The 120,424-nt window shown below is 42.9% G+C and overlaps 1 protein-coding gene across 1 annotated transcript; it reads right to left on the minus strand.

Moving 5' to 3' along the window:
• Positions 1–22,124: 22,124 nt before the first annotated feature.
• On the minus strand, positions 22,125–80,588 carry LOC115614839. Its single transcript, XM_030502225.1, has 3 exons — positions 80,395–80,588; positions 80,108–80,231; positions 22,125–23,123 (listed from the first exon to the last, which is right to left on the minus strand). Exons 1-3 carry the CDS (start codon positions 80,586–80,588, stop codon positions 22,800–22,802), a joined length of 642 nt encoding a protein of 213 aa, XP_030358085.1. The 3' UTR covers positions 22,125–22,799.
• Positions 80,589–120,424: the final 39,836 nt, after the last annotated feature.

The following is a 120,424-nucleotide window of genomic DNA, read 5'->3' on the forward strand; positions in this document are numbered from 1 at the left end:
CTCGTCCCTCGCTCTTTGGAAGTATCCTGGAGAACAACGTTATCTCAAGCAGGGAAAAGGTTTTCTCATACCTTCTCTAATCTCGACATCTGACTGCTAATTCCAGTGCATACGTCCAGTTCAAGTATCTGAGTCAGGGAAAAACAGTTCCTGAGAAGCTGCCTACATTCTTCCACGTCACAGAAACAACAGTAGTAACCTGTATACATAGAGCAGATTTTTCCCAGCCCTTGCATCCAGCATCAGTGTAGCAAACATTCAATCAATAGCTTTCACTAGCTTTAAGCATACACACCATATCAGTGGGAATTTTAGGTGTACTTCAGACTACATTCTTCAAAACCCTTCTATAATATTACACATCAGTGACAGGACTTCTGAGTAGACCCACATACTTCCTTCAATCTGAACAACTGAAAATGTTTCCTGTTCAGGTGATCAGGGGCTCAGGAATTTAAACACAAAGCATAAAGCTCAAATAGTTCCTCCATATGAATCCAGTGTGAGCAACTAAAACAATACATCTGATACTTGCTCCTCCTGTCAAGTCTTGCTGGGAATCACTCACACTCAATTTGCTAATAACTTGCTAATAATGGCAAGAACTTGGAACAGGCCAACTAGGAAAACTATCAGGATCAAAACATTAAATGACTTTGAGGAGAACAAAGCTACACTTGAAACCCAGATGTCAGAGGAGGACTTGAACACCCTGAGAACAGCGATCTCATCCTCCATCAGGAAGCCCTGCCTGCACAGGTCTCCTTCCTCCCCAGGACTTCCTCTGCCACCTATTGGGCTTCCCCACTTCTCACCTCCCCCTGTCTCATGGCAGGTACCACACCTCCACCTCCCTCACCCCCTCTGGCAAAGGCCATCACCACTCCAGAGCCCCTGGCCATCTCCACACCGGGGATTCTCCATAGGTACTGCCCAGAGCCAGTGCCATGCTCAACCTCTGCCACGCTCAGGTCTAACTGCTCAGATGGGAGCCACTGTGCAGCCAAAAAGCCAAAACAGCTCCCCATGCTTTCCTCCTCCCACTGGAGTTTGCAGGACAACACCCATCACCTAGCAAAAAGCAAACTGCTAAGAACCAGGACTTGGAGTTAAGCAGTGGAGACCTCATGCCTGGGCACGCAACGCTGAAGATGCCCCAAATCTTCCGCTTGCACAACACAAGTGACAGAAGGCCATGCTGATGCCAGGAGCTCTGGGCTGCTCCTCTCTCTTGGCCCCCTCCAGCTGGGAAGGAGCATATTCCTGTTCCCCAAACCACATAGAAGGAAATTCTTCTCACCAAAAGCATCACTGAACCTTCCTGTGAAAGTAAAGCCAAACCACTTGATGCTTCATTTAAACAGAGATAGGCGTGGGCACAGGGACATACCAGAAATCTACAGAGGACAGATAACCAAGGGGGAGGAAGACTTTTCTTCCCCACCCCGACTTTTTTATAATTAAAAAGACCATTTGTTTCAAGTAAATTGCCTTAGGACTCACAGTTTATAATCACAAATAAATACTTTTTGTCAGTTTTCTCAGTTCAATAGAACTTTTTGTTGCTTAGACAGCTAAATGTCATGGGATTTTTATGAAAGGTTAAAATTCTGTATCATTTAACAGTTAATGGTACCCAAAGAAAAACGATACAAAAACCACATCCACTTAAGTGTTCTGCAAAGGCTACAGGCTTCAGTTGGGTCTACTACAGCAGAAAGCCTCTTCAACACGGTAGTCCAGGGCTTCAAAGGTGCTTTTTCAAGATGCTTTGACCCAACGCTTTCCAGGATAAAAATCCAACAGCAGCAGCAACAAACTGTTTTCTAGGACTTTGAATAAAAACAGAAAGCTGTATAAATAGGTGTCTATCCTTTCACACAGGAGAATTGGGGAAATCTTAGAATGACATACGAGAAAGAATTAGTGCCTCTTGCATTAAGAATGATTTATTCTCCTTAAGTTTTCTAATCCAGGTTCAAAATTCTGCAAGTCATATTCACCACAGCTTGATTCAATGAATCTGAAAATCCTAAAGACCATAAAAAACTTATATTATTTCATTGAAATATTGATCCTAGGTTTCCCTGAAATGCCAGAAAGAATCCTTCTACCGTGCAACTCCGAGCAATCCAAGTAACCAACCAAGACAATGGCTTAGACTCATTCTCAAAGACATTTTCTACATGCTGCATTCAAGTATTAAGCAACAGCCATCACATTTTTCCCCCTAAGGGACATCAGTGGCCTGGAGTAGCTTTGCAAGAGTTGAGTCCTCTTGCTTCTGAAACCTTCCAGTCCTCCAAGAACAAACAGCTATTGCCCTTCAAAATGCAACCAAAATTAGGTTGATTGGGTTGTGACAGATCATTCCCCGTAGGGCCACTGTGAATTTAGTAATAGATAAACCTATTCAGTAACTTCTTCAGCTGCCGTTCTCCCCTTCTCACCATCTTTTCTAGAGCATATTTGCTCCTCTTTCATTTAGTCAATAACCCAAGAATAGCGGCCTGAAGAACAACTGACCAGAAGCCCAAGAGCAGATAAAAGGTGAAGTTACTTGTATTGACTGTGGAATGATAGGCAGGAACGAGTTGATTCCAGGCATTATTACCTTAGAACACAGCCAATAAATGACATAAATTAGCACAATAAAACTCCCTGGTTATTAACTCATCCAAAAAACCTCTGAACTTGAAATCATGGCAGGTACAAGTCAGTCATTTGGAATCATGATTGCAGTTTAAGTGAACCCAACAGTCATCTTCAAGCACTAATAGTTACAAAAAGAAAAGGCACGTTTGTACAGAATGAGATCATTTATACAAGTACGGGTTGTTTTGCCCATCACCAAAAATTCCTCTGTGTAACATGACTTTTTATCCAAGTGAAAGACATGAAACAGACAAAAAAAGAACCAAGTTTTTGTGGATTAGTAATTTAAAAACTATGCTTTAGCTATAGAAGCACATGACAAACAGTATCTAAGGAAATTAAAGAGAGGTTAGCCAAATTCGCTTACGGAGACAGGAGCTGGTGTAATTTGCAGGTCAGTGGCACACTAGCTGCCATTCCATAAGTGTGGCTTTCAGACAGGATTCAGTCCTTCAAAGTCCTGCATTTATTTTATTAGGAAACCCGCATTTCAGCTGTTTAATTCCCAACACACACGCCATAAATTTCTATTTTATACAGTTACTGAGAGGATACCAAAAAGCATTGCAACATTTTAGGACAGACAAGTGATTGACTCCATAGAATGTCAGACACAAATCTTCTGCTATGATTTCACCTACCCCAGGTGCTTCAGAGCACAAATATTTTATGACTAACAGGCAACAATATCAGCCACACCACTGCACCTGACAGGCAAGCTTGAATTATGGTACTGCCATTGTAAAAAGCTTAATTCAAGCATCTTGTATTGACATCCATTTCTGCCACCCTCCTCTCCCATAAGGAAGTTCTTTCATCAGCACTACAGGGTTTGAGATTGCTCACAGTAGACACAAATGACTTCTCCTTACAGGAACCATCAAAGATAGACATGAAGTTGCTTCCAAAAAGCTCTCTTCCAAGACTTGGCACAGAGATGTGAACTCAAGAGGGAGCCCAAAGCCAGCAGAGAGATCTGAAGCCATCTTCCCCTTGCAAAGCCTTTCATAGTCCAAGTACAATTATCTGCCCTTCCTCCAGCCCAAGCAACACCAACACAAGATTTACCAGACCACTCTAAGGCAGTTCACTATCAACTTGAAAGAGTCACATTGGAGTAGAAGTATTTGTCCAACCTTATCTTCCCTGTAAGGTTGCCAAGCACTGTGTTAGCCAGTGCCAGCTTTGACTTGCAGTCACATATTTAGAGCCTGAGCAGGACTATCACATTTCACAAGGGTTACTAATCCAGCCACTGTTACAGCCCTCTGTAACCCCTGCTAGACCTGCAGAGCAGAGTATTTCACTTCCAGGTCTCTGTTTCACTGCAAGCCTGCTGGAAAAACCGGTGTCTTAATGTCTTCACTCTACTGCATCTGCCATGGTACGGAAGAGGTGCCGAACACTGACCCTTCTTCCAAGCAGGGCCTGCTGCTTAAATCACACCAACCTTCACATGTGCAAAGGATTTAGAGATTCTGGGTACATACTGGAGAAGAAAAGGCTGCGTGGAGACCTCATAGCAGCCTTCCAGTATCTGAAGGAGGCTACAAGGATGCTGGGGAGGGACTCTTCGTCAGGGACTGTAGTGACACGACAAGGGGTAATGGGTTCAAACTTAAACAGGGGAAGTTTAGGTTAGATATAAGGAAGAAGTTCTTTACTGCGAGGGTGGTGAGGCACTGGAATGGGTTGCCCAAGGAAGTTGTTAATGCTCCATCCCTGGCAGTGTTCAAGGCCAGGTTGGACAGAGCCTTGGGTGACATGGTCTAGTGCAAGGTGTCCCTGCCATGGCAGGGGGGTTGGAACTAGATGATCTTAAGGTCCTTTCCAACCCTAACTATTCTATGATTCTATGATTTCTAGAGCCCACACCCAAGATAGCATGCACTTTGCTATACAAAAGGAGGTACATCATAGATTTTTGCACAAGTCCTGCCTTATTTCCACAGATGAGAAGAGGCATCCTTCTCCACACATGGTTTTGCCCAGGTTGCTCATCATGGGTCATTTGTCAAATGTGAAGAATGCAAACGGGACTAGGTAAGAATAATAGTATCTTTCTTAGAAAATGAACAAAGAAGAAAACAGGAATCGGTTTCATACAAGATGCTGTGTAACAAGGAACTAGCGCTAAACTTAAAACAGAAGGAGAGACAGCACATGCTGACTTTAAACTAAAAAACCTTATTACCAGTTTCCTGGAGATGTGGAGTTACCCACACTCAGAATGGGGAAGGTTGTTTGCTTGTCCAGCATTTAATAAAGAAAACTCAAGAAGCTTCAAGTCTCTATGCCAAAAGCAGATGTTAATGCAGTAAATCTACTTTGGCCCCTGCAAGGACTTGTCTTACGTGTGTCATGCACACTGATTTTCAAAAGTGGAACATAAGCAAAAAAGGCTGTTTTGCCCAAACTGTAAATAAAAAATATAACAAAGGGAAACCCCCAACCCCTTACTTTCATAAATTTTAAAAATCCTCAACACTGGTTTTATCTGTCACTATGAAGTTTGTGAAAGGTTGGTCAATTTTATAGCACATGAGGCAGTTCTGATTCAAGATAACTTCAATATTGAGGGAATGTGATTTCCAGCACTTTGGGGCTGAGCAAGAGTGAGTTTGATTTAAAAGCCTTTCGAATACACAGTGGTAGCTTGTGAGAAAGAACGGGTGTTCAGAATATTGCCTGTGGGCAGCTACTGAAGTAGTTATTTACGAATTTTCAACATTCAGCAGTAAAACACAAGATAGGGAGGGAGAAGTAAAGATGACACTAGGTCAAAAGATATCAAACACCCAAAAGCCACAAGCAGAAACAGTTGTATACTCTTCTTTAAATCAAAGCTATTTGTAAACTCAAATGCAACTCATGGATTATTACATTAAAAGGAAAAAAAGCTCCCCATTTTGGAGGTACACTACACATCAGAAGGAAGGACATCATAAAATCATAGAACAGTTTGGGTTGGAAAAGACCTTTGAAAGGTCATCTAGTCCAACCTCTACACCTTGTTGCACGTCTAAAAATGATGTAGGTGAAAGACTGCTACACTCACTGTTCACGTAATTACATGGGGACTGGGAGGTTGGCAGCGTGCTCTCAAGGTCACGTACAAAGCACACATCAAGAACATGCCTCTAATCATAACCCAAACGTGAAAACATAAATACACCGAGCCCAACCAGAGCCACGCAGTGCGTGCTGGAACAGCTTGGCCTGTGCATCTACTGAAAAGTCCTTCTACTGATACTTTTAAAGTAGTGTCCAAATATAAGAGTGAAAATAATTTAGAAAGGACCATTTATTTTAACAAACCACTTGGCAACACCCTACCTACAGCACAAAGAACACTTGTTCTGGAACACGCCTGTTTTGAGGCTCTCTGCTTTACAACAAATACACAGCGCCATGAGAAGATGTTAGCAAGAGAATGAAGATTTTGTTAATTCAGAAGAGTTTTATGCTGTTAACATGCCCCGACCTTCTACATGTCACAGTTAATAAAGAACTAGCAAGACTTAGCCGGGCTCTATACCACTGGCTACAGGCAATGTCTCATGTCAGCCCCAATATGAAAGGCTTGAATAAGCAGAAGAATAAAGCAGTCTAGATATATCCATTTTATTCACACTACTAACATGATCATTAGACACAGTCTAAAATAATAATAAATTGCTGACTTCATTTAAGTGAAGGAAATGCAAGCTGGCTTACCACTGAACTCTTTGATTTTTATCCTTCTGCTCAACGAGCTGTGATGTTATTTATGACTGTATTAAAACCTACTGAGTTATAATAAAACAGTTTCAGTACCTCAGAGTGCTTGATCATCATGTTCGCTAATGTAAGACAATCCAAGTCACCTTCATGCAAACTCAACTGGCTATGATCTGAAGCATTCTGCTAAATACCAGTATTAGCATTTTTTGGAGGGACTTTGGCAACCCACAAAGGTGGGTACGCTCCTTGTGCAGGATGGCAAGCCACCACTCTGGAGGAGAATTTACCCAGGGAGCCAAACTGATGCCATACAGCATCAAAACTGAAAACCAAGGCTGTCAGGGTTACTTCTGAATGGTGGTAGCTCTTCCTAGGGAGTGGAGTGCTAATGCCTGACACGTCCATAAAGCAACATTGCATCTTTTATTTCCTGGTATCTCACTCATGAAGTAGATGCTATGACAGACATCACAGTAGCCACAAGAGATTAAAGGTAACAACAGTAAGAAATTAAGTGTGTTTATTCCACTCTAATTTTAAACCCAGAAACCACAATGAAACTTAGTGTTTTAGTTACTTCTTAGCTAAAGGAACATTGTCATAATACTACTGTAACAGCAATTAAGTTGCATGGCCTAACCCCTACACCCCATGAGCTTATTCCCACACAGTCAAACAGTAGCTACCGTCTGGCTCCCATCAGGAAAAACAAGCCTCCCATCAGCTCATTTATTAAACAAGGATGCCAACATTTCAGCCCTTTTAAGATCTCACACCTTACATACATAGTAACATAGCATCACAATCTATTTTATACTTACAAAAACAACATCCAGCCACTTGGCCATTTTTGTAACCTTCCCCGCACCTGCCTCTCCACGTCTTCCAGAGATAAGCTGTTGAAAACCCTTCTCCTCGTGTTATTTCACATATTATAGGCAGATAATTAGTTACACTGTGAAACGAGAAGTGCCTGCCTACATAAACGACCCTTGATCAGACAAGAGGATGGGGCTCTTGCAGGACCATCACCTGAACCAGTGACAAAAAGCAAGTTAGCTGTCAGTAGCCAGGTTTATATCACAGTTGTAACAGAAACCGGCAGTCAGCATCATTACTTCAACAGATAGTGCACAACCATGTTCCTCATTGCAACAACTTAAAGACTGTGAAAAACAAGTTATATAAAAGGCTGGTCTAAGCTTTTGCTGTGACGCTCTTCCAGCACACACATATCCTACAACACCAGCATTTTCAGCATGTGAGCACAAATAAGACTTCCAGCCTGCAAGGGACTGCAAGCTCTTGATTCTCTACTGCGTGAAGTCCTACCAAGGTCAGGGTTAGGGCTCTTTCTGCAGGCCTGGAATCACATTTTTTCTTATGCGACGCCAGAAGAACGCCACCTTCCCAAACAGCTCACAGAAAGCTCTTTTCAGTGGTTTCATCTGAACTTCAAAAAAGCACAAGCCAACAGCTCACCGAGAGAGGCACATTCACAAAACACAAAGACGAGTGTGTGTTATCATTCCACTTCTCCAAAGGTTAGCTGCAAATACAAATCGCCAAGAAATTCAGAAATAATAGTTTTCAAGAAGATCAAAACATCTTTTGAGAAAGAAATTCAGGGCCTCCAGGCTTAGTCTCAGAAGAATCCTATTCTAAACCGCACTTGACTCACGCTAATGTAACCTTTCAAATGCTATCACAAGAACAGAACTATGTTCACAAGGGGAAATAGGCATATATCTTCCACTATCTTCCACTATTTATGCAAAAAATCATGTATCTCCTTTTAACACTGAAAAAATACAAACAACATGACGTGCATTTTACAGCATACCTCTCATCACCAATTGACAACATACACAAAGTTTTAGCTATCCAAGAAATAGTATGAGAACATAGCACATTTCAAGGCATCAGATGCTAGCGTTAGAAGGATGTAATTAGAGATTAGGCGTGGATTAAGTAGATCCTAACTCAATCTTCCCCACCTTCCTCACCTTTTTTTAAACCTCAAACATGAACCCATTTTAGCATGTCACACACTACCTTACAGGTAGTAAGTATTTTTAGAGACCTTAATGCTTCAAAAAATGCAAATAAGCTTATAATGAACAGAGTTGGTTTTATATGAAATAAGAGGAAAAGGGAAAGTTGGGGGGGGGGGGGTGTTAATATCTGATAGTAGCCAGAGGAGATGCCAGTACATCAATGATAGCAAACAGCTGGGTTTGACGATTGCAAGTGTGTTTGACAGTTGCAGCTGGTCCCAAGGTCACTACAGCTGGTTATGCATCCTCAAGCAGCACAGTGCAAGGTGTGGGACCCCTTAGAGGAACAGTTCAGAACACTGTGTGCACTTGAAGCCATTGATGTCAGGCTGGCTCTAGTCTGCTCTCACAGACTGAACTCCCAATAGTGGCTGGATAACACAAGGTCTCCTTATTTAATTTTGCATGACAAGAATCTGATTAGTACTCATCAACAGCACGGGGCAAAAATAAGCTAACATGTAATAAGTTATAAGGGAATTTACTTCAAAATTGCATTGCTGCTCCACACTATAGGCAGAGTTGGCCTGAGAAGGTGCCATGCTGATGTTCTACTGCTTGTTCTTTCCCTACCACACACATCACCTTGCTGCTCTTACCCCTCAGTTATGCAAGTACTGCTGTTTGCAAGGCTACATTGACCCAGGCAACCAAAACTACTATGCTGATTAAAAAAAAAACCCCCCAAAAAAAACCAAAAAAAAAACCAAACAATAAAATGAAAGTCACCTTTCCAAAAAAACAGGCCTTTTTTTAAATCTCAAACTGCCTCACCAGTCCCATGTAATTCTTAGTGTAGCCCCTCAAATGCAAATATTGGTGCAACCTTGTGTATCATGGACCTATAATCCTCCTCCCCCGAAAAAAGGGCATAAATAAGGAATTGACTGAGTAACAGCCAAAGCTGCTTCTGCTTTACCCCATCTGGTGGCCTACTGCTTTATATACTGCTGGCAGCAACAACTAGTTAGGCATGTTACTGGAACTGCAGGTACTAGAGAAGAAAATGCAAAATTGGATTAACTGTGTTCCTCTAACAGTTATTCCCTGGGTCCAGTAGCACTCAGCTCATTCCTCACTCTGCATCCAAAGCAGAGCATCTAGATGCTGTGTACTCAGATCATGTAGAGCCATCAAGACCTGACTCAGCCCTTAGTTAAACAAACGAGATGGAATTCAACTGTTCTTGGGAAGCACAGGTTCAGAGAGAAGGGTTTTTTAAGGATAAGTCCTGTGAACGGGCAGAAGCCCTGGCTGGAAGCTTTTTCCTCATTTCTCACATTAAACCTTGGAGGGAAAGGCAGAAGGCAATTCTGAACAGTGACCCACATAGGAAACGGCACTTCACATAGAGCAACCACTTATTGAATAAGCAGCACTCTAGAGCAGAAGGCACGACTTTTCTTCCCTCAAAAGGCAATGTATATTAGAAAAAGATAAACTCTTTTGAAAAACCACAGTAGCACGATTAAATAGTATTTTTCCTTTTACACAGCAAACCATGCAGGGCTGAACCCTTAAGGAATATATGAACTTTCATGTGAATGAAGCCCATTAACTACTGTGCAATGAATGGTGCCTGTGGTACAGAATTCACTTCCTTTTAGAGAGCAAAGAGGATAGAAAGCTTACAATCGCTACACGCAAGTGCTGGCTCATTCAAGGTCATTTTACTCCTTCCCTGAACAAACTGTTTCATTGAGACCCAGGCTATCGTGGTATTTCAGAAGAGTATAGTTTTTGTGGAAGACAAGAAGCAGAATGGTAAAATAGTCAAATTAATACTATAGTAAAAAACCTGACTGCTCAAAGGATGACTTTTCAATAACTAAGTTATGATAATATAGACCATCGCCAGTTTAACAGAAATCTCACTTCTCAGAATTTTCTGTTTAACAGGACAAGAATTAACTTTAAAGCACTGTTTAACAAGGCAGAAATTAACTCCAAAGCAGCTCCTGAAATGCTAACATCGCTTCACCAGAACAGCCCTACTTCATGCGAGGCTGTAGCAGCACTAAAAGCAGCTCTGCGCCCCCAGCACAAACCAGCTGTATCACCAAAAGCAGGTTTATCAGACAGCTGCTATGGAGACAGTGATGCTGGTTGAGGACAGTGGCTCTCTGGATTGCTGGTGTAGGTAAAGTGGAGTAAGTCTTTCCTGAGAGCATCACTTCCCCCTGGCCAGGGCTCCCCAAACCCAGAAGAAACAAAACCCACACACCTAAAGAAAAAAACAGAAGCAGAGAGAAGATACAGCCTTAAGTAGCTAGATGTAGTCACCTGAAAGATAAGGTTTAGTGTGCTACCTATAGGTCCGTGACAGGACCTTTATAAAAGCATGGAACAGGCAGATAGGCTTTTTCACCTCAGTTTTGAAGTGTGCTCCTTCCAAGGAAGAGAGTATTTTTTTAAAAAAGAGAATTTCCATTAGTTGCCTGTTTATATTCTCCTCTGAAAAGAGCAGAAAGTTTTAATTCATAGCCAACCATTAAGTCCACAAACTGAATTTTGATGGTTTAACAGGATGTTCCTGGTATCTCTGGGGAAGAATCCTGCAATACAAGCTTTGATTCACTTCCATTGACATATAAACTTCCTCTCAAGTTATTTTTGATTCTGGGTCAGAATAACTTCTGATTTGATATGGCTCCCAACATATTTTAATATAGCAGTTTACTGGCAAGGCCTTTCACTGTAACAAGAAAGAAGCAGCAACTCAAACTCACTCTCAGGGTTTTTCTGCATCTTGCAGCCATGAACCCTTATCCCAGCCCTTTTAAAGATGCTTAGGTGCCTGACTGCTGCTGAGACTCCAAGCTCAGCTTCAGCAACAACTTCCACCGTTCAGCATCCATTGGCCTCTCATGGCTTGTGCCACTCTCCAGCAAGAGGATCTGGTGCTGTCCATGTTCAGAAGGAGAAGACAGACAGACAAACAGACAGACAGATTGATAGATAAAGGATCACATTGCTCCAAGACAGCTCTTTGAAACATGGGTTTCTTTAAGGCAACAGACACATTCCTGCTGACATCAGTGTGTTCATTTAGAGAAACTACACAGATTCCAGACAAGTTCGGAACAAATACACTGTCCTCAGAAGCCAGGGCTTCAAGTAGCTGGGCTGCTTGAAACAGCTAAAGGCTCTGGGTTGTGTAAACCCCATTAATTTAGAAATACAGTAATATTTACTACTTTTTTTCAGAAAGGCATCACTTACTACTTCAAATTATTTTTCTTTCAGTATCTCACATTGTCTTCAAAAATCAGGATTTGTAGCACAAAGCAGGAAGGGTGACAAAATTTAACACAACACTGTTGTGTCTTACATAGCTCTAAGCATTGGGAATGTTAAATGGAAAACACGCTCCAGTTTTATTCCTTAAGCTTGTTTAGCGCTCCAGATATAAACTTGTTCAGCAAGTTTATTACTTCTACTGGACACCAGTAGCAGGTTTATTTAAAAGATGCAGCCTGTCTTTCACATGTAATAACTATTACATACAGCATTTAACTGGTTAATGGCTTAAAGGTACCTCTGGGACATTAGTTGGTGAAAATAAAATGCAGTAACACAAGCAAACAACACGATTAGAATAATGTGTCAAAACAGTTTTTAACACCTGAGTATTAGCCTTCACTGGTGAAAGGAATAGTCTAGAAAGACAAGTTCCCAGCAGCTGAGAGCGTTCCCAAGAAATACATGAACTCTTGGAAATCATAATGCCATCTGCTGAGAGATTATGAAAGTGCAGCGCCATGAATGACAGACCTGAATGAGTTCTCAGTGCTTCTCATCATTTCATGTACAGTTTAATTACTGTAACGGTCTTAAAATACATCCTGCTCGTGATCAAGTTCAAAAGGGAAAAAAAAAATGTGCTTGAATTGTGTAAATTACCCAAGAATTTCAAAGAACTATTGGAACTTCAACTACTGATACTCAGCAAGATGAGGACACTTAAGTCACAGAGGTCCACAATACAATATTGTTCCAGTATGTTAAAAAGGTAAGAATACAATGTGAAAAACCAAAACTACAAATTTGGCATGGACACACTAACTGCAAAACCAGTGATATTAAATAGAGTTGTGTTTGTTGAGGAGGTTTTTTTGTTTTGCTTTTTGGTTTTTTGTTTTGGTTGGTCACTTGGTTTAGGGGTTTTTTTTAGCTACTCAATTTTCTGCTCCACATCATTACAAGATGGAAAAGATGCACCTCAGTTCTAAGTCAATTTAAATTATAACAGTTTATTAACAAGTCTCAATAAACAAGTGGATAACTGGCAGCCAGCAGAAGTGCTTCTAGTGACAACCCACAGGATTGAGCTGTCACCCCAACACCCAGCGCTCTGTCTGCAAGTGTTTGGAGGCAGAAAGTTATTTTCTTAGATGGTAATAAAAGAATTGCTGAGAACTAAAGACTGGCAGAGCAGTATTTCCAAGGATGGTTTTTCTTTTCTTGCACTGAAACACTGTATCCAATTCTGCCGCAAACAATACTGATGAGTTAACAAGAGGGTCAGAAAAAGTCTTCTAAACGATCCAAGATCTGACAAGCCTGCCCTAAGTGGAAGCTAAGCTAGCACAGCCTGCTTTTCCTCTAGCCCACAAGAGATTCAGCAGTGTTGCAATCTAAGCGTGATATTCATTATTAAAGGAAGATTCACATTAACAGTAACTCAACTCTTTAATTCAGACAAACAGACCTAACCAGATCTGCTGGCGAGCAACTGTTGATGTTACAAATTTGAACAGGATGCTGCCATACAGATATATTCTCCCAGAAAAGTGTAAAGGCAGCAGTGTATTGATCCAGTTCTAGCCTGATCCTGTCATTTAATTTCTGAGTAATGCTATTCCTATCCATAAAGAAAAAGAAAGAATGCTGCATGAATATTTTCCTAAGCAAATATAAACCAGATGAGTTCGGTCCTCAATACAGAACAAATTTCCACTACAAGCACTAAGGAGATGCATTACTAAAATGGCTCACTTTGCTCCTAGAACAAGACATGGCTGGTACTCATTTCTGAGAGATAAAGGGTTAAAGCAGTTACCCATTTCCTCAGCTGGACGACTACTACTATTGTAAAGTTCATATTCAGCTGAATTCCATCAGGCCATGCTTTCTTAACACAATCTGACACGTACTTCTTTAGGATCTTGGATTTTTTTTTTCCCCTCCTCTATGCCTCCCAGTAGTAGACACTAGAAATAAATACATCTAGAAAGTCAAATGGTAATCCAAATAAAGTGATATATAATTATCAAGTAGGGGAGACTGATGATGGGACTGAACGATTTCTGGTTTTAAAACATACAAAACAAAACATACTTGCCAGGTCCTTTGCGGACAACACAATACTGGGTTTTGTTTCAAGTTCATAACTTGGCTCTTAAAGTAGTTGATAATGAACCAGCAGGCATTATTTTAAATCAACCAGTTTTATTAAACGAGCCAGAAAGGAAAGAGGCAGGGCTAATTACCAACATTCCTTGATGAATTATCTAGCGGTGTGTGGTAAATCTCCGGGCGTCTTTGTCTTTATCCCCAAATTTATCCCTTACTTATTTCTCAAGAGGTTAAAGGACATGGGGCTAATTAAGGAACCAATCCAATGACAGACAGAATCATTCAAGGTAAGGCTGGTTTTTACTCTTTCAAGCTTTTGCATCTCTGCCTGGTACTTCTTAATCTAATTTAAAAAGAGAAAAAATTATTACTGCAGGGGAGGGGGAGGAAAAACACTAATCTTGTCACGGTCAGGCAGGTTGAAATTGCCATGCAGTGCTGGGCAAAATGCTACATATTTGTAATTTAGCCAATAAGAAATTCCTTAAGCCTCTCTTGAATGGCAGGAATGTCTCCAGCTTGTCACTTTGAATTCATTCACTACACAGGTTCAACATCTCGGAGAATAATGCTGCCAAAGTAGCTGAAGAACTGAAATACTTGTGAGTGTACATAATACCACAAGATTACTTTAAGCAGATCTAAGTTTTCACATTTAAAATGTAATGTCTGTCAAAAGTGTCAGCAGAGGCCTCCCTAGACCCCCACTCAACTCTGCTGCTCTCCAGCAACACTCCACAACCACTGCTCTCCACTGTGGCTGTGGGCACTGTTTTCCGCAGAATTAAGCTGTGGACTCAACAAACACAACTGCAATGACCAGCATTACAATCGCCCTCTTTACACGTCCTTGACTCAACCAGGAAAGTGGAATAAGGTGGTTTTTTAAATTAACATTTACTGGAAAAGGACTTAATACAAGCTGTTGAAACCTGTTAGCTGGTGGGCTGCAGAGCCTCATCAATGCGTTTAATACCCACAAGCGTGGGCACTTACAAATCTTTAGGAAGATTAACTCATCTTCTACAGATCCAAAACAGTCACTGACACGTGGTGAACCACCATTTTCCCAAGGTCTGGTAATTCAGCCATCAGATAATACATCTAGACCATTAAAAAGACGTGCTTTGAAGCCATAACAAAACAAACTTAGCAAGATGTCCTTAACTTCGTGGATGTTATCATGCCAGAGAATCCTCAAGACCACCAACCAGGGTATAAACTACCAAGAATCTTCTAAAAGGTGATCAGAGCTTGGACTTCCGGATGCCTAGATCATTCTGTGTGAATATATCCTTATTTCCTCCACGTCAAAAATGTTATTTCAAACTACCAGGTAACTAGTCTGTGAACTTGCAGGGCAACACCTCTGTGATAAGGAGCACTTTCTCAGCTACCTTCCCACTCTGCTTACAGCATCATTTGCCCAGGAAATACCCTAGCAGCACAATTCAGCAGCAGCACAGATTGTTCCACATCTCTGGGAGCTGTATTTTGTGCCATGGTGACCACAGCTGAAGAGCCATGATGGAAAGATCAGACATCTTTATCAGCAACAGCACTTCTATCAAGAGCTAAGCAACACACATATTTGCATCCACAGGAAAAGGACATTTGGGATGAAATGTGAAAGCAGTGTTTTGCGTTAGCAGTCAAGCAGTCAGATACTTGCACACAGAAGTATGTTGCCCCCTTAAATTCCATGAATTTTTAATGTCTAACAACCTAGGTGTTAAGCAAGAGTTTACATTTTACCTCTATTACTAACCACAGACATCAAACACCAGTGCTTGTTTTGGAACAGCTTTAAACCCACTAAGCAAGCAAAAGATTGAAGGCCTGAAAGATACTTTTACTTACATGAAGACTTAGGAGACAAGGCAGGCTTTAGTAGTTCTGTAGTTAAATGCAAGTTTTTCTTCATGAAGAAATTGCTGTAGGCTGAAGCTACATATACAGCAGCCACTGAGTGTAAATAATCTTAGTTAAATGTTCTATCTGTAGCTCACCAACACTCAGTCTGGCAAATCACTTATCTAGGTTCTCAATTGCAAATACACGCCATGCTCACTTAACATACCAGCACACACTACTGTCTGCCATTGTCAGGTTAGATTAAATTAACTCTTCATCAGATAAGTGTCCACAAACATGCATTTGCTGTAGCAGATGCTACCACACGTTTATCTTGGCATCCCATTGTTCCTGTTCTTCAGAACCATGAGATAAGTCCCCTATACAATGAAGTTTTATGGTAATTATTACACCAAGAACACTACTGTTAACTGCACAGCCTTCCTGCTAGGCAGGGCTGCATTACCACCACAGGTCACTCTCTGTAATAAGCACACTAGAAAAGAAGTAGGAGGAGGTATTTTTTTGATACATGTCCATAGTCATTACCATCACTCAGAAGGCATGCTTGGCATTTCAAAAATGAAGAAATACAGGGTATCTGATGCAAAGAGCTTATCGTGGTGGCACATTTAAAGTCTGAACGAACAATGACACGAGGGTGAAGGCAAGAGGCCAGCTTGGTCGCCTGCACCCTTCCAAGCAGCACAGCTGCAGCACTGCATTTCTGTCCACTCAGAAAATGTTGCTTTAAGGGAAAATAAGAGCACAAACTACAGCAACGGGACAGCATTAAAGAAAAGATAAATAGACCTGCTCCGCTATAAGTGATCAGCCCACAATACTACCATGAGATGGGCAAAAAGCTCCTGGAACAATAAAGCAAGAATGGAAATCCAGTCAGCAGTATCTGGTTCTAGGCTTTGAAAAGAGGTTTCAGCTTGTTTAGGACTGCAGGTGAAAGAAGAAAGGCCACAATGACAAGACACAGCAGTAAAGTGCTGCAATTCTAGCACCAAAAGAGCAGTTAACATCTACTATGAAGACACCCAATGTAGGCATTTTGGCAGGGGGAATGCTAAGTTGGGTTCTTAGGGAAAAATAGGTTTTTAAATATCCAGCATATTATAAACGTTTTTATATGCAAACACACTATTAACAAGCTGTTAATAACAAATATTAAAACTGGTTTTGTAGCCTATATTTCCATACATATGTTTTTATATGCATGTCACATCTTGGGGTGAACTGCCCTATTAGCAAGGGCAGGCCCCACGCAGGCGCACAGATTCTATGGCCAGAGAGGAGAGATCTCAAACTGCTGATCACCAAAGCAGGACCCAGGACCATCCAGATCTCCTGGAGCAAGAGAACTGTTTGCTCAGTCTCCAGAAACAAGGATAAAGGGGATGCTGGCATCCTGAAAGGGATCTGCTATATCATATGCTGGTCAGGAAACCTGCTTTTATCTTATTACCTGCCCAGCATTTGTATGGTGTCCCAAAGGCAACTGCATCACTGCAAGAACATGCCAGTTCACGCTGCAAACACCACTGTGGGTTCTCAACCCAGCCCTCGAGCCTGTACGTTGCAGCAGCACTCAGCACGGTGCTCTCAGGCAAGCATCTCCCATCTCAACGCCTGTGCCAAACAGAAGTTACATTCGTAAATCCCTATGGCAGACAAATAGGAAGGAAGAGACATGAGAGGTCCAGCAGATTTCTTATTGTGTTGTTCAGCTGGTACGGTTACACGCCAGAGGATGGGGATGTACACCAACCGCATCCTCAGAAGCGTTAGTGTGCAGCAGCAGGGGGACAGACTGGGACAGGCAGGGACCATACCATTTCACCACAATACATCCACTTCAGGCTTCCATCAGCTCTTGTGCCATGACCTGGTGTAGCACATTAAAAACACAACAGCATAAGTGTCACATCCATGCATCAACTGAGGAACACCAGCAAATAACATTGGGAGGCAGACAGAGGAGAAAGTGTTCACCTTGATTTTCCACCTTCTAACTGCTTAGTGAGACATGTAGAGGGCTGATGTCAGCTGCCCACCGGTAATGTTTTCAATCCTGAAAGAACTGGTAATATTTTCAAAAGAAGTGATGTGCAATTCTGATGATAGCCGTGGGCCTCCTTTCCTGACTCCTGAGATGCTCCAGTGCTTCTCCTCCCAAGGAGGACATAAGCCTGCTCACACAAGTCTCAGTTTCTGCAGTGCCACACTGTGTTTTGGGCAGGCAGGTCCAAACTACTTAGGGAATTGTGTTACGCTTGTTCTGAACTGTAAAGTTTATCCAGAAATCAGGCAAAGCAATATAAACCACACAGCATAGCTACTACTCAGTTTTTGTCATGTCTATCAATGAGTAAACAGGTGAGTCCTTACTCCTTCCCTCTCTGAATTTCTGCAGCAAGTTTACTCTCTGGACCACTACAAATTCTGTAAGTAAGACTGCTTTGAGACAACTGGACTTATTAAAAAAAAAGTAGAAGAGAGCAATCTCCAAAGGCAAGGCTTACTCAGCATCTCGAGTCCAACTACTTCTATTGGCAGAACTTCTCAAAGACTAGCCCCAAAAGGATCCAAAAGGATCCTGCAAGCCTTGCTTGCGGAATAAGGCACGATGGCTGGTAATTTCAGCCTTTAGAGTCATTCCTTTCTTCTCATGGATCTTTTAAGTGTTTTAGATGAAGGAAATCCCTTTTCCTGAAAAGCATGTGAAGGGTGGTGAACTCCATACCTGTACCACAGCGCAGCTTTGGTGAAGATGCCAGAGGGACATTATGTAAAACTCTGGCCACACAAGTCAGCGTTTCTACCTGCTGATCAAAAAATTTCTATAGTCAGCTGTCTGGACTGACACAGAAGACTGAAAACTACTATATAGACAAGGCTATAGAAAGGCAGGGAGTTGTCCTGCTGCCACCAGTACTCAGTAGATGGGAGATCACTCACTTTACAAGAATCCTGCAAGTTGCTTGATAGGAAAGGAGGATGAGAGCAGGCGAGAGGGCACAAAAGGCATGAAAAGCAGAACCCAGCAACTCTATCACATCAACAGGAGATGCTCCCTAAATAACTGTCAACAGACAGCTGCTAGGACTACAGGAGATGCTAATTCCATGCTATCAAGCAGGAAGACAGTAACACACGAGGTCCAAGACAGCTATGGAGAAGCAGATAAACAGAGCAGCTTCACCACAAACCAAGAGCATATTCTCTCAATTTCTAATAGCCAAGGATTTCACCACCTTTAAGAAATTTAACTCCACAAGGTATGGGATTAGTAGCAGTATTGTTTTGCAAATGGATGACTGAGGAGCAAAAGGACTAACCCATCATCACGTCTCAGTGACTACAGACAGAGACCTGATGCATGACCTCCTCCAGTCCTGGGCTAACCCTGCTTACAGAAATGCAGCAACCAGTTCCCAGAGATCAGCTCTGGAATATTGAGGTTGAGATCTGCAGTGGTGCTTCTGCTCCAACAGATAAGGACTCCTACCAGACAAGAGAATAGCTGCAAACAACAACAATAGAAAGAACAGCTTCTTAATACCAATGAAGTATACCAAGCTAGAATACACCTGCATGGAAGAAGCCACTCCATAAAATAAGCCACTGAAGATATCTTAAGCTGAACTCTTTGAAAATAATCTGACTCTTACAAAAATATAAACTTACTTTGTACCTCAGGAACAGATCCTGATCCAACATTGAGAGGGCTCAGAATTGCTCCAACAATCAATGTTTTAAGTTATAGGCTCCTAGTTCCAAGGCAGAGCAAGAGGTTGAACTGCAGCAGAAGCAAAGAAACTCTTGTGACACCTCTGTAGCGTTGGTCCTCAACTACCAACAGGTGGATGAGAAGGTGCTTAAGAGATAAACCAGCCTGTACGTCTGTGAAGCTAACATCAGCTCTGCAGAAGGATAACTGCAAGCAGTAACAAATGCTTCTTTGGCTATTAGATCAAAGAGATACTGTTTCAAATGTGTTAGACTTAGTCCATCTCTTAATTAGGGTGCACAAAGCACCACAAAATTTGAATTCCAAAAGCTCATTTCCTACCTCGCCAAGTGACATTACGTGGCAGAGAACTGATGCAATAAGTCATTACTCAAGAAAATTAAATCCTATTTATTCATATGTCCTTAAACATACCATATTATGTAATTTGGAGATTCCTATGCAATGTGACACAGATTCGTATGTATTTCTCTTTCTTTCTGCATTATTTCTAAATGAACATCTGGAAAACAAATATAAAAATCCAAGCTCATTAACAGCTTTAGCTTCTTTTTAAACTAGTTATTCCAAACTACCATCTTCAGCCATGCAAGTATTATTCTCCTTCTCACATTCAAAGGTACAGGAGAAAGGCAAGTCACACAATGTAATTAAAAAACACTAAATGATGACAAATTCAAGAGTCTTGGTGTGGGCTTCTTTTGATGCTAAATTCCAAAACAAGCAAAAACAACAACAAAAAGAACTACTACATTTGGTCTTATGTGTTTGTGAAGTAAGATTCAAACAGATCTCTTCAAAAGAAAGTTGCCTTGCAGACTAACATTTCTGAAAGTGTAAAAATCCCCTTTTTGTCTCTCTCATTCTTTAAGGTCACTAAATCCAGACCATCTGGATAATAAAGTTACCAACTTAGTTCCCTATTTATCTAATTAAAGCTTCTGTACAGCTCATACGGAAAATTTGTCTACAGCTAAAAAACAACTGAAGTGTGAAAAGCAGCTGCAGGGAAATGATGTCACTCGTACTTTGTTACTGCAGGCAGAGCTGGCTGTCAGTCCATCGGCACCAGGAGGATCCTGATTTATTGTTAATCTCATCTTTTGAGCCAAATAATCTATTTAAAACAAACAAAACCAAAGAAAAAACAAACAAAGCAAAACAAAACCAAACAAATGAACAAAAAACACTAAACAAAATTATACGGACCCTTCAGCCAAATCCTGAAGCATCTGGTCAATTTTCAGTAAGATCATGACTTCACACCTGGTATTTTGTACTATCTATTTTTTGTACAGAACTGGTCCACTTTTATCAATAAGGATAAAAGGATGAATCTTCAGCTGCTTTCTCCACCAAAAACACAAGCAGCAAACCTATGCAAAGCAGTCTCTCTTCTCTCATGGGCAGAGACCAAGAGGACTTGTTTTATCTGATTTTGACTGTTACTTATGTAAATGCAGGTGATGGGAAGAGAGGCATTATTTAGTTCCAGTAGGCAGCTCGTATTTCCACAACCATCACCTTCAATGTACAACTCTGTCAACAAAAGGTAGTAGTTGCCAGTTACTACTTTTAATTTACAAGCCAGTTAAGGATACATTCCTTTACGTTTTTGCTCTACAGGGTCATTTGGACCAAAGTCAAATGCAGGGGAGATGCCCTTCCTCTTTTCAGAAGACCCTTCTCCATCAGGAGGAAATGGGACAGATAATTCTTTTGCAATCCTAAAGAATGAGTATTCAGGTTCAAGTCCTTCTCATGAAGTTCCCTAGCCATGCTCTAGCAGGTCACAGATTTGCATACAAATCGCATGACAAGCCAGTTCCTAGTAACCCCATTTGCAATAACCAAGTATCACCTTTATTTTGTCCCTCAGAAATAAAGGGCTGCCTCCCCACCTCTCTCATATGAAGAGGCAACGGACAACTACTACTAATGCTTCTTCAAGACATTACATTTCTTCCTTAATAGTAAAATATCATTAGAAAATAAACACTTTCCTATGAGTGTTCAGAGGGATTTAAATAAAACCCCTAAAATTGATGTCACAAAGTATTAGGATGAAAGGACATAAAAAAATGTAACATATGCTTAGTTAAATAAGTGAATTACAAATTAAAACTATTGTGTAGCACCTACACACCTGCTGGATCTGAGCAACAGTGTCATAATCTAGAAACAAGTTTAACAAATTGTCATTTACAAACATGGTGTGAAATGCACAAACATTACACAAAATAGCTCTTCCCAGCCAATTTCAGACTCCTTTCTATATGCACATCACACACACTCATTTATTTTTTAATGGAAATGGGTATATATATATATATAGAGAGAGAGAATTCAAAATTCAACTGTTGCCTTTCTGCTTCTTGACCATAGACCATACTTGAACATGACACCCACATCCCAACTAAGTGTTAGTTTTGGCACTGTCAATACAATACCCTACTGCAGATTCAATAAATAAAGGCGTTCCCTCCATAAACCCAGTGCACAAACTGCCTTGAAATCCTGAGCCTGCAAGTCTATTCTAAATCTAAATCTTTGAATACGTATCATTGATACGTAACAGCGATGCGCAAACTACAAGCGAGTTGTATCAAGCTCAATTAACTTACCTAGTAAGAATATGTTTACTGACCAGAAGTGGTTACTAAACAGAGTGTAATAAAAAGAATCAGCAATAACGCAGAGCAAGTAGATAACTCTTCAGAACTAAGAATTATTTATTTTCATTAAATATGTCAGCAAATTTCTCCAGAATGTTTTGCATTCTTTTACTAACACATTCCACATTGCTTTACCCTACTCAGACTTAACCAGTGCATTAAATGATCTGTTTTCTTATAGCTGTTCACCTTTTTTCCGAGTAATTAGCAAGCTACATCCCTTTTGACAGAGGGATACTAACAAGCTCCTACAGTTTCCAGTAGGACAAGGAATCCAAAGCTACTAATAGCAAACAAGTCATTTAAGCAAAAAAGGATTACAAAGGCTCATTGCAAGAGGCTGGAAACTCACCCATATTTCAGATTAAGGCTTTCTGCAAGGCTCTTTTGTATAGTTTTGACTCCATTTTACAAAAATATTTCATTGTTTTCTTTTAAAAACCAAAATATTGATTTGAATATCTATTAATAGTTTCTTCTTTTGGAAAACTATTTAAGTACTAGAAAGACGGAGAAGCGTTTTCCAAAGGGAAATGACGGGAAACATTAATTTTGTAACAAAACCTCCCTCCTGGGATATCGAAGTTTGAAGAAAACCAAAAGTTACACAAACTTTTTTATAAGTTTTTCCATTCTTCACTCCCAGGACACCAAAATAAGTTGCAAATGAAGCCAGAGCGCAGCTTATCTGGAAACTGTAATCACCAAAACTCCCTATAACCGTGTCCCTATTGAATAAAGTAGGTTGAGCGAGAGCTCCTGAACAGAAGGCAGAGAGACTGGCGTACCTTGAGGACCTCCATGGGCACCTGGGTGGCGGGGGCAGGCTGGTGGGGACGCTGACGTTGATGGCAGGTGTCTGGCTGACGGGTACTCGCTGCTGCATGAACTGGGCTGCTTGCTGCTTCTGCTGCTGCTCCCGACGCTCCTGCCTCCTGGCATTCTGCTCACGCATGAGCTTGCTGTCGTAGCAGGATTCGTGAGGTCATGCTGGAGGAGCTTAAGGGAGGCTTGGAAGCGCCAGGATGCTCGGAATTGCTGTGGAAGACCAAAAGAAAGATAGCTCAGCTTCCACAAGCGGGATCGCAGCTCCAGCGCTCAGAGCTTGCGGAATTTACACCGGAGCGTGGGGCGGGATGCGGTAAGGATATGCTGCACACGCAAGGGGAAACATTGGAGCCGACCTACTTCAGGTACTCAGCAGCCACATTAGGCTGCCTTAACTTGAACTGCAGCTAGCCATTTCCAAACACCAATATCCAGCGGTAAAGAGCTGTTTGCTGTTTCAATTTTAGAGCAACCACCCACGAGAAAAGTAATGCTTTTACAGAGAGCAGCAAACACTCGTATTTCTTTCTTACAAAGCAGTAAAAGGCTGTAGCAAGTCTAATGATAGGTATAATATACTGCAGGTCTAATGATCTCGCTCAAAAATAGATAGATAAGATAAATCACAACATAACCAAGTTCAGTTGTTTTCTGCAGAATACTACCTCAGGGTTGGATTTCTGGTGGGAACACGCTCACAGCTAGAAACCAGACACCCACTAAAAATCCCCAACTCCCACTTTCAGGCCTACCAGCATCTTCTGAGCACAGCAAGATACAAGAACAGGCAGAATAAACAACAATAATGGCTTTATTTCAGTCACACTTTAAAAAGCTGGCTGGCCTGAGCTAGCACACTGTACTGCTTCACCACCTAAGAGGCATTTCTAAGCCACTGGCAAGCAGAGCTTCATATCAAACAGCAAGGGACAAACCATGGGACTTCACCTGAAGCAACACATCATTTTGCTAGCCCTCAGAACTAAAATCCATTTATGAGGCATTTCTGTAGCATAAGCCGAACAATTAGAGTATGCAAATACCAAGCTGCACATCCTTCGTGGGAAGGATGTTGGAAGCAGGTAAGAATACATGACTCTATATAAGAAAGAGCTACACTGCGTATAATTCAGGGTATTTGGGTTCTGATTCTGACTGCGAAAGTGTATTGCCATCAGCCCACGGCAACAGGCTCATTCGGCTGGTAACAATGCAGAGCCATGCCTGGGAAGGCAGCATTAACCCCACCTATGGCTCCAGTGTTCAGTGCTACCTGAGGGATGCTTACAGGACAGCTTGCAATGGAGCCCAGAAGCCAGCATCCCTTCCAGGCCTTGCAGGGAGGTTGCGGGCACCGATTTGTGCTTGGACAAGCGGAGCCAGTGCCACTGGAAGCTTTCCTGCTTTGCTTAGGACTGCTGTTGAAAACAGTTCAGAGTAGAAACGAAAAAGGAGAACCCACACTTACTCCCCCAAGAGATCAAAACTCTGCTTTTCCAGAGCACACATTTTGGGGGCAGGGAGGCAGGGGACCATCTTGCTATTTAAGACCTGTCAGCTTGAAACATTCACGGAGACACTGATCCTTTTGATAAAACAAGAGAAAACCTTTGTGGTGAAACTAATGCAGCTGTGGAATAATCGTACTAATTAGCTGCTCAAGACAAGTCATTGACTGTGATACTTGCAAAAAACACCACCCTTTCAATTAAGGGCAAAGCATTCTCACATCTAAACCCATGCAGCGTGTTTCTAGCTTGCACATTCCAAACCGAGAGATGCTTTATTTCCATCATCACGATAGTTATAGTTAATCACACACCCCTACCACAAAAATATGTTTGAGCATGCCCCAATATATTATATTTATTTATGAATTATATCCATGTATTACTGAAGTGCTAATGTTTTTTGTTGCCCATCAATATTGCTGCAGACCCCACACAGGAGATCGGTGTAATAGATGAAGTGAAAAAGGCACTCAAATGCTGCTTTTAAGGAAGGATTCATTCTCCTCACATTGAGGAAAAGCTGATTTGTATCACACAAGCAGGATTCGTCATTATGTGCTACTGGCATTTTGTACAGATACCTAATGCTGCAAAATTGGTAACCCAGCAGTTCCTCCCACCCTTCTTTCATCCTTGAACTGTTTCTCCGCCTACCAAGACCAAGTGTGATGAAAACCATCTCAAAGAACCTTCCCATACACTAAAATGTTAGGGAATGAAAGGGAGAAGAAAGAAGAAATTTATTTCCATGGCATTTCAAACAGCCCTCGCCAGCAACCTCAATCTATTACTGTGGCCTACCCACATCAACAACTCAACAACTGTCCTACAGCTTCCTGCAGGTGATCAGGCTCTCCTATTCATTCAAAATTGTCAACAAAAGCTTCAAGTATTGTGTCTTTAAAAGAAAGTCCTGGGGTAATGGTTGGATTCAATGATCTTAAAGGTCTTTTCCAACCTCGTTGATTCTATGATTCTATGAAACAAGTTCCAAAAAAATGCCTGTTTCTCCCAAATTTCTTTCCCAATAGGCAGAGACACTTTCCAGGTTTTATTTCTTTTGCAATCTGCTCAATATTTTTATTATTCACAGGGAAAAATGGCTTAGCTGTTATTTGGAAGGTAATGCAAGGCCAGGCAATGTGCTTTTTTAAACAAGTATCAGAAAAGCAGACATCAGTAAGGGGAAGAAGAGGTCTGATCTTATTCACATACATCCAGAACACCAGATTTCTGGTGGTCAGATCAGAGAGAAGAAAAGCTTGAGAGATTACTGAAATGTCCTGTTCATCCTTATTTCAAAGCAGAAGCTAGAAACCTGTGTAGCTATACAAACAGCTTGTGAGCTCAATGGACACAGCGTTCTCTTATTTGAGCACGTTATAATCTACGCAGTATGTAGGTGCTCAAACCCTGCATGCAGGCAGAGCTTGGCAGCACCACAGCTACTGCCACAACCCATTTGAGTCCAAATAATGCTTTTTATCCGGGATAAAAAGCTGCTGCACAACACCTGCCTGCCTGACCAGATGCTCCTGTCACAAGTGCTGCAAAGGAAACTGAACAAAACACAAGACAGCTCCTGCCACACAGCTTTCCCGTTATTTATCCCCCGGGAGCTATAAAAGCTCATGCCGCAGGCAGGGCAGTCTCACCAACCAGCACTCTTCCACTCACCACGAGTGGCACTGATCAACATGTGGAGAACTGTTTGAAACTCATCCTCTGTAAAACAGACCATCCTCCTGCCTAGCTTCCCTTCCCCACGCATGTCTGCTCCTCTTCTCCAAGCAAAGCTCCAAGGTGGAATGGAAGATGGTTTGGGTTTCATCACCATGCACCATCCCGAGAGCAGTCCAGGTTTGTCAGAAAGTCAGTTTCCAACTAAAAAAGGCAATTCAAGACTTGTTATATCAAAGGCCTCATCAAGAGAGCTTTGAAAATTAGTATTTTTTAAAGGTTTTTATGTGCTCCTGCACAGGCACTATCTTCTCCCACGATCCAGCACGGTGCCATGTACCGGCAGTACGCATCCAGGACCTGGACACGTGGATTCAGACTCTCATACGTGAGCTGATTCACCCCGGATTATGTAGAGTCGGTAACCAGAGCCCACACACACAACTGATACACGATATGATTTAGATACTTCCTGCAACGCGCTTTATGGATACCATTTAATTGCAATAAATGAAACCGACTCATCCTTTTAATTGCCATATGATTAAACCAGTTATCCATTAGCAGGTCTAATAAGCACAGTGTAATACAGACTGAGGGTTATTGAGTTGTGAGTGTCATGTGCCAATCCAATTAATCATGAAGTGATAACGTTTTTATTAAATAAGTTTAAATTACATATCCTGTCCACAGATGCCTGGGAAATGTTAGTTACTGGCATATACAGGTTATAATGCAGATGGCCATTGCATAACAAAAGGCAACTGATCAGATCAAATCAAGTTTGATTTGTTGCCAGCAACTCAAGAGACTACAGAGGACCATACCTTGTAGAGCCTAATCTACCTTCCCAAGATGTGTACCGATGCTTTATCTCTGTCTCCATGGGCAAAAAGACAACCTCATCTTTGGTTGGTCAGTTTGTTTTCAGTTCTTATAAACTGATCAAACAAGTCCTCTGTTCACAATGCCTTATTTACAGGAATTGTCTGGTTTACAAACATCATTTCCCATTAGCTATGTATTTGTTAAGAAACTTCTCTGGAGATTTAGAACTGGAAAACGTTCTTTAATTTAGCTTTGCTTTTTAATTACTGATATAAATTTAAGAAAAAAGAGAAGTTTCCAGTGTAAGGTTCTTGAGAAAAATTATTAAAAACACAGACCAGTTCCTCAACCCCAAAGCTTCTTCAAACCAGGAGATGACCAAGAATCAATAAAGGCACTAAAAATAAATAAATGAATAAATAGTTTTCCAAAACCACTTGCCCTGAGCAGGATCGATTACTCTGCTCTAAGCAGAGAAATAGCACACAAGAGGGAGCTGTGCTTCCTCCATTCATGCCAACTGTTTGTTAATGGTTAGTCCACAGAGAAATCAGCCAAGAAAAGCAGATTTAGCACCTCAAGAAATCCAGAGCTGCACCAGATCTTAGAGTAAGAAATAACACGGGATTTAAATGCTTGGTTTATGTCTTACCCTTATCCCATTCATAATTATTTAGAGAAAAGAAAGACATGTAAGTATCTGACATTAGCATAAAACTATCTTGATCTTTGAAGAATGCAGATGAGAAGTTGCCAATGTTACAACCCAAATGCTTCGTTTGACCTCCAGAAGGCATTATCAGAGGAGAGGACAGCTCAGCTCCCATTCCAACACCCCTCCTGTTCAACAACCACGAGAGTTCTCTCAAAACTAAAGTTTATTTGTCCAAATTCTGTTTGCAGTCTCTACCAAGCAATAAAACCTCAAGAAACTTTTTGTTACCAGTACTATGTATGTGGGTAAAGCAATACCACTTCTAGCAGCATCTGACCTGCCAGCCAGCATCGCTGTTTGCCACAGAGGGGTGACAGAAAAGGGAATACCACCAAGGGGAAAAAGAAATATAAATAAACACAAGAAGGAACCAACCAAATAAATCCAAACTCCTCAAAAATCCACAAACAACAAGGTAACCCTCTACACAATCTCTTCTCTCCCATCACCAGCCAAGGTAAGGGATTCCAACTGCCACAGCGTTTTCCCTGGAGCACTCTGTACTTCATTCTTAAAATGTAATAATTGATTGTGGGTTACAGCAGCACTGTGCTCAGTGCACCAAATGCCTGGCACTGCTTAAAGTATCAATGTAAAAAAACCCCAACCCCAACAGTTGGCACCCTCCTATGTCCTTACATGCCAAGGACAGCAATTGCATAAATGGTGTGGGGACCTTTATCGGCCTTTATAATAAAGCAAGGACGATGGTTCAGGCTTTAGTGTGAAAGCAGGTTTCCACAGTTGAAGGTTACAGGTTTAAGGAGACACGCTGCCTGCTGCTGCATCTGCTCCAGCATCAAGGTAAGCAGGTTTTGTCCCTCCTGTGCTCTTGTACCCTGACCTGCACCAGCTCAGAGCGGCCCTCCTGCAGCAGCACACCATGGGCTGCACCCACAGAACAACTCGCAGCCCAATGGGCATCCATCCATCTACCTGAATGCACCGCATGCGCCTGGTCAGCAGAGGAAGGAAGAGAACATCTACTGTGCAGATCTACTCCCCAGGAGCTAAGGGGTGAATTACAAACCAAATGAATTCAGTGGATACGCTTGTATTTGGGGGGAAAAAAGCCAAACACCCACAAAACCCAACCACACAAACAAAAACACTTAATCCTCAGCTAAGAATTTTTTAAGTAGCTGGGCACCATTTAGTAATTTTCCATTTTTCTTTCTGTCTTTAAAACCCACCTTCACAAGCTGCTGAATATGCTGCTTTCTGAACTTAATGAAAACCTCTCTCATGACCCAGGAGCACTCAGTAAATAATTATTAAGCTCTGGAGGTGGCTTTCACATGAGTGTTGACTTAATAAAATGCCATAAGTTGATCTGCTTGAATGCCCATTTACTTGGGTACACAGCCTGCAGTATAGCTTGGAAGGAAAGCTTGATCACCACCAGATTAAGGAACAAGGTAAAACTAAAGAGGTTCAATCTAGAAGCTGCAAAGGTCACATTTTACAATCCTTTACTACCATTCCTGTTAAAAGGGAGATGAATAATTGCAAACCTGGAGTATCCTCAAAGAGTTCTACATAATAATGCCAAACTTATTCAATTAACACTTGCAATACACAGAGGCTTTTTATGCTTAACCTGAACTGTGTGTTTGCCCTGAAGTTTCAGGAGAGAGATATATATATCTCCTGAATACATATATATTCAGATAGGATATACATATATCCTTCTGACATATATATATCTCTCTCATATATGTATGTAAGATTTTATATATATATAGGTGTATATACATATGCGTATATATATATAAATACATGGTTTGGGTTTTGTTTCTTTTCAAACATGGAGTATTTTACAAGTCTCCTCCTCCTGAAAGTCACCATCATTGTCTCAGCCGCTCTGCCACAGCTGCTGACAGTGGCCAGCTCCCAAACAGGGAATTGTTAACTCCTAAACACAACCTCCACCACAACAAGTTGATCACATAATCTGCTCACGGTGCCGTCACTCCAGGAGGGCGTCACTTACAGACGGAAGCTGTCAGAGGAGCAGGGCATGAACATCTCAACTCTAACAGCTTCCACCTCCCCCAGAACCTTGTGTCCGAGTGCTTTTGCTGAGCACCCTCGGGTGAAAGTCAAGCAGCCTCCCAGCAGGCTGTGTCTCTAGGGGTGGCTCCAGATAAGGACCTGGCAACTCCAATCCCCATGGAGCAGCAACACGGGCAGCAGTGCCTGGTGCCTGCCAGCAATGCAGACTTGTGCAATCCAGCACTGACCAAGGAAAAGAGAAGGGGGGTTGAGGCAGCCACACACAAGGTCTTCAGGTACCACAAAAAAGACTCCAAAACAGCCCAGAAGTTCAGACTCAGCATCTCACTACATCTTGCCTCACCTGCATGAGAGTATTGCACAAAGTCCTGATGGAGACAGCCCGGAGCAAGGTGTGGGTCTGCAGCAAGCCTTGAGGTCGCTTCCAACCTGGTATCCTATGATAAATGCCCAGCACTCCCACGGGGTGAGCGTGATGCTCAGACCTGCGCCCAAGCGCTGAACTACCCTCGCTGTACCTCCTGCAGACAGACAGCCCACTGCAGGACTGGGAGAAATGGAAGATGTGGGTTGGCGTTGAAAGCACTTCTCCCATTCATTAATTAAAAGGGGTGTGATCAGGCCATTAATGCCATCGGAGGAGTGGATAAGGGCTGTCTGTAACGACACAGTTTTCTCACGATCTTTATCACCAAAAAGACCAAGGGAAAGGGTGGGTGCAAGACCAATTTGTTTTCTGGGACTTAACTCCTTCATATACAAGGTTAACCTAGGTGAACCTCCAACTAGGAACCACTGGAGGTGCATCTCACAAGAGCTAGATGTAAATCTATAACGGTACGGAGACTCGATGTGACAGTGTACTCACAGTTTCACCTCTGCAAACACAGACTGAATCCCTCAGGCAGAAAAGGAGCAGGCAGGTGAAGACACCTACACTAGAATACCTTAAACTCCCCAAAGTGTGCCATGAAGGGTTAAAAGGAATTTAAAACATAGCTGCCTACACCACCCAATATTGGTTTAGTGCATTTCCTCAAACTTTCAAAGCCATCACAAGCTTAAAGAAGACATTACAAGAAAAAGAAAGGCAGGCACAGGCAGATTTGTCTTTCACTTGAAAGGCTGACCTTGTCAAAGGCTTTTTGAACATTTTTCAGACACCACATCTATGGGTACTTCCCTCTCTAAAGAGCTCTACGCACATTTGCGAAACAAAGAGCCAGATAGCTAAAACAACCAAGAAGTGATAAAAGAAAAAGCGAGGAGATAACAGTCCACCAACAACCTCTATAGTTCTTGATTTTGTAATACAGAATTTACCTCCTTTTAGCTGGGTAAATAGAGAAGATAGCACTGTCGCGAGAGAGAAGATGACATATGATCAACACACTTTGGTACTTTGCAACTACACAATGCCCAGATCTGACTCCACATTACCTTTACAATGTATCTTGGTTTAGTAATTATCTTTCACTTACATAATTGGATAGCAAGTTTATTCACAGAGGCAGTCCTGCAGAAAACAAGACTCGACCATGCTGTCTTCACAGCTCGTACCCATCATTGGCATGTTCAGATTCCTTCCCAGCCAAAGAGCCACCACGCTCCTCGAGACTTACTGTGACCCAGCAATTCCCAGCCTAAACCCCTCTGCTCCCCCGTGATTTTCTGCTTACTGACTCCGCTGTTACAGCACTATTCAATGCTTCCCAAAGACAAGGAGGCAGCTCAAAGCCTCATCTCCTGCAGATGACATCCTTGCTCTGGTATGCTCAGCAAACAGGATCTTAAGCAGCAAAAGGGAAAGTGTTTGTGGAAGATTTGCTCTAAATGATTAAGAACCCCAAACATTCATAATGAAAACCACCAAGTGAATTCAGTGCTCAGCACGTGATGGGCCAGTGTTATCAGTGTGTAGGACTTGCTCATTACAGTGACTACTACATGCAAGGGAACCAACCAACCTCTAACACATTACTGCAATAACTCTAACATTAAAATAATCTTGGACAGATATTATGCAAACTCTCACTTTGATCTCTAGCCACAGTGCAAGCTGTTCACATCAAGGAGTGTCTTTAGCAACTTTTCTTTCTAACAAAGCAACTCTCCGGACTGCAGAAACCAATTCCTCAGCATCCATGTTTTAAACAGTCTTCAATATCAGAGTCCTTAAGTACTGCTCATAGTTGTTCTACACTTTCTGCTGCTTGTGGAAGAGTTATTGGGGCAAAGAGGATTGTCTTACTGTGCAGGCTGAATGACTGGGGGTGGGGGTTAAGCCTTTATTCAGCAACAAGTTACTTTACCAACCACTTAGATATTCACACTGCAATTTGCAATTGCAGGACAGATATACCAGTCTTGCTGCCGAGTATTCATGGCACAGACAGAAGGTGGGATAAGCTTCAGCTTTCTACTGCTGCAGCTCTATAAAAAAGGCTGGTTTAGACTGAAACTGTTCAGCTTGGTCTACGTTTTGCACAGTTTAATGACAACTGAGACACACTGCCCATGCAACTTGCGGCAGGAATACCATTTCTTACTTTTTAAAATACATTACACTGGTTTATATTTGGGGGAAAAAGAAAACCCAGCCAAAAGCAGCCAACTCAAAACTATTTACAAGCCTTTTTCTTAGACCCTCTTAATCTGTTCTGCACTGCCAGAAGCATAGCACTTGAATGGCTATTTCTGTTCAAAGCTATATTTGTTGTGGAACTACTGCAAACTCCTGAATCATGTAAACAGAGGCAAGAGCCAAAGAATGTTTCACTGGACTTTTAAGTTCACATCTGCCTTAGTTACTAGGACAAAAAATAAAGGCAGAGGCTTAGTTTATAATGAATAAATCCCGCAAAGACTATAGTTAATCATGACTTCTTGCAACAGGGTTTTGTTTAATCTGGTTTATTTAACATTGGTGACCTTGGCAAAGTACCTGCAGGAGCACCCACCATTACTGGGGAGCAGCAATTCACACCTCCTGTTATTTTAGGCTACAGTAGAGGACTATACAGTGCTACAATAGTCAACCAGGCTTTGAAACTTGCAGCAAAGTCATCTGAAAACAATGTATAGTTCCAGACTTGCTGGAGCCCAGCAGCCAACAGTATTGCTGTCCCTAAAAAGCCATATTATAATGGCTCAGTCTGGACTTGGTAGCAGCTGAATATTCCTGCAAAACGAATCCTGGACAAACATGCTGCTTGCAGCAAAACGATCCTCCCATTTCTTTTAACTTCTTGGTTCAGAAAGGTCAGCACCAGAAACCATCCCCTCACCTTGACCTACCACTTCAGATGCAAACTTCACCTTCTCTTTGCTCTCCTTCTTTTATTCCTCCTGATCCTTCTCCAAAAGAAGGATCCCAAATAATCCCAACATGATGGAAACCATGAAAAGCCCCCAAACAAGTAGTTTAAGATTGTACAAAGCAGTCAGATACTCTACCTTAAAAAGTGTTAACCTTATATAATCATTATACAATCATTATACTCCCGTGTCCCTTTGCTTCACAGAACTATAACCTGGCTATACAATTCCTAATCTTAATAGAAAGACGTATATTTAATTTTGTCTAGAATTGACATTGCAGACTACTTAAAATTGTATTTAAGCCAGTATTAACCTCTACACACTCCAGGGTACAGAAAAATAGCATCAGCTGTCAGAATACCAAACTTACTCAGTTTACACTTGCACACTCAAAGTGTTTGCAATCCTATTCGCAAGTTAGCAAAAAAACCCAAACCAGAACAAAACTTCCCCTAATGTGGGCTATAGAAAGCCATCTTCTGCAGGACATCATATTTTGCTAGCTCCCAGACCTCTCCCTTTACACACTAGATGGAGCTTTGTTCCCTGCTTCCCCAGCCAGCTGGCTGGCACTACACTGAGTTAGGGCTAAAAACGGTGAGGAGGCAAAGGGTGAAACGCCAACATCACCCCACACAACAGCGTCAGGAGTGGCGCGATACCTGGCGAGAATCAGGACTCACACCATGCCCTCCCGGTCCTGCTCCCGCCCCTGCTCCCATTAACCTCTCGGGTGCTCACTGCTTTGTCATTTTCAAAGAACCAAAAGATTTCAACAACTTGAAATCCCCAACCATGCTCCAACTCTATAGCCTTTACTATGGCCATAAGGCACTGTCTTGAGTTCACACCACAGTAGAATTACACTCCTTTTTCTCCCCTTATAAAGAGGCAGCATTTAAGGTTATTGCCAGATTACATACCTGAATTGCTTACCGGCTTTCCTGGATCCCTCTTCATATTCCCACATATTTTCTTTCAAAATCAGTTCTTTAATCTCCTCTCTTGTGACCTGAAACATCTGTACCTACTGCTTCTGCTAAGGCTCTGTACCTGGATCCATTGACACTTTTGGGAAATAATGTTTACTCTAATCAGAGTAAAATTATCCTTGACTTGTATCTGCTGGATTTGGTCTGTATTGTTTCAGAACACAGCTCAGGAAAAACAGCTCATCCTTCTGGGGAGCTGCCACAACTCCATTAGGATCTTTCAAAGCACAACAGGATATGGTCCATCATCAGTATTTCTATGATGAATTTAAACTCAATGGGACAGAGAAGAGCCCAGGGGAATAAGTCACTCCTCATGTCCCAAGTGGCCAGCACTGCAGAAAAGCAGCAGCCTCAGGCTGTATGAGACAAGGTAACACCAGAGAGCATGGAGAAGTGCTAGTGTCCGCAGTAGAAGACATCTATGGAAGACCTTGTGGGCAAGATGTCCTGCCTGGGTACCTCTGCTCAAGAAGGAGCTGAAATCGAGGTGACAAGAGAAACAAGAGCCCTCTTTATAGTGGGAAGCTAAAGAAAAGTTTGACATTTTAATCTCACAAAATGGAGGTTGACGGGGATGAGTGTTGCTGTCTATAAATACAGCAGAGAAACAAACACCCGGGAGAGAACAACCCTGGCATTGCACCAAGTGATATAAACCAGCTATGAACAACACTAAATTAGTACCAACAGTCTTATTCTGAGAAGTCCAGTCCTGAAACCAGTTCCAATTGGAGTACTGGCAACAGAACAACTTGCTGCTTTTCAGATAAAGACTCATTGCCTAATCGAAGTAGGTCACTGTGAATGAACCAATCAGTAATGAATTACATCCCACAGAAGATGCCCTCCAGCTCCAACAGGACAGACGCAGGACAAAGCAAACCCTTTGGCAGAGCATATGGATCTGAAGTAGTGCTGGAATTCAGTATTGCACACAACAGGAGCTCCACAAGCATCAGCGTAGCCAAACGCCAAAGGTGAGAGTGCTAGCTTGGACAGGCTTCTCAGTGGTCCCACCAAAACAAAGATGCTCTTCTAGAGCTACCAGCCCATCTGGACCCTAATGAAACACTCCTCCTGTAATCTGGCTCACCGAGTCAGCTGGAAAGAAAGTATCAGCAGTCATTGTACCGTAATTTCTTGGAAGTCCTCTCTTCCCTCTCACCCCCACCTTTGGGAATACCGTTGCCTGTATCCTCTCCCACGTTAGCCCAGCTGAGTGAGCCAGAGTTCAGGAGTGTTGAACTGAAGCAGTAAAAAATACCTCAAAAATGCAACCCCTCCTTTCTAACTATTTTAGAAATCACTTCAGTGCCTATGTCACCACTTTGCAAGCAAGGGACTACAGTTTAGCCAGTTTAGCTGACCCCACCTTTTGTGCCTGGCTCCTACACTATTACCCAGATTTCTGCACTGAAGCATGCAGAGACCAGAGGGGTCCAGTGCCTCCTTAATTTGGGTTAGCCACATGGTCCAACAGAGTAAGTCAATGCATAAGCCTAAGTTCAAGTACTAACATTAGAAAAAGGTCTGAAAACACGCTCCAAATAAAGGTAATTTTTGTCATGCAAGAGGTTCCTCCAAGTCAGTATTTCTTAAATAGGCAGAAACTCCCATCAAGTGGTACAAATAACTGACATAATAGCACAGAAAGAAAGCTAGAGTTGGGAAACTGAGAGCAGGTGATGAAAAAAAGCAGTTATTCGCTCATATCAGTACCATCAGCCTCAGTCCCTATTTGCTTTCTGTTGGCCCCACCAGGTTTAACTGGCCTGCAGAGTTAGTGTCAAGAAGCTTTGCCTAAATCAAATGTTCGAGTAGGTCACCAGTTTCAAGCAAAAATACTTGTTTGTTTATTCAGTGGAGGAACAAAATAAAAACAGGAAAATAAAAAGCACACCTACCATAATTCCTTCTCTTAGAAAGCCTCCCCTGGTTCCCAGGCAGTGGCTTCCTGATCAGGCTGCAGGTATCTCTACCAGTCCAGACTGGACAGCCAAAACTGGCCAGTTAATATAAGTACTTTTTCAGGTCAAGATGTTTACAACAAGTATATACCTTACAGCAGACTTTGACAGAGGAAGAAAACTCACATTCCCTTCCAGGGAGTTTGACGTTGCAAGTAGAACTAAGCCAATTTACCTTCAAGAGTCTTAACAGCACACCTTCATCTGCCCACCATTTTCTGCCATCATTGAAAGCTGGAGCTCTCATGTTTTAAACTACAGGGATATACGGGCTAATCCCGTAGAAGTTCACCTACCCTTCCTCTCCCAGTCAAAAACTGATAACCCAGAGATTAGGCATCCCCCCTAAACAAACATAAAGACAACAAGTACCTACTACAAAAAGAGACAAAGTAGATAAAATGCGTGCAGAGATATTTTTTTTAAGAGAGATTTAATCCAGATTAGATTTAAGAAGGACACCTTTCAAAGACACAAGACAGCAGTTCAAGGGTCCAACAGCCACACATCATCTGACAAAGATATCATCACCTGTAATGACTTTCAACACAAGGATCTTGAGCAGAACCTCTTGGGGACACAGAGCCTAACCAGCACAGACAGGAGTTGAAACCACATCTCTAAAACCCACTGTCACCCATCCTCTGTAGCCAACAGCCATGTGTCTTATTATGCCACCTAGCAATAACAAGCAACACAAGACATAACTGAAGGTGAACCTGCCAAGCTCTTGCAACACCTCCTTGCAAGTTTAATGGAGAAGAACCCTTTCAGTCCATTACAGCAGCAAAAACCCCAAACCTTGGCTTCCATTGCTGTTTAAAATCCTGGACTTGCCATCCAGAATTTCTGCTGAAGTTCAAAAGTGGAACAGAATGAAAACACCTTCACTGGCCATGTTATTCCCAGCCTGGGAACAAAGAACTTCAGCCTCCAGTGCTCTTATAATACAGCCTCGTTTATTCTGAAAAAAAAAATAAAAAAAAATTAAAAAATTAAGAAGTACCCAAAACCAAAGTATGGAACCTGAAAAACACCCTCCTGTCTGGCAGAGTAAGCGCTTTCTGAAGGCACATTAGCTCATGTTGCTAAAATTGGGTTTTAAAGATGATTGGGAGAAAGCAGAGATGATCTCAAAATACACAACATGTTAAGTTGAAAATGCTGATGTTAAAAAAGAAAAAATAAAGCAGATTAAATCCATATACAAGTTCTTTGAAACTGAAGTCTTAATATTTGAACAATTACGCATGAGTGTTTAAGAATCTAACAAGTGTTCAGTACTACTAAAAAGCAGCACATTAAATCCTTCCCGACTGGGATTCAAAAATTCCCTGAAATAAGAGCAAAAAAGCCCTAGGCAAAAAAAAAAAAAAAAAAAAAAAAAAAAAAAAAAAAAAATATATATATATATATATAAAATTCAAATTTCACCACCCACCACATGCATCTGCAGAACAAGCACCAGGTAAACTGAGGGTTGCAGAGTCAGCCAGGATAATGCAGTTCCCAGGCCAAAGGCATGCAAGACTGATACCAGCAATAAAACAGCCTTGCAGTTATTAGTTCAGGTAAGTTGTTGTATCCTTCCTTATTCAAGGAAAACCTCCACGTACAAAAAAAGCCAATAAAAGGCTACGGCAATGCAAGCAAAGGCAGATCACAGTTTGAGAGGGCTTGAGAGGGAGAAAGCCCTCTCCATGCCCACATGCAAGTACCGGGCTGAAGTTGGTAGAAATGGTCTGATTCCCCTCTAGAAGACCACAGCACTTCCAACATAGCTCTAGGAAAATAAGCTGAGAGTAATGTCCAGTTCCCAAACCAGTCACTGAACCATGGCAACTCCTAACTGTAAGGACACATTACTACAGGGGTGACTCATGGATAAGACCCATTTTCCAACATTACTCTCCTGTGCTGACATTCTCCTACCCTGAACAAAAAGGTGCCTAACACAATCCGGCTTCCTTGGAATAACTGGTAAGCAGAGAAAATCTAAAGAAGTCAGTTTTGTTAGAAATTTTCCAGCATGTACTATATCTACCTGCAGCATCTTAAAAAAACCCCCCAGTTTCTAACTGATTATTTATCATTCTCTCACTGCAGTATTCCACAGCATCATTTAATCAACTGTCCAATTGCCACCCTCTAAGCAGCAATATGCAAGAGCTTTTCTGTAATAATGTTTCCATTGTAACTAGAACAGAAAACCAAAAATTGATACTGGCAGAAAACTCCTAAGTTTACTAAAGTCCATCCTTTTTTATGTTCATCTGAGATCAAATGCAGTAAAACTCTTTGGAACTGATAAACCAACTATGCAAACACAAGGTGGGACCCACCCTGCATGTATTTTTGTATTGGCTAACATTTCACATGCACAAAAATTCAAACTGTGAACTTTAAGCCAGAATGGCCAAATGGCATACTTCCCTTGTTCCAATTAAAACCAGGAATATTACTATTTCTAGTGGGGTTGGGAACCTATAGATGCATGGGAAGAAGACAAGGAAATGGAAACAAAAACCAAACAAAAAACCCTCGATGTACCTACAGAAAACAAATTTAAAACTACATTTCCGCATAGCATTGAACAACATGCTGCTTTGGAAACATCCTTCCATTCCTATTATACATAATGGTGGTATGAATTACTGCCAAAGTAAACTGCAAAAAATTGTTTGCTATGGAGGAAACCCAAGCAAGCTGGAGTTCTCTGTACAGAATCCTGTTTCAAGAGTGTGAAGGTTTCTTTGTTCCCTTTAGTGCCAGGTCAGTTCAAACTTTTATGTCTACATATTTTATTGTCCTTGCAAAACCTTTACTCAAAACAATAGAAAACTGGATGATTAAAAATTTAAAAGCAAAAAAGCCCTGCTAAATGCCCTGGGTAAAAATATCACTGCGTGCAATGTTTTTCCTATTCTATCAGTCTATTCCCAAAAGTTTGACATCTAAAAGCAAACCGTTATTTCATGTCGCGAAGAGAAGGTATGGGTTTTGGAAAAAACATGTTTGTATAAAATCCAGGAAAAGATGTATTTACAATTCTAATATAAATTATTAAATCTATCCTTTCAAATGGCAGTTTCTGACCACTAACAACCATAAATACAGATAAGACTTTTATTCAACTATCATGCGAAATTTCATGTTTCTGTAAGCAGCCCGATAAAGCAGCTCAATTATTCCTCCCTTGCTAATCTGTTATCTAAAAACCACAAAAATCATTTCAGACACTAGAAAAACACTTGGAACTTTCTACATGGTGGCTCAGCCACCCCAACAGATCTCTATGCACAAACAAGAGGTTTCCTTCTCCACCCCCACGTTCCATTTAGCTCTTCTGCATATCCACAGTTTTAAGTCCGCATCTTCAGCACACAGAGATCTAAGCAACATGAAAGTTACATCAAAGAGTTTATGTTTCTTATTCAAAATACTCCTCGTGGTATTTATACTAGTAACCTAGGATTGAAACTCAAATTGCAAGGTCAGACTCTTAACTGCTGCAGGACTGGTGAGAAAGAGAGGCTGGTTTTAATGAGATTATTAGACAGCAGCTTTCACTGAGCATTAATTACAGCATTGAATACAGGCATGCATTCAGCGCATCGTAACCGTATTTAGCAGAGACGTGGTTCCAAACCTAAGGAAATCAGTAACAGTATTTCATTCACTTCCCATGGGCTAATGCTCTTTTGGCCAGAGGGTATTTGACTACAGTATTTTCAGCTGAAGACTCGCCTGCCCTCATTGTATCCGAGGAAGCTGCGATCACACAGCAGCATCAACCCCACCATGCACCACATCAGCTCTGCACTCCACAGCACTTGCAACCATGAACCAGCTGGCTGAACATTAAAGCACATACAAAGGTCTTGTGCATGCTTGTTAGGCTGTTTTGTAGAAGAGAGAGAAACAAGCAAGGAAATATTCACCACCCTGTGTGGGTTTGGGGGTTTTGTGTTGTACATCAGATAAATTCTCCATGTTATTCCTACCTGGCCAGGATGGGAGGGGGAGAAATAAAACACAATGATCATATAACACTGCTTGTTCTCCAGCTCCTGCAAGCCAGCTGCAGGAGCTGACATGCAGATGCAGCCCCATGCCAGCCCCACAAGCGACAATTGCTCTGTACAACTCTGCTGCAGCTTAGAGAAGAAAAAGGACCGAGAACTTACCCAGGAAATTCATTCTTTTCATGTTTCGATCCAGCAAGGCAAGAGCTCACTGGGAAATGTGCTCCTGATGGCTACAAAACCAAGACTAGACAGAAAGGTCTTAGTAAGCACAGGCTTCCAGAAACTGTACTTCCACTCCTACCATCCACCTCCTAACCCTGCCGCTGCATTTGTGGCTGCCTTTGTTAGAATACTTCTGCAAATGAAAACAGATGAGTAACTATTGCTGCTTTAGCAAACTCCCAAGCCCATGGTCACTAATAATAGCTTTGTTCCTTTTATTACTAAACAAAACCAAAACAACAACAACAACAAAAAAAAGTTTAAATGCTTGTATAAAATGCACATTGCTGAATGTTTTCTTTCATTGATCCAGTGCCATTTCCCATAGGAGCTTAGGCCCAGGACTCTCGAACAATTTATGTGGATCAACACAATGTGGAGCAATCTCAGGCTTTTTGAAGGGGTTGTCCCTCAAAAAAAAAAGCTTCAAAATAATCAGGTTTTGTCTTAATATCACTTTAGATATTAAGAGTTCAATTAAAAATCTGAGCAGAGACATTCCCGCTTTATGCACACACTTCACCGCAAATGCCGATCTGAGCTCTCTGGAATGCGGCGTCCCGGAGCTCATAGATTCAGACAGGGAAAGGTGCTTTGGCAGGCTGTGTTCCCGGCTCCCACAGCACCCTGGCACCCTGCCGTCAGCTCCGACTGCTCCAGGAGCAAACAGGTGGGACGGGATGCAAAGGGCAGCGTGCGGGGAGGAGAAAGTGGAGAAGGGCAAGAGGAGAGGAAGAAAATGGAGAGGGTATGAAGCCACTGCTGTGAAATGGCAGGGGAAGAATGATGACATGGAAGCCTTCTCTTGCACAGGCCCTGACCTGGTTCACCACTGGCAAGAAAAGTGACAAACCAACCAAAAGAAAACACAAAAATACTTTTGCTTAAAAATTCTGATTTTTCTCCCTGGAATCAAATAAATTACAGGAACATCTAAAAGCAATAAAAATAACTGGGTTGCAATTCATCCCTTTTTATCAGAAACTCTGCCCATTCTACCTGCCCCTCTCTTGGAGGATCTGCTGGAGACTCCTACTTCTCCCATAGGCCATGGCCAAGCAGCTTCCCTGCTCTCAAGTGCAGGTTTTCACACCAATCTCAGATCAAATCATAGCACTCCCAAGCCCGGGGCCTCCGTTAGCCCACATGATCTTCCTGAGAAATGACTCGGAGCCGCTAGGCTTTGGCCACCCATGCTGAAATGCAAGTAGACATCCAGGAAAAATAAGATACTGCATCTTCAAAAGTCAGGCCACAGCATTTTCAAGTTGTTAACATCCTGGAGTTTCCAGGGGTTTTTAACTTATTAATTACTATTCTTGGGTTGACTGTTGCTGAATAATCCCAAGAATCGCATGGCAAGTGGCTTTGTTGTTTTTACAGGAAGTAACCAAGCCAAAAGCAGCAAAAGCATCCTCTTGTTCTTGTGTGAGCCCCTTTTCACTTTTTTTTTCATTTTATTTTTTCTAGTTTATTTGAACAATGGCACCATGAACCAGCTTTACAATAATGACTGTTACAAAATAGGAAGCCGTATTATTAGGCAAGCTTTGTCTGCGTAACTCAATCAGCCCAGGGAGGATATGACATGCACGACTAAGACAAAGGACTGGACTCAGTGACCCCAGGCATCTCTTTCAGGACTCTGTTTCTGCAGCTGAGTTACTTAAGAGTTGACATTTGCTTTTGCTGCTTTATTGGATGTACCATTCCTGTAACTGCTGCACCAAAGCACCCGTGCTTCCCAAGAAAGCAGATCACCAAGTGTGTGTGCAGAAAGCAAATGCCTTGGAGAAGCTGTGATGAGAACTTTACCTGAAACTAAGTTTCAAAATGGAAAAGAGAAGTTTAGTATTTAATCTGTTTTGTTTACAAGAGTTTACACAGCAGGACGGGTCAGTCTTTCAGCAAACAGCCAAGCACAGCTTTCACAAACCAACACAAAACAACTTTAAAGTTGTCTTTAAGTAGTTGCAAGGTTCAAAGGCACCGATTTTCTACCAGCCTGCTGAGAGCATCACTGGGACCAGCTCTGGAGTGATACACTTTAGACCAGATGATCAGTAATCGAAGGCAGACACCTGCCATCCTGTCATTACAGCAACCCCACTGAAACTATGAAAATCAGGTCTAAGTGCTCATCTGAGCAATTCTTCTGCAGAGAACAGCAACACAAGTGACTGAGCAACAGCAATACAGGAACCTGTAAGTGAATCATTAACGAGCAATGATTTCTCCATTACTCACTGTGGATATAGAGTTACTGAGGGTAAGATTTGTTTCTAAAAAAAGGGAACAGCCAGCAGTGAGTACTAACACATTCATCGAAGCTCAACACAACGTAGAAAGGCAAGAGGAAGGCATGGCTATCAGTCAGCCTTTGTCCAGAAATGCTGTGCATTGAGGAAGGCTCCGTGGAGCAGAGCAGCAGCGCTGGGTACAGCGTTGCACACCATCTCCTTCCACAGGGATCGTGTTCAGGGGCTCAGGTCAACTCGCTGTTGATTTTGCATTACACCAAGAAATTATTAACTCATTCTACAATAGCTATACATCTGTCAGACTGGTGATACAGATCAATAGCCAGCCACCTAAATGTCAACAGTTTGACCTCTAGGCATGGCTTTCCATACCTCTCTACTCATGTTCTACCATTAATACTCCTAGTACGTTTTCTCAAAGCATTTCTGGTCTATGCTACTGAAAGTAAGCAACAGGAGAACTGAGCTGACATTCTCAGCCAATCTTTAGGCAGGATTAGCAAGCAATTAAAGCTGTTGTATGAGGAATTTTAAGTGCTCTACGACTTCATGCCAAACAAGAGCTAGTCAAGCTCTGGAATTCATTTTTTATAATTCTGTTCTATACAGAAACAGAAGACAGATTTTAAGAAAGGATTCTTGAAGCAAGGATTCAACTGATTACCAAAACATCTATTATTGTTAAAATACCAACATATGCTGAAAGAAATCCTGCATCAAAAAAGGACATGCAAGGCATTCTGACTGCTTCCTACCAAAACCAAAGTTAACGTCTTCCTACAAAACATTTCAACTTCAAACAAACATCTTTTCATTGTTTTGTTGGCTAAATATAATTAACAGTTATGTTAATTGCAGCCCAGCCAGATCAGGTGCAGCACATCCTGAGAACACTTTTAAGGCCAGAATCAAATCTCAGACCCAAGAGCAAAAAAGTGCTTTGCCACACATTGCCTACAGCCAGATCCACCAGGACAGGTAGCAGACAATATGGCTTTTGTCCCAGGAGCTGATCATTTAGTCCCAGCTACATCTCTTCCTTAAGAGACAGAATAACAGAGAAACCATGCATTTCAGGAGGGGAAGAGTTACAAGATGTTCAAACGGAAAAGCCTGGGTTCAAGTACCACAGAAAATGAAGCAGATTTTGTGAACAGTCACCCACAGTTTGCATGGGTTTGATAATATGGGTTGAAAATAATTATTTTCATAAACACACCAACTGGAGCAGAGAAAAGAATGTCACAATGAACAAAGCGAGTAAGTGCAGTTAAATAAGGCAAATGAAGCCTGAGCTACAGTTTCAGACTGATCTGCTGTTCATATAAAGAACGCTCTACTTGGAGATTAGGGGTGAGAAATAAGAAGTCATTAGCTCTTCTTCAGGGTTCATGATTCAAATCTGACAAAACACACACTTCAGTGTTTCCAAGCTTAAAGAAAATTCCAGCAGGGTCATGGAAGATGCTATTTATAGCCGGCTTAATCTCTTTGCACTCAAACACAGCTTTTGTACATACACATATTTTGTTAACACTTACATAAAGAAAAATTCTGTTATTGAAAATCAATTATCCACAACTTCTGAAAATGCAAATTAAATTTTCCTCTTAATATTAGCTGCTCCTGACTGAATGGCACTGAAAACCAGCCTATAGTTTTTCCAGACAAAACCGTTACCAGAAAAAAACAGGTCCTGGAAAATATTCAGTGACAAAACTGAGAAAGAAGAATGTGCGAAGTAACCAGCAATTAATTTCTTCAATAGGAAACAAACTCTTCCCAACCTCAATGTACATATCAGTACAGCTGAGACTGTTCCGAAAACTGGGACATCCAGGCAGTGGGTGCAGCACTGGGACATGCCTGGCATTGGCAGATGGAAGAAAAGTCAACAACCCTGGTCTTTAAGGTCATTCTGCAAACATAAGCATTGTTAAGCCCTCTGCCCAAAAAAAAGTACGTTAGAAATCAATGGTCCTCTGCTCTGCCTTAGGTCTTGGCTGGCTGCTCACTGTAAAGAGCATTTAGTTGTGGGGCTGTTAGAAAGAGGGCAAAGCAAATGGGTCAGACACCAGCGTAATCCCAGACACTGGGATGGGAAAAAGGTAATGGGATAGCTCCCATGCCAGGCAAACTGTGCCTCTCAAACTGACTGCCTTCTACAATGAGACGGCTGGCTTAGAGGTAAAACCAGAGAGTAGTGATTGCAAGGAAATCTGGACAGACTGCCTGGCTCTGCAGGCAGCGGTCAGCAGGTCAACCCACACTGCATGGGTTGGTTAGTAGCAGCTGTCCTTGAAGGGGGGGGTCCACTCTGGGATCAACACTGTTGATTTTGTTGATGTTGAACACTGCAACATTTTCATTAGTGATCCTTGGGAGATAAGCAAAGCTTGACTAGACAAGGTGGCTGCTTAGAGCCCTGCCCAACTTCAAACTTGGACATTGAACAAAAGGGTTGGACCAGATGACCTTCAGGGGTCCCTTCCAATCCAAACTATTTCTGGTCCAGAAACACTGAAGTTAAGTCTTTGTTTCTTAAATTACTTATCAGATACCTAACATATATTTTACTCATTCAAGTTATAAAGGTTTCAGCCATGGCAGATGGGGTCAAGAATGATGTGGTCCAGGCACTCATCACCCCTTGGAAAGATATACAAGAACATTTATAGCTGCAACAAGACTCTTGCTACTCTTCAATAACTGCTCTGTTCATGCATTCCTACACAAGGCTCCACAAAAGTCACTTCCTCACAAGGGCCCTTGTTGTTATATTCTTTATGAATCCTTATGAGTGAGTTTGTCTGTTGACCTACTGTAAGAGATTCAGAGGTTGACTGTTCCTACCGGCCAAACTCTTTTAATGGAATTAAACAAAGATATCTTGAAAGCTTTTAATAATGTTGACAACTACTAAAATTCAGCTAGCTGAGCCAACATGAAACCACTAAGCCCTTACATACATTCTCCTCTCCCCATCGAGCATGCCCAGCACAGAATGCCATGCAGAGATGGCAGATTTCCCTAACTGCCTTCCTAAAATACTAACAGATCAAATCTGACTGTAAGGGAGCGATGAGCAGCTGAACTTCCCTCCTTCCCCCGAAACAACAGTCTCATGAGTCAGCCCTCAGCATTTCTCCTCCTCAAATCTAACACATGCATGTGCACACACACACACAGGTTGTTAGCATACTGCTATTCTACAACAGTGCCAGTGCCCAAGATCACTTCGTTACCTTTAAGCAAGTTTAGGAAAAGATTATAGCTTGGAGGAGCACGGCAGAGCATCTTTACCAAACACTGTCAGTCACGACTTCGCATTACTGACACGCTGCATTTAAGGTTTGAGTGAATAGCTATTCAGCACTGAAGACAGCACTTTACCAGTGTACATGCACTGGGAAAAAGTAAGCAGAATCGGTCAGAATCTCTCCTCGTTAGTTTTCCGTATGTGATAGGAATCTTGTAGCAGTCATAATTCATAACCAGACGTCATTTCTCTTAAGTTACACCTCAAGGAAACTTGATGTACATCCAAACTTTTGCAAGCTTGCTGCTTTCTGTTGGATGCATCTTTCGTTTTTCCTAAGAGTGCAAATCATGTTCTGGAAAGGCTACAACATGCCAGGGATTCTTAAAATAGAAAGGCCTGTAGCTGGTGATACTGCAAATATAAATACAGCTATTGGTATAGCAGTGGGAGTAATAACAGTGACATGGACTCAAAGAAGCCCAGTGGTCAAACTCTATTGGCAAGCTGCTGATGGCTCCCTAAAGCCCAAGCAGAAGAAAGAGAATGGCTGTTTAATGGTTTGAATGGGCACAATGCAAACAAAATGAGTTGCAGCAAATTCACAGCACAGTTCTAACCTTTGGGCTTCAATATTACTAAATTTAGGGGTTTCAGTGCAGGAAGGGAAGCAAGAGAGCTACAGAAGTGCTTTAGTAAGGTAACAGAGAGCGAGCCACTTTTGTATGGCCAGGGAATAGCACAACCATAGCTTTCTGTAACAGCAGAGAAGGGTACGAACACCAAACCAAGAACCTCAGAGAAAAAAGCTGGTCTGAGAAAGTCTTAGCCACCAAACTAGCAAAGCCTACAAACCTTAAAGTCTGCTTAAAAATATTAGTTGTCAAAGTTATCAAAGCACACCACCAGTTAGAACTGTGTCCAAGTCTAAAATAATAATGTCATGTTTATTTTTGTCCTGACTCCAGAGTAGGTGCTCCAGCTATATCTGTGCTTCTTGTAGCATTTTAAAGGAAACATACACAGACTGAGCAGAGTAGTAGAGGGTGTATTTGATTATCTATTTCAGAGAGCAGCCTTGGTGCATCACCAAGTTAATAAGTAATTTTAGGTCAAGAGAAAGACCAAAGCATATACTGAGAAAACTTTTCCAAAACTTTTTAAGTAACTGTTTCTACTGCACTAAGAACAAACAATGTTCCATCAATTTTGGAATAATTTAGCGAGCCTTGTTCAGTAAACTAAAAGAAAACTATTTAAAACATTTCCATCTAATAGGTGACTAAGCCTTTAGACATGCAATGATGACCCAGCTAGTGGTCAAAGCCGCTTGAGCATACCATCCATCTGGCAGTGTCATTCAATCCATTGGGCACGGCAGCACATATATCTTGACAGCAGGTCTTCCCAAGGCTTCTGAAGAAAACACTGCTGATCTCCCTGGTTAGCACGGAGCACCAGTGGGGAGAGGGGAGACACCTGCGCCCCAGAACTTCCCTCTGATTTCAGCTGCATTGCAACTGAATGCAAGTACTAATTTCTATGTAAGAAACAGAGACAAGACAGCAAGGCTTAGGACAGAGATAATAAATAGTGCCTAAATGTCAGAAAATAAAGGATGGATGACTTCAGCCTAGCTGCTTGATCATTACTTAAGGTGCACTGTCACACAAAACACTTATCTTTCAGCATTCTTCTTGCAACCGACGCACACCTAAAACCAAAAGGACGTTCACCACATTATTACCAAGGGTTCAGATTTCAGGTAGAAACAGAAGTTGAACTTTTTGCTGAGCAAGATTGGGAGCAAGATTGCTCCTAAAGGATGGCTATTTCTGTGACAAGTAACACCTTCCAGTAGCAGCACACACACACATACACATACACGCAAAACAAACAAAACCCCCAGAAAAAAAGAGCTTCACATTTGGTGAAATAACATCGCATCTGGGAGATCTGCAAGAAGAGGTCTTTCCTATCCCTCATCCCAAGATTAGGATGACAGGCTGCAGACAACATGAGCTGGACTCAGGTGTCCACATAGAAAAAACATTGTTTAAAGGTCTTAGGCCAGAACTCAGACTCAAAGTAGATGGCCCAGACCGCCCCTGGTCAATCTTAAGAGCATTCAGTACAGCTCCTTTGCTTTCCCTAAATATAAAAGAAACTAGGACAGATGACTGCAGGATGCATCTGCAAAGTAGTTGCTAAGAGCAGCTGATGAACCAATCCATTCACCTGAAACATCAAAAGTTATATTCTTGTAATAAAAAAATTGATTTTCTTGTAGCCATCATGATCACAGGATATGAGCAATTCAAGAGTTTATAAGGAGACTACTTCAATAGATCAACAGAAACATTGTGATGAGTGGAATGTAAGTTTTTAGTAGACAAATTCATCATTAGGCTATGTTTTGGTATTTCTCACACAAGACAAGCAGGGAAAGACAACAGACAGGACACTGGACAAATCCAATTCTCTCCTGTGAGGTTAGCAGTTATGTTCCAGCTCTACCAGTTCCTGCATCTACTTTCTCACATAATTAAAGAAAACTATCAAACTATAAGAAAACAGTTGCTTAATGGTTGACCAAATCTAAAATACCATAAAGAGCACTGCTGCTCCAATAGCATGTCAACAGACAGATCATCATTAGCAACACAGAGATTTTTCACATGCCATTGGTTGCATAAACAAAAAAAAACCCCGCTGCTGTGATGGAACAACTGAGATTTCTTATAAACTAATAATGTAACTATAAAAACATTAATTAATTCCTTTTCACTACATTTTGAAGAAGCCTAGTTCCAAGATGCAAAGGCAGCTCTGCTTCAATTTGATTAGTTTGGAGGAGGAAGGGGGTGGGGAAGCAGGAAATAATCATTTATGAACAGAATAGAAAAATCTTAACGCAATCAAGCCATCACTTCCCATTCAGTTGGCAAGTTTTCCTTTATTGTATGACGGGAACATGCTAAATCAAGTCACCGCATCTGAATTCCTCCCCTTCCACAACGAGGCACAGCGAGGCTTTAACATCACCAACGTCATGCAGTACAGCTTTCATGCTAAATCCTAGTTCTCCCACTGCTAGCCACGGAAGCAAACAATTCTGAGTAAACATGCAAAAATAAATCACAGTGAGATGTAAGCTACAAAGCACACGTTATGGCTAGTTTGGGTCATGGACATAAGGATTAATGGATAGTCAAACAGAGGATAAAAGAAAAAAAAAGCGGTAGAGAGGTCAGAACTACTCCTGAATGCAAAGCAAACTCATGTCCTGCCACAAGTGCATGCTCTCCCATCCTTAAACTGGTCTCAGAAGTGGCCAGTTCGTAAAATCCTTAGAGTTTCCACTTCTGATGTTAACAAAAAGTCTTCTTTTTGTTAAAGTAGCCTCTCCTTGTCCTGCAGTCTGAATTTTTAACTATTACTACTATTCTTTCTGTATTACTTGCTTTCCTACTCTTCACACCCAAAATTAAGTAAGTTCACAAAACGAAGTCTGGGGACCATCCTTGGGTTTGTGCTGTACAAAACCCTATGAAATAGAGAGGTATAGCTGGGATGAGTGAAAACACAAAGAATCAAGATCTGACTACTAGGTACAAAGCTACAGAAATTTCTTTTAGTTTTCAGTAATACAGGGAGACGACAGGGGGGAGAATAAAGTGGAAGACTTCACATCAAAAGAAAGGATGTAGTACAAGAGGACTGCTTTAGGAGAAAGGAGGACATGAAACTGCAAGAAAACAAGAGATGTGGAGAAGAAGCTGCCAGGACAAGAGTAGACATGCAAGGAACAGCCCCAAGGGATGTGGCACAGGAGGGGACTGCACCATGAGAAAGGTGAGAGCCAGGTATCAGGGCATGTGACATTAGTGATGCATAAAGACAGGGCCAGAAAACAGTGTGAAGAGTGCGACCAAGTACCAACATAGTAAGGATGGAGGAATATTTGTTGGGGTGTATGTGGAGAAAGACAGAAGGTACGAGAGATGCATATTTATAGGTCCAAGAACAGCATCAGCTCTTAAAAAAGAAGTAAAAAAAAAAAAAAGAAAGAAAAAAAAAAGATTACTGAAGAACTGAGGAAATGAGAACAAGAAACCTCAACGGCTTTTGATTTTGTTCTGCTTAAGGAAAGGTCAAAGATACAAGTGTTGTGTAACAAAACGACAGCTTCAAGAAGTGAGACGGTCAGAGTTCACTCTCGGCGCGTGGGACCATGCAGGAGAGGCTTCCCGGACCCGGCCATGAGCAGACAGCACAGGAACTTCCTTTTGCAGTAACCTGAAGGATAAGCCTGTTGCATGTGCTATTACCGTCTGCCACGTCTCTCCAACCCTGTATCACAACGCTCAAATGACCATTGAGCTACTCCTACCTGTCAAAGACTATCATTGCCAGCAGCTCAAGGCCACGATGATCAGTAATTGCAATAAGCTAACTCTGTCTGCGTAGAGGGAAAGGTTGTTCGTGTTCTGAAATATTTTGTAATAAACTCTTATTGTAAGAAGCTTACAGGAGAGTTATGATTGGTGACACTAACATCAGATGAAATAACTATAGGACTTAATAAGGACCAGGGCTCTGTCCCTGACTGCTGTTCGTCTACATCACCTGGGGATAAGATGCTCCCTTTTCTGTTTCTATTTCCCCATTTGCAAAGCAGGATGATAAAGGCCTCTTCTATAAAGCATTTTTTGAATTAGAAAACAAACCACTGTTGTCCAGGCACAAACAATGGTCCCTGTTCTAAAGAAAATGGAAAGAGGCCAAATACTTGGATGTATAACCCAAGCAGAGCTGCACTGAGGGGCATACAGACTGGTCAGGCTTAGAGATGCCCAAGCACTGGCATTAAGGTGGGGGGAGCACACACCACTCTCCCTGACTTCTCCCTCCCTGCACCACTCAGACCAATACTCCATATACACAACATTTCACTGCACAAGCAGCTGTGCTTAAGTTCCAGAAAACAAAGAAAAATAAGCATGGAAAGTATCTGGGATGCTGGAAGATTTGCTTTCTTACAGGGTGTTGTATTTGCCTCTGCAGTTTTTCCTCACGTCTCTGCCCAGTTGGGAACTGAAACTAGTTAAGTAACAGAACGGTTCACCCTTGATGATGCAGAGTTTCTAATGAGGGACTTCCCAAGAAAATAATACTCAGACTTTGAGTAATAATTATTCATAAATGTTATAAATAAACACACGGCTCCTAATACTTTTAATTGGGCCGCTTCCACCCAGAAGTTCGGTTCTCCTTAAATATTTACATTTTTTAAGAAGAAACCATACAACATTTCTCCCAGTGATGGAGGAGCTGAAGAGTGGCCTAAGTCAAAATGGACTTACTGGAGACCTCTCTTACTAGTCTTATTTCAGACTAGGTAAAAAATTGATGAAGGTAAAAAAAGCATTCATTTACTCTACTGTACATATTTGAATGAAATCAATTGTTTAAGTGTGTACAGGTTTTGCCCATCCGCATTAAAAGTTACAATTATATTTGAAAGCATTAAACCAGCTGCTGAATGATGCTTCTGCAATTCCAACAGACAACAATCCATACCCAGAGGCTTCTGTTTAGCTGCATTCCCTTGAACATATTGGGTATTTTACCCATTGTGGGTGGGATTGCTCTGTCCCCCTACCTGAAAACAGCTTTTTTATCCAAGACACAAAACCTAAGCTTTTTATACCTCTCCCCAGCCCTGTGTATTAGCATATCACGGGGTTTGTGCACATTTACTCATATATACACCAAGTCTCTACCTGCTACATATAAGCTACTTAATTATTTGTTTGCACTGCCACAGCACAAAGAAGCAGTCAACATCAATCAGCATCTTGTACAAACACCACCACACAAATAGCAAACATGACCACTCATGTCCCGAAGAACTTATTATAGAAGACAGACAACATAAGTACCACTGGAGGAGACAAAAGCGTGCCAGGACGCAGCAGCAGTCCTTACAATAGATGCTAGCTAAAGGAGTGAGTTTGTCTTATTTTAATAATAAAAAAATCCAGCCACTTCCTACCATGGATCTCTTCTTCCCTTTGAAGAAACGGGAAATACTCAGGAAGGAGGAATACTTTTTCCATACTGAAGTTAATGGTCAACTCATTTTGATGCAACAAGGCTACGGACAGAAGCTTTTACTTGAAACACGTTGTAGCTGGTAGTCTGCCCTCTCCTTCCTCCCCAGGCACTGCTCCACTGAACCTCCCCTTAATTATCTGTGAGAGCAGTTGATTGTATATAATGCTGCCATAGGAAGTGTTGCAGCAGAAAGCACGTCAAAATCATCTTTACCTGCCAATTTAACCCCCTGCACCGGCAAGCTAAAGATCATAAAATGGTATGGGTTGGAAGGGATCTTAAAGATCATCTAGTTCCAGCCCCTCTGCTATGGGAAAGGACACAGATCTCAGGGGAAAGAATGGAAAACAGAGAAAGAAAGAAGAAATGAGCTGACAAGACTGCTCCTATTAAGGGCACCTTGTCAAAGAAAACCCAAAGAAATTGAAGAGATGGTGCAGAAAAAGACCACAAGAAACAAAAAAGCAAGTTAAGCCTATCGGGTGAGACACCTGCTGTAAAGGCTTTGTGAGATGACTCACTCAGTTCTCTGTTCCCCTCTCCAGCTTAGCTCAACACTGGATCAGAGGGAAGTGCTACACATCAGGAAAAAAGGGTGGAGTTGACAGAACATTTCCTGGGCAATCACAGGAGCAATACGCAGCCTGTTTGTCCACCCAGTGCAAATTACAGGCACATCAACACTGCTCAAACACACACAGTACGCAAAAACGCTCTGAAAGCTGCTCCATCAGCCTTACAGTGGCAGAATGCAAGAGGCTGGTTATCATCTGTCCCTGTGATAGCAAGCTCTGGAGTAGGTAGCATCTGGTGGGAACACTGCAGAGATTCCTGTGTGCCCTAAAAACATGAGACCAACTTCCTGCCAGCCTCTCAACTTGCAGCACAGTTCATTAATAAGACCATTTTAAAAGGCTCACAAAAGGAAAGGCTCACAAAAGGAAAACAATCACAAAACAGTGCTCTGTAGGACAAGGTGGATGAGCACACAACAAAAGGTTCAGGAAGGTGAAGCAGATGTGCTGTAACACAAGACATCTGGAACCCTGACTTCCAAGGTGGGAAGGGCAGGAGGTGAAGGACATGTATAAAATTATGGCAGCCAGTTCACTTTTCTAACAAACAAAAACCCTTCCAGGATGAAAGAGCAAGTACAGGCAGCAAGAGATGGGGAGCCTCGTGGAACTGCTGAAGGGGACAAAAGATGGACATGAAAGGATAAGGGAAGTTCTCACAGTGAAGGATTTGACATCCTTAATTTCAAGCCAGAAAGAACAGGCAAGAGACACAGTCTGAAGGCTCCGAGTTCCCCCTTGCTACACAAAAGATCTTCTAGAGATGTGGTCTCACTTACTGCACAAGAAGGGCCAAAGGCACATGTACAACAAAGAGAGGGACTGAAGCCAGAGCAAGGAGATTAAGCAGAAACTCACCTTGATGTAAGCTCCCGGCCAGCTGCCGATGCCTGCCCCAGAAACCCTCCGGACAAAGCTTCGGCCTGGCCCGACTCCCTCGCGCTCCCCTGCCACCTCACTCCCTTTGGAACAAGACTCTCAATGCCCCATCGCCTTCCCTCACGTATCCAGCCAATACCTTCATATCCTGTGCTATTCATCTTTTCATCCTCATAGCAGAGCTATTACCTACAACACTCCTAATCACAGTTAATTGGTATATGTTATATGGAAGAGATCCATAATCTTCAAAGCATCTTCCAAACAAACCACAGCAGAAGAGATTGCCCCCTCAGCTCAAGGCATCTGGCAAGAGCACAGCAGCAGACATTACACCAAGTGGCCTTTTTGTTTCCACTCCCTGAGTCACAACCCTACGCACCAAAGATTGATTTCACACCTATCTGGGATGAATGAGCTTTCCTAAATGCTTATGACATGCTAAAGAAACCAAAGCAGCAAGAGGAAGGTATGACTCACCAAGTATTTGCTAATCTATAGCTGATCTTCAGAAGTTATTACATTTGTATCGAGTTTCAGAAATAAGCATGTAGATTTCCAACACTTATCTCAGACCTACAGCACACAGCGCTCTATCAGTATGGGCTACCGCAGCTGCTGGGAGGACAAAGCCATGCACGGCAGCCTTCTCCTGGAGACACAAAACAGCAAGTTATCCAGATCAGTCAGAAATAAAAGGCTTCCTTAAACAAGGACACACTCATAGAATCATAGAATAATTAGGGTTGGAAAGGACCTTAAGATCATCTAGCTCCAACCCCCCTGCCATGGGCAGGGACACCTCGCACATCGATTAATCCTGAATTCTATTACAATCCCTGCTCTCCTCTACTAGGGGTAAATAGCAGCACAGGCTCAGCAGACTCAGAACCTACAAGAAGTTCATTTTATTCCTGTTTAACCACCAACATGCTTCTCAGGTTTCCAGAAGGACCATGTTGTCCCTTCCCATCCTCAAAGGTATTTGGCACAAGAAGAGGCAACGCCTATACCATAGCTGAACAGATAAACTGTCTCCCTTGGCTGTCTGAATCACTGGTTTAAATTAGGCACGAGAATATGGAAAATCCCAAGCTTTCCTTCGCCTCCCCACACTCCTACTCCCTGTTTCAAGGGGGGAATCCTGTAGAACTTCAGGGATCAGTTTTGCTCCCAGGTAGAGACAAGCAAAGTACGTGACAGCAGTCTTCAGGCTCCTTGGCCTGGCTGTGCTTCCTTCCAGCACTAGTTTGTACAACAACGTTAGGAGATGAATCCAGGCTAAAGAGGTGGACTTGCACATTGGCAGTGTTCAGGTGAAGAAAGGGGCTGTAACGCTTAGACCAAACTTGGAGTGGTAGCTCCAAGTTTAGGGAATCTTGTAAATGCTCTAGCAGAGATTTTTTTTTCCCCATCTTTGTTAAGAAATGCTGTTTGCAGCACAAATGTAAAAGCTGAGTAAAAGAAATGCCACCTTTTGGAAAAAAGTGGTTTAAAGTCTAAAAAATCCACTGGAGTTGGGGGGGAGACACACACGACACAACACCTAGGGAGGCTGGACCTACCACAGCTGGTGATGCCAACAAACTGGACCTCAGATTAGAAGTGCCACTACAGACCACACTGTCAATACCACCATCCTTCACAACAGCCATTATCAAGCATGTTAAAAGAATTTACAGAACCTTTAGTAGGGAAGCTTATTCCCTGCTATTCTCAAAGCATGGAGAGCTGCATTCCCTCCAGCAGATTCTCTCTGGCCTCAGAGTTATCCAAGAGCATCCAAATGCCAATTCCATAGCATTAATGCAACAACAATGATGTTTACAGGAGAATTATGCCACATGCAAAGGGTTCTTTCTCCTGACCAAAGCAATGCACATTATTCCACATATTTTTACAGAAACCCGCACTTTGTTTTTAAAATAATCCAAAGATTTAGTGCTGTGTTGTCCCATGCACAAGAAACAACACAATCTCACAATGTAACCTAAAACATGCACAAAAATACAAAGACACAAAACCACACCACCAACATTTATTTAAAATTATATCCATTGATAAGTTACCAGACATTAAAGATGACAGAAGTAATTCTGCAGTGTTGACACCTGATGCAGAACCTCCACCTCCCATTGCCACTTTCCACACGTGATGGGACCCAGAAGGACATCAGGGCAAATCAAGTCAGCTCCCTTAACCTCCACCAAAACCAGTTATTTTTCATTCTTCTCCCCACTTTCCCCCTTTCTGACTTTACTTTAGCAGATACAAAGTCTCTTTGCTAGTTTTCACTCTTTTCTCCAGGCCATATTTTTATTGTGTGGGCACTTCTGTTTGGTAACGGCAGGAATTAAAACGACAACTACCTTTAAAACTGTGCTTATTTTCCGTATGTTGTTCCTATTACATTTATTTTATGTTCATCTTCAATGACTACTAATATACCAAGACAAGCTCTTTGTTTTTATTTAAATGAAGTAAATCTCCTGACATCACTGGCAACAGAAGCACTGCTTGAACAGAGAGTAACCAACACTTACTCTTAACAGTGTATGGTGATGAATGAGACAATCCCCATTAACTATGGTTAATAACCACAGTTTCACACCCTACAAAAGTTCTGCTGCTCAGCAAATGAGGAACAGGCAACCTTCAATTAACTCTTTCTTGTGTGTACTGCTGACCAAATGCTGTTGGCCTAACTCCTGAGAGCACTCTGGTTCTTTCAGTGGGAAAATGCTGAGAATTCAGCTTTCATTCAAACACATAAAATCTAGATTTGACTTCAGGTGTTCTTATAGCCTTAATGTTAATAGGAAGGAGTTTGCATCTGGTGCCAAGACATTATATCTTCTTCCCCACCAGGTAAATCCTCCACTGGGTAACAGCTATAGAAGAGCTGGATGATTAACAAACATGAATCTAACAACTGAAAATAAGCAGATTGATCTGTTATTCCCATTCTTGCCAGCAAGTGTTGCTGTTTACTAAGGGAAAGCAAGAACAAAAAGAATAAAAAAAGAGACATTGCTAAATTTCCTTATTGTGTTTCTACCCAAATCCTTCCATGCAGAATTCCGATTCACCAGCTGAAACTCAGTGTGGCTTCAGAAGAGCTTCAATAGCTTCTGAGAGCAGAAAGCTTGCAGGCTCTTTTCTGGGAAAAAAAAAAAAGCCCTGAACATACATATATGATCTTCTGCAGTGTTGATAAGCACATTGCAAATGCCCAAGGAGAAAATTTGTGTGGGGAGATAACTGCAGAAACTATTCTTAGTAACAGAGTTCTGCATCTGTTAAAGTAACTCTGCTGGCGCTGCGCTGAGAATTTATATTCACAAACACGTGCTCCAAATGTTGTGAAAAATACACTATTTAAAATTCTGGTTTATGTAACCTGAAACATCTCTGAGAGCTCATGGAGGTGTTCTCACTGTGTACCGAGAAGGAGCAGGGCCTGGAGCAGTGGTCCCCAGTGCAGGGCCCATAAACAGTAACGGGTGGTGTGTGGGCACTGGAAGCTTGCAAGCTAAAAGCACAACAAAAGGCAGAGCAAAACCGCATCTCCCACAGAAACAGGTTACACAGAGGCATAGGCCTAAACACGGCTGAAAACCATGGCTTTAAAACTGGGGGTTTGCTGGCTAAGCCACTGTCACTCAGTATGAAAAACTGATCTTTAGCAAAAGATTTAAGCAAATGCTTAACATCCAGTGTACCATGGAGTTCCATGTTCTGACCCCTTCATGCAGGCAAAGTAAGACTCACAGACAAGCAGCAAAATCCTTAAGAGACCTGCACATGAAAATAATATGGTAGAAGCCCTATGCATGTGACAGTGAATAAGATGGGAAACTGTATGAAGTACCAGAGCCCCAGTTTCCCATTGTCATAGACAATTTTACTGATGAAACTTCAATACCTTTTTTTAACTGTCTTAATTCCATCTGAAAACTAACTTTTGATAGCAGAAAAGTTTGTTATAGACATTTATTTTCTTTCTAGCACTAGCATTTTTTAAGTCCCCGCATAGCATTTTATTTTTGGACACTATGAGAACTAGGCAGAAGCTCCCTTTCCCCGATACATCTTTAGTGTCTCCTAAGTTAGGCCAAGCAGAAATCATGGCAAAGTACACTCCTTCTAGTGCAATTCTTTATGGTTATGCCTCTATGTACCAAACCCATGGATACATCTATAAATAATTACTACAAATAAAGTGCTGCCAAATAGAATAAGACCATTCACCTCTAACCTGCAGCTGAAATCTCACCAGATGGCTCAGAGCAGTCTCTGCATTTGACATCACCTGAAGACCACTACAACACCTTCCTGCAACAATTACTTTATAAGTGACCACATTAATGTCATTATCCCCCCTGGGAATAACTGGGACCTTTACTTGTGGAGCAGCTGTAGAGAGGCTGAAGCCTGAAAGGATTTAGAAAGGCAAGTTGCAGGGACTTGAGCAAAACAGTTTTCTAGTCAGTTAAAGAACCAGAAGCAGTATTAGCCTGAGTAGCACTCACACCAGACTTACTCATAACCCCTTCCTCCTACCTCCCAGGGGCCATACTCGGATACCCATTTTGAAAGACAGTCCCTTTAATCACCTTCTATTAAATCACTCTTTTTAAAAGCTGATGGTACAGACAGGGCCCTGCAGGAGTTGCAAAGAATGTATTTTTTTCCTGCTAACCCATCCTCATGGCAACAGCCAGAAATACCCTTCAGTAACCCGTACGTGTCAACAAGCTCCATTACAGCCCAGGATGTTTGCTATAGCAGTTATTTCACAAGCCTCTGGTGGGACTGTAAATTCTGGCAGTGTCAAATACATTTCCTTTTATTACAAAACCCATTTTGAAGCCATCAGAAAGATTTCTCATTTTTAAACTAGCACTTCTATATTTAGAGTATTACTTGGGTTACAGATTTATTTTTTCTTCCTGACACTGCAGAAATGGAGAAAAAGAAAAGGCAGGAGCACTAGCCCAGGCGAGCAGGCAGCTTTTCAAACACTGGAAAAGGTTTTAAGTTCTTGGAGAAGAGGACTGGACTTCACATCTTCTAGATTTGAAGGAAAGGCCTGAATCACGACTTCCAGCTAAAACACAGTCCCTGATTTCACCCCTCGGTAAAATGGAAACTCTTTCTCTGGCCAGGCTCACCTGCAATGTGACTTGTGGTCTGCTTCAGAAAGCGAAGAGTCAAGGAGCTGCAGGGATGTGGGGTGAAAAACCCAAGGTCCACCAAGTACCTGGTCAGGAGAGGATCATGCACTTTCATAACTCCGCATTTCTTCCCTGCTGGAAGTATAAATACTGCCTACTGATCCCTAAGCCAAACAGAGGGAAGCAGATCACCCTCACTAGGCATCTGCTCACCTAAAGACAGGCAGCCTTTAGAAGTTGTTTTAATATATATGTTGAAGTACAACATGATGTGAACCTTGTGAGTCAAAGTATGACGAAGTACAGATTTCAGTTAATCTAACAACTGAACTGATACATTAGGAGGATAAACAAGTCTCCTGTACATGCAAAGATGAACATGGCTCTTTCAACCTCTAAATAAACACTAAATCAAACTAACAAACATGACTGACAGGATAATGACTAATATCTCCTGTAAAGCAAAGCACCATATAGCTCACTGTTACAGATTCAGGAGATTTTGGTGTCCTGGAGTTCTCCCAACTCAGATGAGCATTTTTCATCAATTCTGGACCAACTGGCTCAGTTACCCACTCAGACTAATGATATCCAAGGTTTTGATTTCTTGACTAAAACCTGCTCTGCAGCTAGAATTAATACCAAGGCCTATCCAAGCATTTTGGTACAAATAAACCGGGGGAGGGTTGCATACATTAGTTCCCAGATCTTTGGATATACTCTTTTTTGGGGGGGAAGGCAGTGTTCCAATAGTTTCTTAAAATTATGGCAGCAGAACAGAGTGTGAAGCTGGGTGGCATGTAGCTGCCAACACATCAAGCATTTGCAATGATTCATTAGCCCAGACTTTGACGAGATGTTCCTGGATTTGAAATAGATAAAGAAGGAACTAGACATCCAACCTGCCAGAGCTCAGCTGACTGGTACCCAAATCTCCAGGCGCTGGGCAAACACATGGAATAAGCAGACTCACGGTCCATCCAGCTCAGCACCCCGTCTCCAATGGGAAAGCATAGAAGCCCAGCTACTACCTGTGCTCTGCTCCCCTGTAACCCTTCAGCATCCATAGTCATAACTAAGGGATAGAGCAACCCCAGTCCAGCTCCCAATAGTGTCTGTTTGGTCCATGAAAAGGTCTATCTTTCCTTGAACCTACTAGCACCATCTACCTCCACAGCCTCCTGCAGCAACCAAATCCACTAACTACCTGCTTAAACTTATTTCTTTCCCTACAAACCTATATTATTGCCTTTCATGTATTTACTTTTAACACAAGTAGGTACTTTGTCAAATGATGGAAAAGTTGTCTGCATCTTGAAGTCATACACATCAACCGGCAGAAGAGAATAAACCGAGAGAACAGCCACTGGCAAGGCACCACTTTAATGGTTCAGCATTTGTATTCAATCATCATCTAATGTCCCTGTCTGTATATTTTTTTTTAATGAAAACATTACCATAATTTCCTACGTATTGAATCCTAATCTGTCTGGTTTTCCTATCAAACCTTGTTCCAGGCTTCCATACTCCCCTTCCCCCGAGAAAGAGTCTTTGAAAAGTTTTTATCAAATATCATGTACAATTTAGCCTGCTCCAGCTATTTCCAGATGGCCTCCAACACAATGAATTTATTCACTTGCCATGAATTTTCCAATAAGGAAGAAATAAATGGAAGCAAGATAGGATTTCAGAAGCAAGAACCTTGCTGGTACCTCAGGAATTACAATACTTCATTTCTTCTAACAAATTCACACAGAACTGGATCCAATTCACAGAGATACCAAACACTCCCTATGACTTCACCCTTGTCTCTAACCCAAAAAGCTTTTTCATGGAAAGAGGGCCGCAGCACGAGCAGGTATTCAGACTGTTGGCACACCTTACTGGAAGCTCTTGCTTGAAAATCCAGCCATTAACATATGGAGGAATTGGAGCAAGCACTTCTATTTTTATTATACACTGTCTTTTCCAAGTTATCATTTTCCCCGCATTACAAGGTATTTGGCAAAACACACAGAAATCATGAATTAGACACAAGACTCGCAGAACAGACCTTAGCCTTCCCTTCAGTGTGATGGTACTTTCCTCTCTAGAGAATCCTCGTTCAGGTTGTGTGCTGCGCAGTACAATAATTCATGCAATTACATCTGAGACTTCTCTCTTCTTTGGAAAAAGTAGCTCCTGTATAGCACTATCAGGCAGCTCTTATATAAGGACAGCCTGGAAAGTCAGGAGACAGATCTCCAGCTTCCTGTCTAAGACCAAAACCATCAGCAAAGCCAATACTTTTTCCATTTTCATTACAAAAGGTTTTGTCATTTTTGTCACTTCTCCACGGACACTGCTTCCTTGGCATGTCACAGAGTAATTGAGATGCTACACCTGCCTGAGGCTCTGCTACCATGAATCTCTGGGCCATAGTGCACCACCAGCGGCTCCCCAAGGAGACAGGGCTGGGATGTGGAACCAGAGATGCTTTAGAAGAAAAGCTGCAAGTTGATCACCAACGCCACATTTCAGCAGCATCTGCTCAGAGCTTTCTCCCATTCACAAGTGAAGGTGCTCAGAGGCGCCTCAAATTATACCTGCCCTATGATCCAGCTCGTCTGTCTCAAGACCTCTTTCCTGGGCAGCACGCCGACCAGGGTTTTGACAACAGCGAGGCAGTGGGTGCACTCGGACTCCTTCCCATCACACTGACAGCTCTGCCTCATTGTTTTCCCCTGTAGCCATCTGCTTCTTGTATCTTATTCTCAGACTGCTGATCTGCTGTGAAGCAACCCACCGCCTTCCTTCGTGCTCACACAGCACCTACCAGCAGCATAGGATGCTGGGTCCCAAGCAGGGATCCTAAGCATTATAGTAGAGTAAGTCATAACATGCAGAACAAAAGCTGTTTACAGAGGACTTTGTTGTTGGAGCTTCCCAGATATACTGCTGGCAAAATAACATCACATTTCATAATAATTTCCCTGACGTGTGCCAACTACAGAGGAGCCCTCTTCAACCAGCACAGCTCCAAAGTACTCTGTATCAAAGTCCTAGGTCTATACAAAGCTGCCGAGGAAGAACAAGGTTTATATTCTGATTAATTGTTCAGGATGAAAATACGGGCTCTGACATAATGTAATAGCTATTTTGGCACAACTTTTGAGGAGCATGAGTAAGCAGCCTCTCCTAATTGATGTGCAGATCCTGGAGTGGGTAGTAACTGCATAATAGCTTCATGTTGTCTTCTGAAAGTTAACACAGATGTGAACCCTGTCAAACTAGTCCACAGTTACCAGCAGTGGCTACACACTGGAAGAATTTAATCCTGCTTCATCCACTATCTATGTTTTCTGTCTCCCATGGAAAATGGATTAACACAAGATGACTTGGACGTTACAGCTGCAGTTAACACAAGTGATTCCAGGTCTCAGTGGTGGCAGGAAGACTCAAGCAACTGATCAAAACACCTCGGCTTAAAAAGTTACCATTCAGCAGCTGAGCAGTGAGAGCAGCCACGTGTGCTGTTAGGCCACAGTCGATGTGTGCTAAGACAGCTCAGCTTAGTCTACGGTCAAAGAGGTTAGCGTTGACCTGCATTACATCATACTTGCTACAAACCAGGACTTTGCACACAGATAACTACTGCAGTATAGCTGACACCAGTAAATTATTACACAGAAATAACTGAACTATGCTTGAGCCATAAGGTGACTAGCTCAGTGAGCCATATTTGGGATGTAGTTCCTATGGAGTAAGCATAAAGCTCGAGAAAAGAGTGCTGGCAGGTTACCAGACCACTGGCATCACTGTTCATTCATTTAAGAGATTCAGCACGTCAAGAATCAGTCATATAAAGTCATCAAACTGGACTCACTAGTAAAGATGTCACTGACTGTAAGCATGGTACTTGTCACACTTTCTACTGGAATGCTGTTTGTAAGACAGCAAAATTCAGCTGCACACAGAAAACCAACCACAGGCCAGCAACCATACAACTCACACATTACTTTTACCATGTTTTCATTAGGTCTGCAGTATGATTTGATGCTCCATCTAATCCAGCAACTGAGCATAACTGTGAGGTGCTACAGAAGGAGGAGTCCTGCCTTCCCACAGTCTGGTTCTCAACCCTGCCCTGGGTTGGGTCTTGTGCTACAGCCACACAGTTAAAAGTCAGTTCTGTGAGCCGACCTATGCGTGGTCCTTTCCCACTGACTCAGCGAGACAAACCAACCCTCCCTGCAGCCATTTAGCAGTCCAGCTCCAGGGGTGCAGGACTGTGGCTCAAGGCAGAGATTAGCATGGCTGTACCTTGCAGCAGCAGCCAGGGATCAGCTGTAGCACAAACCCCACCCCGCACAGTGCATAGTCCCTCTGCCCACATCCAGAAGGTGGACTTTTACCCCACATTACAGCCTTGGAAATAAAGGAGTGAAGTAATTGGTTAGAGGTTGTTTTTTTCCCTTAAATTACTCCAATGATAGACAAGACAAAACCTTTGATTCCACATATCTAAGCTAGAGAAGTGGCTGGGCGAACACTGAGCCTCCTGCATCTTCACCTCTGAAGTCTACTGGAGTAGACAATACCAGAGAATTGGTAGACGTGCACTTTAACATTAGAATGCACATCACAGGGCAAAAGCATGATAGTACTGCTCGGCAAATGCTTTTGTGTTCATGTTCTGAATCGGGGCTTTTACATAGTCCCTGATTCCCAGACTAAAAAAAGATGCCTAAACAACACTTTGTACATGCAATGTTCAGTAGAAAAGCAGAAAGCTGCCCCTTATCCCTGCAGCCACCCAAACCCCTGGGCAGCAGAAACCGGTGCACTTTTCTGGCCTGTTTGAAGGCCTGTACCTTCTATCCGAAAGCACATCAGCCCATATGAATTGGTGTAATGCCAGCAGCCAGTCCAGCTCTGAAAAGCATGGGACTTACCAGCTGACACGTACTCCATTCACACCTGCAATAAGCCTGACACTTCCTGGGGAGAATTAAACCTGTTTCCCCTTGCATAGCAGGTCTGCTGTTACAGAGGGGAGCAGCAGTACATAGATATATGCCAATGATAAACAGTCCTCTTGCCAGAAAAGCCAGGGACCACTTTTCTTTGTAACAGTAATGGCTGTGGTAGGATGTAAAATAGGGGCACAGCAGCATGAAGAACGCTACCAAAGATATCACAATGGCCAGGCCAAGTTTTGTAAAGCAACTCTGTTGCCTACAGATGCAATTCTCCTTCCACTCACCAGCCTTCTGTGCTTCTCTCCAACAATAAATTCAGCAGAATATGCTGGAGTTTGGGTTGAGTCTTCAGTTACAACAGACAAGGGGATCTCAACTATTAGTTCATATCATCCAGGTGAACCCAGGGTCCCTCTATCTTTATATACTTTTCTCCCAGCCTGTCTGAACATCTCACACCTTCTGTTGCACTGTCACAGTCAAACAACATCCAGATTGCAGAAGAAGCTGCACAATAAACCTAAGTGCAATAAAAATTCCATGTGCAACAACAGAAATCCAAACTCCATTACTAATTTCCAATTTAATTCAGAACATTCCTTAACCGTGCAAACACAGAGGTAAGGCAGTGCCTTCAAAATGCTTTTCACTGAGAACTTAGCATGTAGCACAGCTCCCTCTAAACTGCATATAATCTCATTTCTGCACTACCCTGTTCCAATCTCTCATTACTGAGTATCTTTCATGTTTTAATTCACATGACATTAGATTTGCTGCACAAAACAAGCACCTTCTGAACTCCAGAATAAAATGGAGGTTAATTACTAAACCAGATTTTTAAGTGAGAGTGAAACTCTATTAATGCCTAAAGCAATGCTAGACTTGACAACTTAATTGAAGTTAAGCACTGCAGAGTTAAACTGCCCCAACAGCTTTATTCAAGCAGCAGCTCTCACAGCGAGACCTCCCAGGATCCCACATTTTACCCAGAGGATAGAGAACAGGGCTTCTCCTGCTCCTGAATCTGGCATTTGCAGTGAGATAATCCAGTGGCATTTCAAGATGGCCCTTGCAAGCAGACGTCCAGACCTCTTTCCCAAACCTGCTTCTCCTCATTTGCCCTGTACACACCACTAAGGGGAGACAAACAAAAGCAATGGAGCAAAAACAGCTCTCACTGCAGGTGGTACAGGTAGAGGCAAGAACTACCAACAGCCAGCACTCACATCATATTAATTTTGTCACTGAGGCACCTAACAGCTAACTAAGCCTTACAGCACCCAGGAGTGCAGGTATTGCTGCATGCTGTTTACCATCCAAAGTCTCATTTACATGAGAAAAGCCCCAAAGGACTGCATAAATGCAGACATAGTCCTCATCTATAAATTCTCATCTATAAAGTAAGAAGGACCATTAAGTCTACTGTGTCTCAGGTTTGTTTGGAGCTTCTAGATGGCAGTAAGTAATCAAATCTCTTTGCCAAAAAGTGTTATTCCAGGAAAGCACCCTTAACTTTCTGCCTCTTTCTCAATACTTATTGGAAATGCAAAAGGAACGAAGTCTGGAGCAGTAAACATGGTTTATTTCCTATTCTTGATGTTTTGTTATTGCCAGCCAACCCAGTTATTGAAACATGTCAGAGCTCGACAGTACAGAGAAATAAATGCAGCCTCAGAAAATACAAACTGGAGACCATGTAACACAAGTTAATTTCTATGTCTGACACCAAGTGAAGCAAGTAAGACTGCCACAGCATGACATAGCAGCGGACTCCTCTTGCTATTGACAGCGTCGTTAAAGAACTGTATTTAATTGCTACACTTTATTTTACCCTGAAAGGCACCTCTGAATTAAACTTTTCCAGTACGCCCAGTAAGTGCTTTTCTATGCTAACAAACACATTCTCTAAGATCTCCAATTAGTTGGACCTTGAAGCTACTAAAAGCAATCTGCACAAAACTGAAGCATAATCCCAGGTAGCTGCATGATGCGGGACAGCCAAGGCAAGATCAGTTCTGACTGAAGCTTTGATTCTCAATTCCATGTGATACTTACTTAACATAGCTTGGCAGAGTGTGTTGTATACAGTCCTGATGAGCAGAGACCCAGCTGCAGGTTACGAAAAGGCACTCTGCACAAACACACCAAGGAACTGATTCTAGAATTATCCCAGAGCATGAAATGGGCAAAGTTCATGTTTACTATTTTAGAAGTAATTTCAGCTTTAGTGTATGAATTCATAGCAGGCAAGTTAGTGCTGGTGCATCAAAGAACTGGAATATTTTAGTCAACAGCCTGGTGGAATTATTATACATGTTAAACAATCCAGATAACATCACAAGCAATAAGCATCTGTCAAATGCTTTGCACAACCACCAGCAAGGTATGGTTTTGCAGCACTGGACACAACCTCTGCACTGAAGCTGAAGTGCTTATTAAATGTAATGTTACATTGTAGTTACATGTAATGTTACATGTTACATTGATGAATGCTTTGCATCCATCCACAATGAGGAATGACAGAGCAAAACATAGTTTGGGTCAAACAAGGTTAAATCAAGATGAAGAAAACCTGGCAGCCTAATTTAAGCCAAGACTGAAAAAGACACAGAAGTTCTGCCCACCAGGTCTTTAACTATGCCTGTACCATCAATTGCTTTTAGGACAAATTGCAGCAGTTTAGGTAAGACAGACATCCCCTGGCCTTACTTAGAAAAGCAAAGCTGAAGGAGCACAACTTGGGGAGAAGGCGTGGAGCCTCCTGCATACTCCATCTACTGCGCACTGTGATACAGGAGTGAAAACACCAGTTTATGTATGAGTTACGTAAAACTCAAAAAACCCCACAACAAACAAAACCCACACTTTTACTGTGAGGGTCATCAAAACTGGAAGAGGTCACCCAGAGAGGTTGCAGAGTCCCTGTCTTTGGAGATAATCAAAACCCAACGAGACGCGGCTCTAAGCAATCTACTCGACATGACAAGCAATGGAGCTGGATAAGATGATCTCCAGAGGCATCACCTCACTGACTCTGTGATTCTGTACAACCACTGGGAAAAACTTAAGACTGCTGCGAACAACCCCATTCCAAATTTTCAGAGCTGATCCACATGACATCTGATATTAAACTAACACTGTTGTGGTTGGCTTTGAGGACAACCTACCAAAAAAACCCCACCACCCCAAAAAATGACCATGTAAGCCAACGCTATCATCAGGGTATCAAAAACTAAATGGGCAGTTAAGTCTTTCGGAGGAAAAGAAGAAAAGAGAAAACCTGACTGATAGAGCTCTGCCTCTGTTAGACAGACCATACTGAAGTTCTGTTCATTCTGCATCTCACATTGAAAAGATTATGCATTTATCTTTCTAGTGGGATTTTTTACTTTTCCAAGTAGTATTTCAACAAAAGCAGAATAAATTAAAGTCACAGTGTCAGGCTCAAAAGTACATCAGATTTAGCAGCCTGTCATATGCTGAACACTCTTCTCCCAATCCAACAACGTATTCAAACCATGAGCTGAAACTTAAGCACAAATAGTCTTGAGCAGCACAGTTCATATGCTTATGGTTTCCTGGAGCACTCTCATGTTCATTACAGCCTTAGGGCTGCAACAAGTTTAAACCTGCCAGTACAAAACCCAATTGAATTATTTAGGATTCTGAAATAAAAAATACATGGAAGTGTTTTGCTGAATGAAGGTTTGATCAAGGGAGGTCTTTAAACATATGCTTAACTTCAGTTGGCATTTAAGTCTGATCTCTTTCAAAGAAGCCTCGGCATGAATGCTGGATGCTTTCCTTAGCTTGCAGCTCCCACTATGCCAAGGATTCAAAGTATAGTAGGGAAAAAAAAAGCAGCTTATGGCAGGCATTTGCTCAGGAAGAATGCTTATGGGAGACACTATATATCATTTTGATATTTCAATTACTTTTGCAACTTCAAGCAAGGCCAAGTTGTTTCTAAAATTCCAGGACATAAACCAGCACACAGGTAACTCCCTGAATTTTAACTCAGATTCTCATCTTCATCTAACAAGATGCCAGGAAACAGAAAAAAGCTTGTTACCAAAAACTTCGATGAAATTCAGTTAAATTCTCCAGATGGTTTTCATTCCACAGAAAATACTAAACCAGCAGTTTGCAGGGCATAGCTTTTTCTAAATACACAAAATAAAAAGAAAACAATACACAAGTGGAAAGTGCAAATGCTGAGCCTGTTATATTTTTGTTCCAGCAGAAATGCAATGCAATCCATACAATCTTGCAGTTCTAGAGCACCCATCTTTCTGCTGCCAGGGTGCTCTGCAACCATAAGTGCCACCAAATAAAGCACACGCAGTTCCTAGTGCAACGGCTTATTTTTACCTATGCTACATGCAGAAAGGAGGAACTGCATTTCCATAGCCCCCATTCCCTATGGCACTACAAGAAGCCAAACAGCACCTACTGAGCGACCTATGTACTTTGGATGCCTGCAAGCAGCCAAATTTAGCATTTCTCCAAAGCACAGCCTGATCTTGTAGCTCTTAAATACAAGGAAAACTGTCTTAGATTAAATAGTGATTATAGAATTGGAATATCAAGAGCTGTGAAAGTCCTTGCCACAAAATAGAAACCCACTGAAAAGAGACGAGGAGGACAGATATTGCAATTTTCTGAACTGTGCTATTTAATAAACCTCAATGGAAATGTATTAAATTACAGATGGGAAACACGCATCAGATAATTGTATGGCAACATTCAAATCCACCACCAGCAGAATTAGAAAACTGATCAGAAAGATCAGCGAGAGATGAGCTACAGAAAAACCTCTCTGCAGTTACAGATGGATATTCATCCCTTTTACACGGCATCTCACTAACACGTTTCATAGCAACGGGGCAGGAGTTATCAGATAGCAGGGGATGAGACTGGTAACCATACAAACCAGTCCCGTCCTCCAGCTCATAGCACATCTCAAAAACAATAGGAGAAAACAGGCAAGTGAGCAAACCCAGTACTTAACCAAGAAGGAGCTGCAAGAACTTACTAAAGAACAACTACTTTAGATCATTAATATGTGTTTTCCTGCAGTACTGCTAGTTTTCTACATCAGCCAGCTAGGATGGCAGACCAGAGCACCACCGCAATCTGCTGAACATTGCACCATAATGACAGTACATTGATGCTCCCACAGTCCTCTGGGAGAGCAGGACCTGTCCTCTTCCATGTGTCTCTTGTGCCTACCTAAAACAGCTTCAACATCCAGGCTGCCCAAGAGAAGCTCTGAGTATGAAAACAGCGGGATTACCAGCTGAGACTGCAGTCACCATTAGAAAGAGGTGCTCCAGGTCATGGCTCACCGCAAGAGCCACCTTTTCTCACCAGCCTCTTTTCATTGCACTGGTACACAGGGGACGCTTGGCACGGCAGAACAGCGTTCAGGAACAAAGTATCATTGGACCTGTTCCTCTGCAGGTCTATTTATAGTCTCAAGTGGAACTCAAAAGGCCAAATGGTCAACAGTTTCAAAGAACAAATCCCTACAAATCCCACCTGAGCCCTAAGAACACCCCTACCCAGATTGTGCAAGAGATCACTGCAGACCCAGAGGAGGGAAACTTTGTCCTATGGAGATCATGGTACCCCAGCACAAGTCTCACAAGCACCTTCGTTAGAAAGGCTAACTGAGGGATAATTAAGTATCTCCTCCACAACCGAGGACTTCTTTGGAAAGACGTTAATTACTGTCTACTCAGAGCGATCTCTCCCAGAAGGCAGGACGCTGCTGTAAAGGTAGGGTGGCCAATTCCTTTGGGAAACACCAACAAGTCTGCAAGGAAGACCCTTCCCAGCCCTGCAAATATGCAGCAGCAGCATTAGGCCCTTCCAGCCAGCCCTCTTTTCCTTACAGGGGTAGCTCCAACACCTTTGGCAGATCCATTTCATGCTTTTCATCACTTGACACGCTTGAGAAACGAAGTCCTTGCTGGCCTACAGCATCTTCAGAGCTAACAGCTCTTACAGCACAGCTTGCCACAGTAAATATCAAAAGCTGTATTAGCTGGCAGCCAAATTATCACCTGCAGAATAGTTTTGCAATTAGACTGAAACTGTAAATTGTGCAACAAGTTTGTGATAGAGACATAACCTCATTTCATCTCCTGCCTTACTCACTTTACTCCTTCCTAACTCACTTCTACAGATTCAAGCTTCTCTTGATGTACCAGGAATGATTTCACATTCCTAAAAATTTAAGTACTCTTCAGAAATAATGTATACTCATCTTCGCTCTTAATATTCAGCTTTGACCAACAGCTTCCTCACCAATATACACAACTCGGAGAGGCCCTTTGGCCATCAGAGAGCCCATTCCTTCCTTTGACTTCACTGACCGCCTGCAACCATTCAGGTATCTCTGGTTCCCATAACCCTAAAGACTTTTTCCCTTCATCCAACTGTCTGTGCCCCAGATATCACTGCTCATATTTCATGCAGGTCCCCATATGTCATGCTATGACCTCAACTACAGAGATTTGGACAATCATTTTTTAGAAGAAGGTGGAGCTGAAAATGATCTAATTTCTGAGCACATTTTCCTTGCCTCCTGGTAGAACTGTTCCACTTTGTGCAAATAACTACGTTCTGGAGTAGGGTGAGAACCATCACAGGCGAATGCTCACTCCCTTGCTTTACACCAAACTAGTCCTGCCCTTACCTGTTCAATGAAAACTGCACAAGGCAAAACAGACTAGCTTCTGCAAAACAGACACCTCAAAAACGCCCATCGTTTATTGGTTTGGGCAGTCCAAAGAGTGGTGGACTTTTTCCATCCTATGTTTTGAGTCACAGACAGGATGGGAACACAAAACCTGCGTGTCCTGAGTGGATAAGGCTGGGGTAGGGGGATGTGGTACTACCTGCTCTTCCTCATCTCCGTAAGAGCAGACCTGCCTCTGGTATGTCACTCCAAGAAAAACGTAGCAACAGCTCACCTAGACCAGACAACCAAATCTTCAAGGGACAGCGTTCAACACCAGCCTCCTACACCCTTCACTGCCTGACTCAGGCCATCCCTCACTCCACATGCCAGTTTTCACAAGCCTTCTTCAAAGCCACCTTTCCCCCATGTGTTCTGTACGGAACCTTCACACCTACCTCATGGCTGGGTTTGTTTTTTAATTCCACTAGGCAGCAGAACACATAAAACTGAGATGATGCAATGCTAAACCAAAGTTCCCCTTACGAATATAGCCCTAGGTGCCCAACAGGATGTGACAGGTGGACAGGCAGGCGAGCTGAGCAGGAGGATGAGGTCATGAAATGAGCAGTTGCACAGCATACTACTAATCTTAAATTCCAAACTCATTATGCACAAGCCTAACAAACAAAGGGGCAGCTTAACAGATTTACAATGTGCCTTCTCCGAGGGTGGAATAATTATTTATCAGATAGCAACATTCGTGTTACAACAGCAATAAATAAATAAATGATCCCAGCAACTCCTCTGAAGCATGCCTATGTCTTCACTAGATGGACTGACATGTGGGATGTGCCTTCAGCCTGGCTGGGCTTGGGTAGGATTGTAAATATTTGATTCAAACAAAATAAAGCTTGCTAGACTGAGCAGAAACCCAAACACAGGAGTTAATGGCATCCCAAGAGACCCACTGCAAGAGCCCCATGCCTCCCTGAACTCCTGACAGCTTCCAATGAACAGCCCATAAAAGTTTGTTTCCCTTTGCTCTTCTGTAAGATCATTCCCTCCTGCGTGTGTACAAACCTCTACCATTCTGACTTCATCCTCTCAGGTTGCAACTCTTACTTATTCAAGCTGAACACCACAAGCATTATAAAAAAGGTTTGTACCTCTGTATTCCTAGTTTGGCTTTACAGCTGCGTATTACCATGCAGGGACACATCCAGAAAAGGCATTTCCAAAGTCAGTCATATTTTATACAAACTCTCTCCTTCTTTATTTAGTAAAATCCAAAGAATCTCGAAATAGTAAATGTGCACAAAATGTGCTCAGCCAGGCTTTCCCACTCATATCTCAATAATCCTTTTCCACCTCTACAGTACTATTCCAACTTCCCCGTTTGAAGCTTCAGCAGCACAACCCCTCTCACCCATATTCCCCATCTCTTGCCATCTGACAGCTTCCAAAGCCTGCTCCCATCTTCTCACCCTGAAAGAGTTCCCAGCAGTTTTAGTTCTGTTCCAAGTTTCCTATCTAGCTAGCTGTTTCTCCTCCAGAAAGGATCACAGTAATTCCTATTTTCTGTATGTGTTTACATGTTACAACACGATGGCTGGCAGGAAGATTAATAACAATTATCATTCCTGTCTCCATTTTCTGAAGTATCCTTTATCTGAGGCATTCCAGTTGTTCCCAATTCTTCTTCATACTTTTCTGTGGCCTCCTGATCCCAACATCCCTGCTCTACTAGGTTTCTACCATTCATACAGCAATTTGTGTGGTCACAAACTGCAAAGACAAGAAACAGTGTCTCAGCATCCTAGGGTACACGCAAGCTTTGACAATACAGTATGTATTATTGGTATGACGCTTTAAGCACATTAAATGTGGCAAGCTTCCAGTGCCTAAATATCTCAACATCTTTTGATGGAAAGATGGAAGTTTTGGGTACCTGGAAAGATGTTGATCACCCAAAATACCAGTTTTCACAATGTAAAGTCCTTTTCTCCCAGAATTCATCACAAAAATTCTTTAATGTACCAGTAGGCCAAACCAGGCCACGTAATCCTCGCACACAGCCAAACAAAACTTGCCTTTGTAGGCTTGAAAAGACACAAACCTTCTTCCTACTCCCCACAACTTCCATGGTCTCTTCACAAGCAGTCTCATGAGATGATCTGAGAAGACCAGACCCCACAACAACCACAACGGCTTCAGGTGGGCTTATGCCCCTTTTTGTGTCAAAAGAGCAGCATGAACAGAGATACAACCTACCTGTGAAACAAGATCACTGGGTTTTTTGGAGCATTTGAGAAGGATGAATCCAATTCTTCCAAGAGACAGGAACTGCCGCATCGTCTCAAATGCAACTTCCCCTTAGCTGAAATGTCCCTATGAAATACTGACTGCAGGATTGATCTCCAGGCACCTTACACCATACCTGTGGCGTTCTAGAGTAAAAGGGTCTGAAAAAGAGGTGTTTGTTCTTGATGCTCATTTCTTCAAGTAACACACAATTCATGAACTCCACATCTGCGAATGTGTGTCTGCCTGCATTGCAAAGGAATAATCTTCATGGGAACTGATTTAAAAAAAAAGCTTGTTTACTGTTACAGGCTTTTAATTACAACATTAAAATACTAGCCCAAACCCTACATTAAACTTGCATTCTGTTTTACATAGCAGTATACGTAACAATCATCACAGCAAGCAGCTCTGTTGGCTCATGCTGGAAGAAGTAATTATATATCACAGCAACACATTTTTGCCCTTCAACCTGTCAGTCCAGTCCATGCAGCAGCTGTGAGCAGCAGGTCAGGGTTGGGGGGGAGCCTACGGAAGGTTTCTACAGTGGTTTTTCCACTAAGAAAAAAAAGCTATAAACCACCAGACCCTGGCTTGCATGCTTGGCAGAAAGCTGCTAACACAAACATTACAGCAGCCCTTACAGCAGCGATGTTACCAGAAAAAATGAGCTCGATCCAAAGGCACTATTAGTGGCTAAAGTATCAGCTAGTAGTTGTATTGCAAGCCTTCCTTATGAATTTTCACAGGTTTTGTACTTGTAGCAGTGCTACCGACACCATCCTCTTCCACTTGGATACTCCTGTGCTCTCTTTAAAACACTTACTCTCAGGTAAAGATCACAGACTTTGGTGACTAGGGCCTATGCAAGCCACAAGCTGAAATTCTAGCCAAAGACACTGGGACAGAGCCCTTTCAGAAGGCACCCCAAAACTGCTAGTGCCCCTCTACAGCAAACAGATCCTTGGCATGTCTTAACACTGAAAACTGCATGTAACTCCTGCTGGAGGACAGGCTGACCTGTCTCAGACTCTATTACAGTCTCTGGTTCCAGTAAACACTGAAATATTTCAATCTTGACACTGAAAGAGGCATTAGCTGTTTTACAGCTGTTGCAGATAAAGCAGTAGCATTGTTGTATTATGAATATGCAACAATATTCCTTTTCCTGTGCTGTTTTTCCCGGTATGAAATAAAGTGTAAAACCATATGCAAGCCAATAGTTGTACTGTTACTGTTTAGCTGCTGGGATTGTTAAAAAAGGTAAGTAAATAAAACAATCACAGTTCTAGTATGATATGATAGCGATGCAACGGTTAACTGTCCAGCACAATCTGCCATGCCATGCTGCTTAATCATGTTGTCTTTGTTCCAGCTAAAAAGACAGCGAATTTTACCAAACAAAAATGTTACAACCAATGTATTTCAAAAACTTCTTGAATCTAAAATAGAACAAGACAGACAATAATGGCCAAGAGCCTGACCAGCGTAATGGAAGTTGGACTCTCATTTTGCTCCCAACACTGAAACCAGCAGATCGTTCTCGCAAGACAATGAAGAGCCAGCACACAATTTCATTTTTTAGCTGAAAATTAAACAGAAAATTACTCCTTCTGTTTCATTTTCAAAGTCTTAAAGCATGTTGCTTTGGAAAGCAAACAGAAATAGGAGGACAGTATAGTAAATGTCAGAATAGGTTTCTCTTGTACCCTTATTTTTGCAGCTGCACTGATTTCTTCCCATTAAACCTTTCATCATAGAATGTGGTGAGTGGCTGGATTTGTTTATAAAATAACACATCTGCAAGTCTCTTCTGTTCTTATTTCCCAGTTTTCTTCTAGTACCTGACCAAATCGTAGAGAAGGAATTAGTCACGCTGCCTACCACCGTGCTGGGTAGGACCTCTGATACATCACCCTACGTGCTAAATAAAAACATACATGGCGCGGAATAAGCTCCACAATGACTTGTTAATGACAACTGGTAGGTTCACAGCAGCCCCAAACATTCTGGTCCAGAGGCTTGTGAAATTACCTCCACTGCACGCAGGGAAATGAGCAGTACCGGGGCACCCCCAGCCATCCATCAGCAGGGCTGCATCGGGTTATTTCCAGCCATTTAAAAGGCAGAAGAATGTATTGATTCAAATTATCACCTGCATTCTGTGTATCGATCATAGCCAGCTAGGGGAGCTTCCTGCTTGCCAGAAAGGTATATGGATTTATCTCATGCAGAGTGCATATGTACTTACACACAACTAACACAGTCAGCAGCCCAATAAATCAGAAGAAAATACATGTGCATGCTAAAAGGTGCACAGTCAGGGCAGTCAGCTCAGCCTCAAGGTACCTGTGCACTCTCTGGCCAGCTTGGCAGCTGAACAAAATCCTCCTGAGGAAAGCAGGCTGGGGAAGCAAAAAGGTGACGTTCAATAGTTCGTATCAAAGCAAATGCCTAACTGAATTTCATGGGCTATTTCTGTTTCCTTGCTAAATAGCAAAGGCCTACTGCAAATAACAGAGCGAGAGTTTCGCAGCAGAGAAAAGGTCAACAATGATCTCTTGCTGTGGAAAACGCTCTGTTACAGACAGGGAGCAGCACCAGCTCCCAGTATAAAGAAATATAAAGAAATACCACTTATTGTCTCCACATGTTTATACAACAGACACTCCAACTGCAGCCTTGCCTTTTCAGTCTGTTTTCAAAAATAAAGTAGTACAAAAAGATGTGGCGAGGGTTTCCTTCCCAGGGAAGCAAATTGGAGGTGCTGAATAAACATGGGATTATTGACTCACTCACAAAAATGTTACCGGAGAGATTTCAAAGAGACATACTTTTGGCTTAGCTCTACTCCCACTGACGTCGGTTAAGACTTTTACCATTGACTTCAGTCAGTGCAAGCCTACGTATCACTTTAAACTCTGCTATTATTACCTTTTAGTTTCAAGTATGTGATGTTCCTCTGTAACAGACGGAAAAATATTTCAGGAACTTTTTAAATCTGTTCCTCCAAGACACATTTTTATATTTTATTTTTTTTTTAAACACACTGAGACACGGTTTCTGGATGCAAGCACATGTGACCTGTTCTAAATAAAGGATATTTTCCACTTCTTGCACAACTGGAACAGATATAAGCAGTAGCTTGAGCAAACTGCATTGCAGAACCCAACCAGAATATAAAACACTTGAATAAGATCCATAAATAGCAGGAATACGAAAAGACTACCTCCGATACGGCACAAACTCAACGTTAAGCCTAATGTAATCAAGTTCAAATTCAATCACGCTGCAAAGTTCATTTACAAAATTAAATCTGATCATCTGCAGACTAAGACACTTTACAGAAAGTGCTCCCTGGCTCCAGAGTAAGTACATGTTTCAGAAATGTGTGCCTCAAGTGAAATTAATATTTCCTCAAACACTGTGTATTAAAAGGGATGTTTTAACTAAATCAAGACTTCAATGTTTAGCACAGCATCAGAAGAAGGGGAAAAAAGGAGGGGGGAAAAGTGCTTTATGGAAGATCCTAACTAGACAGATATGAGATATTAGCGGATATAAATAAAATACTGAAGGTTTACACATTAAAAAAAGCATTTTGACACCAGGAATTGAGAGAATTTTATAAAAGATCACTCCTTGAACAATGACAAACTCTACATCTCAATGCTATTGCTCATAAAGCAAGAATAAGCTTCCTAAAAAATCCAAAACCTATCATGCCACTTAAAAGCACTTCCTAATAATTTTTTCCACTAAAGATACTTCAGCAACTGCATCATTCAGGTGCTTTTTAACCAGTCTGAAAATACGCAAGCTGGGAAAGGGCAACGGAAAATAGCACAAATACCAGTAATTTACCTGCAGGTACATGGTTTTACTAAGAGCAAGGCACTAAATTACAACTGACAACAATTTGCTGGCTCTTCCTAGGTCATGCATCCATCCAAATGGACACACATTAGAGAAACAAAAAGCACAGTAAAACCACTGAATATACAATTTCTTCTCCGCATTTGGCACATGTGGGTTAGTTCAGATCACCCTGCACAAAGGCAGACTGTCAAGTCTTAACTACCAGGTACCAGTTTAATACCCAAAACATTGCTTTAGTAAGTCAAGTGATGAAAAGAATTTACATTAGCGATATGATGGATGTAACTTAAGCCTACAGCACCCTGCTGACCATGTGCAGACACGTCAGGATCTTTGTTTTCTTTTGGTAACAACTGATTATTTTCTTCAACTGATTGCCTGAAAATAAAACTCCATCAATTTCATCGTACACTGCTTGTACCAGGAAAGAAACCTTATTTACTTGTTCATTACACAAACACTTAAAATACTTAAGTGTATTTACTTACAAATTAAAGCCATTATCCTTCAGGAATATGGCAGGAGAGGAATGAAGGATGAATGTGAGGAAAAAAAATAAATCTCATTGTCTTACTGACTAGTCATAAAGTCCAGTTTCCTCCCACGGTGAAAAGTGATTCTGGAGAAACCAAAGCAACCAAAACATCTTCTCAGTTTTCAAAGACTTTCAACCACAGCAGATTCCAGAGAACCCTTAAGTGTAGCTAGGGCTTAGCACAAGAGGCTAACTTCTCATGAGCCTGAATGGTTTAGAAAATATGGTTGGAACTGATGTATCTCAGCCCTATGTATTCTCTCCATCCCTTGTGATTAAAGTTTTTTGCTGGGCTTACATTTTTCCTTGGCCTCTAGCACTCAGTTGTGGCTTGGCCTAAGTTAGTACAGTATTTACTGCAAAAAGCTTTTATTATTGGACCCCTTGTGGCTTTGGATTGCAGACTTGAATTATGAAATATGGATGGAGTAACTGTGAGGGCACACTGGAGAGCAGAAATCTTTAACTGAACGTAACACATTGGAAAACCAGCAACCTGGAAGGCAGCGAGTAGTAGAGTTTTACTGAGTGAAGGACAGCAGTATCAGCAGGGCTGAGCTAAACCAGGCAACAAAAAGTTTATTGTTGGTTCAGAGCACTGCCATTCTTATATATTTCTGAGCTGGGTGGCTTTTTCCAGGTATTCACAATTTCAGCTTCTGTGAGTAAGCCAAGGATGCTTCTCACCTCTCATGGTTAAAAAAGAACAGAGGAAGCCCTGAATGTTGCTAGGAAATCAGCAGTCCTCACCAGGGGAAAGCGCAGACTGCTACTTAGACTTGTCTCTTAACACCAGGTATTACCTCTATTTTGCCTGCTCCCCAGGCACCTTTCCAGAGCAAGGCTGCGGAGCAGACGGTAAGAAAGCAGTTCCCATGGCCACAGTCCCATCACTACACCACGCTAACCTGGTGTTACTCCACTGACTGCTGTGCAATTACTTCCAATTTACATCCACGAGAGAAAGCAGCACGGTGATGTTGAATACCCTTGATAATCATCAGTCAGACTGGTTTCAGGCCTGAGCAAAGCTGAAGGACTACAGAAGCCCTCTTAGATTACAATCTGCACATCATGAAGCAAACAGGTTTGTGAGCAACTTTTGCCTCCTGTTATCACCAAGTTTTATCAGCCTGGCTCCAGGGACAGGTTTATAAGGACCTGGCAGGGGCCTTCGGCTCCTTTGCTTCTTCATCTCCCACAAGACCAGGAAGACAACTGGGACTTTACCTCAAGGTAAGAGCTGTACGTGAGCTGGGCAGGCTCCACGCTGAGGTTAACATGTCATTTTACTATCTGCCAGAAAAACCATGGGTTGTTATTCTACCCTCAGGGCTCCCTCTTCTTGTATGCATGGGTATGTGTGGAGGGACACAAGGCAGACTGGGGCAAGCTGGTCACTTCTGCTACCCAACAAGCCCTCCTGGAAACATCAGAGCAGATGTTGGCCTGAGGAACACCAGAAAGCCAGGATGACCGACACCTTTAAACCCAAACAGTGGGCAGTGCTGGCTCTGTAGAAGTACCAGATAAGACCATACGGTGGCAATTCAGTCCAGGGAAGTTTGAAGTGACAACGCTTAAAAGATAAATACTCCAGTGCTTCATTACAGACTATCTTTATTCACTTTCCCCAAGAGAAGTGAATAACACAAGGATACATTTGGGTCCCAAAGCATCAAGTCACAGGAATTAATAGCAGTTGGAACATCTGTGCAAGGTCAACTGCAGACCTGCTATCTATGCTCCATACCCACACCAGCTGAAAGCATCAACAAACATAAAGGGACAACTCCTGCACACTAGTTAGAACCTGTAGCTGATGCAGCTACCTGACAACAATGCAGTTGACATGATCTACTCCACAACTGCTGTACCCTATTGGCAATGCAGGCACCGAACCCAAAGCCTCGTGGGTCTCCCAGCTGCCTCCATCACAGCTGGAACCCACCACTGCTGGTGAACGGATCTTCTCTATGCTGCCCTCTCTCCGCACATTAGCATGGCTCCCAGCTAATTACCTGGATAATGGCAACTTCCCTGCACAACGTTGGAGGGCAGAGGAGTTCTGGAAACACTGGTTAGCTTGGCTGGCCTATCAGGCTGTGAAAGGCTGCACATTACCATCACTACGCGCTCTGTTCCCCAGCAATACCACACGTTCAGCATGAGGCAGGGCTGCCCTGAAGAGAGGCCACAGGAGGTGGCCACAGATGTGACAGTGACAGAATTTTTAACATCTGGTAGTCAAAGACCTTCAATGTTTCTGAAACACTTGGAACACAAGCAAAAATTCATTTATTTACTTCGAAGTGTGTCCAACCAGTGGTACAATCTAAGCTCATTCTAGCACAAATGTTTTTAAATATTTACCTTCCCATTCATTTTTTGACTGCACTCACAGATGTACAGAAGAGCATTGTTCAAAACTAAAAACCATGAACATAAAGGCGGGCTAACGGCAGACTCGATTACAAACACGCTACGCCCGCAGCAATGACCTTACACGCAGGTGGGTACTGCCGAGGGGAGCGTTGCGATGAAATGGAGGGTTCGTTTCTGCCTGAGCACTTTGAATGAAAAACCAGAGGCGGGAAAAACACGCCACTGCTGACAAGGCAGGTGCTCAAGGTGCAGGAGACCGTTTGCTTTCTTCTTCCAGCACCAGGACGGAAAGCAGGCACCTTACACCCCGAAAGGGAGAGAAACACACACTGCCTCACTTCCCTTTACAGACCGTATCTACACGACGCAGCCGCTCCAGATAAGAATAAAGGGTTTATCACACAGCAAAAAACAACACTTTAGGAAGAAACCGACGTACCTCAGCAAAAGTTTCCAGCCCCCAAACGCCTGCACGCAACAAACCCGCTCTCAAAGTCAGAATAAACCACCCCAATCCACCTCACACGCCGTAAGACCTTGCAACAACTTTGCAGCGCCGCGCTGACCCCACCCGAGCGCCGCCGCACCTGCCGGGGGGCGGACGGGAACCCGCTCACCGGGGGCAGGTACAGCCGGTGCCTTGTCTCCCCCACCCCGGGCGGACCCCGCGGGCGGCTGGGGCTGCCCCGGCGAGGCCCCGCACGGCCAACAATGCCCTTTACATAACGCCGGCCCGGCCCGCCTCCCGCCCGACAACGCCGCTATTATGGCAGGAAGCACTAAATGGCCGCCCCTCAGCGCCGGGGCAGGGAGCGGGGCGGGGGGGGAAATCTCGGCGTTCACCGACGGCCCGCCGCGGCTCGGGGGCACGGCGTCCTCCGCCCGTCCCACCTGCTCTTGAGGGGCTGGCTCTTGAGCTCGTAGTAGGTCTTGGGCTCCTCGTGGAACTCCTCGCCCACCTCGAAGTCCGGCACGATCCCCGACTCCGCCTGCATCGTCGTCGTCGCCGCCGCCGCTGCGAGAGGGAGAGACGGGAGGTTACTGCCGCGCCGAGCACAGCCGAGCCGAGCCGCGCCGCGCCGCCCGCTCCCGCACACACACACAGCGCCGCCTCCCGCCCCGCCTGGGACTTGTAGTCCGCCCCGGGGCCGGCCCGGCTGCCTCCGCCCGCTGCGTACTACAACTCCCGCCGGGCCGCGCCGCGCCGGGCAAGGGAGGGGAGGGCCGGTGAAGGGAGGGCCGGGCCCGGCGCTGTCAGCCGGGAGCGCCCGGCCCAGCCGCCACCTGCGGCCCCCTCCCTTCCCTCAGCCGCCGCCCCGCTCCGGAGCGCTGACGTCAAGCGGCCCTTGACGGCATGCCTTATGTCACGCATGACGTCACGACTGCCCCCCCCCCCCCGCTGCACAGGGGTTGGGGTGTCTCCGTCCAGCGAGGGGGAGATGGAACCACAAAGGGCTTTTCATCACCCCATCGGAAGGGTCTGTCAAAGGGTCCCCTCAGCAGGTGTCCAGCAGCGTGTTCCTGCACAGCAGCACTCGGGAACTGGCCTTGGTTGGGAGCTCATGTCAAGCAGAGGAGGATCTACAGACAACAGGGAAGATCTACAGCCCATGCAGAGCGGCATGTTTGTGGCAGTTTATTTTGACTGTACTTCTCAGCGTGAGAATTTATAGCTCCAAGAGGCTTCCTTCAAAACTTTATGTGCCTTTATAAATAGGCAAAAGCTCATAAACATTGCAAAGAAAGGTGCAGTGAAACACTGGAGAGCCAGCTGGGTTTCAATGACTTGCAGCAGAAATGTTTTAATGCTGCCTCATGTTCCAGATTGGCTCCTGGCAGGATTAGGAAATACGAGAGCAGATAATCTTTGAACCCAGCATTAGGAAGAGCTCTGCAACACTCCATCATACCTGCAGCAGATGTCAGGTCCTGAGGAGACCTAAAGCAGGAGGTACAGGGGGATTTGGGTGGTGTTGGGATCAGAGACATTCTGTGCCTGGAAGAGGGTAAATTTAGATTAGCTATAAGGAAGAAATTCCTCCCTGTGAGGGTACTGAGGCATTGGCACAGGTTGCCCAGAGAAGCTGTGGCTGCCCCATCCCTGGCCGTGTTCAAGGCCAGGTTGGACACAGGGGCTTGGAGCAACTTGGTCTAGTGGAAGGTGTCCCTGCCCATGGCAGGGGTTTGGAACTGGATGATCTTTAAGGTCCCTTCCAACTCAAACCATTCTACGAAAACCAAGAATTTTATCTTGGTTTATGAATTTAAGTTCCAGATTATCCTGCAGCTGCCAAACTCCAAGCAATGATTTAATAGCAAGAGTAATTACTTTAATGAATCAGATACAACAAATTGGATAAGGCCCTGAAGAATGTTCTTTTGAGCCCACATTGGCAGATGGCTGGGATAGCTCGACAGAGAAGTAGGCTTGCTAACAGTGCTTGCTTTGGGGAAAAAAAAAAGCAACCCATAAACAAACAATTAAAAACAACTTAGAACCCCCCCTCCACTTCTAAGCTGCATTTACAGCCTGAACCTCTGTGGGTTAGGGGGTGTTTCTGATGAACTGTTTCCATGAGTGAACAAGTGCTGCGTGATTTGATGCGAGGAAGTAAGCTGCAGGACTCATCTCTTTGTAATAACTTTGCTTCTATGTTTCCAGGTGTAAAAATGAGATACTGTTCAAAATCTACAGCTCATGAGCTTTCAGCTCTGTTTTAATTATAGCGCTAGTTCTAAAGAGCTAAGATCTAGTATGCAAATGTACGTAGGCAATGCTGCTTCACTTGAGATACCGCAGCTTCAGTAGGGCTGGCGTGTGCAGCTCACAGGGAGAGAGGAACCTGGGTTTCTTTTCATCAGACCACAAAGCTTACTTCTGTCTTTCATCCCTCCTCTGTGCAATGCAAAGTTCGTATTTGGTGTTCAGATGGGGCAATTTTTTGTTGCACTTAGGCAACAAAAGTGAAGTTGGGACCTTCAACTGTCCTGCTGAGTCATACTGTTGTGGTTGGCAACACATTTGGCAACTAGGGACCACGTAGCCGCTCTGGTGGGATGGGGAGAGAATCAGAAAAAGACAAAACCATGGGTTGAGATAAGAACAGTTTAATAATTGAAATAAAATAACACTATAATTATTGTTGTTGTTATAAAAATGTAATGATAATTTTTAGAGACAGAGGAATAAACCCCAAGAAACACAAGTGATGCATAATACAGTGTCTCACTATCCACTGACTGATGCCCAGCCTGTCTCCAGACAGCAATTGGTAGCTCCTGGCAAACTCCCCCTAGTTTCTATACTAAGCATGATGTTCTATGCTATGGGATATCTCTTTGGCTAGCTTGGGTCCTGTCTCTGCTTCCTCCCAGCTTCTTGTGCCTCTCCTCACTGGCCAAGCATGAGAGACTGAAAAATCCTTGATCAGGGTAGGTGCTACTGAGCTACAAATGAAACATCAGTGTGTTACCAGCATTGTTCTCAGACTAAAGCCAAAACACAGCACTGCACCAGCTAGTACGAATTAACTCTGTCGCAGCTGAAGCCAGGACAGTATCCACCCTTATTCCATACCATTCATGTCATGCCAGGTCCCAGCTCTGCTTACCTGCTGAGCACTATGCAGACGTCTTCTCTCTGGTCAGCATTGTTCAGTTATTTTTCCAATGAAAGCCTGATATTGCTAGAGCCATTAAAATATGTGTTCAGCTTATTAGACAAATTCCCCTTTTCAGACTGGATTCTCATCAAATCTGAGAAGGAAGCACAGAGATTCAGGAGGCTGAAGGACTTTGGCTATGCAGCTCTTGAGGAGAAGGGTTTATCAGAAGACACAGCTCTTCCTCATTCTGAACCAACATTTCCTGTGATTTCAGCATTGATTTTCAAGCTACTGTGGGGTGCAGAGTTTAGCATGCAGCAAGCACGTTGAGCAGAGCTGCTATTTTTTCCCCATCCCATGATTACTCTTTGCAATTCCCTCATTTGTGGTATCCTCACTTGTAATGCTCATAATCTACATTTTTCTTCTTCTGGCCTACAAGTACCATTTTAAACAGTTCTCCCATCAGTAATGTTTCTCAAACTATAATCTGGCGATCTCTAGTTGGCAGCAGGGAGCTATCGATTGGTATCTCTATAAGTAGGCAAAAAATTGAAATGCGATTCAGCGGAGTTCCCAGTTGGGAAGAATTGCCCACACCAACTATTTGTGCATTCATTTGAAGAGGAAAGAAAGCAGTCAATGCTGCTATTCAGAAAAATAAACAGACATGTGACTTAATACTGAAGAAAGTTCCTAGACCTTTGCATTCATACTCTGTATGGAAAGAAAGGTGGCATTTAAGCAAGAGCTTCCAGTACTCATGGAGGGATTACGTAGTGTCCCATAGGAACATCCTTGTCCTGTTTCTTTGCTCTGCCAGCTGCATATATTGCCAGTTAAAATATCCCATTCCCAGTATCTCATCAAAATCATTTCACCTTCCCAAGTCAGACGTACTGGAGAGCCCCTCTCTGCCCATGCTCTTTGTCATTCTGCTTCATTTCTTGTCCCAGTTTCTTTTTACCCAGCCACACCGTTCCTTTGCAGACACCCAATCTGTCACCTTCCTGCCCCAGCTGCCACCCTGTCTCTCTGCCCACCCAAGACACTCTCCCTATTTCAGACCTCAGCTCCCTCCACCTCCCAGCGACACCCTCACACATACTCAGGATTTAATCACAGTTTCTGCCTACCCTGTCTGCCATTTGAGCTTTGACTCCCGTACGGTGCAGTTTTCATCCTTTCTGCTTTCAAGTCAAAGGGTTTCCTTCTCTCCATTCAGGAAAATAAACCAAACAATGTCCTCTCTGCATAGCTCCATACACACAGCAGCTCAGATACGTAACAGCAGGAAATCCTGCTCCCGTTTAGGATGGAAGAAGTCTGAGAGGGATGAAACCCATGGAAATTTAACTGCTGCTTTGCTGCAGTTGTCACAAGAACAGCACATGGCATATCTCTGACATACGTGAAAAACCAGCAGCCACATACAGCGAGATAATTCTTCCAAGCTTTGTCAGTTCACATGCAGGGCTTTGCTAGACAGCCAGAAGCAACCAGATGTTTTGAGAGGGAATCCAAAACCATTTTATGAGGGAGAACAACAGGCCAGCTACCCCACATCTCGGCAGGACAGCCTTGCTCTCCGCAGCCTGCTTCACACAAGATGCTGTTGCCAGGTCTAATAATTACACTGCAAGGTTTGCATCTGCTTCTCTTTCGGAAGTTTAAAGTTCTGAGATTGAAAATGTCATCCGTCCCCCCCCTTGTCACATGAATAATCCAGAAGAAATAAGCAGAATTCGTATTTTAAAATATAGTTTCTAAGAGCGTGTCATCAGTTTGGAACAAAGTCTGAAACCCTGTCAGTCCCAGGGTGGTTTTATCAGCAGAATTGAAGGTGATTAATTCTGCAGCTGGGCCTCTTGAATGAATTGTGTTACTCTAATGAATCATCCACCAATTCCTAGCCCTCCCTTTCTTCATCTCTGCTGTATTTGGATAGATTACAGAAGGATTCAAGGGGAACTGGACAATCTCTGTTGTTCAATACCCTTGTTTTTATTTTCACATGTTCCTCTTTCCAGATGCTAACTCATGACACTGGGTAGCAACAGCAGTGGTGACACAAACAGAAGCTGCAAGAGCAATGTCATTCTGACTTGGCATTAGGGAAAAAATGAGACTGGGGATTAAGTCACTCCCTCTGGTTCTTCGTCAAAGGCAATTTTGACATTAGAGACTGAGCTTGGTGCTCAAGGCAGATGTTCCTAGGTCCAGATGGAGGGTGTTGGGGTGTCACAACTGCAGGGACAAATGGTCAGTCTCCTCTGGTCTGGGTTGGTATTCAGGGAAGGGATTTGTAGGATGGAGAAGAGAACCTGAGAGCTCTCACCTTCAGTCTGCGTCCTGGAAAGGAGGATCTGACAGGCTGCAAACCAGGCTCCTGGCTAGTAACACGCAGTCACGCTTGGATATGGTGGTGCATTTGCAAGCTGAGAGGTAGCTGGCCTTTTCTTAAGTGAAAGATTAGGTTCTCCTGAGCTAACATGACTCTAACTACTGCCTTGAGAAAGACAAATACAAAGCCAAGACCAAAGTCAGAAGAGCTGGCAGCAGGCTATGTGTGATCAGCTCCTCCTGAGGACCAGAGGGTTATTCTCTCAGAGGGAAATAATATAGGTCTTGCTTCTCAAAGACCACTGCAGGAAAGCACATCAACTTATCCTGCCAAAAGCTCTGCTGGGCTTTTGCAGGCTGTCTGAGAGGGGGAAAGGTGGCAGCAGAAGCAGACAGAGCTGGACCCCAAGCTGGCACTCAGACACCGCCATAGACAGGCTGGGAAACTCAGTAAAAGTCCATGGAATAAAGTTTGTGAGGGCAACCTCATTTGGCTAGCACGGCATGCAAATCCAGTTAATTCAACTGGTGCAAAGGCCAAAGCAGGTGTAGATAAACCAGGTTAAACTCTCACTTATGCTGATTTAATGTAATTCAGTACGGTATCAGTGCTAGTTAAACTGATTATAGAATTAACTGGTTTAAATACATTTGCCCTAAGTACTTGCACTGGTTTAACTAGACGGCTTTTAAATCAAAGGTGAACTGTACACCCCTGCCAGTTTTTACCTGTTGTATTTAAACCAGTACAACCTGTAGAGACATGTAAGAAACTGCCTTTAACGAGGAGCAAAGTGCATGGAGAGAAGAGGACTTGGCCCAGCAGCTCTGGTCTTCAGTGCCTTATTCTCAGCTTTCCTGAGAAACTGTGTCATCTTCACATCAACAACACTTAGGTCTAAATTTGTTGCCTGAAAATCCTATTATAAAAGGTGAGACCAAAATCACAGCCCATTTCTCAAAACATGCATAATCTCATCAATTCAGGGGGAAGGCGTTTGTTTTCTTTCCCACTGTCCAATAATAGTTTTGAATAGAAAAACCACAGATTTTTTCAGCAAAAACTTTCTATTTCAATACAGTCCCATGAATGTTCCCTGTGCTTCGTCTGTCTTTTGAGAAAAATTTTATTACAAGTGCTACTTAAAGAGAACAAGGCTATTTTTTACATTGGAAATATAAACATTTGTAGTTAGTAGTCATAAGGAGCTCAGATACCAAGACCCTCATATTTCTACTTTATATCAGGCCTTTACCACACATCATGAAACACAAACCCTCCCCAAATGTCCTACAATACTCAGCTGAAATCAGAATAAAATATTAAAAATTATTCTATTTAATATTAAAATATTCCCCACCTGAAGTCAGAATCCCTGGTTTTTCTCATCTGCAGTATTTCTACTGCAATTCATTTCTACGTCACCAAAGAGTTTGTCTTCAATCAAAAACTAAGCAGTGAATCAGAAATCCAAAGGAAAAGAAGTCTTTAGTGCGTAAAGCCTGCTGAGACTTGTGGGGGTTTTTAAAGAGAAGAATTAAAGGATAAGGGCCAATTTGCTGGGTTTTTGTGTTACCTTTCAACTTCCGGATGTGCAGAAAAGGATGCCCTCAGCTAGCAAGACAATGTGGCAAGTATTTTAAATCTGTATTATACAGGGATAATTGGTTGCATCAAGGGCCAAAAGTATGTATAACTGAGATCAAAAACCCTTACCAAAAATAAAAAGATTCCCAAAATTCTTCTGGAGTGATCACTAAATGCTTTACTCATGTGTGCCTACTTCAGAAACCCCACAAGGGTTTAACACTTTTTTTCTCTCAGCAGGCTGCCATTTGATCTGAACAGGCAACGCAGGTCTGTGTCATTGCCTCCATCTACCTGGAAAGGATAATTTGCCGGAGGCTATATTTTGTTTTAGAGGCAAGAGGCTTTGTTACAAAAAGGGAAGTTAAAGGCCTGATAACTCATCCCAACATGCTAAACGTGGATCTGTCAGACACATTGCCTGCTTGTGAAGGAAGGCGCCTGATTCATCAGCCATGAAGAGAAGATGCCCCTTCCCTCAGCATAAATCCAGGGATGATTTTGAATGTTTACTTCAAATATATGTATATAAGAAGCAGAAAATGAGGCTACTGGCCCAATAACATGCCTTTGTGTATTTACCCCTCTGTTTGCACCCCTCCATGAGCTCTTAACCCCACACTTTTTATTCTGTGTTCATCCAGCAGTGTTTCCTGTCAATTTTGGCCTGTGAAGAGGCAGGGCACAATGCTCACATAAGCTCTCACTTCGATCTTCTCTGGTCACCCAACTAACACCAGGGCACCCAAATGTGGAAGCAGTTCAACTGCTCAGTTGCCTTAGGAGCTCTTTGTCCCTTTGACTGCAAGACCACAAAGCCAATGACTGACATTAGCTTTGAAACCTAGGGGGAATATCAGTGTGCACAAAACACCGTAGCCATGGGTCAGCCATGCACAGTGCAATGACCCCAACAATACAGCTCAAACCGCTAATGCTTATTTTGGAGGGTTCACTTTAGCAGTCCTTTGGGAAGGACCAATACCAACACTACTTTCTGTATTAGGAGACTTGATCAAGTCTGATCAGCCCAGACCAAATTGTACACAGCTAAGTGACTTGAATACATGAACAGACACTTGGCTTAACCTTCCACACCCTGCTAGATGATGTAGTGCATGGGAACAGGGTATCCAAACTGCTTCAGATGGCCTCAATTTTTTGGCCCAGTGGCTTTCATGGGTATGGCTAAAATGAGCTGACCTCTCTGAGGAGCTAGTCAGTAAGAAAGCCAGACCTAGAGCTCATGTTGTCTGTTTTCCCGCTCATGTTGTCTGCTTTCCCAGACATTAATGCCATTACTGTGGTGAAATGGAATAAAAAGTACATTCTGTACTGTTGTGGGAGAATGGAGAAAATACCCTTTAGTGATATCCCCGAAAAGTCATTGCACAGCAGGCCTTAACCCAAAGTTACTTGCAACACAAAGGCCTTGCTCAGCAGCAAGCTAAGTCTACTTGGTAGGTGTTAGTCGGGAGCAGCCAAAGTTACCTGGTTGCATTCCCTGCCCATAGTCACTTGGAATGAGGACATTTCTATCAAGCTACAGACCTCTGTTTCCCTATGAACATCCAAGAAGTGGAGAGGAGCCACCACTTTTTTGATCCAGACCTATAAAGGAGTACTACCAAGGAACCCAGTACTTGCCTCACACCCATGACTGCATCTAGCTAACTATCCCTGATCGTTGCCAGAACCTCCACAAGTCTTCTAAATTTCAATAAAGGCAAAGAGCAGGCTACATGTTGTAGCTCACAGAGATGTTCAGATACACACACTGGCAGGAGCTCCTGTACCAGTTATGCCTGATTTTTATCAGGTGAGAGCTATTTCTGAAGTAGATTGATCTGTCAGGAGCTGATAAAGCCTATCTCACTTAATGTTCCCTGACAGTGGCTAGATTTACTGCAACCAGGGATGCACTGGGGGCTAAAAGTACTATAGCATCAGAGCTCAAGATGTGTGGAAAGCCTGAAGAAGGTGCTATCCAAGCCAAGGAACCCAAATCTACTTCTTATAAAGGGCTTGATCTGCCCCATTCATGTCAGGTGAGATCTTAAGACAAGACATCTTAATACATTTATATCCTTTCATGGAAAATCATCTCCCTCCCTAGGAAGCAGGATTATTAACCAGGTGCCACATTTCTCATGCACCACAAGTGCAAAGGGACTGCCTCAAGCTGTTGCAATGTCCTGTGTCTTACTGAGATCTAATCACATATGTGGTTGAGGCTGACTCTCATAACACCCTGCAGAGCACTGCACATGAGGTCAGTTAGCACCTCTGGGACATGGGCAGTCATTTCCATTCAAGGCATGAAAGCCTTTCAAGTCTGCAGAAGCAGCACAAGGTGCAGTCACTGGCACTTCCCTGTATCCCAAGTGTTCATAAAGCTTTCCTTGATGTTAGCAAGTCTATTAATAAAGCATTGCAAGCAATCAGAACTGCTCCACCAGCCTGGGAGGGGGAGTGTTGGTGACATCATGTTCCAGCTGAAAGTCATGTAAAATCCTCTACACCTTCTTCTGAAAGACATTGGCATCATCAGCAAATGTAAATATGCAATCACTGCACCTTCTAATTAATGGGAAGTTGCAGGCCCAGTTAGCACTGCAGATCCTCTTCCACCAGCAGTGAGTGAACAGGATTCTTGTCCATCTTAGGCATTATCAGTAAAATTCACAGCACATCTAGATGCAAAGAAAAAGACTTAACCATATGCTGACCTTCACAGGCCTGCTCTATCTCTTTGTTTCAGTTGTGCAGCTGAGCATGGGCTGAAGCTACCATGGCCATCGGCTCCCTTTGCAAGCAGAGAGGGCTTTGCCATGGGTTTCAGCAGGAGGGTTATGCCTTTGCTGACTGCAGACACATTTGAAATCCCACATCAGCACTCTGGGGAGATGCTGTCTGAGCTCATGGCAGAGTGCTAATACTGGAAAGATCATGTAGACTTCATTAAGAAATAGTTTTGTTCTTGAGTCTCTATCTTAGTTTTTAAAGCACTCAGGAGACAACAGAACCACCACATTTCCACTTTACACTCATTTTTCTGATCAGAGGCCTGAAGTGCTCATTGCCAGATGTTGCCCTGCTTTCATACAATCCATGTGACACAGGCATCAATGCCAGCAGCTACGTTTGCCTGTGAGGTCAATGCACACAGCAGCCAGGAAAAGCTTCCATGGGTAGCTAATTGGGGCACACATGCAAGATCATATATTTTAAATAGAGTGTTTTTGGTGGGATTTCTAAACATCTCAAGCTGCATGTCTTGCTTAAACCACCAAACACCAAGCTGTTCCTGCTCAGTGTCACACCACCCCCATGCTTATTATTGTCATCATTCTAGCACACACATCACGCTATTGATGATACTGAGATATATTATTTTAAGTGGATAAATAACAGTGGGAAAAACAAACAGCTACTTCTTTTATCCAAATTCTGGCCTGGATTTCTATAAGGCTTTCTGGAAAATTGCATTATTATGGTGAAGAGAGAAGTATGTTAAAACTGTGCCAGTGCATATATTTACAGTCTCTCCTACACTCAGCGTGAAGAAATAATTCACTACAAATAATGACATTCTGTTCCCATTCCAGCGTTGCCCACTTCCTCAGATCTCCATGCAGCTGCAGCACTAGCAATCAGAAACAAGAGCCATCCAGACCAGGGGAGGGCAGGGAATGCTGCCACAAGGTATGGGAGGGCATGTGTGGAGACCTCACCACACGGGAGGTTTTACATCTGCAGGGGTTGCCATGCTTTCTGCCCACCCACAGCTTGCAGCACTCACACTGCTCATGACCTACTTCATTTTCCCTTCCTTTGCTCTATAAGTAAAGCCAAAGGAAAAACCCACCTGGAAAACACTCAGTCCAACAACACTACTGGCTGCTATCTCTATCAGGTTTTAGACCCACCAAAGGCTTGAGGGGAGCCCTGCAGTACCAAATCAGAACAGACCAGCTGAAGAAATATGAGGAGTCTTCTAAGGCTCTCATCCGGGGGACAAAAGGACCTCCTGGTGTGCTGTAAATGAATCAAATATGCTAACCAAGGAGCTGGTCCTGGGACCTCACTGAGAACATTTCCTTGGTCAGAGAAGACTCTGGACCTGTTTTCCTCTGCTGGAAAGGGAGCATTAAAAATGAGAAAGCAGCAGAGGGGGAATTCCAGAGAACTGGGACGGGGAGCAGAGAAAAAACTGTTGCATGTCTGGCATGCACCTGGCTGACATTTCACTCTTAAAAATGCTCCCAGTAGATAAATTCAGATAAAGGGGTAGAAGTCTTATGATTCAAACACGTGTTAAATGTGAAACCACATAAATGAAAATATCAAGGATACACTGACTGATGAGGCAATGAGCTCTATTCTGTAAACATTATTTCAAAGGAAAATCATGTGCCTTGTATAAAAAAGTTGCTTTCTTTTGGCAAAACTCTATTGGAAAAACTCTATTGGAACTCAGTAAGCCACATCCAGTTACTTACAGTGGGATCGGAAGCTTGCATTAGGCTAAGGTCCTAATAGGTCCTAAGGACCTATTTCTTTTAGCAACGTTGTCATGTTCTGTCCATTAAGCATCACCTTGTCTGTGCACACCGGCAGCAACGGGGTTCTGGGGAGTCATGGGGCTGCTGAACCACGTGCCTTGGGGAAGCTCTGAACCTGAGCTCCTGTTCCTGCTGGCTCCAAGCTACAGTCAGAAAGTCAGGCAGGAAAGTCCTTCCAAATGGTTGCTCATTCACCAGAATTAGGTCACTAAGGGGGAAGAAACGTCCCTGCAGACTGTAACAGTGAGAAACTTCCTACACGAGTTACGTGGGACTGGCAGGCTCCACGAATGCCACTCAAAACACCCTCCCGCCTCCAGGTTCCTTTGGAGAAGGCATAGACAGTGGGAATTTTCCATTCTCTCAACAAGGTTTCTCCTTTTGCCCGTTCCCAGCTTCTCTGGAACACCTCAGAGTGGGATTTATTGAAATACCTGTGAAATGGGTGCTGAGGAAATCCAAAAATACATAGTTTGGGGGTGTGCCTGCAGTGGAGAGTTGCCATACTTGGCTGCCCAACATCTCTGCCGTGGAGCCTGCTGGGGTGTGTGGACCTTTCTGGTGAATGGGCCCAGGAGGCCAAGCAGCTCTTTTGCAATGGCTTTGACTACACAGTCAGCACAGGAAGCCATAAATATACTCACTAGAATCATCCCCAAAGTTGCAAAACTAAGTATACCCATATGCTTGACAATTTTTCCAGTCCTCACGCACTGCAGGTAGATCTCTTTTGCTGAGTACTACTTTGGCTTTCATTTCTCCTGTCTGATTGATATACTTTGTCCTGTTAGATTATCTAAGTTGAGATGGCCATCCCAAAGTTAGCTGCCCAGTGCTGTCTTGGAGGTTTCCACCAGTCTCTCTCACCAACCACATAAGGAACATTCAGGACCTGTTTTAACTCAACGACTAGCTTGCAGAACAGCTAGGACTGAGATGAACTTTACTGTATGCCAAAGATCAAAGCATTATTGTGAAGTTCACATCAGATGCTTGACATCAGACCAGCATGAAGCTAACTCCAACCTACCAAGGTGCTGCTTCCACATGAATTTGGGTACCAAATTCAAAACCCAGAGAACAAGAAGAAATCAGTTTAGAACAGAAGAAGAGAAGTCTTTCCTCCTATAATTACTGAAATGTCTTGATGTTTAGCTCTGTAGAAATGTCAACACAATCTTGAGGACATTTATCTGAAATTTTACACTAGTATGCTTGTATCACTATCATTGCCCACAGACTTGCAAACCACATGACTCTGACAAACCATGTGCGGCCCATCACACACACTTCTAGCTGTTTACTCATGTTGAATATTAGTGTCTTCCATGAGTAGTCCTGCTGTAACCAGTGGGACTATTTCCTCAGAGAGGTACTACTCAACATGAGTAAGAACATTTGAGCTTGGGAGAGGGTGAAGATGTGCAAGGAGGCCAAACGCCAGTATCTCTCAAAAACGCCTCTCCAATGCTTTTGAAATCAGGTTGACATCACTCTGTCAGCAGCTCTCTTTCTGGGTGTGAGGCCAGATAGGATCCTCCAGTCATTCTCAGGACACAGTTTTATTCTTTTTCAAAAAGTCCCTTGTCCCATTACCAGATTTCTCCCTTCTACCACACTCCTTGAAGAGACAGAAAGCAGTCTCTTACTGAACCAGCAGCTCAATAAAGTTAGTGGAAGGCTTCCAGCAACAAGGTACCATCTCTCCAGTCTGCATCCGTAGAATCATAGAACAGTTAGGGTTAGAAAAGACCTTAAGATCATCTAGTTCCAACCCCCTGCCATGGGAAGGGACATCTCACACTAGACTATGTCACCCAAGGCTCTGTCCAACCTAGCCTTGAAATCCACAGCCATTTCAATCCTCTTTTCCTCACAGGTGTACTCCCAAGCACCCACTCCAAAACACAAAGGCACCAAAGCACAACAGCTGACTGAAATCAAAAGTGGTATCTCAACCATCTGTTTAAAAATGTGAGACCATTGACTCATTAGTTTCATGTAACTCTACCATCACAATAAAAAAACACACGCCTTCTAGAGAACAATATCAACACATGTGGGAGGACAATATCTCTGCAAGATGAGGTGTGATACTGCAGATAAGAGCAACTCTCTCAGGATTTGCACTAAGCTCTGTCAGGTCGGAGCTTCTGTAGATTGGTACTTGCCATGGTTATACTGGGGTCTGGGCTGTTCCCTGGCAATGGGCAGTGTTGTTTGGGTCCTCTCTTTTGACAGGGTTTTGGTGATGTAAAGCTGGCTGGCAGTTTGTCTGCTTCTACTGCTCTATTTTGGAGTACTTTTTGAGCAATTATTTTTTGGGCTGAAATTGTGCAAAATAGACAAAAGGAGAATGTAAGCACAAACTTCTCCCACCCTTCCCTTCAGCTGTCCCAGTCCTGATGATCTGGGATTGTAGTAATTCCGGGGGTTACTCACAGGCCGACCAGAGCTGCTCACAGCAAGTTTTCCAGACGAGGAGGAGTAAAAGCTGGCAAAGATTAATTTAACAGAGTATGCCTCAGTTCATAGAAGCTGCTGAAGAAAACATAAATGAAGAGGGAAATCAGACCTCTGTGGAGTTCAACATTTGAAAGTTGAAGTCTCCTGCTTATGAGGTCACCATGCTCTGCTGAGCAAGTGGAAGGAAAACATTTTCTCTTTACAGCATGACTTCAAGAAAGGAAGTTGTGTGGGCAGAAGCACTGGGGTGACTCTAAATACAGTGATGTCTCCTTCCCCAGAATGCAGGTTTGGGTTACTTTCTTCCAGCTGGGGAAATTTTCAATGGCAAGATGTAGGGAGGAAAATATTCAGTACCTCCTGCTTTAGAGACATTTATCTCTACAGCCAATTATTACACCAGCCATAAAGTTTTTAATGCTACCTCTCATGGATTTTATTTATTGTAACTTCCTTTTTTGAGTGGGCTGTTTATTTTTAAGCAAGTGTTGTTACATTTTTCACTAGATTACTAATAGCCACGTGCTCTGGCTGCTGAAGCTGATGTAACTGTAGGTCAGGATCTTAGCTCTTTCCTTAGCATGTCCCTGAAGTAAATATACAGAGGATGAACTCAGGGTTTTCTCTAAGAGCCCTGTGTACCTTCCACGTGGAAGATAAGGTAGAATCCCACTTCCAGCACAGCCATCAGGCCTCTGGGGTACAACAGGTTGGCCTGAGACTTAAGTGAAATCTCTACCCACCATCAAAAGGGCTTTGCAAAGTGCAGGGTTAAGGCAGAGTTTTGCATTAAAAATTACATTTTTAACAGTGCCTTATTTGTGATGCAGCTCTTTCAACTAACAATAAAGCAGGAACTTCTCTCAACATCTTTAGAGACTGCTTTTCAAAGCCCTAGGAGAAGTTTTACTGCAATCTCTGGCTCAGCTTATCACAAGATATTGCAGTATACACCCAGATACTCTTATGGCACTGGGGGTGCTTTGGGGCTTCCTTGGTCCAACAAGCCCTTGCCCATCAGACATGGGCCATCTCAAAGCCTCCTCCCCAACATCCTCCACCCACCAGGTACTTTATCATGCTGAGAGTTTCTGACAAAGATTTTGGGGGTTTTTTGGGTGCGTGGAAATAAGGAAATAAAATAGCTCTGGGTTTTCTAAACACGCCTTCCCCTCATGAGAGGAGCTTACTGGAAGCACACGTTCCTGGATAGGCCAAACAGCTGTGGGGCTACCCTTGCTGGGTGCAGAGCAAGCCTTGTGGAAAACAGTTGTGGCAAGCAAGCTGCTTTGGGTGTCTCCTTACACTCATCTGCGCTTTGCTTTCGGGCATTGTGCAAGATGGAGCGGGGCCAAGGGCCTCTGAGCATCGCCAGCTTTGGAGGCTGACCATCTCTCCATGCCCAAGGGAGCTCACTGAGAATACTTCATCTGCTCATCAGTCTGGTGAGGATCTGGGTGTTAAACTCCTCCATTCTCCCCAGATAAAAGATTTTAAGGAGACAATATACATTTATTAGTGACTTTTAGGTTATTCCCATCTCACTGAGGTAAAATGCCCCTGTCCTCCAAGGACTTCATTTCCATGGTACTTTCAGCTGCTGAGATCAGCCTGAGTTGTGGTACCCAAATTTTCAGGTGATTGGTGTATCTGTCTATGTGTTTACTAAAAAACGAATTTGTTTTCTATTGTTCAAAGTGAGGATTATTGGGATGAGTACACTCCAAATTCCTCTGAAGCTGAAGTTTTGGGACGGGCTTTGAAGCCAATATGCTTTGGATCAAGCCTTCAGCACATTGCTCAATTTTCCATTCTTTTGCAGGAAAACAGTTTACCAGTTACAGGGTGGAAAAGGGCAGCAGAGAGGTTTCCAAACAGCTCTCAGCTCAGCACAGCAGTGTCAGTCCTCTCATTTAACAACCTCACTAAATGCCATTACAGCCACCATCATAAAGCTGCTTTGCCTTATAGCTTTCAGATGCAGAGGTCACATCAGAACTTCCTCCTTTTAAAAGATCAAATCAGGGGTTTTGACCAACTTCTATAATTAGGGCAGATGTATTTCCTTTTACCACTTTCCACTTGAAATGTCACAAAGGCTCTGTGGAAACCTGACATTTCCTATTTTAGCAAGACATATTAATATTCAAGTTTGTATTTCACTTGGAGCATCAGCTTAGTCCATTGCTGTTCGCTAAAGAGCGCACAAGCTATTCCACCAAGCAACTTGTCTTAATATTTGTGTGATTTGTAGTTCAGTCTGTAGCCATTTTAAACCCTGATGTCCACATTTAGCTCAAAATCCTAGTGAGATGGAGCCTTTAAGTCCAAGTTTTTACTGCATTCAGTTGCGACAAAATAATTCGCATCCAATCGTTAACAAAGCTTCCTTCCAAAATGCGGGGTTAAAACCGTTCCTCAGATCCCCGGTCATGAAGCGTTGACACACATCCCCATCCCTGACCACTTGGAGAGCCTGTGGATGCCCAGCGCTCCCCGTCATCCACCCGGGATGGCAATATCCCGCCCGGCGCTGCCGTTCGGCTCCGTCTGCAGCAGATGGTGCTGCCGGCTCGCCCGGAGCCCGCCGCGCTTCCCACCCTGCCTGCAGATCACCCGCGGCAAGGGAGCTGTGAGCAGTAAAGGGCCCAGAGCAGGACGCAGATCACCCATCCTTGTATTGGTCACCCATCAAAGGGCCCTCCAGCATGAACTACATCTCTCCCTACAAGTCTCCTGCTGGAAAGCGGGCTGGACAGAGGAATATTATAGCATGAGTCAAAGAAAATATGAGCACGATCAGTGTTGGGAGTGAAAAAATTGGGGTTTCTTATACAGACAAAAACATTTAGGATCCCATTCTAAAACAAAATAATTACTTCTGGCCTAACATTTTCCAATTTCCAATCGAGATGCTGCCGTGTGCTCATTTCTAATTTAAATAGGGCACCCCCTTCTTCCCCAGTGAAAGCAGGGATTTAGATCTTTCACATATGCTAGAAGAGAAGCTCATTTTCTGTATAATACCCTGTGGGCCAACTCCCTGCCCCTTGGAGTACTCCATAACCCTCACATCAGACCATGTCCCAGGGAAGCTATAGCCTCCATGCAGCTGGCAAGAGCTTATTTTTCCAAGCTCAAGTGGAAATAGTCAAAATGACCCTGTGATTTTTCACCAAGTCAATATCTGAGAGCATAAATTCCTCACCGCACAAAGCAACATATCAGGTCTAAATAATAAATGAGGTAGAAATGTATGGCTGGTTTAGAAAGACCAGAGACGAAGCATTACAACATCTACTTCAAATTACTGTCTGTCGCTGTATTCATAAAAAAGCCTTAGCTTATGATCAATCCCACTTTTCTGCAGCTTAAATCCAAGCCCAGGTTTGCTGTCTTGTGTCCCCAGAGGGACCTGCAGTAACCGTTTCATATATGGTCCTTTAAATTAGCCAGTTTCAGCATTCCAGCAACCGAGTTCCACCCTAGGCTGGTCCCCTCTACCAAATTATCTGGCTCAAAATCAATTTGGATGAGTCTCTGTCTCTGACCACAATGAGATATAGATATATATATATGTATATTCACCATCACATATGACATCAGCTGGTGATGTAACACAGAATCTAATAGAGGTATTACCACCACTGTAAGGACTGGCTTATGCGTGGCTTTAGGCAAAGGCAAAATCCCTCACTGCCAGGGCAGAAGCTTGGGTCCAATGAATTATTTTGCTCTGAGCTTTTTCCAGCAGGCTGCTGGGAAGCCCTGCAGATCTGGCCAAACCTCTTCCAGCTGAACAAGGCACAGAGTTTGGCCCATCCACTGCCCATCCTTTTGGGCTCATAGTAGGGCCCCCGCAGAGAGGCAGGGTTTTAGGAATAAAGTTCCTAAGTCAACTAGATTTTTGAGGAGCAGACATAGCAATTAACATGGAGTTTGAAGCTCCCAGGGGTGCATGCACACTACAGAGCAGTGACTGAATATGCCTGTTGCAGGTTACTGTCTACCACGCAGAGGATTTCTGCATCACTTACCAGATGGATTTAAAGCTGCCAGGTACACTGTCAATAGTATTTAGTCTTATCATAAGCCTCTTTCCCTGGACTCTAAAATAGACCAGTCGACATTTGCAGAACAATGACAGAACTCCACAGAGCATGAAAAGGCTCATTTGGGGTGAAGATTTGCTGAATTCCCTTCCAGCCCAGCAAACTCATCTGTGACCCAATCCACACAACAAAGCAGGGCCTCGCTGAAGTGTAGCAAGCCTTTTTGCCTGTGCAAAGCACCTTTCAGCACAGGAGATTCAGTCAGCATTGATTGATGAACAGGTAGTTGCTGGCCCAAAACAAGATTTAGGAAGAATCTTTTCCATGCCCAGTATCATTTTGATCTATGTTACTAAATCAAATTCACCTCTCTCCCTCGCTGAGCAGATTACAAACCCCAGCATGATAGCAGGGAGCACAAAGCAGAAGATGTGGCACTTCTGCTCATGCTCATAACATTCCTTTTACAGATAAGCAACTCCTCTAGACTTACATCCATGCCCTCTCCTTCCCTAAACAAGCAAGAGAGAGGATTTGCTACTTCATCAACACATGCCCATGCTCTCCTGCATAATTCCTTGTGGCTAAGCACATAAATGATTAGCCTTGTCTTTCACTGGTATGTGCCATTGCTCATTCCATATTAGCAGTCCTTACTCTGTAAGCAGGCAGAAGATGGCAGAGATGTGGACGTATGGCTGCAAGGACTGAGCTCAATTCTTTAACCAGTCTATTGAATTGGGGTCTGGGGAGACAAAACCAGCCCCAGTGATGGGTGCATCATCTATGCCAGGGACAGACAAGCACAGCAGAGAGGGATCTTTGCACAGAAGAGATGCTGGATGTATTTGGACATATCCATTCTGAAATACAGAGGAGCCACACACAGGGAAAAGAAATGTGATCTCTGTGCAAGTGCTATTTGAGAATGGTGACTTTAATATTTAAAGCATCCCTGGCTGCAGGTGCAGCACACTGAAATTATCAGCATATTCTGTGGTACACAGCAAGCTCATGTTGACCCTAAGGCTTAATTTATGTTGGTTGATGAGAAGCTCAACATGACCTGGCAATGTGCACTTGCAGCCCAGGAAACCAGCAACATGACCAGCAGGCCAAGGGAGGGGATTCTCACTCTCTACTCTACTCTCATGAGACCCCCAACCCATGCAGTCCTGCATTCAGCTCTGGGGCCCCCAGCGTAAGGACAGGGACCTGCTCAAGCAAGTCCAGAGGAAGCCATAAAGGTGCCCTGAGGACTGGAGCACCTCTCCTATGGAGACAGGCTGGGAGAGCTGGGCTTGTTCAGCCTGGAGAAGAGAAGGCTTCGGGGAGACCTTAGAGCAGCTCCCACTGCCTGAAGGGACCAACAAGAAATCTGGAGAGGGGCTTTTGTCAAGGGCCTGTAGGGACAGGACTTGGAGGAATGGCTTTAAACGGATAAAGGGGAGATTTAGATTAGATGTTAGGAAGAAATTCTTCCCTATGAGGATACTGAGGCGCTGGCACAGGGTGCCCAGAGAAGCTGTGGCTGCCCCATTCCTGGTAGTGTTCAAGGCCAGGTTGGACAGGGCTTGGAGCAACCTGGTTTAGTGGAAGGTGTGCCTGCCCATGGCAGGGGGGTTAGAACTAGACGATCTCTAAAGTCCCTCTCAACTCAAACCAGACTGTGACTCTAAGATTACTCAGAGAAAAATAATGTACTGAAAACCTTTATGGGACAAGAAGATATGCCAAAAGTAAACTTGGCCAGTGTACTTAATAGATAGAATACCATTTGTTTCTATTTGAAACTTAATTAAATTTCCCATGAATTCATTTGTAATAACAGTAATAGGCACCATATATGGAAATCTTCAATGATGTGTTAGCAAGGTAATTTCCTGAATTTGGCTTATATCTTAATAATGTCTAAAGCCAGCTAGATCTTAAAATACAGCTGGTATGCATTATCCCATTCTGAGTATGAGGGTGTGTATGGACTTATTTGTGAGCCTGGGTGTGTAAAATAAATTACTTTGGTGCTGCTCGACATGGAGTTTTATTGCCTGTAGAATGATGCTTGTAAGGAGGCAGTTATGATTTCTTCTGTTTAACCAAGAAGCCTACAGGAGGGCAGTACACATGTCTTATGCACTCCAACATGCTCCTCCAGCACTCCTTGGATCACTGCCAGTAACAGGAGGGGGAGGCTTTGAACTAAGCCACCTGGAATCAAGCAAGGCAAGCTGTAAAATTAGTGAAGTGCAAAAGAGAAGGGAGTTAAAGGGGGGGAAGAACCACCTCTTCTTATCAAGAGATGCACACACCCAATTTGCAACCCTATCTGCTTCTCAGGCCTTTTTCTGTGCTTCACATGCATGGTAAAAAAAATCAGTAGCTAAATGGCAAAGAAGAAATAAATGGTCATTGGGACAATGGTCTAGTGTGAGGCATCCCTGCCCATGGCAGAAGGTTGGAACTAGATGATCTTAAGGTTCTTTCCAACCCAAAGCATTCTATGATTGCTGAGCAAGGCTGATGACTGTGTGGAGGAAGGAGAGTTGCTTTCAGAGACAATGAGCTCCATCAGTGGATAGAAGGAGCTTTCACCAGCAGTTGCACATTACTTACACTCAGACCCCAAGTGCTAATACAGGAGCTGTAGTTAAAGCATGTCCAAGACTTCTAAAACCTTTGCCTCCCTGCCATTAGTTTTGGATGGTAATAAGCATTCCAGTCCTGCTAGGGGTGGAGTAGGGTGAGTCACAGTACAAACAGACATCAGTGATTATCTTGTGGCATGAAGCTGAAATGAAGTGGGTGACAATAGTCATGGCATACAAAGTATGCAGTCGCTCTTTGGAAGCACCACAGGAATGCTAGGGAAGAGCTAGAGGAGAGCCCAGTGAAGCAAAACATGGAACAGGCATCTGCTGCAGAGGGGGCTGATGTTTCCCCTCACACCCCAGACAGAAAAGCATCATGTAAATAACATAGAAGCATAGTGCCTTCTCTGAGAGTGCAGTGCTCCCAAGGGTAAATTAAAGCTTATTTAAATTACTAGACTCATCCTTATAGATTTCAGTCAGATGCAGACCCAAGTGGAAAGGGTGTCAAGAAATCCCCCAAGGATTAACCCCGTGCCTAGTGATACCAGATACTAAAAAGTTCACATACCTCAGAAGGAAGTCATATTATAGTTTTCATCATGAATATATGATAACAAGCTTTCCACTCACTGGGAATCTTCCTAAGCTCACATAGTGACTCAGTTCAAAAGCTAAAGACCTGACAGCATAGCCACTTCATCCATAATCTCCTTTTTACAGTTAAGCCAATGCTCATGTGATAACACAGCTGCCTCAGGGGTTGGCTTTGGTGCTTCCTTAGAAGTAGAGGAGGCAATCCCAGCCAGATTTCTCTTTTCTTCCTGACTCATCTGTTCCTTCTGAGACAATGCAGGATGCTAAGATATCCAACAGCATCTGTACTAGTGCTCTGCAGAGCACTCCTCCTAGACATTTACAGTACCACACATTGCCAAACAGCCAGCTAGGAGTTCTGTCCTACTGCTGTCTGCTAAAATACATTGCCAATGAGAAGGCACAGCTTGTTCTCATTAACTATATAATCACTCCATTAGATCTAACGTGTCTTCAGTTTTCTGATGATGTTATAGCCTTGATTATCCCACCTGCTCAAGCAGTATTATCCTGCTATGATAAGCCCTGGAGATCTCTCTAATGTGGTGAGTGTGGATCTTCAACACCCTGAAATCTTTCTCACCCCACTGGGGATTTTGCAGTTAGTGTAAGGTTTGTTATTGGTTTATAAGTTTTATTGCTGTCCTGCTATTTTGCAGACATTTACTCAAGCTTCCTTTACCTAATGGCAACCTCTGATTTTTCCATGATTCCTGTGTTGAGGTCAGAGCCGTCAGCAGTCTCACTAGCAATAGTTTCAAAGCACAGTGTGAGACTTGGGTGCAGTGAGGAACTCTACAGCATGTTAATGACTTGTAAAATTAGTGTAAAGAATTCCATAATGAAACAAGAAGCCCCATTGGCATTTGCTCCATCCTCATTCTCCTCTGCTCCCCGCTGCCCTTCCTGTTTCTGTCTCACTGCCCTTCAAAGGTGCTGTGGGAGCGTGCATGGCTCAGATATCCAGCACCTTCTCTGGGCGATGTCCTCACTCTCAGCAGTGGCAGGAAGCTGAGCTGGTGGTGCAGGGCCACCGCCAGTCCTTAGTTTTCCATTGTTCATCCAAGCTTCCCATCCACCAGATTCCCCAGGCCACTTTGCCAAGCCCTCCTCACAACACAAACTTCATCTCAAGACCTCCTTGCTGAAGCATTACCCTGTATTTCTTGTTTTTTAGATCATCTTGGTGAAGCTGGGAGAGATTTTCCTCTCTGGGAAGCTCTGCTCTGGACCGGTTTCCTTTGCCCATCCCTTCAGGTTGTCCTCTCTGCCCACTCCCAAGGAGCGGCAGCTGCAAAGGGCTGGCCTTGGGAGAGCTGCCCATGCTCCAAGGGTAGTATTCTGTTACACTGAGTACATGTAGGCTCTGAAGAGAAATAATTAATGTGTTATCACTTTGCTTCCATGAACTAGAGACAACCAATAAACCTATGATATTTAACAGTCAAATAATGATCTAAACAAAATTGCCATAGGATATCACAAAGTCCTGGCTCGGTCCTGTTAGTTTGTTCTTAGAAAGCAGCACACCTACCCAATACAACCACAAAATGAACAGGAGCTTAGCAAAAATCTTGTGCAAAAGGGACCATTTGCATTTGACATGCTCTGTCACATTGAATTTTAATTACAGCTCCCCTCTGGTGCTGGCGCGGGAGGGGAATGCTAATGATGTGCAGAAGAGGCAGTACCGGGAAGGGAGCAGCAGTGGCAACCTCCATCCCAGCACCTGCACAAAGGAGCAAGTGGCCAACCTGATGACAAGGAGCAAGTAACATAGCTATAGTCAAATTACAACTCTTCCTGGTTTAATTCCCCCTTTAGCTCCTACTATTTCACCCGAAGTGGTGGGCTACTGGTTGGATTAAAACACATCTAAATGAGTTTAATTTATTAGATTGCAAGGGACAGCCCATTTATGACAAGAAACCCACTGAAGTATATCTGGGTTTAGTTGAACAAATATGACCACAGATCACTTCTCTAATGATTAGTGAAGATGTAGCTTTGAATTATTACAATGTCGTGATGCTGCTTGCTCAGTGTCATGTTTATCAGGATCCTGTTTGTTGACTTTTATAGAAACATCTTTTGGAAGCATCGCTCAAAAAATGTGTCACTGTGGTGGCTCCATAGCTCAAGTAATTCTAGCAGTGGTCACCTGTAGGTTCCTTGCATTATACACACACTTAATGCTCTAAAACAATTACAGGCAACATCAGTAACTTCCATGCTGTTCTTTATCTAGAAAGAGAGAAAGCATTTTAATCAAATGGTGATCAGTAAGTCACCAAGTATTAGTACAGCAAAAGCTTTCAAATATGATATGTATCTCTGCAAAAGGTAATCAGGACATGAGGAGTCCATGTAAAGATTCAAGAAAGGGCAGATGAATTTGGAGTAAAAAACCCACTTTCAAAACCTGTAAAAATAGTGAGATGCTACTCAGAATATTACATCTCCTTGAGGTCTCACTGAAGTGAGATGTTGCCAGTATTCAGCTGGGCATCCTGTGCCTTGTGAAGATATTTCAGACCTCTTCTTTCTTCTCCCCACATGAAAAAGAAACAAAATTTATATTTCTCAAAATGACCAAAAGCAGCTCAATTATGTTTTTAATCATGCTATTCAAACATCAACCAGCTTTCACAGAAATGCAGATCTGCTTATCAGGACAAATGTCTGATCTACATAGATTGTGTGACAATTCATAAAATCCTTAGGGATCACAACAAAGACTTTCACAACCCTTTTGTTGTAAGAGTGCGATCTATTCCTGAGGGGAAATTCTGTGTTATATTGCTGTCTGCTTGCACAATAGAAAGATGTTTTTCCTGCATTATTGGGGTTAGTAATGCAATGTTTGCTGTTTCATCACTGTATGCTCCTGCCAGAAGAATTTGTATTACCTCACGCACTATTGATAAAACGGAGTTGTTCACGAAAAAAAAAGGTTTCACCCAGTGAACTAAATTAGACAGGGATTTTATAAAATGAAAATACCATTTAAAGCTATAAATTACTGATAAACAACAGCACGTGTTGCGGTGCTCTGTTCTTGGTTTCTATAGTTTCTACAGATTATTTTCTGTATTTTTTATAGTTTCTATAGTATATTCTCACCTTCTTTTCCTGTCTTTCCATTTTCCCATTCTGTAAGTAATAATTAGCTCATTTAAAATTTCCCAGTGGATGAATGTGGCTGGCTTATGCCATTGAACAGTAGCATAACGAAAGGTAAGATCTGTATCTTCTATATTGCAGCAACACTTCTTTTAACCACAGTATGAGCTTCCTTCACTTTAGCATGGAAGGTACACACTCCTTTTCTCAGCAACATTTCTTTCTGCCTTTTGCCAGAACAGGATGCTATCAATAAAGCAGCAACACAAGAAAGAATGGGCAGCTTTATTCCTGAAGCATCTAGAAATTCAGGGTGGACAACAAAGCTACTGATTCACCCTAAAATGTTATAATCTTTACATTTCACTCATAGGGTATAAAACATGCCCAGTCATTTTACATATCGCAGGAGTTAGGGGGTTATGTTTTGCCTTAAAAAGTCTAATGGAATCTGGAGGGTTGATAAAGTCCTTAAAAAGGGTGGACAGATTTCACAGAGCAAGAAGCTTAACTTCAGAAAGAAGTCATAAATCATTTATTCCTCCCTCACATAGATTTTTGAGGGTGGTTTTCAATATTCTGATATGAATGTAGAGAGCTCTTCGCATAGTTCAAAGTGTGACTGCATCGATGTAAGGGCATAAACTCCAGCTGGGAAAGTCTCCGCACTACAGAAGTTTTCAAAGAGATGTTAAGTAAAAAATTCTCATCCTTCTACATACTTATATATATTTTTTATATATATATGCTATATTAATGTATATTTACCTTCTCCAAGCTGCATGCTCAACGGCATGGCCGGTGCCAGGTGAGATCATATGGCTCCAGGCAGGCTGAGATGCTCTGGCTCACATGTATGGCTTTCACATGAACCCTACTACTCCCAGCTTACACAGTGAGTGAGAAAGTTGAGCCCTAATGAGCGGAGGCACTGCCCCTCAATACAGCAAAGTAAGAAACGTCTAATTCTGCAGCTGTGTCTGATGCTATTTTCTCCTCCAGTGTTTCATGTTCATAATCCATCTGACCAGGACGGGCTCTGAGCATCCGCCAGCCATCAGTGCAAGAGGGAAACTCAGCCTTTAAGTTAGCACAAATTCCCACCAGGCAAACCTCTAATTCCTCCCTAATTAAGCTTGGCAGATGAAGCTGAATGAAAACCATGTTGTGTTCCATCCAGCGTTTGAAGCGGTCTTTGCTAAATCAGAAATAAGTACTTTAATCTGTGTAAGGAGATATTTTAAGCACAAAACTGTGTCTGCAGAGGCAAATCCTTTATGCATCCCTCAGGCACATGAAAAGATCTCCCCTGGCAGAGCAGGAGAGGACTGAAATCTCCTATAGCAACTGGCCACTAGCAACAGTAACAAACAGTCTGTGGTCTGATTAGTCCAACTTTCTGGATTGTTCTATGAGAGACAAAGAGAGCCGGAGGCTGGCTGTGCACAGGGCTCTAATTTTACACCCTGGAGGACTCAAGCCTTAGCCTGGCCAGAGATGATCATGGACTTGATACCTTTGTGCCTCAGTTTGCCTTCCCCAAAAAAGGAATAGAGTTTTTTTTCCTTTCTCACTCAAATACAGATGCAGAAGCCCAGGGAAGTCGATAAACCAGAGGCCCCACATGAACCAAAATTATTGCTTGTACATATTTGTGCTGCACTTGCACAGAATCCTGTTGGCTTAAGTAGGAATGAAAAGTTGTACTGGTATTTGCTGGCATCTGGAGTTAATATTTCAGTTGTTTTTATTTTTTAAAATAAAAAAGCAAGGTTATTTCCACTCACAAAGCTAGGCAGCTTCACAAGATGAGGGTTTTGAGCCACCACATTAGAGAGGTCAGAGTTTATACCTATGCTTTTGCTATGCTATCGCTGGAGCACCCGCCTGTGCTGGAGACCCATGTGAAAATGAAGCAGACCCCAGCATTCCTGCAGCTTTCAAATGGCCAGTTTTCTTCAGTCCACACCTTTCTGAGGTTTATCAGTGTGGGGAATTACCAATCAAAGTTCACCTTTTGAATGAAAAACTTCCTACACCCTCAAACCTTACTATTACCCCTCCCTATTTACTGCATTTCTCCTCCAATTTGAATTCTCTGCTTGCTTTTCCCCCTAGTGCTACCTAGAGCAGAGAGGAGCCACATCCCCATGGTCCTCAGGGAGCTCCCTCCCTCCAGCCAAGGAGGAGGCTTGAAAATCCCCCCAAGAATCTGCTTTTCTGCAATAAAAAGATTACAGTCGAAGCAGATAACCTTTTACTTGGTACCTGTGATGCACATTACATACCGCCTCTGGCAACATCATGAGCTGCTGATTGTGATGGAGGTTTACTTTACAAAGAAATAATGGATTTCATCCAGTTTGATGCCAGGAGGGGAATGGACCATCTGCCTTAATAGAAGTTAGATTTATGCAGCCCTTGGAACACCTTGCTTGGTTTACACTCAAAGGCCACCAAAATATTCACATTTAATTGGAAACTGTCAACACAACTGTCAGAATGCCTTACCATGAGAAACAAGGGCAATTTACTTTAAATTTAACTACTCAATTGGTTTTCATATAAGAAGCAACACACTGACTCCATTGTGACAAGTTTGCTCATTTTTCATCCGTGTTGTCTTCTGCAGGATCCCATTGAATTACACCCTTTTCACAGCAAAGCCCAGGGAAGAAAATACTCTTCTATGCTAGCATTTTACATGTAGGACTTGCCCAAAAGGCAGAAAGCCAGAACACTATAGTAGTGATAGCCATAGTGTGGCAGACAGACAAAATGGTCATACATAATATGTGGGGTTATGAATCTCACCTTTACAGCTCTTCTTTATTATCCTTTCTATTTTGTTGGTTTCATCTGACAAGGTAAAAATAATCTTGTAACCCCAAAATGACATTTTCTTCCCATTAGCTGCTCCTCCGCTCTCAGCGGGTGCTGAGTGATGCCACTGGTGAGGTTTGCTGCGTATGGATGCATTTAGTCTGCTTCCCAACAAACACAAAACACTGACAACCCCAGTCTCACTGAAAGCCATGAGATGCAGTCAGGACATTCATGTTTGCTGCTACCACTTTCTTCCTCAAGCCCATATGATGGATTTGATCTTTCATCCAACATGCTCTGCCACATACATGCAGTTCACAATTACACCCCAGGATGGACTTTACAAGCCAGAGAATGAAATATCCTGCTAAAAGTATCCTTTTGAGGCTAAAGGGTGAGGGGTGTAATGTTTGTATATCTGGATTAATAGTATCCTACTGTCAAAAAGGAGTGAACATGGGGAAGGAGTCCACGGGCTTTCCCTAGAGAAAGTGAAGGTCAGTGGGAAATGGTATTTTGAAATGAAAAGCAGAAAGAGTTTTAACAAAACCAAGACAGAGCTGATGTGAAAATCCAGCTGCGGGAAGCATGGATCATAGGCAGGATGCCCCATCCCTGAAGTGCTCAAGGCCAGGTTGGACGGGGCTTGGAGCAGCCTGGTCAAGTGGATGTATTGAGTGGGTGGTTGGAACTGAATGAGCTTTAAGGTCACTTCCAACTCAAACCATTCTATGTTTCTGTGAAGCCATGAGGTGCTCAGACTTCATCAGATGAGTCACAGTGTTTTACAGTCAAATACTTTGACTTCTGGCGTAAATACTGGGGAGGAGGGTCTAAGTTTTATTTTAAAGTCCCTAAATTTTCTGCCAAAGGAAAAAGTTCTTTTGTTTTTACTCAAACATCCAGTTTTGACAGAACACTTTTACCAAGTTAGCTCCAGCTTCTGAACCGGAACATTCTGAGAAGGCAAAGCTGGTCCCTGCAAAACACACAGCTGCCACAGGCTCCCATCACCACCGCTGCCACATCTGCTCCATCGGATGCAGCCTGCGAGGATCACGTGTGGTGAAGAAACCCAAGGCAATAGGCTAACACATGCCTTTCTTCCTACATTGCTGTCAAAAGCAGAGCACCAAAGATGCCAACAGCAACTCCCCCTTGCCTCAGGAGCCTTGTTCTTCGCATAAAACAATTTAAGCACATTATAGCAATGTCAGTGCCTTCTGAAATGGAAAACATCTTGCTATACGTAATATGTCAGAACAGAAAACAATTCTAATATAGCACACATCACAGCTGGAGATCAGCCTGTGTATTACACACCAGGCTTATTTCTGGGCTTTCTTATGCTGCATAATCTGATATGTAAAAAAATGTAACATATTTAAAGAAAAGAAACAGCCAGTGCTCTCTGTTGGCCTCTTCCTTGAGGATGAAAAGAAAAATACACAGAGTGCAGAGGAAAATTGCTTCAAGCGAGTGACCCAATCTCAGAAGAATTCAGGTGCTTGTGTTCTTCAACACCTTTGAAAACACAAGAGGACATCTGATAAGAAGAAAAATGGGATTATTGTAATTTGGTGGTAACTTGACAGCTGGCCCCAGCCCATCTCTCTTTGAAGTCAATGGAGAGATGGCAATTTCATTAAGTCAGTGACAGTTTCATGAAGTCCTAGTGAAAGACTAATATATTTTGCTTGTGTTCCCCCTGTTTAAACCATAGGATGGGTCACGGATCTGTAAGTGATTCACAGCATGTCGAAGGATGTGTTTCTGAGACAGGTACGGAGGTACTGCATAACTCATAGTGACATATCACTTCCTTGATGAGCTGCTACTTTGACTTTTTTTGTCTATTAAATCACTATCAGAATATGGCTCTTATGGGCATATATAATGTAAATGAGCCATTATCACAGTGAGGGTTGCTCTGGGAAGCAAGGGGACCTGGCTGCCTAATGGAGTGCTCATGGAACCTCAGTTCATGCAGCACGCAGCAATGCTTTTCAGTTCACCAAGAAAATTAGACCAGGCTTGTTTACCACAAATCCAATACATACAAGGTTAATTGCACCTGATGGCTGCAGGAGCAATGTGTATCTCATCATATTTTTAGCTGGAGGGAAGATGTGGGGTAGCAGGATTTGGGTGATACTGCACCAAGGCACCTGCCATTTGAAAACCATTCAGTGTAGCCTGCAACTGGGTGTTCTTCATTTCTTCATGAAGGCTGTGAAGGCTGCTGTTAGTGGCTTCTCAGCACAGCTCCGAGGAGATCACACCAGGACAATAAACTATTATATCTGAAGGGAGATTAAATGAATAAAAAAGTTCTTCATCATAAATAACTGTTTCCTATGATTGATTACATTTGGTTAGACGTTTACACAGTAGGGCTCCTAATCTGCAGTGTGATTAAAATTAGCAGGAGATTAAAATAAAGAAAAAAAGGCAAAAAAAAAAAAAGGTGAGGAAGACAGAGAAATTATATTTTCTTTTTGTTTATCTCTGATGTGATGAAATTACAACTTGAGAAAATATTCCTGAATAGTGCTGGGAGAAAAGACTGCATTGCATTGCTTCGATACAAAAGGAAAAATGATTCTGGAGTCTAGGGCCATTTGCACTTCAGAGCTGGGGTTTAGATGTATTTTAAGGTCTCCTTTATCGAAGTAGCTGGTTGATTTAAGATTCTGAAGTAGCCAAGGGCTAGGACCTGAATTTCAGGTATGATTCCAGAGTCTCTAAACACTGAAACCAAAAACCAGCAACCAAGCTGGACAGTGCTAACCCCTGTCTCTGCTCTGGTTACCTGCTCTGAGAAATAGCTGTGAATGCTCCCCTGGACCTCAGTGGTGCTCTCAGAATTAATGTGTGGGAAGGATTTGAAAGATTATCTGAAGTTCAATGTATTATACAAACTGAGGCCAGGCAATGTGGATAAATCATAAGTAAAATAATGAGGTTCCTTCAGGAGTATTTCTATCTCTAGGTCTTTGATTTAATTCTTTGCCTGATTCCAGAATATAACCCAGAAACCACTTCTGATGCAAGGTATTGAGTACATAGAAAGAATTGTGCCTGATTTTGATGTATTGATTAAACTGCCAGTGAATGATTTGAGGTGAAGATTGAATAGTCTGAAAGTATTAAAGTATGATTGAAGCTGAGGCCTTCTATGGATTGGAATGGACAGCTTTTTTCTGCCACACTGCTATCATTTATCAGAACACTAAATGTTTATTACTTTAAGACTTACAACTCACTGGTGAGATTTAGATAAAACTAAAGCTGTATGGCCAAGCAAACCCATTTATTTTTCAGCATTTAAAGCTGGACAAGACAAAGCATATGAAAAACGCAGTAGAGAAAATCCGTGCTACTGAGATAACTCTGAAACTGAAGACACCAGTGCAGAGGCAGCAGGTCCTTTCTGGACCAGCTAATCCCAAACTGGAGTATGTGTCCTTCAGCCACACCAGCTAGTCCATCTGCCTTACACCAGCCTTCGCACCCATGAACATAGAGCATTTTCACAGCACCCAGCTGAGATCCAAGACCCAACGACTCTCCTCTAGACACTGCTAGAAAACCATGAAGGAATTAGTCAGAATGGAGAAATAAGGTAACCATTACAATTTAAAATACAGGTCCACTCTGCCTTTTGCTGGCCACGCTCCCAGCTGCACCTCAGTGGCTGGGGAAGATCTGATTCCCTCTCAAATCTTGTATTTCCCACACAGGGCCAGAGAGAGATGGAGGTTGTGTCCTTACAGCACGAGACTGCTAAAACCCGCAGAAAGAGTTATGAACTGCAACCATTGGAGACTAATTTTTTATCTGGGTTTAAATTTTCTGGGCTCTTTCCCCTCAGTTTACCTGACAGCTTTCCCTCTCTGATTTTGGCAAATCCCAACAACCCCAATTCTGAGCACTCTTTCAAGTAATTACACAGCTCCTCTCTCACTAATGTAATCTCTGTTAATAATTTATTAAGTATGTTTGAGTCATCAGACCGGAAAGGTCATACAAAGATAGACTATGAAATTGAAAGTTTGTTGGTTGGGTTGCTTAATGAATTGCAGATGCATGCTCATAATTTGGAAAAACTGAAGCACATCACATTTGGGGGGGACAATAAAGCTTTGAAGTGCATTATGGATTTATGACCACAAGCAAAGCTACACCATAAAAAAATATTGTCATTACCCAAGTATGCAAATATTCCAAGTATTCAGTATGCAGGGAAAAACATATCTATTTATCTAGTCTTATAAGCTATTTGCAAACTAATGAAAATGAACTTTTCTGCATTATGTGATCATGGAGCATGCAAAGAGTAATTTGTACTTCAATAGTGCTACTGTGGAGTTATGATTCAGGGATCTTATTTATCAGCCCCGCTGGCAAGGATGGGGCTTGGCAGCCCAGGTTGTGTGTTTTGCACTTTGCATATCTAGTCACATCCCAAGCTGTGGCTGCCCCTGGCTATTAGATAAATGGATATATGACAGTAAAACACTTCTGGAGGAAGGCTCTGCATTTTTAGTCAATCCCGAGGAAATCTAAAAGGTAGCATTCTCTTCCATAGCTAAAATGTCTACACTGAGAAGCCGTCTCTGTTTCTTAACTAGTAGAAGTTTGAAAGGCAGAGCTGTGGATTTGAAGACTGTTGGTCTCTGAGGAGGATCCATACTGAACACATGCCTTGTGCCTCCCCTTGCTTTCCAGCAGCCACCCTACCCACTGAGGAGCTGAGGACAGGTATTTGCTACAAGGAGGTTCTCAGCTTGTTCAGCTCTGATGATACACCCCTGTTAGTTGTGCAAGGGCAGCAAATTCACCTTCATCACAGTCCTGTTCTGCATGCTGGAGAGTGAGGGGAAAAACATGCCCCAATGCTTGGATCTGAGGATGCACAGTTTAATGGAGTGTGCTGAATCCACCTTTCTGACCTTTCATGTCTACTAGGTGCCCTCTCAGTGGCAGAGTGTGTATCCATTTCGATGAATAAAGCTTTAAAGACATAACTGCATGTTATCTAACATCAAAACTAAACATTCTCAGTGTTACAGGGCTGTAATTTACTTAAAAGTCTCGCTGAAGCATTACACCATAAAATGTAATGAGCACTGAAGGCCTCATCTGCTGAGGCAGCTGGGTGTGAGAAGGGAGAGGTCACCAATATGCTGAGGTGGCCACTGATAACCCATGACTGGCTTTTGGGGAGAAATCACAGGTTTCCTACCTGATTACTCTTTGCCATGAGCAAAACCAACTCACTTTTTGCAACAGGGAAGGAATTTCTGCCTCCTCAACTTGTAAGGTGACCTAATAGAAAAAAATGAAAAGGGTAGCACTGGCTTGTGACATCCTTAACAGCTTTGGTGTCTATAACCTCATGCTAAAGCAATCACTCTGGTATTTGCTGGCAATGCCCATCATGAGCATCCTGGTAGGAATATCTCTGCCCTCCAAGACATTTGCAGTGAGCAATTACCATGCACCCACAGACCGTGCTGCTCAGCCATGGGTTCGCTTCTTAGCGGTCCCCAGGCAAAGCTGTCTGGCTTCACAGATGTTAATTATTTGTGTCTACTGTTAATTAGCTGTCTGCAGTTGGTCATGCTGGAGCAGTGACAGCCTGGGAGCCTCTCCCAGCCACACAGCCCATGGGCTTTGTTCCCCATCCCTCTTGTCTTCCCCTTCTCAGCTCCCAACCAGAACATTTCATTTTAGTCACAGTGCCAGAGGCCAGACCCCAGAGGACCTTTGAAATTAAACACGTGTGAAGTACAGTGGAGATGGAGGGTGGGGAGAAAAGGGGGGAGAAAGGGGCAATTTCAGCTCCTCAAGCATGCGAGTCGAGAGCTTTCGTGATGCCTTTCAATGTGTCTTTTTCAGCCTGCCACAAATCATGTCCCCGCCGTCCAATGGAACCTGTCTCTGCAATGGAAATTTCCACACTTGCCTCGGTTGGTGTCCTGCTCTTTGTTGTTGCTTTGCTGCCTTCAAGACATTGTAAATAATTGAATTTTTACAGAAAGAAGGGATTTTTTCTGTTACTGGTTTGCTAAGCTCAGAAATGCAACATCCAGGGTAAATTTTCCTCCTGACATTTGCAGTTACAGGGAAGCAAAAGTTCTTTATTCACCAAAGACGCTGTCATTGAAGACACACCACATCATTTTCAATAAAAGAGTTTCATCACAGGACACATTTCCTAGCTGCATTAAGTCTGAATCATATTTCTTTTGTTAGGTTGTTAAATAAAAATAAGTGGTTTGGAATTACAGCTAAATAGCTGTGAAATAGCCTGGGCAAAAAAAAAAAAAAGTCACAGGGAATAATTTATTCATCCATTTCCACCTGCAAACCACCTGAGAACAGGTTGAGTTCTTACCCAAATGTTACAGGGATTATTAAAGCATTACCAAATGATTTGCACAAATGTTTCTTGCATGGTAATTTCCTGGTGACCGAGTCACTGTAGATATTTGACATTTGAAATTCAAATTTCAAGTCCTTCTGATGGGCTGCACAGATTGCGGGAACAGACCTGTGCTCTGCTGACTGAACACCAATCTCTGCTGCAAGTGGTCTGGCAATGCAGCCCCAGCCACCACCTCTCACTCAGCATCTCAAGGTCAGCACAGGCTCCAACAACTCTGAGGACATCCATCATCATCCACTTTGCTTCTCCAGCCTGTGTCTTTGGGCTGCATGGTCATCTGCCCAATCCCTTCTTGTCTGCCAAAACTCAGAAAGACCAAATCATTACCGTGGTATGAACATGGTGATCTCTCTGACCAGCAGCTTCTCCTCTCTCCCATTAGCACGCAAGCTCCTCAGGGCAGAGGCTGTGTCTGTAGCACTTCACTCATTTGGCTCATGATGTAACTCCTAGGTACAATGAAGTGCAAGCAATAAATAATAACATCAAATGCGACATTCCCATCAGAGGATACTCTTTCTCCTGTGTCCATCAGAAACTCATTTGCTGGTGCATTCAACCGAAGCGAACACAAAGGACATGCAAACACACACCAAGCATGCCTGAAAATCCACATGAATATTCATGGCAATGGGATTTTTTTGCACTGCTAAGCCCCCTCTCCTTCTGGCACTGATACAGAAATGCCACTGGGAGCGGGGGGGTTGTGTCCATATAGGCATTTGCTGCCTCAGCCACCAGCAGATGCTCTGGTGCTTGCATGTGATGCGCTAACTGGTGCCAGTGTCACCGCATCTCCTGTTCTCTGCTGCCTGTTGCACTGTCCGGCTTGGTGAAGTTGGGTCATTGCATTTCAGAGAGAAAAAGCGAAAAGAGACAGGCAAAAGAATATTTTCAAGAATTTAAAATAAATGTTTTGCATGAAAACACCCCAGATTTGATAGTGAACAGTGTCCTTGCTGAAAAAGCCCTGACAAATGCCTTTAGCTTTGCTTGGGGTTCTTTGATAGGCAATCAATGTGATGCTGTATGTATGTACACTCCTGCCCTTTCCAAATTAGGCAGTTCTGGTCCTAAATGGTCCTTTCTTTTATGAATCAAACTTCTGTTTAAGTTGGGTCTTTTGCAACAGCTTTTCCCTTGCCCTCTCCTCAGATTTCCCATCACTGCTTCCTAAAGCAAAGCAGCTACACAGTGCTCCCTGCAGCCTGGAGCTCCTTGTGCTGTGTCATGTAATGTGTCTGCATCCTCATGTGTAGGCCGAAGTGTTTAGTTGTCATTTACAGATCGCATGAGGTTTAGAAACTCAGTGATCCAAACGCATGATGTCAGGAGTGCTGGGAGTTTCAGGGGCAATCTCTGCTCCATGGGAAGTGGCACAGACAGGTAGGATTTTAAGGGCTCTCAGGGAGGAGAAATGGCAGCACACCCCAGCATCCCACTTCCCCTTGAAGTGCAGGGGGCAGAAGTACTTCTAGCTGGCTCCTAGATCACCACTTCTGAGACAACCCAAGTGCTACTGTCTTACCCCAGTGTGTTACAAGCTCCAGCCTCTTAGGACCTGGTTCACAAGCAGCCTTGTGTCTGCAGTGGAATGATGGGGGAAGCTGCAGGAGGTAGCCTGGCAGTGAAGCAGGGATGTTCCCTGGCAATAAACGTGAGGATGTAAAAACATCTTTACTATCAGCAGGGTGAACTGAGAGGGGAGAGCAGGGAGCCATCTCACTGCAGGTTTATGCTAAATGAATTACAGAAGGAGAGAGTGAGGGAATAGAATTGGAATTAAAAGGGTTTAGGATAAGATAGAAAGTGGCAGTTGAGCCAGGAAAGCAGGCTGGAAGTGGAAGGATGTTTAAATGACACTAACAAAGCTTGAAGGAGGTGAGAGTAGGAGCGCTCCTCTGCCACCTTGAGAAACTGCTGTGTGGAAGAGAGAAAAGAAGGCAGCACAACTGTGGCCATGCAAAGCATTCCCGCAGGAATGCTTTCCAAGGAGATGTGGGGTGCTCCTCTGCTATAAGGTAGCGTAACTCTAATGTCTTTAGTGGAGCTGTGCCATTAGATCCAGCTTGCTGCCACTGGGCTGGTGCCAATATCAGTGCAGGGCACTGGGGTGGGAGATGCAGCAGCTCAGTGACAGCAAGTTCCCACCACAGGCAGGGGCATCAGAAGCTTTGGTCTGAGTGGTTTGGATCAAACTGTGTAAATCATGGAAATATTAGCTAGCCTGGGTCTGATTAGTTGCCAAAAAATCTCAGCATAGCTGAGAAGACAGTCTGGATGGCACAACTGTCCTGGCAGTTGTCTTGGAAGGTACTGAGGGTGCCTGGCCAGCCTAGCATCAATATCAGAAGTGTTTTAAATAAGATAAGGGATTGGGCTGGATTGTGCTGATCTCTTTATACTGTCATTGTGACCGTCAGTTATCAACAAAGGAAAACATCACTATATATGTATTTGAGGGAGTTTGATTTTGTGGCTAGAGCTGTCAATAGCAATGAAAAAACCCTTCTGTCACAAAGCCAGACAATAGTGCCCCAGGAAAAAAAATGCTCCAAGGCCATGACAGCCATATCAAACATTCCACTTTTGGCTTAGCATTTCCTCATTTGAGGAGGGAGGGGAGAGGAAACAGGGCAAAATAAATGGGGAAAGAGTACTGCATGTGCTAATCTTGCATGGTGGTGGTGGAAGAGATGCCTGGTCCTGGAAGGAATCAGGAGTGAGCATCCCCTGGGACCAGAGGGGTTAAGGCCAGGCAGGCGCAGATGTAGGGGACGTGTGCTGACATCTGAACACGAAGTGAAAAATCACCTTCTGCAGAACCTGGTAAGCGCTGGGAAGCTGGAGTGTGCAAGCCAATTTAAGCTCAATAAGTCTGTAAGAAATGGAGATATAAATCAACACAGTAAAATAGGATGCAGCAAACCTGGGTGGCTAGTATGGACATTTTACATGTTGGGTTCTGGGGCACTTGTGTAGCCAGTGAAGAGTTCAAGGCCCTGTGGAGAAAGGCTTCCAGGAATGGAAAACGCTGAGTGACCATATGAATATGACCCATATTAAAGCTTTTCATACTGCCTTAAGTGAGGCAAGCTTTTCCCTGCATGGAATTATTTACAACACCATTGTGCTATTTGACAGCATTGTTTTCACACTGCTGGCCCCTGTCAGAATGCTCCAGGAGCATCCAAAATAGAAAAACAAGGAGCACCCTGACCTTCCAGCAAATGCATCATTGGCCTGTGGTAGGACAGGAAATTACAGAATTCACTTGTCATCTTCCAAGTATGACAGGACCTCTGCATCATAGGAAGAAATCTTCCCCATAAGGTTAAATCAGTGCTTATCTGCTTAATGTCAGTTGGACATTAAGCAGATTGACTGGGGAGATTCGATTTATTTATTTTTAAACGGGAACCCAAACAACTTAATGCTCCTTCTTGACTTAATCCGCTGGCAGGCTCGGTATCCAATTTATTGTGTTTGTTTGTTTGTCTAGTTATTTATTTATTTATGCCTCTTTTTGCCTCCTGTGGCCTGTTGATTCCTATGGGAGTGGATGGGCAGTTGCTGCAATGGATGAATCCCACGCGGAGATTATCCTTGCTGTACGGCCATCTGCATTGGCTGCACTGACTTTAGCAGAGATTTTTAAGCATAGGCTCTTGTGGATTATCCACATGCTTTGGTGAATACAAATCAACTTGCAGTTAAGATTAAGATACAACAATTTCCATATCTGGGAAGTGTACAGTTATTAATGGAAAAACATAGTAAAGTGACATACAGGTTGCAAGGTATAGTCAGCAATTTGAATGAATGGTTATGTGTGAAGAATACTGGAACTGGGAACCTTTTATGGTTTAAGAAAGCAGAAAATGTAAATTAAGATGCCATTCATTAAACACCACCCAAACGGTTCTAATCCTTTCCCATGAAATCGTCATCTTCTAAGCTGTAACATGTTAAGTATACCTAAGAAATAAAGCTGATTTAATACAGCTGTACTGCTAAAATGAAGGGCAGCGTGTTGCCACCTCACTTTTATTCCTTTGATCTAGGTTCTCTAATGGTTTGGTGCAGATAAAGGAGGTTAGAGAGAAACTATCAAGGACCTGATGACAATTTAATCACTGTCGTGATTACCATGTGGAAAATAAAGGCTTGGTGCTATGAGTTGCTGTATACTTTCAGTGCCATCTCAGACAAGTTTTTCTACTGGTAGCGGATAGTGTTTTCTAAATGATCGGGGGGGATTTTCAAAAGCATGTGTAAAAGCCCAGTAACTGGAGTTTTAATGAGGCAGATGCTTGTGGATAATTTCTGGAAGCCCCATTATATTGTGGTCTAATCAGAGATTTTGTGGGTTTATTCATACAGTATAAACGTGTAAATTCTGCTCCTCTTCTAGACATAAAAATCCATCAAAACCAGCCTTCCATGCTAACCTGCAGAAAAAAAATCAAAACCTTTCTTCTGGTTTTAAACTCTATTCTCAATTGCAAGAAGAGAAGAAAACAAAGCTTTAACTTAGGTAGTCTCATTCCAATGCCTCCTGTCTCTGTGAAGCAGTTACACTGCCCTGAAATCAGATTATAAAAATCACAGATGGCTTTAAGGCTTTTTCCTGATGCAGCCTACCATATCCTGCCTTCCTCATACACAGACACCTTCTATCTAAAGAATAGTACTATTTAAGTTCTCCACACCAAACACTTTTCTGACCTCTTCTTTACACCTTCTGGAAGTGGAGATGCCTGCACTCTCCCACAATGGAGATGAATACTCGCAAGAAGTGCAGAGTTTATAGTGATTGTGGAACAAGCTTTAAGATCACCTAAGAAATTGTCCAGAATTGCTTTGGAAAGGTCTCTGACAGAGCCCTGAGGGCACTAATTAGCCTTAATGGCCCTGATTGGCCCCACCTGGTGCCTCCACCCACTCCCATAGGCCCAGGAATACCATTTAAACTCACCTGGGGGCAGCTAGTCCCTTCCTCCTTAGAGTTGTATTGGAGTTGCTCAGCCATGCCTGGCTGTGGACTTATTGCAGGAACTGATTTCCCTGCTTGACCATGGATCTGTATGCTCTATGAATTGGTTTCATGATCTGGACTCCCCTCTGAAGCTGGGCACCAGCTTTGGGCTTACTTTGCTCAGATACCAAAGGGCTGAGCTCTGTTTGGCAAGGTTCTTGCCCTGTTGTGGTGCAGTGCTCTGCTCCATGTGCCTTGGGGATCTGCTGGCTCTCTCTGCTCTATGAAGTTCCCTTTGCCAAAGGTAAGGTTACTTATACCAAATTCTTTCACAGCAAACACTTTCCTAATCTGCTCTTTAAACCCTGTGGAGCGTTTTTGCTACTACTGCACTACAGGAGTGAGGTTTTGAATAAGTGTTGCTGATGCAGTGTCTGGAGGCATCATGGAGTTCAGCTTATCTTGTAGTTTTGGTGAGCTTTGTACTAATATTTTGGTTTTTTTTTATGGAGGCTGTGTGGGTAACCTATGTGTGATTTGAATCACAAGATGAATGTGCTTCTAAAGTGTGGCTTAGATGGTGAACTTTACCGTAGCTGTACTTACAGGGGTCTTGGGGGGAGCATTTAATGTATGATTTTATCCTCATGGAGCTACATGGAATTCTCCTTCAAATCACAGATGAGTTTCATGGTGGATGTTTTTGTAGGCTCTGTTCCTTGATATATGGAGAGGCCATGACTCAGTGTAATTGCATAGCTTGCTCATTCATGAGAAGTCATTTCAGAGCAGCATGGAGAGCACTCTGGAGGCTGAGAGCACTAATGGAAGGTCAGCAAGTTCTTTTCAGTTGGTTCAGGGTCAGGTCCTGCTCTAGGTTGCATTACTGAAGAGACAGAGCAAACCTCATGGGCTAAATGTCATTATTCCTTCTTGATACCAGCATAACAAAACCCTTTGGAGCAGTTTCAGCTCTTACGATCAAATAAACAGGATCCAACAAGCAGGACTCTGTTTGTCAGAGTTACGTCCATTGACCCTCTTGCAGTATTTTTAGCTGGTTAAATGCCTCTAGTGTTATGTTATTTTCCATTTTAATGTGTCTTCTTAGACTGGCTGGAGGAAAGGCAAAACAAAAAGCCTTCACATCAAGCCCCCATGTGGCCATCAAGATATGCCTGGCACCTAGCAGAGTAACTGTGCTTCTGGTTTATGGCTGTCAAATGTGCCTGGAGAGAAAAATAAAGTAGCCTCAAGGTCTGGCCCTGATATATGAGAACTGAAATAAGTGTAAAACTGTTCTTGTGGCATCAAAGAAAAAGTTTGACAGCCCTTGCCTAGTGAGCAAATAAAGTAACAGCACAATAAAGTGGTGAACGGGCTTGGGCATGTTGTAAAATATTCTGTAGGAAGTGAAAGTAATAGATAAAAGTTTGAAGACCATTTATTTTATGGTAGGATGGAAGTTTAAACAGTGTTGTTCAAGCAGCCTTTCTCCCTTGCATCTTGGGAGGGCTGCAGTTACAGCCACTAACTCTGGGTACATGTACAGTGGCTGTCCTTGCAGCTTGCTTTGCCCATCCTCCAGACCTTTAGGGCTAATTAAAGAGCCCCACCAGAGCCTCATATACCCCATAGTGAGCATGATTAATGTTTGAGTCTCAGCTAGAGTTCAAATGATGTAGTTTAGCAAAGACTGAAAAGGAAATTAAGTAAAGTTCGGGAGGTGTTTAAAGCTGAAGACACACAGGTGTCTCCACATGAGGATGGATTTGTGAGGAGGATTGGGACTCAGCAGTGCACCTTTCTTGCTGGTCAACCTTTTCCCCTGTGTGGGAATCTGTCTCCATTTATAAGAAATAAGGAAAGCTACTAATATTAATCTTAGCAATGTACCTTTGAATCTCCTGCTGAGACATGATAAGTAGTGTTTTTCAATATATATCAAGGTCTCTTGGTCCCCTTGGCACTAGAAGGCTAGATTTTAAACTTTGGATAACATTTTGAAATACAGGGGGACACA

The sequence above is a fragment of the Strigops habroptila genome, chromosome 11, assembly GCF_004027225.2.
Source record: "Strigops habroptila isolate Jane chromosome 11, bStrHab1.2.pri, whole genome shotgun sequence".
Taxonomy (NCBI): domain Eukaryota; kingdom Metazoa; phylum Chordata; class Aves; order Psittaciformes; family Psittacidae; genus Strigops; species Strigops habroptila.

Coding starts and splice junctions, on each gene's coding strand:
- LOC115614839 (XM_030502225.1), bottom strand. CDS start 80,588: ATGCGTGACATAAGGCATGCCGTCAAGGGCCGCTTGACGTCAGCGCTC. Junction 80,232..80,394: donor GCGGCCCGGCGGGAGTTGTA/GTACGCAGCGGG, acceptor TCCCTCTCGCAG/CGGCGGCGGCGACGACGACG. Junction 23,124..80,107: donor AGCCAGCCCCTCAAGAGCAG/GTGGGACGGGCG, acceptor GGTCTTCCACAG/CAATTCCGAGCATCCTGGCG.